A 144,179-nucleotide genomic window follows, 5' to 3' on the forward strand; every position below is an offset into this window, starting at 1 on the left:
ATGTGCCGCAAACAATGTGGCAAACTCCTTTGTCATCCCTATGTCTACTACCCCATAGGCATAGTCCCATATCTAGCCGGCTAACTGAAAGAACTCCTCAACTGTCATCGCGCTATCAATAGTGGGTCCCCACTCTAGTATATCATGTCTCCGTCAAGGATACAAGCATGGTCCCTATGGAACTCCCTACTAATGACAATACTGCCGCAACACCTGGCTATGCAAGAATCTCTTGATAACAAAGGGCATCCGCCGTATAAAAAATCAGGACATGTAGACATACACTATCTCCATACCATCCTCTGCCCATACCTCATACTCCATATATGGTCTCTAGATGACCGTATCAATATCATCCAAAACTCTCCTCCAGTGCTCTAGTTTGCCCAGCTTACACTGGATAACTATCCCTTTATATCCATATGCATATGCATACCCAGCAGGCCTATCTCTATTCACTATTGGCCTAGCTACGAGAATATGCTCCCATGCCCATACCTATAGTAGTGTCACTCCAGCTGATAGACTGCTATAACCCAAGTACACCACCTGATGCAGATCCCTATATAACTGGGCTAACATAGCCGACCCCCATGCAAATCGATGACCCTGTGTCACCATGTCCTCCAGGACCAACCCCCATCCTACTGGTAGTCCCTTTAACCTATGGTCAAGACACAAGAAACCACCTATGAATCCTGCCAGCACTGATGATAGAGGCGCGTAATCCAAATCAATGAACTCCTGCCAGGGGATCTCATATCCACAAATTATATTATCCTGCAAAATTCTGCGAAGTGCCTCTGTCCCACCCTCCTGTATCTTCTCATAAGGTTACAATGTACCTACTACAAGAATCCACAAAATCTGGTAGCAATCCTCAGGTGTCATAGTGATCTCACCTATCGCCAAATACAAGGTGTTGGTGTTGCTATGCCACCTCTCAGCCAACATTGTCAACAAACCCCAGTTAATGATAAATCGAGCCATCTCTAACAAAGATGATACGCCACACCTCTCAATAATATCCCTATCAGCCTATGTCAATTGTGGTATCAATGACCATGGTCTCAAAAATTGCTCTCACGACTGAACAACTCCAATGCACTCTTGTCACAAACAAAACAAGTCCAATATCAGTTTCCTCATCAAATCAATTCTCATCAAATCAAATTTATACCAACTTGAAACATTGAAAATCTAATCAAGTTCCACATCATCTCAAATCCATTTCCATATCAAATCATATCAACTTGTAACACAACTCAAGTTCCACAAATTACATCAGCTTGTAACACAACTCAAGTTTCACAATCAAATCAAATTGTAAAATAACTCAAGTTTCACATTCATATTAGCTTGTAAAGCAACTCATGTTCCACAACCTTATCAGCTTGTAAACCAACTCAAGCTCCACATATATATCAACTTGAAACAATGCAAATCAAATCAAGTTCATATCAAAACATCTATATCAAAAACTACATCATATCAATATCAACTTGAAACAATGCAAATCAAATCAAGTTATATCTAAACTCATATTGGACAACTTATCAAAACAATGATAGTAGACACACTGACTAACAATTCACACCTATCCTGAAAAAACTGGCAAAAACATACCCATTTTTATTCATCCAAAATCCTACTTTACCCAAATTTTTCTGCTTATGTGCTAAACTACTTTGTCTATGCGCTAAACTGCTAGTTATGTGCTACCCTATCCTATCAATGTGGTAGCTAGAACCTAAGCGCTACCCTATCCTATTTATGCATCACCTAGACTACCCTAAGCACTACAAACTCCTATGTGCTATCTTATCCTGGCACTGGACTACAAACCTAACCCTATGTGCTAGGGTATACCTACACGCTATCCTACACTACCCCTGTGAACCCCGGCTAACCCTATGCGCTAGTTCTCTCCTATGTGCTACTCATTTTCTCCTCTGCGCTACCCTGTGCTCCCGGTGTGCTAACCTAATGCTGAGCACTACACTAACCTACCGCTATGCTATCCTAATCTACTCAGATGCTACCCTATTTTATTAAACCCTACGCGCTACCTAACATATCGTATGCACTATGGTTTAACTCCGACGTGTTAAACCATTAAATTCACGTGGAAAAATTCAAAAACATGATCAAAAATGACAAAATAAAAATTCAAAAGGGGTCAAAAAGGATGACTTACCGGTGGTCCATACGTAGTGGGTCTCCGATACCTCTGAACGTGCTCAAATTGATGAGAAGAAAAAGGAATCGACATTTTGTCTTTTCTCCAAGTGTCACTTTCTCCAAAGTCAACAAGCACAAATGAGACAAAATAAATAACTTTTACCTTTTTATAAGGTAAAATGAAAATTAGGGTTGTGTAGACACACATGTAAATTGCTCATGGGCTCATTTCTAACCCTCACAAACATCATTATCGGGAGATGAATCAATTTATCGCATTCAACATAGACAAAAATTTAAAATGCAATCAAAATTATCAAAATAAATTTTTTGATTCATCTCTTGAGGGGCCATTATCAACATCATTTATCAAATCTGGGGCATCGTTTATCAAATTTGGGGCATGACATGAACATCTCGACATGACATCACACTGATCATAACCAAATCATGATGACACATCATTTTCTTTGAATCAACATGTGCACGTATGTCACTTCAAAGAGGGGCAAAAATGTAGACGTATAAAAATGACTATATTCCTAAATGAATATTTAATGTTCATTTTATTCTCATTCCTCTATTTAGTTAAATCTAATTTAATTAAATCACCCACATTCTTCTATTTAATTAAATAAATTATTTAATTTATTTATTTAAATTCACTTAAGCCCTTTACATCGTTTAATTGAATAAATCTTTTTATTTAATTAAATCCCTTTTCTATACTTTTTGATTAAATTTACATTTAATTAAATAGTTTACCCCAATTAAGTAAATCTAATTTATTTAAATCCCTAGTTTGCAACCAAATTGAAATCAAGCAATTTATTTTAATTAATCCTATTTTCCCCACCCACTTGCAATTTCCTACATCTCCCACTTGCCTCCTAAATCCCCTTCCTAAATTCTTCTAGAATCCATCTAATCCTAATCAATTAGCCTAAACCCATCCATTATCCCTTTTCCCTAAATTTGAGGAGGTCACTTCTCAAATTTGGAGTAAAGTCTTCAAAAGGCATTAAAGCATTTATGCCTTCAACAAGCTAACTTGTTGAATACCCCCAAATTTGGAAGGACTCTTACAAATTTGTCCCCAAAGTCTTCAAACCATTGCACAAGAGTTTATCCTTTGGGTAAAAGCTTTATCCAGTGGAGAACCCTAACCTAACCTTAACCCTTACCTTCTAAGGTAACCATGAGGTCTTCTCAAGCATTTAATGCTTCTTACATCTCTGAAGCAATCTTATGTTGACAATTGTCACAAATTCATTGGTGAAAATTGTAAACATGGATTGATAACTTTCAATCCTGACCCTTGATTAACTCCTTCAATCTTGACCTTCCATTGCCCTATTTTCACTATAAATAGAGCTCTCATTCCTCCATTTCGAAGATCATCCAAGATTTTAGTATCTCACTTATGCTCAAATTTATCAATACATCTAGCTTCTCTTTGTAATACGAATTAATCTAATAAGCATTTTAGAGTATTTCCTTTATCATTGGCTTAAATCATTAACTAGTATATCATGTTAGGATAGTATTGCTACTAACCTTGTCACCTTATAATCTAGTTTACTTCATTTGTAAAATCTTGCATAGATAGGATGCATTTCATGTTAAAATCAATCTAAAGCATCCCTCATTCTTGCATTCATCATCCCTAAGTCACCTTTCTCAGTGATCTAAGAGCAAAGGGATTGGCTTGAGGGGCCTTGTGAGATAGAGAACCATGGAACCTACCTTGGGAAGTTGAGTCATTCTTCATGACTCTATAACTTGCACCAAGAAGTCCCATGGGTGTGTGGATAAGTCCCTTTGAACATATTTTTTAACATTTTAAGTTTCATAGCCCCACTTTTCCCGCACACAATATGTTTATGACAATAATGAGTAAAATTTTTTAAAAATGAATTTAAAGTTTTTCAGAAATTCCTTCATGTCTTTAGACCAAATATCTAGGAGTGAGGCAACAATTTCACTCCAAGTCTTCATCTAGAATGCTAACTCCTCCATGGCATCAATACTGCTCAATTCCTGAGTGACAATAATGGCGACCATGTTCAGAAAGCACTTTTGAAGAATCTGCAACTTAGGTAACAAAGGCAACTAAAGCTTCTGCACATCTCGAGTCCGCTTGCAGATCTCTGGATCAATCCTGGTAATCTGTTGCCTGTGAGTCTGTATAGTCTTCCCATACACTATGAAGGAATCATATGGCACTTTGAAGTTCTCTATATACTGCTTTAATTCTGATTGAAGTTGACCTTTCTTCTTCATAGCATCATCATAGAATAGATCAGGCTAGCAGATTTTGCTCAAAAGTTTATGTCCTTCAGCCATTGCCAGACTGATATCATCTCTCTGATGGATCAACTTGGCCCTGTCTTCGTTAAATTGTTTCACCAATGCAAATTTTAGTGCCTTTGAATGATTTTTCTCTGTAGTAGGCTGGGCAACATCTTCCAATGATTGTACTTGATCACACACTATTGTGCATAGAAGCTTCAACTGGGCCAGTGAGGAATTGGTACCAAAAAGATCAGTATCGGGGACTAAGGTTGAAAGAGTATCAACAAAAAGTTGAATAACATCTTTTTCTTTCTTCCTTCTTATTCCTCCAATCTTTCTTGAGCAAGTTGAATACTTCTAAGTAGATCATTTTCATCTAAAAATTTGGTGAGACAGGCAAGAGTCAATTTAGTGTGACTAGTGGGATCAACCTGTTTAACTTGAACTTGATCTCTGGTTGCCTTGGGACTCTCAGGAGTTTTTCCTCCTTCCTTTGTTTTGATGTCCTCTTGTCTCTTCTTCTTCTACTCTTCTTTCTCCTTTTTTGCTTTCTCCTTCTCCTTTTCCACTTTCTCCTTATCTATTTTCTCCTTCTCCACTTTCTCCTTCTCCATTTTCAAATTCTCTGCTTTCTCCTTCTCCTCTTTCTCCTTCTCCATTTTCTCCTTCTCCGCTTTCTCTTTTTCCGCTTTCTCTTTCTCCTCTTTCTCTTTCTCCGCTTTTTCTTTCTCAGCTTTCTCCTTATCTGCTTTCTCCTTCTCAGCTACCTCCGACTTAGAACCTTCAACATCTAATGCATCCACATCGATAGGGTCATTTTTCTCAGTTACTCTTTCTCCTTGATCATTGAAGGTTTCATCTAGCTTTGATTGGGAAGACACTTGCTCAACCTGTAGATTTGCTTTAGATACCTTTTGCATCTTGATAGATTTTTGAGCCTGCAGATGAGTGTCCTTTTCTACTTCAGAGATTTTCCCTTCAAGTAACTGAAGTCTTCTCTTTCTCATGAAAAAGATCCCTTTGTACTGATCAAGAATCTCAAATAATTCAGAATTGGAAGCATCTAGGAAATATTGAGAAAGAATTTGCTCCCTGATTGTTTGCTCCCTTTCAATGACAATGCGCCATATATTGTCCAAAGAATCATACAAAGAATTAGAAACTATATGTTTAATATCGATTGGAGGCCGATCATTATCACATAAATACTTAATGATTTCTTGCTCTACCTCTTGCTTTTCGGTATCATTAAGATCATCAAAATAATCTTTTAGATCATCAATAATTTTCCTTTTAATATTCTTTATAATCCTTTGATAATGTGTCATAGGCTTGTAAGAAGCAATGTTTATATTTATCGCTGTAGAGGTTGCAGGTACATTACCAGTTAGCTTGGTCTTCTTACCCGATTGCCTCATCTTCTTTGTTTCTGCTTCTGATTCAATGTCATTTGAATCCTGTGCTTTGTTCTTGGTTTTCCTCTTCCTCTCAAATACCTTTGGTGGAATAGCCTCCAATTTCTTCTTGGTTGGTGACCTCTTGGTCACTTTTGGAATGGTAGCAGATGTAACCGGTGCTGATGCCGATGGCACAACTTTCTTCTTCGTCTGCTTCGATACTTCAGTAGGATTAACCCTCTCAGAGTAGGTATCAGTCCTCTTCTTCTTTGGATCAAGTGATGAAGAAAGTAGGGTAGAGGCATACCCAGTGAGTATATCGTTCACCACTTCATAGCCCATAGGCTCAACTTCATCTTTTCTTGGCTCAACCACTTCCATTATGCAATGATCCACTTTGATCGTGAAACAAATATCATCTTCATATTTCTTAGCCAGGTCACCTGATAGCCTTTTTCTCTTGTTCATCTTTAATCTAAACTCATCAAAATACCTGTTCAGAGTCTCTAGATAAGTAGATCCCACTTCTTGCAGACTCTCCTTGATTTGTCTTGTAACCGGTAGGTCACTTTACCATTGAACATCACCAACTCCCAAAAAATACCCTTGAAAGTAGAAAAACAACCCGACAAGTAGTTGACCAAATGTGAACCTTAGTGTGTTGTCCTCCTTGATGGATTTCAAACTCTCCATGAGTTGTTTTTGCATGCAAGTACACAAGTCACACTCTGCATCTTCCTTGATCATTCGATAAGAGGCATGCACCGCAACTGTAGGAACATAATTCATCCTGTTGGCATAGAATACTCTATACCTGATCACCATGCATGCATACTTCACCAATTCATCTCTTATGGTGTTGATAGTCATTGGCCGCTTATTGGTCATAGAACTAATGAGATCTTCCACTTTGGCTTTTGTGATCTTACGAAGAATAGGGACTTCTCCAATATTACAGAAACTGGTCACGACATGGATTGCCTCTAGTGTGATATTAGTGGTTCACTCAAGATACATCTTGTCACCATGAACCCTACTAAGAATAATTCTAATATGATCTTCTATGAATTCCTCAAGAAAATATACTACATTGTGGAGTTTCTTCTTCTCGGTCACACTGTACTCTAGTTTAATCTTCTTATCTTCTCCATAGAACAATATCAACTGGGAGTGAATCACTAGAGATGCTAGGGCTTCTAGTCTGCAATCAATATAACTAGAAACATCCCCTTCGACAATGACTCCAGCGGGAATTTGAGATAGGGAATTGTATTTCAACTTCTTCCTAAGAGATTCGGATGACTCCTCAGGTGCAGAAGAACTAGAAGAGACTTTCGATGTAGAAGCCATGTCTAAATAATTCCAAATGATAAGAGTGATTTGACGAAAAATACCTTTTCATTTTGAACTATGGTTCCTTGATGTCGAGCACAACACACTTCTCAAAAATCTTTCTTTACCACTTTGACCTCCACTCTGGATAACTTGAAATGACTGTTGGGTCTTGCACAAGATTTCTTTCTAGATTTCTTCGAATGCAAGATTGATCTCTTTTGTTGCGCTGCTCAAGTTAGACAAATGCTTCTTCGAAAATAGGTAAGTAAAAATGACTACAAGCATTGCCTTTATACATGCTCCTACCTACCCTAATAAATGCATCATCGATAGGGTAAAAACCCTAATTTTACCTTTTACCACTTTATTTCTTCTGTCAGTCGACAGGTAACCAATACCGATAAAAGCACTTTACCGATATACTCCGGGGGTCCAAAACATTGTTATTGATATGTTCCCCCTTAAGCTTTTCGAAGCTCAATTTTTCGATTCAAGGGTCTCCACACTGGGTGTGAAAACTGGTACATCTTGTGGCTTCTCTTCAGATTTCTTTTTCCAAGTTTTATTCATATCTGCCTGAATGGTTTCAACATCGACCTTTCCTTTACCTTCTGGGTCGACCGGTTTGTCTTCCGATGGATTTTGTCTCAGTCTACATGCTCTGGCAAGATGTCCCAGTTTGTGACAATGATAGCATACCATACCAGGTGCTCTCCATGGTCCAGTGTTCACCTTTCGATTCTTTCTCCTACATGTTGCAGCAGTGTGACCGCTACCACGATAGATCACACAGGTTGCACACCAACTGTTTGTCGCTCCATAACCATTTGACCATTGGTCATAGGTTCTATACCGGCTTGGGTTCCATTTCATAAGAGGTTTTTGGACAACTCCTTTTGATCTCGGTGTATAACCTCTAGGGTTGTTCATAACCGATCTACACTCAAAAGATCTATGCCCAAACTTGTTGCATGCATAACGATGACCATTAAATCTACTAGCTCTAGCCTTGTGGTTATACACATTGTTTGCATGTAAGGGAAATTATTATAAGTCTTGCTCCTACATACATTGGTAGTATGTCCTTCCTTATGACAGTTAAATCATACAGGTTTGAACTTTGACTTACCTTTGCTTTTGCTGTTGTTCTCAGGTACCAGTTTCTCTTTTGGTGCATCAATCTTGGTTCCAAAGGACTAACCTTCCTCATGCATAGAGAAACCAAGTTCAGTGGTATCCCTTGATGGCTTCATTGGTTCCAGCTACTAGTCTAGTTTTGTAGAGCTCAGGTTGAGCTTTGCAAGTATCTCCTTCATCTCAACAAGTTCTTTGAAAAGAGCATCATTAGTCTTCATTAGGGTTTCATTATGAGAGATGGCTGCATTGAGTTTTGTTTGCATTTCTTCTTTCTCTTCCTTACCCTCTTGCAGATAAGCGGTAATGGTACCAATTTCTTGATTCAACTTAAAGATCTCATGCTCTTTGTTCTTCACTAGATCCTCAACTTTTCTTTTGTTTTCCAATTCCTGACTCATCCTAATGGTCAGTACTTCCAGCTCCCTCCTCAGGTTAGTATTGGACTCATTCAATTTCTCAACTTCTTCGACTAGGGCATCCATGTCTGCTTCATCAGAAGAGCTATTTTTAGTAATTTCCAGCATTTGCTTAGCAAGTTCTCTTCTTTTGGCTAAAGAGGCTTTATACTTGACCTTAAGTTCATCATAGGCTCTCTCAAATTTAGCGAGATGGTGAGTGAGTTCCCTCATGCCGTATTCCTCCATATCTCCTTTCAAGCAATTAGACTTAAAGAAAGGTTGGCTCTGATACCAACTGATGAATACTAAGAGGGGGGGGGATGAATTAGTATACCCAAAAACCTTACCAAACACTTAAGCAGTTTTACTGCAGACCGGTATAGCCCTTTAAATAGTAAACCAATTAATGCACAAACAAGCCAAATAGAAAATAAAGCATTCAACCACAATAACACAATCACCATAACACAAGATATTTTGATGTGGAAACCCAAATGGGAAAAACCACAGTGAGTAAACCCACAAGTCTACTATCTGCAAAATAGCAACCAGACCAGTTAAGGCCTTACAATGTTCTTCACCAGAACATATCCTGTTAGGAATCTTGATCTCTGTTAGGAGATAAGTCCTATTAAAGACTACCCTGTTAAAGGATTTCAGATCCACAACTGTTAACCATCTTGTTAGAGGATTTAGAATAGGCTTAACTGAGCCTACACGGTTAAGGGTTTCTGAATTGTCGAAGAGATTAGTAATCAACAAGTAAGTGATCTACAAAGTAGTACAAAATGCTTAGTTAGATCCTTGATTGCGCTCTGTTAATACATTGCAGCATTACTTCAGTCTTCTATCCTTTTCACGTTCAATCTTTGTCGCAAGATGCTTTTTTGCAAAGACCTAATCTTCTAACACAACCCACTCAAAACCCTAGACACGATGTCCTCACTATAGGAATCTGATTTCATCTCGGTCCAATGAGATTAGACTGCAATTTCATAGGTTCAATGCATCTAGACACAATTTGTAACATGACACAGAATCACTGCATTGGTGTTGGTGGATGATAACTCATCACACTTTACAAGTTTGCCAGTTAACAAAACAAGGTATACCGATTACCGAGTTACAAACAAAGACTGGTAAACTAGAACATAGTGTTATGATCTTGAAAAGGTTGGCTATTGCTTAGGTTCCTTGTACTGCTTGAGGTCCTCGGTCATGCTTTGACCGGTAAGCTCCTTCTGCAAACACCAATAGTCTTCAACAAACAAAGACTATGCATACATTAGCACATAATGCCGATTTGAACAATACATTACATACTATCGGTTGAGAATAACTCATACAGTAAATAAGTGTGTGTCCATCAATGACAATAAAAACTAAGTACAAACATCATCAAAATGTCAACAAGTTAGGATCCTCCCACCTTTTTCTCAAGGCTCCTCTCCTATAAATACTTGAGGGGGTCTATTGTAATTGATATCTTTTGGCAATGCAACAAAATTCTACCAATTTGTATGTGCACCCTGAGTCTTTGAACTTAGATGTAATTCAAATTGCTTTCAATAAAAGAGGCAAGTTGTGTTGAGACTTTGTGCCAATTCTAATTGTTGTGTGACATTTTCTGGAGTTGATTGTGATTTTTGTTCTATTGTTTAAGAGGGATTTAAATTCAATATTTCAAACTTTGAGCTGCTAAATGTATTTAGAGTTATATGTTTGCTTTTAGATTTGGTCTTGCAGACTTTGAGTTGCTTATCATATTTGAAGCTAGTGTGGAAAGCTCAAGTGGGAAGATAGCTTGTAGACTTTGTGTTGCTTCGATTTTTAAGACTTGTGCATGTAAGGTGAAGTGCATCATGTAGTTAGACTTTGAGCTGCTACATACTATGCTTGGTTACCAGAAAATCATCTAAAAAGGCTAATAGGAGAATAGATAGTTGAAGACTTTGAGCTTTCTTTCTGTTTCCCTATCCCGAGGAAGTGACAGAGGTCTTTGTGTAGTCAAGAATAAACCTTTTGAGCACTGGAGCCACTTCATCATTTACTAATAATAAGAAGAAAATGTTGTTTACTAAGAAAACAAGTTACTAAACTTTACAAAAAGAATTCTCTTTAATTCGATTTTTTTAAAAAATATTATAGACAAAATCTCCAAATCAATAGTTCACACCATCTTTAAATTCTTAGCAGTTTAGCTACTATAGGTATTAGAAAGTGAAAATTTGATTTCAAAGTCCTACTTTGGTCAAAAGGTGGGCCAACACTTAAACTACATACTAAGCACCATATTAAGTCTAGAGAATGTTAGTCAATTATGAACACTTTGAAGCCTAGAAGTCAAAGCTTAGCATGTGTGATTTAAGCCATCCAAAAAAAGTGGTACTCATTATCACAAGATTACTCATTATTTTTGTATTATTTTGTGATGTGTAATATTCAATATAAAGAATTTGAATAAATTTCAATGATTGGATTTTATAGTAAAATGATAGAGAGATTGATGTTCTAATTAGATTTTGTGGACAATAGTGATTGAATGGCTAATGTGAAGTATTATTCAACAATTGCTATACTATTGGTCATGGAAGTAATGGGAATTTTTATAGGTAAATTAAATTTTGTTAGTTTTTTTATTTCTATTTAAAAAATATTTTTCTTTAGATGAGTAAAATTATCTTAACCCACCAAAAAAAAATTGTATTTATCATTATTTGATTGTATTTCTATCCATATTAGAAGAAGAATGAAAATATTATTAGACTCCAAATTTTAAAAATAAATTATTTTATTATAACAAAAACATATATTATTGCATACAAATAAAAAGATCTTTGTTTTATCTTCTTAGACCTCGCTCTAGTTGGCTCTTTTCAAATAGATCCGTCCTTTCCCATCTTGCTGCAATCTATGCATGAGAGCTCCAAATTGACCAAACAGTAAGTACATATATATGTTTATACGTGTCATCATTTATAGGAGTCGTTATTTTGTTATAATTTATAGGCATCATCAATTTGCTCATACCTTGTGTTCATTACTTATCTGCCATGTAAATGGCAGCCATCTCTAAGATAATGTTATCACACCATGACATGGACCAGGTTCATGGGTTACCTGGACTAGCTGTAATATAATTACCAAGTAACAACAGATCAAACTTCTAAACTTTAGAAAGCTAATTCCAAAGTCAATTCCAGAGATGAAGACAGGGTTCTTCACTTTATTTATGTTACAACTTGTCTGATCTACCCTCTACTGTCAGGCTCGTGCTCCATGTCCATGATTTACCGTCTCCTGTGGTTGAATTCGTGGCATTCTGACTTGTAAGCTGCCAGTCGCTCATATATCCAGGACGGCATTGCGGTGGATTAATTTCCATGGCACCTCCTAGCATGGCAACAACCTGTGACATGGAAGGTCGTTGCGTGGGAGTTGCCTGTGTACATAAAAGAGCCACATGAATCACTCTCACAAAATCTTCTTCAGAGAAACTGGAAAGAACACTGGTATCAACCAAATCCAGAAGTCTGCCCTCCTCATACAACTGCCAGGCCTGCAGTTCATTAACTGATAACATAAGACATTGCATTGAAAGAGTACATATTAAATAGCAATATCTTCTCAAATATCTGCTGAATCTTTGGGTACAGTGTTAAACGATTTTATTTTGATAAAGTCAGTAGAATAAATCACTAGGAAATTTAAAAGAAAACATTGCTACCGAATCGAGAAGAAAGACCGTCTCATCTGGCATGTTCCTGTCTTCATGACTTCTGTTGCTAACAACTTCTAGAGCAACTACTCCAAAGCTAAAAACATCAACCTTCTCAGTGAGATGTCCACGCAAAGCATACTCTGGAGCTAGATATCCGCTGCAAGCAGTACAAGCTTAAACTTTTGTTATACAAAGCATAAGTATAGTGTCAACTATCATTTTAAACCTTGTTAGCATTCTGCATTTGGGTCTTTTCAATAGAACTTTGAAATCAAAATAGCCTACTTTAACAGAATCCGAGCAGTTTCTGCTTGGAAAAATCATGAAACATGTGAACTGTGCTAGCTATATATTAAATTTATTATGCTCTCGAGTCTTACATTTACTGTAACTGGAAAAGAAGAAACTCTAAATCTCACCCTGATCAACATTTCTGCCGATATTTTTTTTTCAATTTATTGAAACAACCACCGGAAAATTCCCTCTGTAAGTATTAATGAGACAGAAATCTTACATTGTTCCCGCCACTCTAGTACTGATGTGAGTTTTCGCAGCATCATAGAGCCTCGCCAATCCAAAATCAGCTATTTTTGGATTTAGATATTCATCTAGAAGGATGTTATTTGGTTTGATGTCTCGATGTATGATTCTAATTCTCGATTCTTCATGAAGATATGCCAACCCACGTGCAACTCCAAGGCAAATGTTAAACCGTATGGGCCAATCAAGGCTTAGCTTAGGTAGATCAGACCCTGGGGTTTACAATAAAAAGCGATATAAGTCATGTTAATAGTAATCTAAATGTTTTCAGAATACAAAATGGATTCTTACAGTTCATAGTTAGTATGTTAGAGAAATATATAAGTTTATACCAAATAATGCTTGCCCTAGACTGTTGTTAGGCATATATTCGAAGACCAAGAGTCGCTCTTCCTCTTCACTACAACACCCATAGAGTTTGACGAGATTCCGGTGTTGCACAGCAGATATTGTGGCCACCTCATTTAGAAATTCCCGTTTTCCTTGACCAGACGTGGAGGTCAGCTTCTTTACTGCCACAAGATTTCCATCTTGTAGCACACCCTACAATTTAAATCATATGTTGTAATATAAGCATTTCAATTTTGATTACTCACTTTCTCCAAAAACTAAAGGTCATACGCCACATATAACTGAAGGTTACATTTTAATTTACCTTGTAAACTGCCCCAAATCCACCCTCTCCTATTTTATTTTCGATATCAAAATCTTTTGTAGCTATTTTCATTTCTGATAAACTTAAAAGGTGAGCTTTTCCATCCATATTCTTGAAATCTGGACAAGCAAACAACATAAAATTTATAAGATCTATCTTCATGGCAACACATTTCCTAATAACATTTTCACTAACAAGAACGATGATCTAAAAGGGAAAATATTATGCAGATGGTCTAAAAAATGCATGGAGTTCAGTCCCAGGCTTAAACAATGTGTATTATCACCTTCGCTGTCATAGCCTGAAGAAAATTTTCTTTTCTTTCTATTTTTTCTTACAAGCACTAAGAATAAGCATAGTAGAACGCCAACCCCAACAAGAACTCCAATAATAATTCCAGTGGTTCTTGTTCGGCTATTGTTACTGGAACTTTCAATGCCAATAGTTGCCTTGAATTCTGCAACAAGTCAAGGGAAAACAATTTCTGAAGTAACACATTCAGAGCAATACAAAGGACATTCCAGAATGATTCAATTTAAATTAAAATTGGAAAATTATTAATCTCCATAGCGAATGTCCTAAGATTAAAATCTAACATATTAATAATATATTTTTCCAAGGCCAACATAGTATCTTACCAGGAATAACCCTAATTGCTGACACTAAAGGTCCACGCGTCTCCTCAGAGGGTATGCCAAAAGTTCCCTTCCCAGCCCAAAAACGATGCACATCAAGGATATTTTCAGTCACGCTGACATTATAAATCTTTGTAATTGGCACGTTTGAATCTCCAGCGGCCTGCTTGATATTGAAATCTTGTAACTTTCGAGTTCCCTGCACAAAATGAAAGATATAAATGATATTTAAATGATTGAAATGATGAAATCTTAATGTCAGTCAAATATCTGCTTAACGCTCAAAAAATAGAGTTGCATGTGCAAGGCCTTCAGAAAATAGGCCATAGTCAATCAGTAAAGAAGATTCTACATCACAAAGGGACGTATCACCTAGTAGGCAAGGGAGCTGGATGGATGGCCGTCAAGTGATTTATAGCCTGTGAAGTGCTGGTGTATCCTCACCGTTATGGATCAGTTCCCCCTTGATGAGACCTGACTTCAATGGACAATTATGACTTTGTCCCTCTAACCCCCTTGGACCGTTAATTAGGGCAGGAAGTCACGAAGGATTTTGAAAGCCATTTACAATAACATTGAGGTCTACATGAAAGCCTGAAGGGCCCCAAGGGATGCAAAGTGTCAAAATATGGGCAATGCAACCATTAAAAGAACGCCGTCAGTCTCTCCCATTCGTATCATATCAATAAAAACCTCTTCTGTATTTCAAATATTTTTATTTACGACCTAATGGTACTCATACTCCCCTTTTAGTTAAAAATAATTTGATTATTTATAAAAATAAATAAGAGCCACGGATAGGAAACAAATTATTAGTTAATCTATACATCAAAGGTATAGATGAAGAATTGGTTGAGTCTCAAATTGATGAGTCATATGATATCTTGAAAGAATTTGCAATAAACATCAATATTCATTCATCTACATGTAGATTTGTTGATGGACATCTACGCTATTTAGTTATACGTCAAAAAGTTATTTAATCTCTATCTATTTCTATGTCAAAAAGTTATCAATCATGCTTATCATATCCATTATATTTTAGTCATTGTGCAAAAACGCAGGAGATTCATCATAATTCATCATAATTTGGTGTCAAAGCCATGAAATCCCTTACCTTGCCATGCACAAATTCTAATGAATATGGAATATTGCTAGCATTAGTTGTTCTTTTTAAGAATCCTAGAGCTAAGAGAAGTGGTAGCCATAGCCATTAAGGTCAAGGTCGCACTTTAGGTTCAAATATCTTGTACTTCTGTCATTTTCAACCTTCTGATGAAGCTTCAAAGGGCATTGGGCATTGTCAATCGCCCTCTACCATTAAAACTTCCTATTCCATGATCATATTTAATATTTTTCTATATATACCCTCTCAAGATTGGCATGGTAAGGGTATCCACAAGTTAAAGTCCAAACTATCTAACTAGATTGAAAGCCTTCATTTGAAACATGATCAATACATACATGGTGTCGATTAACTTACTGTAGATAATATCTACAATTGCGGGGGTTTATGATCAAGGCGTTGATGGAAACATGTCAAAATCTTCTCGAAGTAGATCCAGATCGGTTAGAGGTGAGAAAAACCAGAAATCTAATTTTTGGTATTTCTCCTATGTTTCAGTATTTTGCATTTTCAGAGGCCTTCGAAAAGTGAAATTTGGGGTCGAAACTGTCCCTAGTCACTTAACTCGATAGCCGGAGGTATGGTGTTAAGGGACTGAAATTAGAGCTTTTGAAGATCTTTCGAATGGTGTAAGCGGCTTAAGATTTTGAGCATAGAGCAAAAAGTTGTGATTCCGCCAAGTAAAGACCAATTTGTTGCTGTTTGCAGAGAGTAGGTACGAGCATGCCATGTATCAACATGACACTATTTCTAGTAGGTCCGCAACTTCTTACTCTTTCAAAGGAGTGCAGGAAAGCCACGTGTCAGCACTGTGGGTTTTTCAAAGGCAAGAGGAAATGAAGTCTCTATAAGCCTTGCCAACATGCAACGTGTCGATAAAGCGTGGGCCCATGGATGTTTTGAGCCTGGAGAGATTTCAAAATTGTACCTTTATTTCTTTCAAGGGAGGAAGCCCACATGAGGTATCGCATGGTGAAACTAGGGAGCATGAATGCGAAAGAAGCCCACATGATGAGGCAGTTGCAACAGAAAAAGGGAAATCCTAGGTGGCATTCATTTCGTGTGCTTGAACAAGAAATAATCATTACAATCTAGATAGCTGCATCAACCTCCATGATGATGGTGGACATGTGGCAGATATGCAGGAGCCTTTTCAGTTTCAACCGCTCTTTTGGATCAAGGAGGTTTTCTCTATATAAGCCCGATGGCGCATTGTAAAAAGGGGTTCCTGATTCTTTTTACCAATTTTGAAGAAGAAGAACACTCAAAAAATTGTTATGAATTCAATTCAAACCTTAGCATTGTAATTCAGTCAATTAATAGAAAGAAATGCATATCGGATTGTGCCCTGTTTGCCTCTGCTATATGTTTATTTCTGTTTCATGTATGAACTTACAGCTCTATGTCATCTCAAATGAATCTAGCTATTAATTGTTATGGTTTCTAGCTTTTATGATTTCATCACAGATGCATGGGTCATTGAATCATGTTTTTACTCTTTTAATCATCTGTAATAATTTGTGATTTGAGGTTATATTATGCCTTTTGGCAAGCAAAATTCATAGGGAATAATTGTTTTGACAATATAATAAGAACACCCCTTGCGAGCCTTAGCAGGTGGTTCTCGCGGAAGGATCTGAATATTTTTCCCTATGTCCTTGTCACTTTGTGCATTCTGTTCTCTTTCCAACAATGAAGATTCTATGGCGTTCTGTGCTCAATCTTCTTGGGTCATTCATTCATGTTATTTGTTAAGGGGATTTGAAGTGTTGTAAAAGCTTTGACATATCACTTTAAGATAGGTTTGCAACTTGTTTTTATTTCTGCATATTTCTATCCCTTTCCACCCCCTTTGAATTTCAAAGAGCCGGCTTGTAAAATCCTAGAGGTCATTTCACAGGCTACTTTTCAATCCCATGCTTGCAAAACTTCCTGACTGTCCTTGAAAATTGACGAAAGCCTGTTTTGGGGATCAACACTTACTTATCTTATTATCAATAAAATCCTTTAACACTACATAGCAAGGCTACCTTAAAATAAGAAAAAAAAAGGAAGCACTTCTCTTTCCTTATTTCTTACCATTTAAAATTTGAATAGGAATTTTTCTTGTAGACCTTGATGGTAGGAATGCAATATCATATTAATGTTCACAAAGGTCTAGAAAAAAAAATATATAAACATTCTATTGTAAAGATCTAACAAGGAAACTATCAAAACAAAGAAAAGAAACCAAGATTTGGATGATTTTTCTTGATTCAGTGACATTGCAACTTGTGATATTTGATCCCTTTAAATACACATCTAAATGCTACACTTTGCCACTATTGGTTCAATGAAGCAGAGGTGTAGAATATGATCCCTAGACTAATATATGAGCTAAGGTATGAACAAAAATATCCTATATTTAACAATTACAAAGAAAATACAAAATAATAGATCATAACAAGATGATTATCTAGAGAAAAATAATTTAGAAGAAAAAGTCCATGCTCTAAAGAAAAACCAATTATATTATTTAGTAACTAGAGACTTACAATACAACCTTCAAGTTATTTCTTTATAGGAGTATCATTAACGGAGGCTTCTATAGCAATTTAAGTAGCGTAATAATACCTACAAATACCTTATATGGTACTCCATCCTCAAGAACCACTGAATAGAAAAATATCAAACCAAAAACTATGTTTAGATCCTTCTTTATGATTCCAAATATCATCCTTCATATCATGCTTAATACAACTACCTTATTTGAACAAATAACAACAAATAATAATGAATAACATCACCATAAAATGCGATGGAGGGAATAGCGCAGCTGGAGGGAAATTTGAATTCTGCGAATGGAGGGAATAGCGCGACTGGTTCCTCTGGTTCTACTGCCTCTGTAGCTCAAGGACAACTTGTCTCTTTGGGATATACGGTAGATGATGAGGATGGTCGAAAGGATGGGGACCCACGACATCAAGACCCTCCTCTTGTCCTTAAAAGTAATGAAGATTCTTCAAAGTTGGGTCCCGATATCTTGAACACTGACTTGGAAAAGATGACAGAGGTGAAGGCTCTCAAACCCACTGGTAAATCATCCTTTCCCTCTATGGAAGATGGTTCTGATAGAAAAATAGGCAAACTAGCTATTGTAGTACTAGATGTGGTTATAAACCATAGTATTTCTCTAATGGCTTTTTCTCTAGTGAGAAAATTTGTTGGACCAACACCTAATATTGAAGTTGTTAGGTCTTTTGTTAAGAGAAAATGGAGGTTGAACGGACAGGTTGATGTTTCAGCCCTGTCAAGGGGTTTCTTTGTCTTTTCCTTCTCTTGTGGGGAAGATTTGGAAATGGCCCTGAGTGGAGGACCAGGGATGTTTGGGAAATCTTCATTATCCTTAAGGAAATGGTCTCCAAATATGGAGCTCAATGACTCCTTTTTTGAATCTACTCCGGTCTGGGTGCGGTTGCCTAGTTTGCCGCTTGAATTCTGGTTGGAGGATGTTTTCTCAGGTATTGGTAACTCCTTCGGGGAGCTTGTGGCTATAGATTCTATGACAACAGCACGAAAGAGGTTGGTGTATGCAAGGATATCGTTAATATCTCACAGAATATGGACCTACCTAGCTCTATTGAAATAAATTCCAAACTAGGGAAGTGGGAACAAGCCATAGAGTTTGAGTCCCTCCCCTTTGTGTTTTTCTCTTGTAAGAAAGATGGACATTGGGCGAAGGCTTGCCCAAGTAACCCTGAGAATTCTCAAAAGCATAACAATAATGTTAAATAGATTTGGAAAGAAAAGATTAACAAAAATGAGGAGGGTGGAGTGGAAGGAGGAATTGGACTTCCTAGTAACCCAAAAGATATAAAAAAGGATGATAGGAAAGCTAGTCCTTCCAAGGATACTCTTCAGAAGGAAGATAGAAAGAATGAAGATAATGGATTTGAGATCAAAAAAGTCAATGGATTTCAAGTTTTACAGATTCAGGAGGAAGAGAATGTAAGCATAGAAGAAATTCTTTAAGAGGGTGAGATTGGCAACATAAATGAATCACAACATGAGGCTCTACAAGATATAAAAATGAAAAGTAATAAAGTTTGCCCAAAGGACTTTAAAGGTCCAAAAGTTATTGTTGGAAAAAAGACCAAGTTCAAATCGCCTCAAGTTAACCTTAACTCTCTATTTCAAAGTGTTGGCACTGAATCGCCCACCTTTTCTTAGAGAATAGGAGAATCTTGGAATAATAAGCAATCTACATATAAAGATGAAGATGATGAAGAGATAATAGGAGTGGGAAAAAAGAAAAATAAGAAGACAGGCTGTTCTAATGGGGTTAAAACTAGAACCGGATCTAAGGCAGATATTGGTCTTTCCAAATCCCCGCAGGGAAGTAAAACTATGAAGTGGCACAGGGACTAGAAGAGAAAACAAAACATAGCTGATGGAAGGCATCAAACCATTCAGGAATCCTGCTCCCAAGTTTCCAAATGAAGGTAATTTCCTGGAACATACGAGGCCTAAATGGTCTCCATAAACAAGATGTATTAAGGAATTTTATTAGAGATCATAAGCTAGACATCATCCCAGTTCAGGAAACTAAAATGAGTAAGGAAAAAGTTGAAAAATTAAAATTCTTCAAACAAGGAGGTGTTTGTGGTAGTAGCCCGAATGGGGCGTCAGGTGGGGTAGCCATATTATGGAATAAGAAAACTATTGATGGAGATCTGATTGATGAAGATGGTAATATTATTTCTATGAGAGTTAAATGTATTGCTGAAGGATAGGAATGGGTGGTTACCAACATTTATGCCCCAAATTCTAAAGCTTCTACGAGTAAATTTTGGGACAAAATTCAGCAAAAAAGGGGGTTTTTCTCTCAGGATAGCCGGCTAGTGATGGGAGATTTCAACACCCCGTTGCAAGAAATTGACAAATTTGGAGAAACTAAAGCTCAATTGGATAGCAGGATTGACCTTATGGACTTCATCAATGCCAATGCCCTGATTGATGTCGATCTTTCTGGAGCTTCCTACACTTGGTCTAACTGAAGGGATGGAGGAGATCTTATTCAGTTAAGGCTTGATAGATCCCTTATCACTCCTGACGGGGTCCTTAAGTATAGATTCTCTTTGTATGTTATTAATAGAATAGGATAGGATCATTATCCCATTTCTTTTGTTGTTGATTCTGTTAAGGGCAAATGTTGTTTTCCTTTCTAGTTTGAAAAAATGTGGATTTCACACCCTTCCTTGGAAAATTCCATTTCCAAATGGTGGAATATTAATGTGGATGGTTTCGCCATGTTCAAAGTTGCTACAAAATTAAGAAACACCAAAGATAACATTAAGATCTAGAACAAAAAGGTTTTCGGAGATATTTTTGAATCCAAGAGGAAGCTGAAGGAGGAATTAGAACAGATTCAAAACTCAATTCAAAAAGATGGTTATAAGATCTTCCCCAAGGCTAAAGAAGATGAGGTTCTAGCCAAATTACACAAGACTATATCAGGAGAATAAATCTATTGGAGGCAAAGATCTAGGGATATTTGGTTGGAAGCCGATGATAGAAATACTAAATTCTTTCATATGTCATCTATGAAGCATAAAGTTGCTAGTAGAATATCTAGATTAATTGTTGATGATAAAATTCTTCTCAAAGATGATGACATTGGTGATGAAGCTGTTAGGTTCTTCTCTAACCTCCTTACTGGTAGTAAGGATATTGACATTATAAAGCAACAAGACCTGGTTGATAACATTCCTAAGATTATTGAACCTCATCAGGATAAGATATTATTTGCTATCCCTACAGCTGATGAAATTAAAAAGGCTGTTTTTTCCCTTTCAAGGGGATAAGGCTCTGGGCTCGGATGTCTTTCCCATGTTTTTCTTTCAGGAATATTGGCATATGTTTGGGGAAGACAGGGTCAATGCTATCAAAGAATTCTTTGGATCCATAAGAATTCTTAAGGAAATCAATTCAACTTTTATTGCTCTAATTCCTAAGGTGGCTGGAGTTGATTCTATGGGAAAGTTTCTAGGCCAGTAAGTCTTAGTAATTCCTTTTACAAGATTATTTCAAAAGTCATGACTTCTAGATTGTTGGTTGTTCTCCCCTTTTTAATCTCTGAGGAGCAAAAAGGATTTGTCCCAGGTAGACAGATTTTGGGTTCTATTATTCTTGTGCATGAGAAAATCCACTCTCTTAATGCTGCAAACAAAGAGGGATTTTTGATAAAATTGGATCTAGCAAAAGCCTATGATAGAGTGGAATGGCAGGTTCTTTTCAGGGTTATGGAGGCCTTTGGATTTGATGAGAAGGTTATTAAAATTACTAGAGAATTGATATCTACTCAAAATTTCTATTCTTATAAATGGATCTTCGTCTAGATTTTTTAAATCTTCTAGGGGTCTCAAGCAAGGAGACCCTATCTCTCCTAATCTTTTCACTATCTTGGTGGAATGTTTGAGTAGGCTGACTCAAAAGTTGAAAATGAATAAAACTACCAAAGGGTTGCAACCCTCTTCTGCTAATGTTTCCTATACACATCAACAGTTTGTTGATGATACAATTTTGTTGGGATATTCTTTTGTTGGTGAGATTGCTACCTTCAAAGGTGCTCTTAGTTCTTATTCCTTGGCTACTGGACAACAAGTTAATTGAGAGAAATCTACTATTTATTTCATCAATACCTTAATATTGAGGCAGTAAAGGATTGCTAACATTATTGGCTGTAAGGTGGAGATGCTCCCCTCTACTTATTTGGGTCTCCCTCTTGGTTTGGCTCCTCCAAACTCTTTCTGGAATTTTTTAATTGACAAACTCAACAAAAAATTGGTAGGTTGGAAAGGATCCATGCTATCTCAAGCTAGTAAGCTTCAGCTTCTTCAAGCTACTCTTCAGAATCTTCCTATTTATGCTCTTAGCTTGTTTAGTATAGCGGTAAAATTTGTTGAAGCTTTAGAAAGAATTCAAAAAAGATTTCTTTGGTTGGGTGTAGAAGATAATAAAGGGATAGTGTTGGTTGCCTGGAATAAAGTCTGTAATCCTAAGAGAAATGGGAGATTAGGTATTAAAGCTCTCAAAACTTTCAACAAAGCCTTGCTTGCTAAACAGATTTGGAGGGCTTTTGGTATTAAGAAAAATTGGAGTAGGGTGTGGTTTGATAAATATATACATAACCAGCCAATTCATTCTCTTCTCTACTATGAAGATATCCCTACTGGTTCTTTCATATGGAATAGTATGATCAAATCTATAAAACTTGCTAAAGCTGGAGCTGGATGGGTCCTTGGCAAAGGTGATAAAATCAGGTTCTCAGAGGATGTTTGGATTAAAGATGAACCTCTTTTTAACCAGGATTGAAGCCAATTCATTGAGGAATGCAAAAGGAGGTATGGTTCTATGGTTTGTAATTATTGGAAGGAGAATAAATGGGTTAGACTTGATGCAGTTTATGCTACATTTTCGCTGCTCTAGCAGGATTTGTTGTGCTTTTCTGTTAGTAAAGATTTTGATGATGTGTTCCTATGGAAGAGAAATCCTAGGGGTAATTTCACTATTGCCTCTGCTTATAAAAAACCTATTACTCAGGCCTTTAACCCAATATGGACTAAAATTTGGAATAGATTCCTCATTCCTAAAGTTAACATGTTTTTTTGGCTTGCAACTCACAACAAGATTCTTACCATTGATAGCTTGGCTCGAAGAGGATTCATGTTTCCTAATAGGTGTGAGTTACGTCAGAAAGAGGAAGAATATGTGGATCATTTGTTTATTCATTGTTCTTTTACCTAGGAAATCTGGAGTAAAGTCTGGATATAATGGAAAGTTGATTGGGTTATGCACAATAGTCTTAAGGAAGTCATCTTGCAATGGATCTTTCCTACCAAACTTCCTCTCATTAAGACCCTTTGGTCCTTTGTCCTTCCTATGACCTGTTGGTATATTTGGAAGGAGAGAAACAATAGAATTTTTAGGGAGGCTAAGTGTTCTTCTCAGGTGGTTTTTGAAAAGATTTGTAGGGCTATTAAAGAAAACATCAATACCATTCACAAAAACAACAAGCAATGTAGCTATTTTAACATGACTAATAATGAGAAAAGAATCCTTACTGAATGGAAGTTGACACACAAGGTCTACAAATCTGATATAAAGAGTAGGAGAGATAATGTTGTTTGGAGTTTCCCTTTTCATGATTGGGTTAAGGTGAATTTTGATGGTGTAGCTAAAGGTAATCTTGGGAAGGCTGGAGGGGGAGGAGTCCTCAGAAATTCTTATGGTTTTTGTGTTGCTGCTATTGCCTCCCCCTTTGGAGTTCAAAAACATCATGTGGCATAAGCTCTGGCAATGTTAAAATGTCTCCAGCTTGCTCAGAGTTTTAACTTTAAAAAAAAATGGCTGGAAGGGGACTCTCTCAATATTATTCAGGCTATCAAAGGTATTAGTTCCCCTTCTTGGAACATTCATAATATAATTGATAATGCTAAAAAATTATTAGATGCCTATGATAGTGTGATTATTACCCATACCCTAAGGGAAGGTAACAGGGTAGCTGATTTATTAGCTAATGAGGGGTTTTTTTTAGAGGAGGATGCTTAATATATCAGAGAAGTTTCTTGTAAGAAGGGAGTCCATGAGAAATTATTATTTGATAGAGTCCATGGTACAAGTTAATTTCATTATTACTTTTCTAGGTTTGGATCTCAATGACAGATATTGGAGTGATGTGGAGTGTTAGTTGATTACCTATTTAAGGCATTGTGATAATGAGTACCAGTGTGACGGGCCTAATCATATTAAGTGTTGGTTTATATTGAATGTCCTAAAAGACTATTAAAATAACAAGAAAATCACCTTGTTTTTCAATTCCAGCGTCTTGTTCCAGCATCTGGGTTTGATTCTAGTTGTCTTGTTTCTTCAGCATTTGGGTATTTCATGCTCTATTGAGGGTTTCAACTTGAATAACCATTACATTCTTGGGGGTAATCTGAATCGCAATGAGCCTTCCAGCTATGAAAAATGGAAAAGCAAAAGGAAAATATGGCGAGGGTTGCACAGATATGGATTCACTAATTACATGGAAAAACTACACAGAAGTAAAAAGTTTGTCACATTGTTTTGCCAAGGGTTGGAGAAATAATAAATTTAGTATGTTTGGCCAGACATGGAAGCTAGATGAAGATTTGGTGGCGGAGGTTACAGGATTACAGAAGGAAGGCACCAAATTTTACAGAGACCGCAAGTTCTCAGTGGAAGCTACCAAGAATTTCCCTAAAAATGATGAAGAAAGGACTCGGCTCGCTAAGAAGGACAATGTGTCCTACTACCTCCCTCACCAGGTAAAATATTTCTAGTAGAAAATGTTGAGAGTTTTAATGGAATACGTTATGGTTGATGGAAGGTTTTCGAAGGTTTACAATTACCATTATGTCATCCTTAACCATTTTCACCATGGCTCAAAGATTTCATTGCCCTTCTATTTAGCTTCTTCCCTTAACGATAGCATGGCCGACCATGCCAAAAAACCTAAATCCTACCCCATTGCTCACCAAGGCCTTATTTTGTTAATTTATGAGCATTTGAAGGGTAAAGATAGGGCTAATATGGAAGACCCCTTGGTGGAGAATGCCCACATTTCTAAGGGTCATGATGACTCTGATTTTGATGAAGATTCTTCTAATCTTCCTCTGCATAAGAAATTGAGGGTTGGTGATGAAGCTAAAGAAGACACGGAAGAGAATACTGGTTCTGAGGAGGAACAGGGGAAGGAGGTAGATGAAGAGGCAGAGAATGAGCATAAGAAAGAGGTTGAAGGTGAGGAAGGGAATGAGAAGAGGAAAGAGGATGTTGAAGAGCTAGAAGCGAAGAATAACCCTTATGTCTCAGATAGCAGGAATGATTTTCAACACAACATGGAGGAGGGAAACCCTAGGTCTATGGGCTCTGCTCTGGTTATGAAGAATGCAGACTCCATTCTAAATGCTGCTAGAAATAGTACCCTGGAAATGTTCAATTTTCAGAAATGGGTAATTGATAACATCTCCAGTATTCAGAATAAATAGAGAGACTTGGATTATAAAATTGAGAACTTGATTAAGGATACGAATAGTAAAGGTAAAGAGGATGTTGTAGAGGAGGATGAAGAAATTCCAGACTGGCCAAGAAAAGATATGATTAAGGGAGATTTGAAGCATCTTGAAGATGTGGTCAGAATCATTAAAGAAAAGGGAGAGGTTGATAATGAGCTTATAAACAACCGGATTACAAAAACTGAGAAGGCCTTGAAGAAATTCATGGAGCATAGTCTTGAGGTTTTGAAGGTGTCTTCTCAAAACATGAACGCTTTGGTTGCTTGTTTAGATAAGAACAAGAGGAATAAAGAGATGATGATCATTGATGACGTGCTAACCACTAGTTCTGTTCTTCACTCCCCCAGACATAGAACTAGGCAAACTACCAGTGAGCTGGAGTTGAAGACCAAAGACACCCACCATATGCAAGAAAACAAAAACCTGAAAGAGGCAACTAATGCAATGATGATGCTGGTTAAGGATGCGAAAGAGTCTATAAATATTTTCATCTGATATGTAATCTGGTTTTAGGTTGCTAGTTTCTCATTTGTCCTTTTGCTGTTCTTTTCCTCGGCTATTGTTTTCTCTGTTGTTCTTTTGCATCCTTTCTATCTTTGTTATGTTCTTTCTAGTTTCTCTTATGCTTATCTCCTCATTATGTAAGTGGGTTTTGGGTCCCTTAAAACCTGATTTTCCTTAATAAAAAACATCACCATAAAATAGAAATAAAGAGGCATAAATAAACAACATAAGATCATCACATAACACACAATTTATGTAGATAAACCCTTTCAGGAAAAAAATCAACCAAGAAGATAGGTCAAGTATGTATAATCAACAATAAATTTGATTACAATACATTCACTTCTATTATCCTCTTTTCATCCAACATGGAAACACTTGTGTACCTATCAACAACATTCTACCTTTCCTTATTTTTGCAAAGTAACTAGACACATTCAATTGTTCTACATAATTTTCCACATCCAAATATTTGTTTATATTGAATGAAAAGAGCTCCAAACCCACCAAATAGGGATGCAAGGAAGGCTCTTCATTAAAAAATATCCCAACCCTTAGATTTCCCCCATGAAAGTTGAAAGGACACTAGTTTTGGATCCAAAAATTTCCCACCAACTTGGGCACCCAGTCTTGCAAGATAAACATTACATTAAATATAATAAATGATGGAATACTAAGAGAGACATGTTTCCTCTTCCAAGACAACACTTAGATAAGCCCAAATACCACTCATTTTTCCCCTTTTCATGTCAATGATTATCCCATTATAAGAATCCACATGTTGGGTAAACAATGCTAAATAACTATGCTACAATGTATCTTTATCATTACTGGTGGAACTCATTGCTTCTTATGAATGTATTAAAGCAATAGTGAAAATAAATATTACAAAATATTTACCAATAAACCCTAAGTGACCTAGAAATTTTTTCAATATGTTGCAACCATGCAATATGATAGGATTTACAAGGTAGATGACACCTTAATCCTAAAAGAAAGAAAGGTTGAGAAAAGGGGAAATAGAATACTAATATATAACTACTAATAAATTTGAGGTACATAAACTCACTACAATACCTAAATGTTTTTTGTGTCCACCAACTTTGTCAATGCATCTACAACATTCTAGAAAGTGTCAACCTTTTCTAGAATCATCTTCCCATCCTCTGCCATGTCACAAACAAAATGTTGGCACTAGAAATCTATATGCTTCATCTTTATATTAGGTTCTTTCCCAAACATATGGCACTCTAATTGTTACAAGAAAAATTAATAGCTCATTGGCTTAGATTAAGATACATGGTTTACTTGTAAGTATAAATAGATATAACCTCAACATATCACTTATTCATCCAGCTAATAACATCATCAAATAAGATAAACACTTTCATTTGTTGATCTTCTAAACTAGATTATTTTTCTCAATCTAAATCCATAAATATCCTCTTAGTGTTGGTCCTCTATAGAATTACCAATATAACAAATAAATTATTTGAAAGCATCCCACAAAATACTTGAAGACATTATTAATTGCATCCCAATGATCTTGTCCAAAATCAGCCATGAAATGACTTAGCATTCTGATTGATCGGTCAATGTCTAATCTAGTACAAAATATAGCATACATAAAACTCCCAATAACACTAGAATAATGCACAAATGCCATGTCCTTCATCTCACTAAGTGTAGTCACAAATTTATTGAAAGATAACTTATTCTACATTAAAATAATCTAAAATACTCCATGTGACCTACAAAATGGCCAGGCCTCTAGAAGCACACTCTACACACATAGAAAAAGTATTTGAGAAAGGCCAAATGAAATTATAGACCTTGAGAAAGGTCTCTAAAGTAATTTTAGTTTTTTGAAGAAGCAGGATATCTGATGTAGCCCCAAGTCCAAACCTACAATAATAATAAATAAACATACAACATTTCCAATATACATATAACATCTATTTCATACAACTACCAAGAAAATTGATTTAATTCCATATCTAAATAGCCTTTACAAGGCTGAATTTTTATATTCTCATAAAATAAGTCCCAAAATCCAAGGTTCTCTCCCCTCTTTTATTTATTTCCTACTCCCAAGTATTCAATCTTATGTATCCTCCATTAAATCCCCCAATCTCCCTAAAAGACTCTTAAACTGATTCAACAAAACTAACAACTCAATCCAACGTATCCTCCATAAACTCCCCCAATCTCCCTAAAAGACTCCTAAACTGACTCAACAAACTAACAAACACTGACAAAAAATGGACATCTGTTAAAAACAAGGTCCAGTCACAACAAACAACTTAACAAATAGATAAATCATAAAAAAATTTCCCTAGAATCCTGAACAACACCCATCCAACTGAACATGGGTGAGTAGTTGGAGTAAATGCTCTATATCATCCACCCCTGGTCTTGAAAAGTTTGAATATCTCAGTTCTCTTGATTTGAGTTCATAATCTGGAACAACTTGACTATACTTTAGCAAATTAGCTTATGAGACCCAAGAGTTATAAGCATTAGGAAGGCCTTCCCACTTAACAAAATACAATTTGTAAGATCTAGATTAGGTAACCACCAATTTGGTATCTAGCACTCATTCAATCTGCTCCCTTTTCTTATTTGAGAGGTGTTTGGTCCAATTGTCATTATCCTTCTCCTTTTTATCATTTTCTACTTGATCATCACAATTTCTAGCTAAGTGTGAATATAGGTCAGCAACATTAAAGATGGGAGTAATGTCCATTTCTTTAGACAATTCAATTTGAAAGGCATTGTCATTTATTCTCTGGATGATTTTGCAAGGTCCAATTTTATTGGGTTTCAACTTGTTATAGGCACCTTGGGGGTACCTTTCTTTGCATAGATGTACCATGATCGACTCTCCTTCTTGAAAGTCTTTTCTTCTGTGATGCGAATCTTCCTTCTCCTTATATTGTCCATTCATGGACTACAATTTGAGTCTGACTTGTTGATGTATTTCTCAAATATTTTCCAAAAAATATGTAGCTTCTTGGTTATTGTGTGGGCTTATTGGCAAGTCAACTAAGTCCATAGATCCTTTAGGATTTGCAACATATACAATTTGAAAAGGAGACTTACCTGTTGATCTATTTACGTTGGAATTATAAGAAAACTTAGCTTGAGGTATCACCAAATCCCATTGTTCACGATGGTCTCCAACTAAACACCTCAATAGGTTTCCTAGAATTCTATTAACCACCTCTATTTGACCATTAGTCTGGGGATGGTATGATGAACTGAATTTCAATCTTCTATCTAGCTTCTTCCATAATACCCTCCAAAACTGACTCAAGAATTTGGTGTCCCTACCACTTGTTATAGTTTTTGGAACACCATGCAACCTCACCACTTCTTTGAAAAAAAAATGTGTCACTTGACTTGCATCATTGGTCTTCTTACATGGTATGGAATGTGCAATTTTTTAAAAATGGTCCACCACTACAAACACTGAATCATTGTCCCTTTGGGTTCTTGGAAGCCCCAAAACAAAATCCATAGAGATATCAATCCATGGCTCCTTTGGCATGGATAGGGGCATGCATAAGCCTATATTTTGACTTCCTCCTTTTTTTGTTTGAGACACTCTACAAGCAACGACAAGCTTGTTCACATCTCTTCTCATATCGGGCCAAAAGAACTTTTCACTAATTAGCACACAAAAGTCTTATCCCTTCCAAAGTTTCCACCTAAACCATTTGAGTGCATCACTTTCAAAATATTTTTCCTTCATGATCCAAATCCATCTAACAACATGTAAACTTCAAATAGTTGCATATGAGTATGGTTTGGATTGTTTAAAATTACCAAGATGCTGCTAAAATGAGGATCATCAACATATCCATCCTTCATATCTTCAAACCCAACTAGCCCACGCGCATAACAACTAATAGATGACATCTTCTACTGAATGCATCAACTACTACATTGGATTTACCACTCCTATGCTGCACAACAAAAGTATAGGCTTGCAAGAATAAATCCCATTAACATGTTTATGAGATAGCTTACCTTGTGAATTGATGGACTTCAAGGCTTGATTGTTAGTCATCAAAATGAATACCTTATGTAAGAGATAGTGCCTCCAATATTTTAATGCTTGTAACACAACATAGATTTTTTTATCATAAGTGGTATACCTCCTTTTAGCCGCATTCAATTTCTCATTGAAAAAGGCAATTGGTTTACTCTCTTGACTTAATTAACACTCCTCTAATAGCTACCCCTGAAGCATCACATTCAAAGTCTGCAAAAATTTTCTCAAAGTCAAGTATGGCAAGGATAGGTCCTTTTGTAACCTTCTTCTTAAGATGTTCAAAACTAATATCAGTTGTCTTGGTCCAAGTAAAGACCTCCTCTTTTGTGCAATCAGTCAATGGTGCACTTATGTGACTTGAATTATTGATGAATCTCTTATAGAAATTTACCAACCCATAGAAGCTCCTTACCTTAGTAATACTTTGAGGAGTAGGCCACTCAAGAATAGCCTTGACCTTTTCTGGGTCCATGCTCAATCCATCTAATGAAATAACATTTCACAAAAATACTATCTTATCTTTGCAAAATTCACTCTTTTCTTGATTGATACATAACCATTCTAAGTTAAGTAAATCAAGTACTATCCTCAAGTGTTCTACATGCTCCTTCAAGGATTTGCTAAAAATTAAGATATCAAAATAGACTATCACAAATTTTCCAATGTATGTTCTAAATACCCGATTCATTGTTCACATAAATGTACCTAGAGTATTGGACAATCCAAATGGCAGATCACCACCCATTCAAATAATCTATCCTGAGTTTTGAAGGCAATCTTCCACTCAACACCTTCTTGAATCCGAATTTGATGATAACCACTTCTAAGGTCAATCTTGGAGAATATCTTAGAACATGCCAAGCAATCTAATAAGTCATCCATCTTGGGTAGTGGATATCGATACTTCACTATGATTTTTTAATGGCCCTTGAATCCATACATAGTCTCCAATTCACTCCCTTCTTAGGGGAGAGTACAACAAGTGTAGCACAGGGACTCATACTTTCTCTCACAAATCCTTTCTCCATTAATTCTGTGATTTGTCTCCTTATTTCCTCATTCTCTAGAGGAGTCATTCTATAAGCTACTTGATTTGGAAGTTTAGCTCCTAGAATTAGACCAGTTTGGTGAGTAATGCCTCTAGAGGGAGGAAAACCAGCTAGTAGATCATTTGGCATCAAGTTTGAATATTGTTGTGTAATATCCCTTGTCCAATCTGATGTAAAATTTTGTTGTTTATAGCTCAAAGAATATTGTCAAACAATTCACATATAATCTTCTAGCGTGCTGGTATGAGTTATCAGTTTGATATAATTGCATGTTATTGACACTAGGGCACAAGCAATGCTTGCAAATGATTTCTATAATATCTAAACTATAAGTACAATACATAATGACTTATTTTGATCTTTCCAATGCATATATATGATTTTTCAAATGAAAAATGTGCACCTACAAGCAAGAGACATTTTCACAAACACTTGGCATGCAAACTACTATCATTATGAATATACATGGACATATAATCAAGTAATATCCTATAACTTATTTCTCCTTTATTATATGAAATCACCAAATACAATAATAATATAGATGCCTTGCCTCTTGAATTACATTTATTAAACAACTTCAATGATATGTCTGATTAAAGACATCAACAACAACAAGTTCCCTATATGATTAATGCACTACTAAATACATGAAAAATTGGTAGGAGAAGTCGCCTTAGAGAGAGGATAAATATGCAATGCAGCTTCACTGAAAATGACCTCCTCAAGTGCCCAAATCATGGCCTTTTTGTTGCTGCCCCTGATTTGATTGCTTTAGAGAGTAAATAAGTAAATACCAACTTCTTTGCCACCTTTCAAGCATCAAAATGCATTGTTGGATTCTCCCAAATAGAGTGCTCCATCCTAGGGGTGAAATCAATGCCCAATGTTGATGCAATGTGCAAAATCGTGGCTCTTATAAGTGATTTGAATAACTGGAAATGTTTGGTAAATAAATCAAATTGCTCAAGATGGATATCCAACTCTCTAGCACAAATTGTTGGAACATAAACCCTCCCGATTATTGTGTCAATTTGAATCACCAAGTCTGCAAGTAAATTTGGCCCTTGGCCACAAATTTAGCTCAAGTTGAACTCCTGAGGTAGAGCCCACAACTAGAAATAATTCAGAAGATCTTTCACAACCTCAAAATCGCATTACCAATTGAGAATTTTTCTTCCCAATGACTGTAGATAAACTACAGAAACCCTTTGATCCACAAGCTATCAAACAAAGAATGAGCCTCATCCCCTATTTATTCTTTTCTGCACATGGTTCGGTCTCCTTCTAGAAGATTCTCTTTTAATAATATTTAATTGCACCTTAAAAATAATATTTAATTGCACTTTAGATAATGTTGAAATATCATTATAATATAAAGTGCAATTGACTCCATACATGACATCATGTGTGAGAATAATATGTTATCTCATCAAAAATCATATAAAAATAAAATATGAAGCCACAAGCAACTACCCAAGCGCCCCTCTTATCAACTCCTTGGCCTATGAGGGTCAAGTAATAGGCCAAACCCCTCTACGAATTGATCCTCACGAAAATGGGAACATTATATGTTGCAACAATTCTTACACTTCCAAAGGAATTATTTGCTGATCTGATTTCTCTTGTCCTTGTGGGTACAACAAATTTAACATATATCTCCCTTAGATTCTATTAAAAACTCTTTCCACTCTACTATAGATAGTGACAAATTTGTTATTTTTGTTGATCCTTCTTCCTTAAAAGGCTTCAAAATATGGAGTTTTCCTCCATGTTGTATCTCATAAGTATTTTATCTACCAAGATGGGTTACATCTCTATCATATAGCAAAAGCCTACCCAATAACAAGAGACAAGAATCCATTGGCACCACATCACACAACACCTTGTCTTCATATGGGCCAATTTCGAATTCAACTAAGAAAGATAGGTTCACAAGAACACTATAATCCTTCTTTAACCAAGAAATCTTACAAGGATTTGGTTTTGGCATGCAAGGAAGATTTATTTTTTGTACCATTTTTGTACTTACCAAGTTATCTATGGACCCTCCATCCACAATCACCTTGCACACTTTGTCTTTACACTTGCATTGTGTTCGAAAAACACTATTTCTCCTCCAATCAGCTTTGGTGGTTTCTTTGTCCCTAGTTACCATGGTCCTTCTCAACATCAAAATCTCTCGTATCTCTACTTCCACCTCTTCTACAAAGGGATCTTCTCATAGCTCTTTTGGGGTTTTGAGGGGATTCTACAACTCTATGGGCTTCATTGCAAATATAGCACCTCAAAGGTTTCCAACCTCCCAAGAATGGTTGTCCTCTTCCTTTACCTCTAATGTCACTACTCCCTTGGAAGTTTGTCTTCTCATTATACGCAGGCTCTTCTTTAGTAGTTGATTTGGAGGGAACCCCTCTTCCTCTATGTGAAATACTACTCTTTTGTTGGCCACTCTGCTAATTCTATTCAATTTCTCTTCAGCCTCCAAGGTGAGTTGATATGCTTCATCCACGATGCTTATTTTGAGTAGAGTCAACTCATTTTGGAATTGGAATCTAAGTCCATTAATATATCTAGCCATAGTATGTGCATGATCTTCCTGCAAATTAGTCTTGATTTGTAGATTCATGAATTTTTTGGTGTTGGTAGATATGGAGGACACCTTATATTTTAAGTTTTGAAATTCTTTGAAAAGTTTACATTGATAATCTGATGGCATGAATCTAGCCTTTAAATGCTTCAACATCTTTGGCCACAACTTAATTTTCTCCTTTCCTTGACTCCTCCTAGTGTTCTAGAGATTTTCCCACCATAGAGCTGCATGAGACTTCATCTTTGAAGTTGCAACTTTGACCCTTTGTGGACAATCTTCTTCAATTCCTTCCATATCATAGTATTTTTCTAACTCTTGAATCCAGTGCAAGAACACCTCAGGATTTAGTTCTCCTTTAAAATCAAGAACTTCAACCTTAGCTCTAGTTCCTTGTTTGCTAATGGCTTCAATAAGTCTCTCCATTGGGTCCCCTTGTTGCCCTTGGCAGACACCCACACCTAGGCAAAAGACATAATAGGAGGAGGAATTTCTCTTGCACAACGTGGAGCTCCAAAAGCAAGAAAAGTTTCTCATCCCTAACTAGAGGCATTCTCACATTCGAAGGAGTGGAGACTGGTATCCTCCTTTTAGGAAGGACAAATTTCTTCAACTATTATGACTTATTTCTTTGGACAATAACTCCCAAAAAAATGAGAATGAAGACACCGTACTCACATAATCTAGAGTTAAATGATCAATGAGGTAGATGGGATCAATGCAGATCTTGCTGGGAAAGGTAATTGAGGTGACAATTAAAACAATCCTCCCTTTGTTGCCGTGGTTGTCTAGATGGCTTTGAATATAAGATTGATATCTTGAAGATAGGAATGATGTGATGGAGAGAGTTGTTTTATGTTTTATACAGTTTTCTGCTTAGTTAGCAAACTTCTACGATAGGCCTATAGGCCTTTTTTAAGGTTTTTGTTTTCGTTTGTATGAAAAATCTATTACAATTACTGATTATTATCCTCCTATCTTTGATAGATTATTTGAGCAACAAATATTGGAAAATAACACAACTGCAATTTCACAAACTCAAATAAATGCGCAACACAATGAACACAATATTTTTGGACAATTGTCCTTGGAAAAACCCCGAAGGGTAAACCAGTACTGCAGATGAGGAATATATATTAACTACAACAAATCAAGAGATACAAATACTGCTTGCCTGTTCTTGGAAGAGCTTTGACGACCTCCCAATTTCTCCTGCTGAGATTCTATTAGGTCCCAGAAACAACTGAGAGGGGGGGGGGTGAATCAGTTGTCTAATAAATTCAAACCAAAAACCAATTAACCAACTTAAAGCTTAATACTGGTAAACCAGTTAAGTGTTACCGTAGATAGTGTTAATAGTAAATTGCTATACCGGTAAGGATTAATGCATGAAACATAAACATAAAGTCATCCACAACACATAACACCAATATTTGTACGTGGAAACCCTGTAAGGGGAAAAACCATGGTGGGAAACCTTACCCACAATCAGATGATACTACTGTAGATAGTAAGTGTACAAAAAGGGGTCTGCACATGCAGAAAGGCCAACAGCCTAGAGCTCACTGCTAAATCACAAATGGGAGTCACACTGACTATAGTTGGATGGTTAAATCCAATAAGAATGTACTGAAAAAAATAGCATCTTCATATAATGGATTCGGTACTGGTGTAATGCTGATATGCTTCTACAAAAACCTATCTTCACCTTCAATTTGATGTCTTCTTGTTTACCTCTGCTTAATCTCACATATACCTTCACACAATTCTTTTTCACATTCCACACTTGATCTTACAAATAAGATCTTACATTTATACCATATCCTAAAACCAATTTTAGTAGGTCGGCTCTACAAGATATTACAATAAAAACATTTTACAAACAATATAATATCTGATACAATAACCGATTAAACATGTCGATTGAATGCATTTACATCTATAATAAATCATCTCCATAGCGTGCCATGCTGATTTGGAAAAGGTAAACCTACCAGTGTAACCCTAGATAACCTAGGCCTATTTGTCAGTAAAAGCAAATATGTAAATATGAATATACCAATGATCAATCCTTCAAAACAAGTTTCCATACGATGTCTTCGATATTACCAAGTGTCTTCCATATCATTCCAGGTACCAATGAATATTATATCCTGTCGGTGAACCATATACCAGTAACTATTCAATAGTTACTTGCTTGCCAGTGAATGTTGCTAGATCTCCAAAGTGCTTGGTTTCAGTAGGTGTTGACATCAATGACAAAACCATACCAAAATACCAACAATCTCCCCCTTTGGCATTGATGGCAACGCAAGATGGAAAAACCATCAAAGTGCCAAAACAGAAATGCCAAATACAAAAACCAACAACTCCATTTCTCCCATGGGAGTAACATGTGTTTATCCAAAGATTTATTTTAAATACCAATCTCTCCTTAAATGTGTTTTTCAAAATCTCTCCCAAAAAAGATAATGTGTTTTTCCATAGATATCTCTCCCCCTTTGACATCAAATGCCAAAGTCACAAAAAGTCAAATTCATACAAAATACCAACCAATTCAATATACCAACTACTCCCCTTGAGAAGTAGCTTCCTCATCAAATATCAGAATAAAAGATTTTGTCTTTTGAATTTTGTCGGTTGATGACAATCATCAACTGTCTAAGTCCCTACCGGTGGTGGTATGACTCCAAGCTGATCTCTGAGATATTCAAAAGTCTCCTTAAGCAAAGGTTTTGTGAAAATACCTACAAGTTGTTCTTTAGTATTCACATAAACTAGTTTTATCTCTTTTCTTCAACTTTTTCCCTTAGAAAATTTAGTTTGATAGAAACATGTTTTGTTTTAGAATGTAATACCAGATTCTTAGATATATCAATTGCTGCAGTGTTATCATAATATATAGTAATAGGTTCCTTGCATTTTACCTTTATGTCTTTCAACATTTGCTTAAGCCATAGTACCTGTGTACAGTTAGTTGCTGCTGCAACATATTCTGATTCTACTGTTGATAAATATGTACAACTCTGTTTCTTACTCAACCAAGAAACTAATCTCTTTCCAAGAAAGAATGCTCCTCCAGTGGTGCTTTTTCTATCATCCACATCTCCTACCCAATTTGCATCTGTGTATGCACATAGATCAAAATTTTCATCTCTAGGATATCATAATCCAAGATTTGTTGTACCTTGTAAGTACCAGAAAATCCTTTTTACTACTGATTCATGATTTTCCCTAGGATTACTTTGAAATGTAGAAACAATACATACTGCAATCATAATATCAGGCCTGGTTTGTGTCAAATACAGTAAACCTCCTATCATAGATTTGTATCTAGTTGGATTAATAGGTGTAGATTCATCCCTTTGAGATAGTTTGCCATTTGTAGTCATAGGTGTGCTTACTGGTTTAGAGTTCTCCATCCCAAATTTCTTTAGTAATTCTTTCAAGCACCTGGATTGACTAAAAAATATACCTTTATCAGTCTGTGAAATCTACAAACCTAAAAAGAATTTTATTTCTCCAATCATAGACATTTCAAATTCTTGCTGCATTTTAATAGAAAATTCTTTACATAGTCCATCTTCTCCTCCAAAGATTATATCATCAACAAATACTTCAATAATCAAGATGTCATCATTAGTTACTTTTTAATATAAATTTCTATTTGCATTTCCTTTAGTAAAACCAATCTTTAAAAGATACTTATCCAATCTTGCATACCAAGCTCTTGGGGCTTGTTTCAATCCATACAGAGCTTTTCTTAACCTGCAAACCATATCATTGTCATCTGTCAAATAAAATCCATTAGGTTGTTCAATATATACTTCCTCTTCAAGATCTCTATTCAAAAATGCACATTTAATATCCATTTGATGAACTTTGTAGTCTTTGTGAGCTGCAAAAGCCAAGAATAATCTGACTGCCTCAATTCTGGCTACCGGTGCAAAGGTTTCATTGTAATCAACTCCTTCTTTTTGAGAATATCCCTTACACACTAGTCTTGCTTTATTTCTGACAACCTTACCATCTTCATTAAGTTTTTTTCTAAATACCCATTTGGTTCCAATTACATTTTTATCTTTAGGCCGAGGAACTAATGTCCAAGTATTATTTTTCTCAGTTTGTCCTAATTCTTCTTCCATAGCTTTAATCCAAAATTTATCTTCACATGCCTCATTGATAGATGATGGTTCAATTTGAGACATAAGACATACCTCTTCATTTGCCAATCTTCCTCTTGTCATAACTCCTTTACATTTCTTTCCAATTATCTAATCTTCAGAATGATTCAATCTTACATACCAGGTTGTCTTAGTTTGTTGTTGTTCTTCAGTTGCTATGGAATCCTCTGATGATACCGAGGTAACTGGATCTTCATTTTGTATCGGTGGATTCAGTGTAGGTTCATTTGTCACAATTTTTGTTGTTGGTTCAAAGTCTATATACCTTGAAGTTCCTCTAAATTGTTCATCAATCTTTACATTTGTAATCTCAACAATTTTCTGCAATCTTTTATTAAAACATCTATATGCCCTGCTCTTAGATGAATAACCAAGAAATATTCCTTCAACACTAATAGGATCAAATTTGCCAATATACTCATCTCTTCTGATATAACATTTACTTCCAAAAATTTTGAAATACTTAAGAGCACGAGTGATACCAAACCATAGTTCATGAGGGGTCTTACCGGTTTCACCTTTGATATGAACTTTGTTGAATGTATAGACAGTAGTGCTAACTGCCTCTCTCCAGTACACATGTGGTAGATTTGCTTTTGATAACATACTTCTTGTTGCATCCAAGATAGTTCTGTTTTTCCTTTCAACAACTCCATTTTGTTGTGGTGTCTGAGGTGCTGATAATTGTCTTTTGATTCCATTCACTTCACAAAATGTATTAAAGTCCTTAGATGTGAATTCTCCTCCTTGATATGATCTTAAACATTTGATTTTCTTACCAGTTTCATTCTCAACCATTGCTTTGAATAGTTTGAACTTCCCAAGTGCTTCTGATTTTTCTCTGAGAAAAGTAACCCAACACATTCTAGAATAATCATCAATAATTAGCATGAAATATCTATCACCTTGTAAGCTTTTAGTTCTAGTTGGACCACATAAATTAGTGTGAATTAAATCAAGAGCATTATTGGATTTTTTTGGAATACTTTTGAAACTAGCTCTAACTTGTTTCCCAAATTGACATTCCTTACAAATTGTGTTCTAAGGTTTCACAATTTTAGGTAGATCTCTAACTGCCTTAGAAGTACTGATTTTTACCATGCAATCAAAGTTTACATGACATAGTCTCTTATGCCATAACCAACTTTCATCTGTATGTGCAATTAAGCATGTCTTTTCACTGTTATTCAAATGAAAGATATTACCTCTAGTCTGATTACTGGTTGCAATTTCCAAACCATTTCTATTCATGATTTTGCATTTTCCATTTTTAAATTGTAACTAAAAACCCTTCTCAACTAATTGACCAACACTTAGAAGATTGTGCTTTAATCCTTCAACATAGTAGACATTGTCAGTGTTATGCTTTCCATCAAGAGATATTGAACCCTTACCTTTGATTGAATAGGCTTTGTCATCTCCAAATCTTACTAAACCTCCATTGTATTCTTGAAAGTTCAAGAATTTACCTTTGTCTCCAGTCATGTGATGCGAGCATCCTGAGTCAATGATCCATTCATCCTTTGCTTCAACTTTAGCTACTAGGGCTTGTTCTACCGGTTTAGCAGTAGGTGTTGGTTGATCTTCTGTTATAGCAACATAAACCCATCCATTGTCTATTGGATCCTCATCAGAATCATCAGTCACACCTTCATCAACCATGTAACAAGATTTGTCTTTGTTCTTCTTAAATCTGTATCTTTGATATTCAAGATTAGGCTTGTATGTTCTTCTAGCTTCTTCTCTTAGTCTAGCATGTCTATCAAGGTATCTCGAAGCCATATGACCAATCTTATTGCAGTTAAAACATTTAAAGGGTGCTTTAACTTCATAGTTACTTCCAATAGAACCTTTTGGCATTTTTCTTGCAAATAGTGCTTCAAGTTCTTCAAGCTCTTCATTCTCCTTCCTGGTTTCTTCAAGTTCTCTCGCATAAAAGGCTTTCCAGTCTGATTTTTCAAATGATGGAGCAGATGATGTTGATGTTTTAAAAGACAAATCATTTTTTATAGTAGCAACAAGACCAAATTCCTCAATTTCAAAAGTTGAAAGTTTTCCAATCAATGTATCCCTAGTCACTGATGTATTAGGCATTGTTCTCAACTCATTTATAGTAGTAACCTTCATTTTATATGCCGGTGGAAAACCTCTTAAGATTTCTGAAATAATTTCATCCTCACTCAAGGTTCCTCCACAACATTTAATACCCAAAACAATTTCATTTACTCTTTCCATAAAAGCAGAACTCCTTTCATCTTCTTCCATTTTCAAATGTTCATATCTGACTCAGAAGCTTTCAAGTTTTTCAATCTTGACTGTGGAATCTCCTTCATTTAGTGTTTCCAAATGATCGCAAATAGCTTTAGTAATAGACATATCTGATAATCCCATGATTTGTTGATCTGATAATGTGCTCAAAAGTACTTCTCTTGCTTTGCAATCATTCTCTTCATCTTTGGCTAAGGTAGTCGGAGCAGTCTGACAAGCTACAGTAGTAGTATAACCATTCTTTGTAACTTCCCAGATGTCTTTACTGATGCAATTTAGATGTGTCTCCATCCTGATCTTCCATATCCCATAGTTGGTTCCATCAAGTTTAGGATTGTCCTTCCTCAAGTAATTAGTAGTCATTGGATCTCCTCAAGTTGTTAAACTTCTGCAAAAGAGGACTAAGCTCTGATACCAATTGTTAGGTCCTGAAGACAACTGAGAGGGGGGTGAATCAGTTGTCTAATAAATTCAAACCAAAAACCAATTAACCAACTTAATGCTTAATATTGGTAAACCAATTAAGTGTGCCGATAGACAATGTTAACAGTAAATTGCTATACCGGTAAGGATTAATGCATGAAACATAAACATAAAGTCATCCACAACACATAACACCAGTATTTGTACGTGGAAACCCTGTAAGGGGAAAAACCACCGTGGGAAACCTTACCCACAATCAAATGATACTACTGTAGATAGTAAGTTTACAAAAAGGGGTCTGCACATGTAGAAAGGCCAACAGCCTAGAGCTCACTGCTCAATCACAAATGGGAGTCACACTGACTATAGTTGGATGGTTAAATCCAATAAGAATGTACTACACAAAATAGCATCTTCATATGCTGGATTCGATACCGATGTAATGCTGATATGCTTCTACAAAAACCTATCTTCACCTTCAATTTGATGTCTTCATGTATACCTCTTCTTAATCTCACATATACCTTCACACAATTCTTTTTCGCATTCCACACTTGATCTTACAAATAAGATCTTACATTTATACCATATCCTAAGACCAATTTTAGTAGGTCAACTCTACAAGATATTACAATAAAAACATTTTACAAACAATATAATATCTGATGCAATAATTGATTAAACATGTCGGCTGAATGCATTTACATCAATAATAAATCATCTCCATAGCATGTCATGCTGATCTGGAAAAGATAAACCTGCCGATGTAACCCTAGATAACCTGGACCTATTTGTTGATAAAAGCAAATATGTAAATATGAATATACCAATGATCAATCCTTCAAAATAAAGTGTCCATATGATGTCTTTGATATTACCAAGTGTCTTCCATATCATTCCAGGTACCGGTGAACATTATATCCTATCGGTGAACCATATATCAATAACTGTTCAATAGTTACTTGCTTGCCGGTGAATGTTGCTGGATCTCCAAAGTGCTTGTTTTCAGTAGGTGTTGACATCAATGACAAAACCATACCAAAATACCAACAAATTCAACCCCGCTACTATCCCAGCGCTATCACTGTGCCCTTGCTAACAATGCAAGACTTACTTGCTAAAACTACAAGTTTCTCCACACAATTTATTCATTGTTTTCCAAATGCCCCCTGACCCCTTTATATACTACTCTCATTGGAAAACCAACGACTGAGATTAATTCTCAATCAATGGCTGAGATTAAAAACAACTAAACAACCCTAACCAAATTGCTTGCTAGAAGTTTCTAAAAAGAGTCAAATAATTAATAAAAATTGTTTGAACTCTAACTACATTTTCTAGCAAACAATTATTTACTAATTATTAAGCAAATGGACAAACAACTGTCCAAGCTAACAAACTAACAAAATAACACTCCCTCTTAGTGAGGAAGTTGTTCTGCATGACACCCAACTTCTCTCTGAAGAAGATGAATTTTGCCTTCCCCAATGCCTTTGTCAGAATGACTGCTACCTATTGATCTGTAGGTATAAACTGTAGCTGAACAACTCCATGTTGTACACAATCTCTGATAAAGTGATACCTGATGTCTAGAGGTTTCGACCTATCATGAAACATTGGATTCTAAGTCAACTTAATGCAACTCTGATTGTTGTAGTCTATCACTATAGTCTCCACCTTCTGACCAAACAAGGCTACTAGCAACTTCCGAAGCCAGATAGCTTCACATGTTGCCATGCTAGCTGCTATGTATTCTGACTCTGCATAACTCAGAGCCATAGACTTCTGCTTCCTACTGAACCAAGAGACAACTCCTGATCCTAGACTGAAACAACACCCTGAAGTGCTCCTCTTGTCTATTGTACTGCCTGCCCAATCTATGTCAGTATAGCCCATCAACCTGATTCCTTCACCTTGAGCATATCTAATCCCATACTCGATTGTACCTCGCAAATAACGTAGCACATGCTTTGCCATTGTCCAATGTACTCCCTTTGGTTCAACCATGAACTGACTAAGAGAGTTAACTACAAAAGCTATATCTGGCTTGGTGTTGACCAAATACATGAGAGAACCAATCAACTACCTGTATAAGGTGGGATCTACATCCTTCTCCTTGGATGTGTCTACCTTCCTCCAATTCATGATCATGAATCTTCCATCCTGAACCTTTTCAAGATTTCATTGCAATATTTCCCTTGTCCAAGGAAAATATCTCCATCTATCTGCCATACCTCCATGCCTAGAAAGTAGTGCATAAGTCCCAAATTCTTCATCTTGAACTTTGCTGCAAGGTCCCTCTTGCACTCTTCTATGAGCCCTAGTGAACCTGTTAGAAACAAGTCATCCACATATAGAACAAGAATGAGAATCTCACCCCCAACCACCAAGTAGTAGAGATTAGCATCTGCCTCACTCTTCACAAAGCCCATTTCCTGCAAGTAACTATCAATGCCTTCATGCCACGCTCTGGGAGCCTACTTGAGTCCGTACATAGCTCTCTTTAATCTACACACGTGGGTCTCTTTGTTGTATGCTACAAAGCCTTCTGGTTGTTCTATGTATACCTTCTCTTTCAACTCACCATTGAGGAACATTGTCTTGACATCCATTTGATGGATCTGCCATCCCATTTGTGCTGAAATTAAGATTATAGCTCATATAGAAGTATACCTGGCAACTGGAGCAAATGTCTCCTCATAGTCTATTCCCTCCTTCTAAAAGAACCCTTTTTCCATAAACCTTGCCTTGTATTTCTTGATGCTACCATCTGCATTGTGCTTGATCTTATAGATCCAACATGATCCAACCATAGCTCTATTCGTTGGTCTAGGCACTACCTCCCAAACACCATTCTGCATAATTGAAGTATACTACTCAACCAAAGCATCTTGCCACACTTGATGTTGTGCAGCCTCCTGATAGCTAGAAGGTTCACTATCTACCAACTGACTAACTAATGCAACATAGTCATCAAACTTGGCTGGTTGTTTCTGTTGTCTACTACTCTTCCTAGGAGTACCCACTAACTCCTTAGTATATCTTTGTGTCTGTTGAACCTTACAGTTGTTGCTCCCAACTGTAGAAGATGAAATATCAACCTACATGTCTTCTTGATGCATCTCTTCTTGCACCTGTTGCTCAATACTCTGAGAACTCTCACCTCCTGAGCCTATGTTTGTACTAGTAACTGTACTAGAGCTTTGTTGACCTTGATTTGGTTGAGTGATCCTTGGAGCTTGTGTTGGCTACTCACTCTGATCATCTGCTGGCAAATCTCTGGACCTTCTAAATGCCTTGTCCTCCATGAACTTGACATCACATCGAACAATATATCTGCTTGGTCCCTGGAATGAATATCCGATATGCCTTTGAGGTTTCACTATACCCTACAAAGTACCCTCTTTCTGCAGTCTGATCTAACTTGGTACGTGTATCCTTTGGAATGTGAAAATATGCCAAACTCCCAAAGATCCTGAAGTGACTAACATCTGGCTTCTTCCCAGTGAATGCTTCCTCTAGTGTCATTTTCGCTAGCACCTTATGTGGAACCCTGTTTTGTAAGTATATAGCCCTACTACATGCTTCTGCCCATAAGTAACAGGGCAGGTTCTAATCATGTAGCATAGCCCTTGTTGCCTCTAATGTGGACTGATTCTTCCTCTCAGCAACCCCATTCTATTGTGGCTTGTAAGGAACAGTCCACTCTCTCTTGATTCATTCCCTGGTACAAAACTCTTGGAATTCATTCCCTTTGTACTCGCCTCCATTGTCTGACTAGAGAACCTTTATCTTCCTTCATGTCAAGTTCTCCACAAGAGCCTTGAACTCTTGGAAGGGACTGAAAACCTCATCCTTGGTCTTCAAAAAGTATATCCAGGTCTTCCTGGAGAAATCATCAATAAAAGTAACAAAGTACTCATATCCTCTGAGAGATTTCATCGACATTGGTCCACATACATCTGAATGTACTAGATCATGAAAACTCTTAGATTGAGTGTCACTCCTTGGAAAAGATGCTTTTGCAAACTTCCCCAACACACATCCCTTACATACATCATCGTGCTCTATGCTCACCTCTGGAACACCTGTCACAGTCTCATGAAGCAATTTAAGTGCTCCATGATGTATATGGCCCATCCTCCTATGCCATAGCTCTCCAAGATCTCTAGGATTACTGCTGCTCATGAGTGCCTTAGGAGTATCAAATTGCAACCTAGAAAGTCGACCACTCCTAACTCCAATAGCTATGGGTGATTTCCAATCCTTATGCTTAATCAATACATGTGCCCCTCTAAAGAGTACATTGTACCTTTTTTCCTGAAGGACAGATATAGAAATCAAATTCATCCCTAAGCCTGGAACATGCAACACATCATGAAGAGGAATCATGTTACCATTCTCCCTCTGAAACTGAGCAGTCCCTTTCCCAACTGAGTTGAGTTTGGACATGATTCCCATAGAGATCTGGATTCTGGTTCTCTCCTCCTTATAACTGGAGAAGTATTCTCTAACTCTTGTCATATGAAATGATGCCCCACTATCTATGTACCAAACACTCTATGAGGTTGAGCTAACCATACACGCTATGAGTGAAAACTCATCTTCCATTCTATTTGAGAGCTCATCTGCACTTGTTGAAGCTGCAACTTGCTTCTTGCCTTTCTTGTCATTCTTCTTCCTTTCTGGGCAATCGCTGACATAGTGGCTAAACTCGTGACAGCCATAGCACTTGATCTTCAACAAGTCTTTCTTCTTCTTCTCACCTTGTGGATTTGATCCTTTGTTGGAGCCCTTCTTTGTTTTTCCTTTACCCGCTAGGGCAATGTTCTCCTGTTCTGCCTCACTTTTCTGACTCTTATTGTTGGCTCCATTGACAAGGCTTAGTCTAAGCTCCTCCTAAGTGAAGTCACTCCAAATTCGATCCCAACTTGGTAAGGTGTCTCGTCCATTCACAACTTGAACAAAGACATCCCACTACTTAGAAAACTCATTTAGGGCTATCCGTACCAGCTCATCATCACTTGGTTTATCTCCAACAGCCGCTAACTCATCCTTGATAAGTCTGAGTCTGGTGAGGTAACTCATCGCGTCTTCTCCCTTATTCTTTCGGGCATTCCTCATCTTTTCTCTAAGAATCAACTTTCAATTAGTGGTAGCATTTTGGTATAGATTTAGAATGGCATCCCACATCTTCTTTGCAATATCTAACTCTACAATATGTGGAACTATATGGTCCTTGACACCATCAAGGATTAGCCTCCTCGCCTTGGAATCATCCTTCTTGTATGCTACAATCTATGTTGCATCTGAAGGTATAGTCACAATAGTGGTAACATATTCCTTGATACCATTCTCTTCTAGCAATAAAGAAATTCTGGCTTTCCAGACACCAAAATTAGAGGCTCCATCCAATCTGTCCTGATCTCTTAAACCAACTGAGGCCATCTCAAAGGTTAAAGCAAATAAAAATTCTAAAGAGGTTAAACTAGGTTTTATAAACCCTCAGTTTCCTTCGCCAAGGGTAAATCTCTTCCACCCTTAACTTAGCTCTGATACCATGTGAAAAATCTATTACAATTACTGATTATTATCCTCCTATCTTTGATAGATTATTTGAGCAACAAATATTGGAAAATAACACAACTTTTTTTACAAACTCATATAAATGCGCAACACAATGAACCCAATATTTTTGGACAATTGTCCCTGGAAAAACCTCGAAGGGAAAACCAGTACTGTAGATAAGGAATATTTATTAACTACAGCAAATCAAGAGACACAAATACTGCTTGCCTGTTACTGGTAGAGCTTCGACGACCTCCCAATTTCTCCTGCTGAGATTCCACCACGCTACTATCCCAACGCTATCACTGCGCCCTTGCTAACACTGCAAGACTTACTTGCTAAAACTGCAAGTTTCTCCACACAATTCATTCATTGTTTTCCAAATGCCCCTTGACCCCCTTATATACTACTCTTGTTGGAAAACCAACGGCCGAGATTAATTCTCAATCAACAGCTGAGATTAAAAACAACTAAACAACCCTAACCAAATTGGTTGTTAGAAGTTTCTAAAAAGAGTCAAATAATTAATAAAAATTGTTTGAACTCTAACTACATTTGTTAGCAAACAATTATTTACTAATTATTTAGCAAATGGACAAACAGCTGTCCAAGCTAACAAACTAACAGTTTATACCTTTTTTTAAGGAAGAAGGCAAGCAGTCAACAAAACAATACTCTGTTATTGTAATTTGCATTCAAGTTTTTCAATATCATTGTTTGATAACATATTTGAAGTCTTCTTTTCAGCAGTATAAATTGTTTGATAACATATTTGTAGTCTTCTTTTCAGCAGTATAAATTGTAATCTTTTAAGCTTTACCAATTACTTTCCATCTAATGATCTGATTTTAGTATTTTTTGGTGCCTTAGGACATAGAACTTGTCCTTTATTGTTCATAGGGTTTTAGCAAACTTTCTGAAGATTTATGTCGGATATAATAATTGTTAATACGGCTAGGCTTTTCTAGCAGTGCATGCCCGTTATGAGTTTCATGGCGTGTGATCCCTTTCCGCCTATTTCTTTTACGCTAAGTTGTAATTATTCCTTTTATTTTGAAGTAGTATAATCAGAAGTGATATATTCCTCTAGTATCAGGAGACATCTAGTGCCAGGAAACAAACAAAATGCTTTTACTGTCCATGGGGAAAAAAAAGTTGATACAAAAAGTGATTGCAGCTTACACTTTAAATATGCATTAATAGCCTCAATACGGCATTGTTTATTATTGAGGTACCTGACAAATTATATGTATACATTCCTGTGTCCACAAGGTTTGCTGAGAAATACCTGTACAAAGGCATCAAAGGAGCGCAATCCAAGGCTTCGCCAGACTTGTCCACTTGGAATCTGGATTTCTTCAAAGCGGAGTTCTACACTGTATATACCATTCTCAAGACCAAGTCCATAGTATCTCAGGGAAATGGGAGAAAGACGTGCTGTTTGATATATCGATGGGTTTTGATTGGCATTTGCTGTGTATTTATATTGATCACTTCTTTCAATACTTAAACCTGAATCATTTACGAAAAATCCCACTGAACCAACTTGAAAGAAAAAAACATTTCAAAACTTGCATAATGTCTTATGAATATGATAAAAATTAAACACGTGCAATGCAAATCTTCTGGGAGTATGATCTTAACAATATTTAAGGAGTAATTCTGACAGTTGGTAGCATCTGTGTACTAGTAAAGTCAACATATTAAACTATTATCCCACAATCTCAATATATAGGCAGTCACAATACAAGATACCATAAATAGTATTGTAAACCAAGTGGTAATATCATGGGGCAAAAGTAGGTGCCGAACTGGTCAGACAAACCCAAAAATAGCTCCTAAAAGTTGACGCACCAATTTCCACACCCTTCACACATGTGGAATCATCAAGAATAATATAGGACGCATCTATTCTGGCTCCAAAAAGGCAGTACGGATTGACTAACACGCGTGTTAGTTGCGTGTTTTAAACCATCGATTTCGCAGTTAACAGTTGCGATTGACTAACGTGCCACTAACACGCTGTACGATAGGTCTGTTTTGGAGCTAGAATAGCCGCGGCTGAATAATATACTACCTTGTCATAATTCATCATTAAATAATCCATCCAGAGACACTATTATGTCCAAATTAATCTTTTGCATTTTTAGTTCTTATAATTGTCACATAACCTATCATAACATCCTTAAAAATAATCTTCCTATAATATACCACTACAATAGTATCTTTTGACAACTAATAAACAAAAATTCAAGACATCAACATGTGACAAATTTCTACCTCAAAATATCATGCCCCTTTTTTAAAGGAGCACAATTATTTAACAATATACATTATAAATTCTATCATGTAATCATAAAAAAATGTTAAACAATAAATAAATGGTCTATACAAAATTTGTAAGATTGAGGCACATAATTTCTCATAATTCTCTCACTCATATAGCTTGCAAGTGCCAAGGAATAATATTATCATGAACTTAATTGCTAGGGTTGAGAGGCCCATATACTCTAAACATCATGTGAATTTCTCTATGCTTACATGCTTAGTTAATGAATTTGCAACAATCATCAAAGTCTTAACCTTAACAACTCCACCCTACCATCTTTGATCATAGTTAGACCACAAAATAATATTGTACATCAATATACTTAGTTTTGACATGAAATGTTGGGTTCTTAGCTAGGCAAATGACACTCTAACTATTACAATTAACTATTACTACACCCTATTTTAATCCAATATTTGATCACAATTTCTTGAGATAAATGACTTTTTTTATAGGCATATGTTGTTCCTATATACTTTGCCTTTGTAGTGGACAAAGAAACTACAATGTGTCACTTACTCGTCCAATTTATTGCACTACTACATAATATAAAAATCTTACGTACCAATGGGTCTTTTGCTATTAACATCATGTTCCCATTTTGAATCCACATAACAATGACTATTAAGAGAATTATAGTCTCCTATCAAAATACCAAGATAACACAATGAATACTATGGGGTATCTCATCAATATTTGAACATTCTTTTAACTATAGCTCAATGAACTTTACTAGGATTACACATATAATGGAAAAAAATCTCATTGCTTATGTAATGTTTAGTCCTATATAGACCATAGCTAATCCGAATTATAGATTCGGATGACAACACCTGAGTGAGAACCTGCGGTATTGTGGATTTGTTTAAATGAACAAGGTAAACATAGAATTGAAGCAAGCCAAAAAGTAATCTATTCAATTCAAAAATCCAACATATATCAGTTCATGAGATTCTAAGGGTCACCAAAACCCCTTCAGAATCGAAACCTAACAATCAAAACTGTTTATTTACATAATAAAATCTAAAACTGTAGCATCTTAAAATTGCGACACTTGCAATTTCGACTGCATTTTGGTCTTCACGATGGCGACGCAACATGGAACCTGAATGGAGACCCCGAAACTTGCTCACGACATCAAAAACTGCATTTTTCTAGCACCCTGCCTGATCCCTCCTTGCACCCTGCTATCCCGGGATGTGGGACCAGAGCGCCCAGTGCCCTGGTCCCCCAGGACCATGGCGCCCAGCGCCCTGGTCCCTGGCCCTATTTTGGGCCCGGTCTCTTTTGGGGCTTCGGGTCTTTTTGTTTGCAAATTGGAAAATAACATTTCCTGGTCGGCCTAAGGTCGGGAAACTCAGTCTATCAGCCCTAATTGACAAGTATATAAACTACATTTCCTCTCCCATTTTGGTAAGATGGAAAAGGCGTGGAAACGATACTCAAGCATTCAAGCATTCAAGCATTCAAACGTTCCTTCAAGCAATTGATCATTCCAAGTCTCCATTCAAGACTAAGTGTTGCATTCAAGACAAGGATTCAGCCATTGAAGAGGAGATCACATACTACAACATACAACAAACAACAACATCTACACCTTCGCATGTAAGAATACAAACATTCTTACAACAAGGTATTAGTACTTGTTTTACATTACAATCATTTACATTTACAGCATTTCTCATTTCTTGGTTAATTCCAAAACCGGGGTTTGACCTAAGGGCAAACCCCTAATCCCTAACCCCCCAATCGTCTTTGCTTTTTTGTGTGTAGGTTGCAGGTACGCGGCTGTAATTGAAGATCTGGAATCCTTGTGCAGAGACGAACAGATCCCCCTTCGTTTTGCGGATTTTTCAGAGGACCATGTGCATGTCGAGCGCCATCATCCCGTCAACTTTCGCTCAAATTTGCAGGACAGCGTCCTCTCGACATTTTACTGCTAATTCTAGGTCCGCAGCTCCATCCTATATCCCTATCTCTATTTATAGGCGAATCTTTCTCACTTTTCATGCATTCCTAGCCTAATCATTCTATCCACATTCTTTACAAAAGAGGGTAGCCTTGCTGTCTTAACCCTTGAAACTCATTTAGAATCCAATCTTGCATTGTGTGGGATTGGATCTTGTGAGTTTCAACCCCTCTTTTGAATGTAAAGTCTCCCCTAAGTGAAAACCATCAATCCTAGTACCCTCCCTTCTCTCTCCTTGGAGTTGGAAGAGGGGAGAGCAACTAGGGTTCGATTTTCCGCTTTACATTTTGGTGAACCCGACGTGAATCATCCTTTTTGATTATTCATGGTTAGATTTGAAAATTGGATTCCTTGATTACATTTCCATGTTTGATCTTTTGCAAAATTTTAGAGGTTAATTGCATAAAAACCCTAAATTTTCTTTTTAGTAATTAAGCTTGCGAAATGTTTAATTGTTAATGCTTGTTTCAGATCTACCCTTCTATTACAAATTATCAATTCATATTTGTGCTTTAATTCTGAAAATTAAGTGGTTAAGTGTAAAAACCCTAATTTTTGAAACCCTCTTGATTCAACCTTTGTCCAACAATTTCACTGATCAAAACATCTCCAAATCAGCTGTAACTTTGGATTTCGCAACAAAATCATAATATCTTTCATCCTTGAAAATTTGGAAAAAAGTTGCGAGGACCGTGTGCACTCCGAGCGCCATCGTCCCCGACATTTTTTCTGAAATTTCGGGAGTTAGATCTTACTGTATTTTTTTGCTAAAATCCAGAATTTTGGCTGATTTTATCAATTCTAACACTTTCAAAATTAAGGTCAAAGTTGGTCTTGAGGTTGCTTGGATTAAGGCTTCTAATTATTCAAAAATTGTTGAAATTGAAATTTTGTGTCAAAATTGTGTTCTTACTGTCCTAAATCTGAAAAGTGTGTTGGCATTCATTCAAAATTTCAGTGCTTTATTCAAATTCTTGCAATTTGTGACTTTTGAAATTAAGTGCTTAATTACAACAACTTTGATTTCCGCTTTCAAAATTGAATTTTGCGTGAAATTGAGTCAACTTTTGAATTTCAAAACTTGCATTGCTTTTGGTATTCCCTCTAAAATCATAAAATTCAAAATTTCAGTTTCCTTCTCTTTTTCAAAATTCAAATTTTGCATTTTTCGACAATCTTGGTAGGGTTCAATTTTGAGATTGCAACTTTAATTTGGCCTATCTACAGATCGTAAAATAACTCAATTTTTTCAGGTTAGCTTTAAAATCATCATAACTTTCATCCCTGAAAATTTTGAAAAAAGTTGCGAGGACCGTGTGCACTCCGAGCACCACGGTCCCTGACATTTTTTCTGAAATTTCGGGAGATTGTCGTGATCGCATTTAACAACTTAAATCTAGGAGATTGGCTGATCTTACTAAAATTTGCTACCTCTGAATTCAAAATCTTCTCTCCCTCTCTAGTGCATGAGTTTTACAACAATAAGCCCTACTTACACTATTCCCGTTAGATGAAGCCTTAGAATTAAGTATTTCCAAGGTTTAATTACTGAGGAGATGGAACCTAATTTGAATAGCCTTTTTAATGAGGACATGGGTAATTCCTCTAATCCTCCTAATGATGAAGAAGCTCTCCATGAGGTTTCTGTGGAACAACTTGCGAAATTGGATAACCAATTTGATGATTTTCGACAATGGATGTCTCAAGAATACCCCGATAGTCAAGCTCTTCCTTTAATTGAGGGTCTAAAACATATGCTTCAAAATGATAAGAATGGAATTGATATTTTGCGTGGTATTGCACACATTGTGGATTCGAATGTGATGCCTATGAAGAGTTGTGCTGAAAATTTAGGTTATATACAACCTCCCACTCAAGTCAATCATTCTATTCCTTTGACAACTTCTATTGCTAGCATACCTACCTTTACATCAAACATAATGACTACTTCTATACAAGACATTCCTCCTATGATCACCAGTCATGGGGGCAATCCTTCCTCTTCAATTAATCCTCTTCCTTCATTTAATCCAACTTCTTCATTCATTCCTTCAATGAGTGTCCCTATTACATCTCCACAAATGAACATGACACAAGGGGGCAATTCATTCAACCATTCCATTCCTCCTTGTAGTGTTCCTCCTTTCCAATCCTCTCCTATGATTAACTATCATAGTGTCCCACCACCTTACTCTTTACCTTCTTTCAATAACATAACACCTCCATCTCAATCTAACACATCTAATATGAATTCTTCGACTGAAGCGACCATTAATAATCTTGCACAAACTGTCTCTTCTTTACAGCAACAAATTGCCTCTATGAATCAATCTAAGTTTAGTGTGCCCACATTTGATGTTGCGAGCCCACTTTCTCTTGACATTGCTCGAGCTATCCCTCCTAAACATATTGAAATCCCACATTTGGAGCTTTATAATGGTAAAGGAGATCCTCTAACACATGTTAAGACTTTTCAAACAATATGTACCGATTTTGCTTATGACCAAAGGTTGCTTGCAAAACTGTTTACTAGAACATTAAGAGATAAAGCCCTACAATGGTATTGCTCATTGCCTTCTTTTTCTATTACTTCTTTCGAACAACTTGCAAATGCTTTTATTCAACAATTTCAAAACAATATAAGTCTTAAAGTTACTTTGATTGATTTAATGCATTGTAAACAAGGTGTTAAAGAAAAAGTGACTAATTTCATTGGTAGATATAAGCATTTGTATGCTCAAATTTCTTTTCCAGTGCCTGACAATGATATTCAAAGAATCTTTATTTCTAATTTACAAAAAGATATTCGAGACAAACTTCTATTTTCTGAGTTTACTTCTTTCCAACAGTTGTGTGCAACTCTTCACAATTATCAACTGACTGTGAGTCAAATGGAACAATCACATCCTATGGCTCCGAGTGATAAGGGTGATAGCAATCAACAACCATTTGGAAAGTTTAAACCGAACAGAGATTCCATCAAATTCAATGAAAACATCATCAACAACAATGTGAATGCAGCATTAGGTGTGCCTCCTATTTCTAAGTTTTTCAAGAAAGAAAGAAAGTATACTCCTTTGAATGAATCATCGCATAGTATTATGAATAAGTTATTGGAACAAAATGTGCTTACTCTCCCTCCTATAAGGCAAATAGATCCTGCAAAGATTAATTCACCTTATTTTGATAACAAATCTTTTTGTCAATTTCATCGTCAACCTGGGCATGATACTGAAAAATGTTTTGCTTTAAAGGGTAAAATTCAAGATTTGATTGATAATAATACTATCTCTGTTTCTAGAGTGAATGATAAAGGCAACACATCTGTAGCTCCTCCTAACCAAAATCTTCAGATTTTTACTGATCCATTACCTTCTCATACCTCTAATGCGATTGAGATTAATGATTCCTCTTTCTCATCTGATGGTCTTGTGTCTATGACTCCGAATGTGATTAACTTTGTAGAGCAACAAGAAAACCCTAAAGAACCTTCCATCACATTTGATTCTAGTGAAACTATCAGGGCACCTGATGGTCCTTTATACATAGTTGCAAAAGTCAAGAATACACCTTGTCGTGGAGTGTTTATTGATCCTTCATGCATGGTTAATGTTATTACCAAAGAATTTCTTTTTACTTTGCAATTGAATCAAGTGATCTATGACAAAACAGATGTGATTGTGAAATTATTTGATGCATTTTCTTCTCCTGCAATTGGTTCTATTACATTACCTATTGAGGTCCATAACAAATCCCTTTATGTGAGCTTTGCTATTATTCCTTCATCTGAACAATTTCATGTGAAGCTTGGCTATCCTTGGCTATCTTCCATGAAAGCTATTGCTTCTCCTATTCACAAGTGTTTGAAATTTCCCCATAATGGTGAAGTTGTTACTGTCAATCATAGTCTCTTTAAACCCACTGAAAGAACTTCTAGTGTTCCTATTGATTATTTTTGGCCTAAACAATTCCAATCTCTTCCTCCGCGAAGTGATCATCTTTTCAAATCTTATCAAAAGTGGAAAACAGATATGGTCCTATCTCTAAGTGAACCTAGAACACCCAAACTTGACATTCCTATCGTTCTTGAGAAGGAAGCTCTTCCTTTGAAAGATAAAACTAATGTCTTTCCTCAAGAAGATTCCCAACCCATTCCCATGGATGTGACTATGTTTATGCCGAATAAACCTTCTAAAAGTAGACCTATACCTCCTCGTCGTGATGGACTTGGTCTCCTTCCTAAACCAAATATTCCTCGTTTATATGGAGCAGTTCCTCCTCCTTCTTTTTATAGAGAGAAGAGACCTTCCTCTTCTCCTATTACCCAGCCTAAGAGACCACAACCTAAACACCCAAGTGATAAGGATGAGAACATTCCTCCTCCTCAATCTCCTCAACTTCCTACTAAGACTAGACGAAATCGTTCTGCACGTAAACGTCGATGAAAGCATCATCTTAGAGCTCAGGCAGCTGCTTCTCAAACTCTACAATCTCCAAAAACACCTTCAACAAGCATTATTCCATTTTCTCCAAAATCTCCTAAACATAAGATGCATGATGGTCTTGATCCTATGTGAGTTAAAGATCCTATTTTTATAAATCTTGATGATGCTATAGATGAAAATGTTATTTATGATGAAAATGTTACTCCTCTTGCTTCTGATAGTGAATATGAACTTGTTGATATTGATAACCATTTATCTAATGAATTTTCTAAAGCACTTATCCTAGCTCCTAGACAAGAACAACGTGGCTTGGAACATGAACATAGCCCTTGTTTGGATCTTGTGATAGCTCCATCTGTTGTGTTGGATGTTCCTCCTCTAGCATGTTCCCTGCCTTCTCGAAATATTGATCAGCAAGATCGGGGGGTAGATGATGTGCTAGACTAGTTTCATTAGCATAGCAAATTCTTTCCTCCTCTCTTGTGTTACTTCTTCTATGCGTTATTCTCATTCTTCTATTTGTTGTCCTAAGTGTTGTCTACTTGAGGACGATGCAAAGCATTGAGATCTCTTTTGGTCTCTCTCATGTTGACTCAAGAGACACATGTGTTCCCTTCTTCTAGGTGACCTTCCTTGATTAGGGGAATGAAGAACAATTATGCATACATACATATGATATACATGAATTATCAAACTGCATACTGACCCCGAGGAAAGCGAAGTCACCTCGTGCTTTGTGTTTTGTGTCTATTATCCTTGGGCTTATCTCACACTTGGGGGCTAAATCCTTGTGATAACGTGCTCCTTTCCCTTCTTATTTCTTATGTGTATCACTACGTTAAAGCAATCACCCCCATTGAGGTGTGTGCGATCGCTTTAACATAGGGGGGCATACACCCCATCTATCCCTTTAGGATACTTGAAAATTTCTTAGCGAACTTAGCTTTGCCTTGAAAATTTTTGGTATTTCTCTTACATGACTCATAGTGAGGGAACCTTACTACTGACAGTCATGGTTCTCCCTCGTGATCTTCCCTTTTACTTTGTCAATCGAAGTCGTAAGATCCTTAGTCCACTGGGGGGCTTGGTGTGTCTTGCCTCCTTGACGTGGTGAAAGTCTTTCAATGTTGTTTCCTTGTGCTTTACCGGAAGTATGAGCGTACCCTTATACTCCCGCTAAAGTGGGGGCTAAATGTAGCATCTTAAAATTGTGACACTTGCAATTTTGACTGCATTTCAGACTTCACGATGGCGATGCAACACAGAACCTGAATGGAGACCCTGAAACTTGCTCACGACATCAAAAACTGCATTTTTCTAGCACCCTGCCTGATCCCTCCTTGCACCCTGCTGTCCCGGGAGGTGGGACCAGAGCGCCCAGTGCCCTAGTCCTTCAGGACCAGGGCATCTAGTGCCCTAGTCCCCCAGGACCATGGCGCCCAGTGCCCTGGTCCCTGGCCCTATTTTGGGCTCGGTCTCTTTTGGGGCTTCGGGTCTTTTTGTTTGCAAATTGGAAAATAACATTTCCTGGTCGGCCTAAGGTCAGGAAAATCAGTCTATCAGCCCTAATTGACAAGTATATAAACTACATTTACTCTCCCATTTTGGTAAGATGGAAAGGGCATGGAAACGATACTCAAGCATTCAAGCATTCAAGCATTCAAACATTCCTTCAAGTAATTGATCATTCCAAGTCTCCATTCAAGACTAAGTGTTGCATTCAAGACAAGGATTCAACCATTGAAGAGGAGATCACATACTACAACATACAACATACAACAAACAACAACATCTACACCTTCGCATGTAAGAATACAAACATTCTTACAACAAGGTACAAGTACTTGTTTTACATTACAATCATTTACATTTACATCATTTCTCATTTCTTGGTTAATTCCAAAACCGGGGTTTGACCTAAGGGAAAACCCCTAATCCCTAACCCCCCAATCGTCTTTTCTTTTTTGTGTGTAGGTTGCAGGTACGCGGCTGTAATTGAAGATCTGGAATCCTTGTGCAGAGACGAACAGATCCCCCTTCATTTTGCGGATTTTTTGGAGGACCGTGTGCACGCCGAGCGCCATCATCCCGTCAACTTTCGCTCAAATTTGCAGAATAGCGCCGTCTCGACATTTTACTGCTAATTCTAGGTCCGCAGCTCCATCCTATATCCCTATCTCTGTTTATAAGCGAATCTATCTCACTTTTCATGCATTCCTAGCTTAATCATTCTATCCACATTCTTTACAAAAGAGGGTAGCCTTGCTGTCTTAACCCTTGAAACTCATTTAGAATCCAATCTTGCATTGTGTGGGATTGGATCTTGTGAGTTTCAACCCCTCTTTTGAATGTAAAGTCTCCCCTAAGTGAAAACTGTCAATCCTAGTACCCTCCCTTCTCTCTCCTTGGAGTTGGAAGAGGGGAGAGCAACTAGGGTTCGATTTTCCGCTTTACAAAAACTACGGAACTTTCAAAAAACTATATGAAATTTTGTCCTAACTTTAACTAGACATAACTTTCTACTCAGGACATGCATGCAATTCACACTTCATTCAGTGCTTTAAAATGGACATGCATGCAATTCACACTTCATTTTTAGTGCTTTAAAATGGACACACATGCAATTCACATTTCATTTATTGCTTAAAATGGACATGCATGAAATTCACACTTGGACTTTGGTGCTTAAAAAGGATATGCATGAAATTCACACTTCATTTTAGTGCTATAAAAATCAACATGGGATACTACGATTAAAATGGACATGCATGCAGTTCATACTTGGATTTTGGTGCTATAAAGCTGACATGGACATGTGAATCTCACACTTCAATTTTCGGCTTAAAATGGACACGTCTTTATCTTATGATTAGATCATCTCACACAGTGATATCTTAAGGGAAAGAGATTTTGAGCACTTGCTCTCTATCTGGAGTGGTCCTACTATTAACACACACTATCCTCTCCCTTGGCTTTCATGGACCCGGGTGCAAGAGAAAAGTGTTAACGTAACTAAAAAAAATATTTTTCAGAAATAGGGCCTGCCTTCTAGGACCTCACTGATTTTGGAAGGGAACAACCCAAGCTATACTCTCTTTTAGTCCACTATATAAATATTCATAATTCTAGTGAAAAACATAAATCAACTAGTGTTGTTGTGTTATACTGATGGTTTCCCTTAGTATCAAAATACAAATACCTTTGTGGTCTTGACAAAAGTCAAAATCCTCTGGTGCTTGTGTGCTAGATGCATAAAGACATGTGTTCTACATGTTGGGATATCTCTTAAATGAGCTAGCCATGGCATGTATAACCACATGATTTACCCCGAAAGCTCCCCCAGTACGAAACAATTTTAGGAGCCAAAAATCTCACATTTGATGGTTTAGGGAGTGCATTGATGAATAAATGATGAACAGTTAGTACCAAACCAGTAATGAGAGGGGGGGCTAGTGAATCAATATAGGCAAAAACACTTCTCCTAAACCGGTTTGACTGCACACACTGAACTTTGACTGGCAAACAATAACACCAGTCTACATCAGATTACTACCAGTAAAACATAGTGAGAATGTGAAAGACATAAATCGGTAACCCTTAGCTTTCCATACAATCTAGTGCCTCATTTCCACTTCACCCTTATGCGTAAACAAGTAATCTATCATCAAAAATATAATGACTACTAGTTCAACATATTTTACCAATTTGACATAAAACACTAAACCATCACATGAAAGGCATCACACATGACACACTGATTTTTTCACGTGGAAACCCAATTGGGAAAAACCATGGTGGGGATGAATACCTACAAACTGCTCTTTGAACTCTTTTGAAGTCCACTCTGTTAGGAGCCTAGTCCGGTTAAAGACTATTACAATAGGTTCTATTGGGAACCGATACTGCTAGGGATCACCTAGTTAAGGGATGGCTAAATACCTGGTTAAAGGTTACCTCACAAGATGATTTGAAGAACTCATTGAATTGAGTCACCTTATTAAAGGATTTACACAAAAGCTTGTTAAAGCTACCCGGTTAAGGGATTTTCCAATTGTTGAAATGGTTAGAAGTCAACAGGTAATACACTGATCAGATAACAACACTCAATGCCAAGGTAGATCCTTTTTAGCTCCTCCTCTTTTGCAATCACACTCTGCAGGTATCAACACACTTCTTCGGTCTGGCAAGAATCAAGTATCTCTTCACTTGGATACACACATAACATTTTCCAACAAATTCAAAATGAAAAACATCATCGATCTTATAGGAAACAGATAGGTCAGTAGCATAAACTCTAAGCCCTAAACATTTAGGTTTTACAATCTAGTTGGTTCAATCCTGACCATTAATCACACTGCATTGAATACAATAGTCTTGAAAAGATCTCAAGACATTCTCCAACATTCAGTCTTTGCTGCTTCAGGAAGCTGATAACTCATCACGCGCTCACCACCATTTACAAAGACTTCGCACATTCCCAAGGTAGATAGAATCAATCTCCATGCAAGATCCTCAAGGAAATCCTTCACACGCACAAGGCTGACATGGCAACACTTATCTGGTCTTCATTACAAAGCTAACTCATCACAAGATGTCATCAATTGAATCGCACAAACTTGGAATGCATCAACCAGAAACCTTAAAGCTGAGACTACCAACTGGTAGTCATGCCAAATGAAACCCTGATACAAAACTTTCATTTACCAGTTCTCATTCCAACATACCGGTTCACCTTGAACAAACATACTACTTCACTTTTTCACAAATACCGATTTACATATCATACCGATTCTCTTGCCAGTTTCCTTACTACAACATGCTAGTTCATACTTCAGTATATTGACATCAATGACAACATACGACATCATCATGTCATCATGCTCTGCACATATGCCAACAATCTCCCCCTTTGGCATTGATGGAAATATGCAAAGATATCTTTCTACTTCACATCTTCTCCCCAATACAGCAGATATATTTTCCGGTTTACATCTTCTCACCCTTTGAAAACAATGCCAAAGTGGAGGCATACACTTCTATGTTCAACTATGTTACTCCCCCTAAGGAGTAGCATCCTTCAACACACCAATCCTGAAAAAGATATATCAATGTAAAACCTAACTGAGGTGGAGCACACACCTTTAGTTCACCTCTTGAAGGGGGAGAACCCCTAATTTACCTCTCAAATAGGTAAAGGTGGGATTCGGTGAGGCTTGGTGAATATGTCTGCTAACTGCTCCTTACTGGAAACATGTTCCAATACAACCTCTTTGTTCTAAACCTTCTCCCTCAAGAAATGATACTTGAGCTTGAAGTGCTTGGTTCTAGCATGTAAAACCGGATTCTTGGAGATGTTAATTGCACTTGTGTTGTCACAAAATATACTTACCGGTTCATATACAGGAACTTTGAAGCCATTTAATACATGCTTCATCCAAATTGTCTGGGTGCAGTTCATAAATGCTGCAACATGCTCTACTTCTGCTGTAGACTGAGAGATACAACTCTGCTTCTTACTCACCCATGAGACTACTCTACCACCAAGAAAGAATGCATCACCGGTTGTGCTCTTCCAGTCATCCACATTACCATCCCAATCAGCATCTGTAAAAACTTTCAGGTTGAAACCATTGTTGTATGGATACCATAATCTATAGTCAATAGTTCCCTTCAAATATCTCAGAATTAGCTTGACTGCTACCAAGTGGGATTCTCTTGGGCTTTTCTAGAACCGTGTAGTAATGCCCACTACATGTGCAATGTCCGGTCTGCTATGTACTAAATAGTGGAACTTACCAATCATTGATCGATATTCCTTCTTATTTACCAACGTTGAGTCATCCTCCTTTGATAGTTTACAACCGGTCACCATCGGTGTACCAATCGGTTTGTTGTCTTCCATGCCAAAGGTCTTCAATACCTCTTTGACATACTTGGACTGAGTGATAAATATTCCATCTCTCATTTGTTGAATCTATATTATAATGAAGAATGTAATCTCCCCTATAAGTGACATCTCAAATTCCTTCTTCATCTCATTAGCAAAGTCATGACTCATCTTGTCATCTTGACCAAAAATTATGTCATCAACAAATACTTCACAGATCAGAATCTGATCTCCTTCTGATTTCAAGTAGATATTGCTATATTCACTTGTTCTTTCAAATCCAATCTTCACAGGATGGGAGTGCAAGCATTCACACCATCCTCTAGGTGCCTCCTTTAGTCCATACAAGGCTTTATGTAGCCTACACACCATGTCATTGTCTTCTGCTAGGGAAAACCCATCTAGTTGCTCTATATACACCTCCTCTTCTAGTATTCCATTCAAGAATGTAGATTTTACATCCATTTGATATACTTTGAATCCCTTGAAGGCTGCATATGCAAGAAGCATACAAACTCCTTCCAATTTGGCTACTAGAGCAAAGATTTCTCCATAGTCTTCTCCTTCTTCTTGAGCATACCCTTTACACACCAGTCTAGCTTTGTTTCTTACCACTATGCCATCTTCATTCAGATTATTTCTAAAAACCTATTTGGTGCCTATGACATTTTTATGCTCAAGTCTGGGTACCAAAGACAATGTACCATTCTTTTCTATCTGGTCAAATTCTTCTTCCATTGCCTTGATCCAGTCTTCATCTTTATGTGCCTCTTTAAATGTTTTAGGCTCAAATTTAGAGATCATGCAAGAATTTTCTCTGAACTTTCTTCTTGTAAGAATTCCTGCATCCTTATCTCCCATGATCTTCTTTGGATCATGATTCAGCTTTACATACCTAGGAATAATCTTAGTTGTTTCCTCTTGCTTTTCTTCTTCATCCTCATCTTCATTAGCATCAACATCTACTGGTTTAGGAGCACTATTACTAGTGCTAGGCTATTTTGCAATCGGTTCCTAGAAGGTTACTACCGGCTCCTCACATACTTGCTCACTGTCAGTTTCCTCACATTTCTCAGAGGTTTCATCAACTCTAACATTGATGCTTTCAACAATTCTCTGAGTCCTATTGTTGAAACATTTGAGAGCTTTTCTCTTTGTGGAATACCCTAGGAATATTCCCTCATCACATTTTGCATCAAACTTTCTCTGATGTTCACTCCTCTTGATATAACATTTTCTACCAAACACTCTAAAGTAGCTTACCTCTTGCATCTTACCAGTCCAATACTCATAAGGTGTTTTATCCTTACCCTTTTTGGTGAGTACCCAGTTCATTGTGTAGACTGCAGTGCTCACCGCTTCTCTCCAAAAGGTGTGAGCAACTTTTCCTTGGATCAACATTATTCTGGCTACTTCAACTACAGTTTGGTTGTTTCTCTCTGCTAGGCCATTTTGCTGTGGAGTCTGGGGGGCAGACAGTTGCCTCTTGATTCCGTTCTCTTCACAGTACTTGTTGAATTCATTGGAAGTGAATTCTCCTCCTTGATTAGTTCTTAGGCACTTAATCCTCTTACTGCTTTCTTTTTCAACCAATGCTCTGAAGGATTTGAACTTTCTAAAGGCTTTAGATTTGTCCTTCAAGAATGTGACCCACATCATTATTGAGCAATCATCAATAAGAATCATAAAATACCGATCTCCCTACACACTCCTAGTTTTCATAGGATCACACAAATCAATATGCACAAGATCAAGTAAATTGTTTGCAGTGAAAGATTTACCTTTGAAGGTTGAGGAAGACATTTTCCCTAGTTGACACTCTCTGCATAAAGGATTCTCCAATTTGCTCCACATAGGCAATCCTCTAACCGCTTTGATGTCACTGGCCTTCACAATATTATCAAAGTTTACATGGCAGAGTCTCCTATGCCATATCTAGCTATCATCAAACTTAGCCATTAGACATGTACTGATATTTGCATTCAACTGAAATAGGTTTCCTTTGGTCTCCATACAAGTGGCCACTAGTTCACCATTCTTTCCTTTGATTTTGCACACTCCATCTTTGAATTCTAGAGTGAGTCCATTATCATTTAGCTAGGCAACACTCAAAAGGTTGTGTCTAATACCTTCTACCCAATACACATTGTTAGCACTTCTTTTTCCATTTAGAGAGATGGACCCTTTGCCTTTTACCATACATGGTGCATCATTACCAAAATGAACCACACCACCATCATACTCTTCTAGAGATAGAAACTTACTTTGGTCACCAGTCATATGGTGAGAACAGCCACTGTCAATAATCCACTCATTGGAATTATCAAAGCAGGAGACAAGAGTCTTCTTGTCTGACACATATTCCTTAACTACTACAAACACAATCTCTTTACTTTCTTCATCTTTTGATTCCTCATCGGTGACACCTTCATCAACTCCTACAAAATAGTTTCTCCTGTTTCCTCCTTTGAACTTCTTGAACTTCTCCAGTTTGTCCTTATTATCACCATTAGGATAGTTTACAACAATGTGTCCTATCCTATTGCAAGAAAAGCATTTCAAAGGGAGCTTACCTTTGTATTTACTAGTTCCCTTAGGAAGTCTCTTGGAAAGAAGAGCTTCAAATTCCATCAGGATCTCCTCATCATCCATTTCTCTGCTTTGTCTTGGTTCACCACTAGTACTAGCTTCTTTACCCTTTCTAGATGGTGCAGTAGATGCTCTAAAGGCTAATTCAGTCTTCTGAATACTGCCATCATAATTATTTAGCTCATAAGTTGTCAACTTAGCAATGATGGATTCTAGGGATACCTTTGTCCTGTCTATAGACCTCAACTCCTGAATAGCAGCAACCCTTATTGCATAGACCATTAATAAGGATCTCAAGACTTTGCTAACAACAGTGGAATCATCTATTTTACCACCTGCACTCTTGATGTCTACAACAATAGTTTTGATTCTTATTCCATATTGTTGAATGGTCTCTCCTTCAACTATCCGCATGTCTTCAAACTTTCCCCGAAGGCTCTCTTCCTTAGCTTGTTTCACATGCTCATCACCACCATAGATATTCTCAAGAGCATCCCATACTTCTTTGGGATTGTCTTTATCCTGAACATCAATAAACTCAATCTCATAAAGACTGCAGATTAGGGCTTCCATGACTTGCCCATTCTACTGAATCTCTCTCTTTTGATCATTGGTGAGAGTACTGGTAGGGATAACATAATAATTCTCAACATAGCTCCAGTGTTGAGCACCCATGCTTCTGATGTATATCTTCATTTTGTCCTTCCATATTTTAAAGTTGTCTCTATTGAACTTTTGACCTTCCCTCTTCGTCATTAGAGTAGGATCTTTTCCTCAAGTGGTTAAGCTTACAACACAGAGGACCTGGAAGATGCTCTGATACCAATTGATGAATAAATGATGAACAGTTAGTACCAAACTGGTACTAAGAGGGGGGGGGTGAATCAATACAGGAAAAAACACTTCTCCTAAACCGGTTTGACTGCACACACTGAACTTTGACTAGCATGCAATAACACTAGTCTACATCAGATTACTACCAGCAAAACACAGTGAGAATGTGAAAGACATAAACCAATAACCCTTAGCTTTCCATAGAATCTAATGCCTCATTTCCACTTCACCCTTATGCATAAACAAGTAATCTATCATCAAAAATATAATGACTGCTAGTTCAACATATTTTACCAGTTTGACATAAAACACTAAACCATCACATGAAAGGCATCACACATGACATTGATTTTTTCACATGGAAACCCAACTGGGAAAAACCACGATGTGGATGAATACCCACAAGCTACTCTTTGAACTCTTTTGAAGTCTGCTCTGTTAGGAGCCTAGTCCAATTAAAGACTATTACAATAGGTTCTATTAGGAACTTATCCTACTAGGGATCACTTGGTTAAGGGATGGCTAAATACTTGGTTAAAGGTTACAACCCTGTTAGAGGTTACCTCACAAGAGGATTTGAAGAATTCATTGAACTGAGTTACCCTATTAAAGGATTTACACAAAAGCCTATTAAATCTACCTGGTTAAGGGATTTTCCAACTACTAAAATGGTTAGAAGTCAATAGGTAATACACTAATCTGATAACAACACTCAATACCAAGGCAGATCCACTTTAGCTCCTCCTCTTTTGCAATCACACTCTGTAGGTATCAATGCACTTCTCCAGTCTGGCAAGAATCAAGTATCTCTTCACTTAGATACACACATAACATTTGCCAATAACTTCAAAATGAAAAACACCATCAACCTTACAGGAAATAGATAGGTTAGTAGCATAAACCCTAAACCCTAAACATTTAGGTTTTACAATCTAGTCGGTTCAATCCTGACCATTAATCACACTGGATTGAATACAATAGTGTTGAATAGATCTCAAGACATTCTCCAACATTCATTATTTGTCACTTCAGGAAGCTAATAACTCATCACGTGCTCTACACCATTTATAGAGACTTCGCACATTCCCAAGGTAGATAGAATCAATCTCCATGCAAGATCCTCAAGGAAATCCTTCATGCGCACAAGGCTAACGTGGCAACACTTATCTAGTCTTCATTACAAAGCTAACTCATCACAAGATGTCATCAGTTGAATCACACAAACTTGGAATGCATCAACCGAAAACCTTGAAGCTGAGACTACCAACTGGTAGTCATGCCAAATGAAACCCTGATACAAAACTTCCATTTACCGATTCTTATTCCAACATACCGGTTCACCTTGAACAAACATACCGCTTCACTTTTTCACAAATACCGATTTACATATCATACTGGATCTCTTGCCAGTTTGCTTACTACAACATATCGGTTCATACTTCAGCATATTGACATCAATGACAACATATGATATCATCATGTCATCATGCTCTGCACATATACCAACATGTGCATCGTACCCCAAAGATACCTCTCATGTACCCTTCCTAATGAGAGATAAATCCCTAGGTGATAAGATATTTGCATCTTCAAGGTAAGAGAAACTGGTATTCCTGAGAACTGTGTGTTGTGGAGTGGAGCCAATTCTTCCAGATTATCTATTTGTCCATTTTGTTTGGGTATTTTGTAGAGGCCTCATTGAATGGTGTCCACTTTCTAACTTAGGCATATGTTTACTATGATTGTTTGTGTATCACTCATGTGTTCAACTAGTAAGAGTCAGTATTGATCTTGGGCTAATCTAGGCCCTTTTCCTTGCATGAAATTCATTTGGCCATACTCATCTACCAGAAAATATGTTACTTGAACAAAGTCACCTCAACAATTTGATCAAATAAACAAATTTGCAAACAAGTTCCTTAGTACAAAACAAGATAGAATATCTTATCTTTTGTGATCATAGGTTTCCTAGAGTCCAAAGTCATAATATCCCACAAGTCCTTACATAAGCCCTTGCACATAGTCAGGTCATATTTCTGAAGTCTTTACATAAGTCCTTACACAGTCCTTGGATGGTCCTTGTAATCATGTCTAAGCTCATCAAGGTTGCATTAGTCCATGCATAAGGTCTCCATTTACGACTCTCAAAGTCCCCCACCAACTGCATATTCATATTAGGAGTCATATCATGTGTCAAAATGGGTTTTCATTCATCATATTCGATCAATGTCAAGTCGACCATCTACATCCTAGGTGCATCATAGTGTGTCATAGATCTTAGAGTCGTCTTATGAACCATTCATGCCCATAATATGGTCGCAAAAGGCTAAAAATAAGATGGATCCAAAGAGTGACCCATTGTTTAATCCTACTTGCAAGAACATGGATGTGTCAAATAGTCAACCTAATTGGAATGTAAACTTGAACATGCCTTTAATGGAAGAAATTTGGCACAACTTGACACATGAAGAACTCGAGGCCACCCAACATGATTTGCAAGTCCTCATGGTTCTCAATGCTCTTATCAATAATTATAGGGATAGTTATCTTTCCCTATTAATACAAAATGGACCTATTTTATCCTCAAATTTTGACATTACAACAATTTTTCCACTAGGGGTAACCTTGAATCAAAGTGTTAATTAGACACCTTCACAAACACAAGTTGTGGCTTCAAGATCAACTCAAAACACTACTCAAAATTATTTAAGATGAGATCAAACCTAAACATCCAATGAATCATTGGAATCCTCATGGAAAATGCTTTCCAATTACTAAGTTTGCCAATTTTGCGTTTGTGGTTCAAAATTATGAAAAAATTGATGAATACTAAGAGGGGGGGGTGAATTAGTATGGCAAAAATTGCTACACTAAAACACTTACATAGTCTAAAGATAAATTGGTAAAGCAGTCTAACAGTCAAACCGGTTACCACACATGCAAACCAAAATGCGAATAAAGCATTCACCCACAAAAGCAATACAACCATAACACAAGATATTTGATGTGGAAACCCAACTGGGAAAAACCACGATGAGAGGGAACTCACAAGTCACTATCTATAGAATAGAAACCAGACCGGTTAAGGTCTTACAATGTTCTTCACCAGAATAGATCCTATTTGGAATCTTAATCTCTGTTAGGAGATAAGTCTGATTAAAGACTACCTTGTTAGAGGATTTTAGATTCACATGCGTGAACCACCTTGTTAGAGGATTTTACAGAGGCTTTGAGGCCTACCTGGTTAAGGGCTACAAACTTGTCAAAGATGTGAGTAATCAACAAGTGTATGATCTATCTAATAGCACAAACTACTTGGTTAGATCCAGTATTGCTCATAGCTAATGCATTCCAGCATTACTTTAGTCTTCTCTCTCTTTCTCATAGTTACAACTTGATCTTCTCAGATAAGATCGTTCTCAATCTCCACCTTAAACCCTAGCTCGACATTAACCCTTTTAGCAACAGTAACAACAACTCAAAAACCCTAGACATGATGTCCTTTTAAAGGAATCTGATTTCATGTCGGTCCAATAGGATTACATTACAATTTCCTACATTCAATGAATCTAGACATACTCAATAACACGACACAAAAAGCACCGCCAATGTGTCAGCACCATCAAACAATCGGTGGATTGGTAACTCATCACAAAATGTCGGTTGGTAACTCATCACAAAGTGTTACCGGTTCATACAAAATACAGGTTGCCGGTTTGACAGAAATGAAGACTGGTAAGAATGTGTTGTGCTGCTTTGCTCCCTCATACCACTTGTGATCTATGAACTGCTTGGGGTCAACATGCCACTTCAAACCGGGAAACACATTTTGCAAAATCACTAGTCTAGAGACTAGTATACAACATACCGGTTGGAACAAATACTGGTTGAGCACAAGCTCATACATATAAAGGGGATCTCAATACAAGTGTGTGTCCATCAATGACAATCACAACATAAACATCAAAAATGCCAACAATCTCGCCCTTTGGCATTGATGGCAACACTTAGGAAAATAAAATTTTGACATCTTACTGTTTTACAACAAAAACTTGCCATTAACAAAATTGCTTCCCCTAAGCATATACACTATGCCTTAAACAACACAGTGTATAGAAATTTTGCATACAGAGCATAATCATCAAAGCATATAGCATATATCATAGCATATATCAAAATTTCAAAACAGATACTTCTCCCCCTGTGTTAGAAGATCAAAATTTTAAAACCAAAAAAAGATATACTTCTCCCCCTTTGCCAACAATGACAAAGTACCACTGAAAAACCCTGTTTCCATATATATATAAAAGAGTTTATGACAATAATGAATAATACCTGTCAAAAACTAATTTATAGTCCTGCAAAAATTGTTTCATGGATAGGGACCAGGACTCAAGTAGAGAGGTTGCCACTTCCTTCTCTGTCTGCATTTGAAATACCTATTCCTCCATGGCATCTAATGTGCTCAGTTCCTGTGTGACTGTTAGGGTATCCAGATTTAGATAACACTTCTGAAAAATTTGCAGTCGTGGAAGTAATACCAGTTGAAGCTCCCACAAATCCCTAGATTGTGTGCTGATCTCTTGCTCCATCTTGGCTGACTGGATCTAGAACCAGTGAATGATTTGCCCATATGCTACAAAGGAATCATAAGGAGTCTTGAATGTGCCCAAGTAGGACTATAAGTCTATTTGAAGCTATTGCTTCTTGGCTAGCACATCATCACAGAATAGATGAGGTTGACAGATTTTGCTGAGTAGCAAGTTTCCCTCATCTAAGGCATTCCTTATGTCCTTTTGATCTTTTAGCAGTTCAGTCCTAAGCTCATTCAACTTCTTCACTAGAGAAACATTAAGAGCCTTTTGGTGCTCTTTCTTTACATTGGCCTCTACTACTTCTTCTAGACTCTGCACCTAATCATCCACTATAGTACATAGAAGTTTGAGTTGTGCTAGTGATGATTTAGTGTTAAGAAGATTAGTACCAAGGATTAAACCGGTAAGTGTTTCTACAGCCACCTGAATAATATCTTGTTCCCTTTTCCTGTGAATGCCTTCAAGGCGCTCTTGGGCAACCTTGATTCTTTGCAAAAGCTTAGACTCACTTGCAAATTGGAGGTCAATAGGACTCAAGATAGCAGCCGGTTTGGCTTGGCTACCGGTTGCCTTAGGAGTCTCCATCTGTGTGCTCTTCATTGCTTCGATTTTCTTGTCTGCTTCTTCCTTCTTTTTCCTCTCCTTCTCTTCCTTCTCTTTCTCTTCTCTCTTTTTCTTTTCTTCCTCTTGCATCTTCTTCTTGTCTTCTTCTTCTTTTTGCTTCTGCTCTGCTTCTACCTTCTTCTTTGCTTCCTCTTCTTTCTTCTTCTATTCTTCCTTTCCTTCTTCTTTTGTTCTTCCTCTTCCTTCTTCTTCTTCTCTTCTACTTCCTTCTTCTTCTTCTCTTCCTCTTCCTTCTTTTTCTTCTCCTCTTCTTCCTTCTTTCTCTTTTCTTCCTTCTCCTCTTCTTCTTTCTTTTTCCTGTCATCTTCTTGCTTCTTCTTTTCTTCATTTTTTCATTTCTCCTCTTCCTCTTTTCTCTTCTCTTCCTCTTTCTTCTGTTTCTCATCTTTATCCCTCTTCTTTTTCTCTTCCTATTCCTTTGTCGCTTGTTGTGTGTCCTTGGCTTGTTCACCACCCTATTCTTCTTGTTGCCCCTATTTAGTTCCCCCAGAAGGTATGTCCTGAGTGACATCTTCTACATCTAGGGCATCGACATCAATGGTGTCGATCGGTTCTTCAACTAGGTTTCCTTCCTCATCAAAAACCTCATCCAGTTTGGAAATAACCAGTTCCTTTTCAGCTTGGAGGTTGGCTATACATGCTTTGTGAGAGCTGATAGCATGAGCCATATGCTGATGTGTATCTTTTTCAACATCATCAACTCTCCCCTTCAACAACCAGAGTCTTCTTCTCCTTGTGAAGAAGAGACCTTTCTTTTGATCTAGGGCATCAAATAATCCTGAACTTGAGAGTTCGGGGAAGTACTGTGCAAAGACTTTCTCCCTAAGCTTCTGTTCCTTTTCAATGGCAATGCACCATTTATTATCTAATGCTTTAAATAATGAAACCGGTGTTTGAGATTTAATCTCTAATGGTGACCGACCATTTTTACATAAATAAAGAATGATTTCCTGTAGTACTTCATCTTTTTCCTCACTATTAAATTCATCATAATAATCTATTAAATCATGAAGTAACTTTCTCCTAATATTTTTTATTGTTCTTTGACAATGTGTCAAAGGTTTGTATGAGGAGATGTCTATATTTACTGGTGCGGATGCTGCCAGTTCATTCTTCTTCATCTTCTTTGTCTGTCTTGCCTTCTTTGGTTGTTCATTAGATTCAGTTTCTTTAGCGTCTGGTTCATTTGCCTTAGTCTTCCTCTTTCTTTCGAAGACTTTTGTCAGTGTTACCTCTGGCTTCTTCTTTTCCGGTGACCGCTTGGTCACTCTTGGAGTTGCAGTGGTAGCCAGTATCGATGCTACAGGCACTACCTTAGCTTTCTTAGCTACCAGTTATTTTCCCTTCTTCACCAATGGTTCTTCAACCAGTGCAATCCTCTCCAAGTAGGTTCCAGTCCTCTTAGCCTTTGGATCAAGAGGTGAGACAATAAGGGTTGAGGCATACCCTTCTAGCATGTCAAACATAACTTCATAGCCCATTGGCTCTACCTCCTCCATTCTAGGTTCAACAACCTCCATTAAACATTTTTCCACTTGAATAGTGAAACAGATGTCATCTTCGTATTTCTTTACTATGTCACCTGAGATTCTTACCCTCTGACTCATCTTTCTTCTAAACTCATCAAAATATTTGTTCAGTACCTTAGGGTAGCTGGTTCCAATGGCTTGTACACTTTCCTTTATCTACTTGGTTACCAATTGGTCAGGGGACCACTGGACATCTCCTACACCCAAAAAGTAGCCTTGGAAATAAAAGAACAAACCTACCAGTAGTTTTCCAAACTTAAACCTCAGTGAGTTGTCCTATTTGATTGCCTTAAGGTTTAACAAGAGTTGCCTCTGCATGCCGGTGCATAAGTCAAAAGATGCATCTTATTTTATCATTTGGTAATTGGCATTTACCACTGCAGCAGATATAGAATTAATCCTGCTAGCTGAAAACGTCCTATATCCTATCACCATGCAGGCATATTTCACTAGATCATCCTTGATAGGATTGACTGTCATACCCCGTGAATCACTTGTTGAACCAGTGAGCTTGGTCATATCCATTTTTCTCACTTTTCTCAGGGCTGGCACTTCCCCTATGTTGTAGAAATCGGTGATTGCATGAATTGCCTGAGGCATGATATCATGTGTCCTCTCCAGGTACATCTTGTCACCATGGACTCTCCTCAAAATGATTCTGATATGATCCTCCATGAAATCTTCTAGAAAATATACTACGTTGTGGAATTTCTTCTTCTCAATGACACTAAATTCTAGTTTGATCTTTTTGTCCTTGCTGCAAAATAGACCTAACTGAGTGTGAATGGCTAAGGACCCTAGGTCTTCTATTTTGCAATCAATATAGTCAGAAATTCCTTCTTCGACTATGACTCCAGCCAAAACTTGTGATAAAGCATTATATTTGGACTTCCTCTGAATGAAACTTTCTGACTCTATGGATGTACTCAAACTGGTATGAGATGTGGAAGCCATTGAAGAGTATTTCAATAACATGAAAAATACCTTTCAGATGCGAATTTAGGGCTTCTTGATTCTGCTTTACTTCACTCTTTGTCGGATGCCAAATCACCACTTTGTGTTCTCCACTACCGCTTGCAAACTGGATTTGAATCTCTTTCGCGGTTATTCAATTTCTTGAAATCTAAGCTCAAATCACCTTTTCTTTTCTATGCACTTGAAAACTTTTCTTTGCTCGAAAACAAATAGTGAGAAATGATTTGAAAAATACATTTATACATGTCTCTCACCTACCATCATTAATGCTCCTCTATTAGGGTGTAAACCCTAATTTGCCTTTTTACCATTTCCAGTCTTCTTCCAAGCGATAGGTATCGCATATTGGTCAAGGTCTTTTACTGGTGTCAACCAGGGGTTCGTAAGCATTTCATCATTTGCTCCCCCTAAGCCTTTAAGGCTTAGTTTGCTGGTTCTGATATTTCCACACTAGGTGCAGAAACTGGTTCCTCTTCTGACATTATTGGTTTCTTCTTCCATGTTTTCTTCATGTCCCCTTGAACTTTTTCAACCTCTATTTCTCCTTCCTAAGTGACCGGTATATCATCAGATATACTTTTTCTACTTCTGCAGAATCTTGCAATGTGACCTGGTTTGTTGCAGTGATAGCAAACAAGTGCAGGTGCTCTCCAAGGTCCATTGTACATGTTTCCATTCTTCCTTCTGCATGTTGCTACAGTGTGACCATGACCATGATAGATCATACAACTTTCTCTCCATCCGGTTTCCACTTGATGGCCACCGCTTCTTGACTGATGATTGAAGACATTAAACCGGTTGTGGTTCCGGTTCATAAAAGGTTCAGGACTAGTTCCTTGGGTCCTCTGAGAATATCTTCCAGTGTTATCCATTACAGACCCGCATTCAAATACTCTATGCCCAAACTTGTTGCATGCATAACAATGACCATTGAACTTATCGGATCTAGGTACATTGTTGATAAAATAAGGAAAGTTATTGTAGGCTTTGCTCCGACATACATTGGCAGTGTGTCCTTCTTTAAGACAGTTAAAGCAAACAGGTTTGAATTTTTGCTTACCTTTTCCTTTGAGTGTCAGTTGCTTCTTTTATGCTTCAACATTTGTTCCTGAGGATTCTCCTTCCTCATGTCCAGAAAATCCAAGACCATTGGTATTCTTTTCCGGTCTAGATGACTCAACCTTTTGCTCTAGCTTGATAGTACTTTTGCCAAACTTAGCAAGTATTTCCTTCGACTCAAAGAGTTCTTTGGAAATAGCAGTGTTTGTCTCCATTAGACTTGCATTTTCAGAGATGGAAATGTTTAGTTCTCCTTGCATGTCATCTTTTTCCATTCTGCTCTCATGAAGGCGAGAAATTAGTGCACTAATCTCTTGTTTCAACTTGGAGATCTCATGATCTCTATCCTTTATCTGATCTTCAGCTCTTCTCTGGTTCTCAAGCTCTTGACTAAACCTAATAGTTAGTCCTTCCAACTCCTTTCTTAGATTGGAGTTTGAATAATTCAGTTTATTTACTTCAGTAATCATGGCTTCCATGTTAGCTTCATCTTCAGAACTACTTTCAGATAGTTCCATCAGCTTTTCTGCATGTTCTCTCCTTTTTGCTTGAGATGCCTTGTATTTGACCATAAGATCATCATAGGCTTGCTTAGACTTAGTGAGCCATTGAGTAAGTTCCCTCATGGTGTATTCCCCCATATCTCTTTTCAAGTGGTTAAACTTATAGAAAGGTTGGCTCTGATACCAATTAATGAATACTAAGAGGGGGGGGTGAATTAGTATGCCAAAAATTGCTGCACTAAAACACTTACACAGTCTAAAGATAAACCGGTAAAGCAGTCTAACAGTCAAACTGGTTACCACACATGCAAACCAAAATGCGAATAAAGCATTCACCCACAAAAGCAATACAACCATAACACAAGATATTTTACATGGAAACCCAATTGGTAAAAACCACGATGAGATGGAACTCACAAGTCACTATCTGCAGAATAGAAACTAGACCGGTTAAGGTCTTACAATGTTCTTCACTAGAATAGATCCTGTTAGGAATCTCAATCTCTATTAGGAGATAAGTCCAATTAAAGACTACCTTGTTAGAGGATTTTACAAAGGCTTTGAGGCCTACCCGGTTAAGGGCTACAGACTTGTCAAAGATGTGAGTAATCAACAAGTGTATGATCTATCTAATAGCACAAACTGCTTGGTTAGATCCATTATTGCTCATAGCTAATGCATTCCAGCATTACTTCAGTCTTCTCTCTCTTTCTCACAGTTACAACTTGATCTTCTCAGATAAGATCATTCTCAAGCTCCACCTTAAACCGTAGCTCGACATTAACCCTTCTAGCAATAGTAACAACAACTCAAAAACCCTAGACATGATGTCCTTTTAAAGGAATCTGATTTCATGTCAGTCCAATAGGATTATATTACAATTTCCTACGTTCAATGAATCTAGACATACTCAGTAACATGACACAAAAAGCACTACCAATGTGTCAGCACCGTCAAACAATCGGTGGATTGGTAACTCATCACAAAATGTCGGTTGGTAACTCATCATAGAGTATTACTAGTTCATACAAAATACCAGTTGTCTGTTTGACAAAAATGAAGACTGGTAAGAATGTGTTGTGCCACTTTGCTCCCTTGTACCGCTTGTGATCTACAAACCGCTTGGGGGTTGACATGCTTCTTCAGACCAGGAAACACATTATGCAAAATCACTAGTCTAGAGACTAGTATACAACATACTAGTTGGAACAAATACCAGTTGAGCACAAGCTCATACATATAAAGGGGATCTCAATACAAGTGTGTGTCCATCAATGACAATCACAACATAAACATCAAAAATGCCAACAAAAATAGCCCCCTTTACAAGCATTTTAAATTGACTTGATAGCTAGCCTAAAATGCTTGCACACTATTAATTGTGATGGTGACAATAATTGTAGTGTATAATGTTATCAAAACACATACAACAAATGCCAATGGTACATTAAATGTTGAAATACTTAAAGATAATGGAATCCAATGATTAAAAGTGGTTGTTGAAGAGTTGATTGAATCATTGGTGGGAGCCATTTCCCAACATTTAACATGCCCAAAAAGTATTGAAGAAACTAAATGAGGCCTCATGGGAGAGATATTAGTAGTTCAGGTTGTGGCAAACATTCCTTCACCCACAAAAATAACCAAAGAGTCCATGTGGCAACTTGACTCTTGGTTTGAATGGCAGTTTGACCAATTCAAATGAGACTAGAGGCATGTGAAAGATCAAGGCAAATGAAGGTTGTTGGAGTATAATATAGGCCACAAACAAGTCATCAAATTTCAAAGTTATCTAGGGGAAATGTTGTTGAGATGCATGGAAATGTAGGACGTTGATGTAAAACCACCTATTAATATATAAATTTCCCCTTCAATGAGAACCAACACAAGAGCTCTCATTTCAATAAATAAACAATGGTATACTTCTATAGGTTGATGATTGGAAATGTGCCAACCAAGTGACAAATAAAAAAGAATATAAAGCATGTTTTTATATCCTGAAGGATGCATGGGTACTAAAGAACAAAAAATCCCTTGGAAAATCTTGATGTTATTGAGGCCATTGTAAAAAATAAGATTGTAATACGACATACAAACACACAATTCAATGCATCTAGTATTGCAAAAATAAGTAGGTTGATGGATCATCCAAATGGCCAAATAAAAACAATTTTGGCAAAAAAATTACATAGAAAGTCACCCAAACAATGGAAATGAAAACCTAGTTATTGGGAGTTCTCTACATGTATTGGCCTGCATAACACCTGACAAGAGACCTCCAAAATTAAAACATATATCTTTCCAAATTGATTAAATGGGCCAAGAAATTTCCTACAATATTGAATTTTGTTTGCCAAAATATGTCTTGCAGATCCTTCAAAAAATTATTTTGCAAAAAAATATTTTGCTTCCAAAACTAATAGGGCAAAAAAATTGTTAAAAAATGAAGTTACTATTTTTACCAAACAAAGGGTATTTCTTTGTTTCTATAACCTTTCAAACTCAAATAGTGTGACCTAATTACACTCTATGATAGATATGTGTAGATTTTGATGCAAAGGCATCATGGGCCCTTCCAAAATCACTTGGAAACACTTCATGGTTTCTTCAAAACTCAAGGTTTCTTGATTCACTATACCTTCACTAAGCCTTACCCAATGGCTTCAAACAAGGTTTTCTCTTCCCAAGGCCTTCAAAACACATTAAATGACCTTAAAAAAACCCCACCAACCTAAATCAACATTATACACTCACCTTTTATAGGGTTTCTACTCCAAGACATGATTTGTCCAAATTAGGCTCATTCCCTAGTGGCTCCTAATCGGGTAATTGAAACTTTTCTCCAACTTTCTACAAAACATAAAAAAAAAAAATTATATATTAGGATACCCTTTTGGGAGAAATATAACATAACTAAAAATTAGGTATCACTCCTTTGGACCAACTTCCTGTACCAATACCTTGCTACACATGAAACTATGCCAATTAGGCCACGTTTAGAAAGAAACCCTATCAAAAACTTCACTCCACAATCCAAAAAATCAAAAAAGTCTTAGGTTAGGTTGAAAATCAACATATTTTCAATTTTATTTAAGGTTCCATTCCCATTTACCCTCTCAAATGTAAAACCCTCACTTTTAGGAACCCTAACCTAGGGCTTTCCCAATCCCTCACTTCCAATCACTTCTAGACCCAACAAAAGGATCCAAAAACATTAAAATCACCTTTTTAGACATAATTCATCATAAAATTTTGCCATCATTCAATGAAAATACTCAGAGCTATACATGGCATTGGTTGTGCACTCTTCAACTTGCAACTTTTCAACAGTCTGTGATCACCATCTTCCCAATGTACTCTTCCCTACACTCAAAACAACATAAAGGGATATAATACATTGATCTAGATCCATTCCATAAGAAACAAAAACCACATAAAGTGGAATGGGTCACATTTGCATTGTGTCTCTCAAAACTTCCTCAAAACTGTCAATTACAGTAGTGTATAGGACAATCAAACTAAATTGATCAAATTTGAATGTAAAACCTTCAATAAAATTATCAAATGATAGTAAAAACACCCCTCTACATTTCCAAATCCATTTCCAATAAAAAATTAAGCAAAGAAGAAGAGTTTCAGACCAATAAAGTGCAGATTTTAACCAAATAAAAGTTCAGGGAAACTGTGATCTTTCATTAATAACCGATTGCCTTTACATTCCAATCTATATACCTCCTCCTTTTTGCATGTAAACCAATTTTTGAATACATCTCCCTTCATGATAATCGACAACCAACTCTTAACCACCCATACAACTACCTTTTAGGCATTACATACAACTACCTTTTAGGCATTACACCCCTAATTTGTCAAATTGACACTTTTAGTTGTCAATTGACAAGTTTTGATCTTTCTTTCTATATGAATCAACTTAATCATCCCATTACATCAATATGATCATATGAGATCTTCTAAAACTCAAAATTCTTATTAAACTCCTATTCTACCCATTGAACCCCACTATATTACTCATTTTGCCCACATGACAACTTATTATAGAATGACTCAATACATGAACACTATGACTTCAAATGGCATTATTAGCCATGATTACAATAGCTAATGGTCAAATTGACCTTACATCTCAAATATCTCATAAATCTTCATTATGGCCTCATGGTGGCCAATCTTGTCTTGGGTGCTCTTGCACCAGAGTCACTTGAATTCAAGAAGGACATGAAAATGTGGAGAGAGAACCAACATGAAAAAGTCCAAGAGAGTCATACAATCTTTATGCAAAACATGAACCAACACCTTCAACCAAAACTAGGTCAAATAGCATGTTGGGATTTAGCCAAAATTAGTATGCTCAAAAACCTTGTATAAGTTAAACCAAACTAACACAAATACCAATATCTATAATTTGCAAAGAGTGTAAATAATGTACATATAGAGCCTTGCATATATACATGCAAGGTAGATTAGGTAGACAAGTTGGATAGAACAACTAATCCCCCAAAGATGAGACACTCGTGAGCTCACTTGACAAGTGTGTGAGCAAGTTATAGGGCCTTTACCTAGTGATCCTGGTTTATATCATGTGCATTAATGGCATACTAAAGATTCTCCCTATTTTCAAAAAAATTTCCCTGAACTCTTTTTTTGTCACCCCCTCCCAACATACAGCCTAAATTAAAATCCCCCCTATTTTCACTAGATATTGTATTTTTTCATAGCCCAAATTAAAAGCCCCTCTATTTTCACTAGATAGGCAATATTTTGTTTTTGATTTTCAGGACATTAAACCCCCCAATTTGAATGCATGTGATATAATATTGCCTACCTAGTGAAGCCCCCATGGAGCAAGTGCCAAATGTAAATGCACGAGGTGTCACACAACTTGTGAGGACACATGTCGCAACTAGATGGGGTGAGACAAGAATAAAATTCCCAAAGTGGAGACATAAGCAATGTGAATAGGACTCTCTCTAGATATGCTAATAGCTAGTTAGTTTGATAAAATCACTATTTACAAAGTTGTCTTTTGTATCTATATACCATGATCTTTAAACATTTTATCAAAATCATTAGAGTAAAATCTAATACTATCATTTGTCCTCAAATAGTTAATATTTTTCAGTATACAACTCAACCATTTCGTTTCATTCTTTAAAATTATTAAAAACTTTATAATTATTTTTTTATAAAAATAAATAAATATCCTTATGCTATAATCATCTATAAATAAAACACAATATATTGATTTTGAAATTGAAGGAATATTGACAAGACAAAATATACCAAAATAAATAAAATTCAAAAACTACTAAATTTATGAGAACTTAAGTAAAACTAAACACAATATTTTTTCCCATAAATATAATGCTCACAAAAATAAAATTCAAGATTACAATCATTCAAAATGTCAAACAGGTTTTTATTCTTCAAGGTATAACCTTAGGACCTTTATAGTGTGATAACATAGCATTCTCTTCATGTAACTTTAACTTTGTTGAATGAGTACCTTTAGGTACCTAGTGTAGCGTCGTAAATTGTACGCACTTGCTAGGGTGGTACAATTTCACACCTAATTTAGCACCCGCCTTAGTGCATTTTACATTTTGCATTGCATTTCTCCTTTAGCACTTAATTAATCAAATTAATTAGGTCTAAAGTCCTATTTCGTCATCCTCTACATCATAAAGTTGGGCCCTTTCGTTAAAGCGTGCCCTTTTCATTTTATTCCTCCAATACATCACTCAATCAAAAACCCTAATTAAGTCCTATTTCAAACTTGGGGGCTTGAATTCGGGGGTCAAAACATCTCGAAATCACCTATAACTTCGGGATTCTCTCTAAAATCATCATATCCGACAGCCCTGAAAATTTGGTGAAAAGTTGTTGGAACCGTCGCGCCCGGAGTGGACATGGTCCCGAACATTTTTCCCAAAATTTTAGGAGCACAATCCAATCATAAAATAAAGCTTAACCCCAAGAAATTGGTGGGATATTCAATCTCTAGGTCGTCCAAAAGACGAAATTACGATCTAGGGTTTCCTACATAACAGTTGTCTTTCTTCATTTGAAGGGATCCAATTTTTGTTTTTAGGAACCTTTAGGCAGATCTTTGAAGACTTCAACAACATTCAACATTCCTCTATCAAGCATTCGTCAATTTCATTCATCCATTTAGGGCTTGGAAGACATTGAAGAACAATAGGAGATTACCGACTGAAGATTGGCTTGTACTCCTCCCTTGAGGGTTGGGTATGATTTCATGTTGTTTTCATGTCTTTGCATAAGCTTCAATATATCCTTTATTCATGCTTTAGATCACTTTACATCTTTATTTAGAGCATTTACATTGTCATTTACAAGCAATTAGGGTTTACTTTCTAGGTTGCTCTAGTTTGCTTTCTTGCATTTTAGGACCTTGCACACACACTAGGTCTGCACACACAATACATTTTACAAAACAAATTGGCTATTCATGGAGGTGGAAATCACCGAAGTGGGGGTTTGACTAAGGCAAAACCCTATATAGCCACCCATACACCCTTTTCAGATATTAGTACAGGTTTCGGGACTCGGACGACGCCGCAGGATACAGATCTAGAGGGAAAAGGTCGAGACAGCACTCTGCATCAAATTGCAGAGCAAAAGAATGGGACAGGGGTGTTGGGTACCCTGGTCTTGCTAGGATAGGGGCGCTGGGCACCCTGGTCCCTGGGACAGAGGCGCTGGGCGCCCTGGTCCTCTGGACAGACAACATTTTCGACAGTTTCCGACAGTGTTCCAAAGTACAAAACAGCAGTTTCCGGTGTAGTTTTCAAGACAAAATCAGGACAGTGGTGCCCGCGCCCCCGTCCCGAGCATTTTTAGTCCGATTTTGACTCCGGGTACACATCTGCATTCTTATTTCATCCTTGTATTTACAGCTGTTCATTGTTTACTCTCAATTCTACAATCTTGTTATTAGTTCATACTTGCATTTTGGGATTAAGGTTTGAACTTGCATCATTTGATCTTCCAATTTCAACAAGGGAATAGAAATCCTAATAGATATCCCGTGGCTCTCTCTTTCACAAAAAAGAAGTAGCCAATTATGTGATATCTCTAGGCTCTTTCGTATTCCGTAATGTGTGTCAAAAGGTAGGATTAGGGCATGTTAACCTAGTCTCGCTTTTTCCCCTACACATTTTGGTGAACCTGACGTGAATCCATCATTGCTTCCTCTTGCATTGCATTTGTTAGATCTAGATCTAGATTTAGTGTGTTTCCATTTCATTTTCATTAAAAAGAAAAAAAAAAAAGAAAGTGTGTTTCTTTGCATCATGTGTTTAAATTTTATGCAACCTTTATTTCAAAATGTCAGATTTTTATTTGCAAAATGTTCATGCTTTTGATGATTACTATGAGTATAGCCAAGACAAATTAGATGAAGCTTTAGATGAGTTTTTAAACCCTAAGGATGCCAAACCTTCATTTTACCAAAAACTCATAAACTTTGTTACTATGCCATTTAGGTGTGATGAGAAAGATAAGTCGAATGATTCCTCTCAAGGATACATTCCTATCAACTCTTCCCGTGAATCTAGTAACACGGTTATTTTCAATAATCCCCTCTATGAGGAGATGTCTCCTTTTGAATCAAAAGATAAACCTTTTAATCGATATGATCATGCTTTGTTGGATGATGCTCTGGATGACTTTGTGGCTTTATAGAAATCTTTAAACAAGAACAAGACTTCTAAATTGGTTAACATGATAAACTTGAATGAGTATAATAAGCCTCTCTTTGAAGTCCAAGGTGCTTATCCTTCTCCTACCTTTCAAGTTCCTAAATCACCTCTCCTTACTATCCAAGGAGGGTATGATCATGATTCCTTTCGTACCCTGAATAAACCAATTATCACCATGCAAGGAAGAAAACCTATAAGTCCTTAAAGTTATGCCAAGCAAATAACTAGTGAGATTTATCATGCGGTTGCCCATACTTATCACACTAGAAACAATAGGCAACCTAATCCTCCTCCTATTATTCCAGTTTCTCTTCCTAATCCTCAACCAATTCTTCAACAAGCTCCCCGTATCTCGCAAGTTATGGGTAAGGAATATGATCTCATAGAACAACTTAAAGCTACCCCTAATAAGATATCCCTTTGGGATTTGATTCAAACTTCTTCCGCTCATCATGGAATGTTACAAGATGCCTTGAAAGATTTGAATGTTCCTCCACTGAATACATCTAGTAATATAGCATCTTTGGTTAACTCTGTGATGAATCCTAAAGCTCAAATTGTGTTTACCCAAGATGAGTTGCCAACTAGTGAAATTCAACAACAACATGATCCCTTGATGATTGTGGTTATCATGAAAGACACTGCTATAAGACGAACACTAGTAGATAATGGCTCTGGCCTTAATGTGTGTAGCATTAATCTATTGCATAAGATGAATGTGGATACGTCTCTTATTGAGCCTGACTCTCGTCCCATTCATGGCTTTGACAATGTGGCTAAGACTTCATTAGGTATTATCACCCTACCTCTCACAGTGGGACCTGTTACTTTGCCTACTCCTATCCATGTTATGTTGGGAAATTTAACATATAACTTGTTATTAGGGAGGCCTTGGATTCACAGCATGCAAGCTGTCCCCTCTACATTGCATAGACAAGTTAAATTCATCTATAACAGTAAGACATATACCTTGATAGGTGATACTAATTTCCAAGCTTGTCTACAAACATCTACTTCCAAAGGGGGTTCTTCTAAGCCATCCTCGTCTAGTGATGACTCTTTAAACAAGAAACCTATTGATGAATCCTCGCTCTCCGATGATCAAAATTCTTTGGATGAGTCTAGAACTCTCGAAGAAGATTCTTCTCAACTTGAAACTACACATAAGAAGGATTTTGATCCTGAGAAGATCCTCGAGGAAGACGATTGGGGATCTCTTGATTTTAATCCCACCTTTGTGGGTGAATATAAGGTTCCTTCTAGAGAGCTTAAAGTTGAAAAGAAGGAAGAAGCTAAAAATCAATCAATCTTACCTGAACCTATGAGTAATAATTTTGTGGCCGCTTCTCAAACTTCTTCTCCTCACACCTCTAATTATGAAGAGTTTGATTCTTTGTCTTATGAAAAACCACCTTCTCTTCCTGAAATGGCTGATCATTATGGTCGTGGTTTTTGAATTTTTGCTAAGCATGGGTATCATGGAAAAGGTTGTGGTGCTCATGAACAAGGGATAAAAGTTCCTCTAGAGACTAATTTTCACAATTATGCCTTTGGACTTGGCTATAATCCCTGCAAATGCACTAAAGCTTCTAAAAGACCATGCATTAGTGTTAATACTATTTCTACATCTCTATCAATGCAACACCCTGAGTATGTTGATGGGCATCCTTCGGGTGACTATGCTTTGGATGTCTTCCCTACCGACGATGCTTTAGCTGAGTTCTTGGGAGCCTATGACACTCTTCCTCGTTATCATCACAATAGGGGACTCCCTTATTGTTTGAACACTGAAGCCTATTTTGGAAAAGAAATTGATAATGATGAGATTGTGAAAGAATTCCCTCAGTTAAAGGATACTCCTCAACAAAGTAATCTTCTCATAAGCGACACCACTAATGTTAAGATGGATCCTTGCAATAAAGAGAAAGTTATTAAAATTGTCTTAGTTCCCGATGCTAAGCCCGTGAAACAAAAGATTCGAAAAAAGAATCCCAAGGTGGCTCTGCTTGTTAAGGCTGAGATTGAAAAGTTATTGGAGGCTGGGTTTATCCACCCTATTGACTATTCCCTGTGGATTTCAAATATTGTCGCTGTGGCTAAACCAGACAACAAAATAAGAATGTGTACCGACTTTCAGGATCTAAATAAGGCTTCTTTAAAAGATGATTTTCCTTTTCCAAACATTGACATGATAGTTGATTCTACGGTAGGACATGCCTTGTTATCCTTCATGGATGGTTTTTTAGGATACAATCAAATTTTTATTAACCCTCAAGATCAATTCAAAACCACTTTCACCACTCCTTGGGGTACGTTTTGTTGGATAATGATGCCTTTTGGACTTAAAAATGCTGGTGCAACTTATCAACGAGCGATGACCCTTATCTTTCATGATTATATGCATAAGATTTTAGAGGATTATGTTGATGATATTTTAGCCAAATCCTTTCTTCGCATGGATCACATTAAAATCCTTCGTCAAATCTTTGAAAGAATTCATAAATATCACATGCGCTTGAATCCCCGAAAATGTGTTTTTGGTGTAGATAGTGGAAAACTATTAGGATTCATAGTTTCACATCATGGGATTGAGGTGGACTCTAAGAAAATAGATGCTATTGTCAACATGCCACCTCCTAGAAATGTGTCTCAACTTAAAAGCTTACAAGGAAAGATTCAAGCTATTCGTAGGTTCGTATCTCAACTTGCGGATCGTACCTTTCCTTTTACTCAACTTCTTAAAAAGGATATCACTTTTCAATGGAACGAAGATTGTCAGCAAGCATTTGAATATTTAAAAGTGTATTTGGCTAGTCCTCCTATTCTTCAACCTGCCGAACCTTCTAAACCTTTCCTTCTGTATACAGCTGCTTCCTCTCATGCTCTCGCAGCATTGTTGGCACAACATGATAAAGATGGTAAGGAATGTCCACTTTATTACATAAGTCGTACCTTACTCGATTATGAGACCCGATATTCTGTGATAGAAGGACAATGCTTGGCCTTGGTGTTTGCAACTCAGAAATTGAGACATTATCTTTTAAATTCAGAAGTCCACATCATGGTAAAGTTTGATCCTTTGAAGCATCTTTTCTCTAAAACTGATTTATCAGGACACCTAGCTAAGTGGGTTATGATGTTAACTGAATTTGACCTTAAATTTGTTTCACAAAGAGCAATTAAAGGACAAGCATTGACCAATCACTTAGTTGAGGCCCCTTCACCTTTCTCCTTCCCTAACCCTGAGTCATTTCCTGATGACTTCATTCTTTCTATAGAGAAAGATGAAACTTGGGAGTTATACTTTGATGGCTCTAAGTGTCGTACGGGATCGGGGGCAGGTGTTGTTCTGATTTCTCCTATAAGGAAATCTATTCCCTTATCCTATCGTCTAAATTTCCTGTGTACCAATAACATTGCTGAGTATGAGGCTCTTATAGCAGGAATAAAAGCAGCCTTAGCTCTGAATATAAAACACATACATATCTATGAAGATTCGCAATTGATTATAAGACAAGTAACAGGAATATATCAAGAAAAACAAGACAAATTATCACAATATAAAAACCTTTCCATCTCTTTATTACAAAAAATTGATTCTTATACCATGGAACCTGTTCCTCGAAAAGATAATTGACATGCGGATGCAATGGCATGTGTGGCTTCTCTTGTGTCTTTAGAGGACCCTGTGGTTGATCTTAAATTTGTTTTTCACAACCTTATTTCTCCAACTATTGTAGACGATTCTAGTCTGGTAACATGTTGTGACTTTATATACTCAGATGAATGGTACTCGCATATTGTAAGATATTTGACCGATGGTACCTTTCCTGATTCCGCTAATAGGAACACTAGGACTAGAATCTGTAAGCTATCTGCTAGATATATCATTCTTTCTAATGTTCTTTACCGAAGGGGTTATGATGGTCTTCTCCTTTGCTGTCTTAACAAATTGGAAATCCCCGTTCCTCTTGAAGAGGTACATTCAGGTGCCTGTGGGCGGCATTTTGGAGGCAAATCCTTGGTTCATAGATTGCTTCGTATGGGATACTACTGGCAAACTATGCAGAAGGATTCCTTTTCATTTGTTAAGAAATGTCATCAATGTCAACAACATAATAATCTGATTCATGCTCCTGCCCAAGAACTTCGTTCTCAAGTAGCTTCTTGGCCTTTCTCCGCATGGGGTTTGGATCTTATTGGTAAAATCTCTCCTCCTTCATCTCAAGGACACACCTTCATTATAACCGCAATAGATTACTTTACGAAGTGGGTAGAAACTATTCCCCTTCGCTCTACCACTGCTGAAGTGATTTGTCAATTTCTTCTAGAAAACATCATTTCTCGATTCGGGATACCTTCTACTATAATCTCAGATAATGGGACATCATTTAAGAATAAGGACATGAAGAAATTCCTCGAGAAGTATCATATCAAACATTGATTTTCTACACCATACTATCCTCAATCAAATGGTCAAGCCGAATCATCCAATAAAATAATTGAACAAATTCTTCGCAAAACTGTGAATAAGCATGGTAAGGATTGGAGTAACCAACTAATCTATACTCTTTGGGCCTACCGAACGAGTGTACGAATTTCTATGGGAACTACTCCTTATAATCTTGTTTATGGTGCTGACGCTATTATGCCTTTAGAGTTAGAGATTCCATCACTTAGGGTTTCTCTCAAAGGTATAGTAGATGATGACTCTTATAGAGAACAACGACTTCAACAGCTTGAGATGCTTGATGAATAGCATATAAACGCTCTTGAGCATATTCAAGCGTATCACAAAACTCTACAACGAAGCTATAATGATAAGGTTATTCAACGTTCCTTCTCAGTAGGTGACTTAGTCCTTTATGAGAATCAGTGCAATGTGAATGCCTTACCTGCAGAAAAGGGAAAATTTAGTCCTAATTGGCTTGGACCATACATTGTTATCGAAGATTATGGATCAGGTGCTTACAAAATAGCGGATGTAGACGGTACACCTCTTAAAGAACCTATCAATGCTATGCACTTGCGTAGATATTATGCTTAATTCTTCATTCCTTATTTATCTTCTTTTCAGTTCTTCAACATTGGATAATATGTTAGTATCTCCTAATTAGAGAAAAATAGAATTAAATATTATGATCTTTAATCTATATTGCTTCATTCTTGACAAGTGTGTCTTCTTACTTCATAGTTTGTCTTGAATTCATTTATGTAAATTGTAAAAGATTTACGTTTCCATTATGCTAGCATATTATACAATGTCTTTATGTGTTAAGTAGAATCGTATCATGTTGTGTTTAAGTTCAAAATTAAATCACATTAGTTATATGATTCTTAGACTTAATGCATATCTCTTCCCTATCATCAATGTAGTACTTGATTAAACATTTTAATTAAGTCACACATGTATCAATTTAATCATGGAGCATTGAGAAATCAATCACATGGAAATTAAATTCTGAACATACATGTACATTTACCAAATGTATTAGATTTAATCAAAACAAAATATACATTTTTTTAAGCATTAAAGATAACACATTTGAGACAAAAGAGAAGCATGTATATATACATATATATATGTGGATCATATACAAATACAGGTCACTGTATATCCAAAATGTGACCCCTCCTACATCATAAAATCATCTCCTATCCCTAGGGCTAGTGGCTGGAGAGTGTCGACTGGATGCTCCCTCCTGATCTGACCGTAAGGTGGACCCATGGGTGTGTAGCATGATACAGACCGTGAGTGACTCCGAGAGGAACTCCTACGATCCCTATCCATAAGGATCGCGTGATAGGTGGTAGCCTCGGCCTGAGCTGCTGCTAGATCTTGCCGCACCCACTGAAGGTCCTCTGATAGGACTCTCTCTCTCTCCCTCCATATGTCTACCTATACTCGGAATGGGGAAAACAAGTCCTCATGCCGACCCGTGTTCCCTTGAGGCCTATAAGCAATCTGTGAGGAACTGGGGATCCATGCTATCATGGAAATGTCTGTCACTGCCTGCTGAATCAAGGAACGCCACTCCTACACATTAGCTGTGGTAGTAGAACAGATTTTTGTTAGTACCATTCTATATCATCAAAACATTAATCAATTAATATAAACTTACTATAGCTAGATCTCCCTCACGCCAGTAGGGATCATGATACGGTAGCATCTGTGACTAGGATCTACTAGGCTCCCCTCGCTTGACTAATCTATGCATGATGGGTGTAGGCTGGATGGTACTAGGAATAGGTCTCCGTATCGCCTCATGTTTCCCCTGTTGGGGAATAAGAGGAGGATCCAGAGCTATGGTATCATCTCCTGAATGGTGGGGATCCGCATTCGAGTCCTCCTCATCATCTCCATCCTCATCCTCATCCTCATCCGCATCCTCACCTGCATCCTCCTCATCCTCGTCCTCATCCGCATCCTCACTTGCATCCTCCTCGTCCTCATCTCTATCTGTGTCCTCCTCCTCCTCGGCACTAGGCTGATTGCTTGTAGGTGGATCAGGATCTCCCGCCTCCTCATGACCCTCTCCCTCCTCTGGCTCCTCTGACCTGAATCCCTGGTCCTCGTCTTGGTCTCCATGTCTCCATGGGCCTGGATGGCCTGTCGGGTAATCTGGTGGAAAGATAGGACCTGGATATGATCTCATAAACCATGAGACATACCTGCGCTATGCTCCAGGCTCTGTAGAGTAATCAGTGACTACATCCTAATCAGATCCCTCTATATCTGTAGTCTCGATGTCATCTATCATCGGTCTCGCTACTGCTCTAGGTCTGGGAAGGACCCGTGAGTGTTGAGTATAGATGGGCACATCAGTTGGAACACACTACTCTAGCCCGAACTACCTCCGTACTCGGTCGAAGTAGAATGGAACTATGATGTGTGAATATCATCCCTGCAGTAGGTGGTTCCTCTGTAGGCATGCTAACTGTCTCTCCATCCCATCCCATCTGTGCATCCGCGGATAGGGTCTCCACACTGTCACCTCGGCTGTCAGTCTATCAAAAATCACTCTCCAATATAACAAATCTCCAAATCTCCACTCTCTGGTAAGTGGATAAGCAAACACCCTAGGTCACTCGCTAGCCGTACTCAGTGGAAAGCCAACAGGCCTGGTGCATGTGAAGTGCTCTAAAATCCACACCTACAGAAGTGTGCATGTCATCAAACTGCAACCCTGTCCAAATACATACTCCTCAAGGTCGTGATAGAGATATGAAAGCATACTCTGACCCCAAGCATACACTCTCCTGTGTCTCTCCATCGCTCTGATGCACCATGTGAGACCCCCATGCATATGCGTACCTCGCCCATTAAGGCAAAAGGCTAGTGCTATGATGGCGATCATAAGGCGTCTCAGAAGGGGTACCTCCCCTGTAGGATGTAAGAGCCAGCTGACCATAATGCGACCTCTCGTCTCGCTCGGCATGACTCTCCTATGCAATATACCTGCTCTCTCTGATGATCCTCTACTGACTGATCGGTCGCGTATGTAACAGTCGCTCCTTTGATAGGAAGACGAAGTATACGATACACATCCTCGAGTGTAACCGTCAGCTCCCCTACTGGAAGATGAAATGTGCATGTGTCAGGATCCCATCGCTCCATCAATGCCATCAGCATCGCAGGATGGAACTGAATGGTTGGCATGAGGATCACATACCATAACCCCATGATCGATAATGTGTCTCTCTCTTCTTGAGTCAGCTGCGGAATTTGATCTTGCAAACTGCGAAGAATATGTCCTGCAGTATGCTCTCTCATGTATGGGAGACCCTGCAACACAAAAACATAACCGTAATCAGTACTCGATCATCAAAATCGCTCATGCAAACTGTCGAACATCGTATGCCAACCCTGAAACCCCTTGCCAAGTCCTGATTGGGACCATGGTGCCCCTATTGGGACCATGGCACCCTGTCAGGGACCATGGTGCCCTGAGGGGACCATGGCACCCTGTCAGGGACCATGGCGTCCTGGGGGGACCAAGGTGCCCCACAGGGACCATGGCGCCCTGGGTGGGCCCCGGGTTAGCCTTCAAGGCCCGTATACGATCACAGAAAAGTCAAAATGTAGAAAATCAAAAGTCAAACGTTCAGTCAACTCACCTCGTCCAGTGGCTCATCGTCGATCACGGCCTGGCGTAGGATCTCAATCCTCATGGGATGCTCTGGTCATCGTGAAGGCATGATGATGGCTATGTGGGCTCCACTGCAATGAACAGTATTCAAAAATCAACAAAGTGACAAATGCAAATGTCACTTTCAAGGTATATACTTTCATTTGTTTATCTTTACTCTTGAAACCCTAATTTTCCTCTATCATTCATTTTATCATAACTTGTGTTTGGGAGATGCGATTTCCGAGCCGTTTGTTGTGTCAGAATCATATTTTCATTCCCCTACTCTCAGGATGTTCCAAAAAGTGCTCTGATGAAGCCTATTTAGTGAACGTCCCTCATCAATACTCTCACACAATTTGTCGTAACTAAACATGCTACCCTGTTTCACCTCCCTAATAAGCAAGTTGAAACAGGGGGGGCATATAGCTACTCACAGATTTCATCACTTTCCTTAGTAAGAATTAGGTGATTTTGTGATCTAACGTGTGTTTTGTAGGGTGCGGTTCCTAACTGTGTACTGCAGATACCGCTGGGGGCTTCGTCCGACAACTTATGGATATATCCTTTTTCAAATAATGTTTACTTTTCTGTACTTTAGCTTGCATATGCACGTAGTACTCATATGACCGCTAAAGTGGGGGCTAAATGTAGCATCGTAAATTGTACGCACTTGCTAGGGTGGTACAATTTCACACCTAGTTTAGCACCCGCCTTAGTGCATTTTACATTTTGCATTGCATTTCTCCTTTAGCACTTAATTAATCAAATTAATTAGGTCTAAAGTCCTATTTCGTCATCCTCTACATCATAAAGTTGGGCCCTTTCATTAAAGCGTGCCCTTTTCATTTTATTCCTCCAATAAATCACTCAATCAAAAACCCTAATTAAGTCCTATTTCAAACTTGGGGGCTTGATTCCGGGGGTCGAAACATCTCGAAATCACCTGTAACTTCAGGATTCTTTGTAAAATCATCATATCCGACGGCCCTGAAAATTTGGTGAAAAGTTGTCGGGACCGTGGCGCCCGGAGTGCACATGGTCCCGGACATTTTTCTCAAAATTTTAGGAGCACAATCCAATCATAAAATAAAGCTTAACCCCAAGAAATTGGCGAGATATTCAATCTCTAGGTCGGCCAAAAGACAAAATTATGATCTAGGGTTTCCTACATAAGAGCTATCTTTCTTCATTTGAAGGGATCCGATTTTTGTTTTTAGGAACCTCATAGGCAGCGAAAGAGCAGATCTTTGAAGACTTCAACAACATTCAACATTCCTCTATCAAGCATTCGTCAATTTCATTCATCCATTTAGGGCTTGGAAGACATTGAAGAACAATAGGAGATTACCGACTGAAGATTGGCTTGTACTCCTCCCTTGAGGGTTGGGTATGATTTCATGTTGTTTTCATGTCTTTGCATAAGCTTCAATATATCCTTTATTCATGCTTTAGATCACTTTGCATCTTGATTTAGAGGATTTAAATTGTCATTTACAAGCAATTAGGGTTTACTTTCTATGTTGCTCTAGTTTGCTTTCTTGCATTTTAGGACCTTGCACACACACTAGGTCTGCACACACAATACATTTTACAAAACAACTTGGCTATTCGTGGAGGTGGAAATCACCGAAGTGGGGGTTTGACTAAGGCAAAACCCTATATAGCCACCCATACACCCTTTTCAGATATCAGTGCAGGTTTCGGGACTCGGACGACACCGCAGGATACAAATCCGGAGGGAACAGGTCGAGACAACACTCTGTATCAAATTGCAGAGCAAAAGACTGGGACAGGGGCGCTGGGTGCCCTGGTCCTGCCAGGACAGGGGCACTGGGCGCCCTGGTCCCTGGGACAGAGGCGCTGGGCGCCCTGGTCCTCTGGACAGATAGCATTTTTTATACAAATCCGGAGGGAACAGGTCGAGACAACACTCTGTATCAAATTGCAGAGCAAAAGACTGGGACAGGGGCGCTGGGTGCCCTGGTCCCTGGGACAGAGGCGCTGGGTGCCCTGGTCCTACTAGGACAGGGGTGCTGGGCGCCCTGGTCCCTGGGACAGAGGCACTGGGCACCCTGGTCCTCTGGACAGATAGCATTTCCGATAGCTTCCGACAGTGTTCTAAAGTGCAAAATAGCAGTTTTTGGTGCAGTTTTCAGGACAGAATCAGGACAGTGGCACCCACGCCCCCATCCCAAGCATTTTTAGTCTGATTTTGACTCCGGGTACACATCTGCATTCTTATTTCATCCTTGTATTTACAGTTGTTCATTGTTTAATCTCAATTCTGCAATCTTGTTATTAGTTCGTACTTGCATTTTGGTATTAGGGTTTGAACTTGCATCATTTGATCTTCCAATTTCAACAAGGGAATAGAAATCCTAATAGATATCCCGTGGCTCTCTCTTTCACAAAAAAGAAGTAGCCAATTGTGTGATATCTCTAGGCTCTTTCCTATTCCGTAATGTGTGTCAAAAGGTAGGATTAGGGCATGTTAACCTAGTCTCGCTTTTTCCCCTACACACCTAGAAACCACGACCATTCATAGAAATGATAAATCATTTATCAAACAAATAATTTTAATATTATGTCTTCATATAGATACTATTGCACTTAACTATGCATGCATCACTTTGTAGAAAGTAGTAATCTTGATACCTTTAACAATCACCATAGAACATCTAACCATCTTACAAACTATTTTAGAAAAGACATCCTACACACCCACATCTATTAGTTTTCTCATGGATAGTAAGTTGAAATCTATCCTAGAGATATGAAACACACCATCAAATCATTTGACCCTTCTATTTAAAAAATTGATTTGGGAATGTGCATGAAAATGGTGTACCAAAAATGGTCTAATAGCCAATTTTCTACATAAAATGCTCGCATTATGTTCAAAATAACATAACACAATCACATTATAGATTGGAAAATACCAATCTATAATTCAAGTGCATTTGTGCCTTATAAAATATGATGAAACTTTGTGTTTTATAAAATCTAATGAAACTTTGTGTTTTATAAAATTTGAGTGTGTTTTGTGATTGTTGGGGCAATCCTCCCAAGCTAGGATCAATGAACACATGAAGTTACACAATAGAGAATAATAATATTCACTAGGAAATAATATTGATTTGAGATGTTTACAAATGTACAAGGCCTTTGCTTAAATAGGAAAGAGGCTAAAGAATTAAGGGTATAGAAAGAGGCATGTGTCTCAATGAAATGAGAGAGTAGGTAGGGAAGGTAAAAGCCAACCACCTGAAAAACTCAACTACACTTAGGAAATATGCAAACCTAAATTCAAGACTAAAACTATTAAATAAATACACCCAAGTTGGACTTAAGCTTATGTGAATAGGTGAAAACCTATTTTCACCTATTTCCTCCAACACCCCCCATTAAGTACAACTCAGGGAGAACAGATGCAATATAAAATGAAGATGATGGGTTCTGATAACTAAGCCATGCTAGGTACCCATGTAAAATGCAAATTCAACTAATCTCTTCCAAATGGAGAAAAGGAGAAAACCTCATGGGAAAAAAATCCTCTCCAATATAGAGATAATTCAGATAAACATAAGTGATAGGATGAGAGATCAATGATGGTCTCAACACAAATACCCCCCAAGAACTACATCAATCACAAAAATACAAATGATGTCTCCCCCATAGGAGGAAAGGTTGGAGACTATATAGCCTCCCAATAATGAATACTCTCTTGCAAGAATGGTAAGTGTTTGAAGACAAAACAAGATCTAATACTTACAAACAACTTATCTCCCCTTAGGAAGAAATAAAACCATGTAGAGATGGAGGAATGCTTCCCATTTAGGATATGTTGGATATGAAATAGAAGGAATAAAAATCCAATTGTATAATGATGTCTATGAAAACTTCTCACATGTCTCCTTGTCCATGAAAGATGATGATGCAACAATCAAATCAAGAACATACCCAAACAAACAAGAAGGTGACAAATTGGAACTATGTAGAAACTGATATGGAGCAAGATCTAAAGATGAAGATGATGTGAAAATAGGAATGCAATAACTATAATAAAAGAGGAAATAAGTCTCCTCAAGAGTGTCTCCCAAATTTACAAGATGAGACTCAACAAACAAGTCTTGGAATACCTACCAATTTCTCATCCATCAACACAAGATTTGAAAAACTAATAATGTGTCCTCCAGCCAAGTATAAAAGACAATAATGTTTCCGTTGATTAGGAATTATGGAAGTATCAAGTGAATGCAGTTCAACTACCTTTGATGAAGAATCACGAACCCTAGAATAAATCTCATCCTCATCTGAAGTCTCAAACTACTCCAAAGTAGCAAATTCCATAATAGTATCATAATCATAGGGTATATTCTCTGAAGGATGAAGAGGCACATTGCAATCTGAAAGAGGATCAAATGGGAATGGCTAAGAATCACAATCTCAATATAACTCCCAAATATAAGTCCAAAGATCATGATAACACTTCAAATATATAATAGACTCTAAGATTTCATTAGGGACATGCATAGAAATGACTCATATGACATGATCAATCTTACATCTCCAAGAAAATAGCTTATTAGGTGTGCTAGGTAGAGGAACTAGATCATATGATTAAGGAAACAAATGAAACCAACAAAGGTGAGTAATGATGTCATCTCTCCATTTGACATAGTTCCCCCACTTCAAGATAATCAAAGATCGATGAAAAGAAAACCACATAACTAACTATGATGATTCTTTAAAAAATTCTCAAAGATAATGTCATCATAGGATAATAGAAACTCCAGAAAAAATATATATAAAAGGTAACATTAAAAACTTGATTGATTGATGATGCTTGCAATGGTGGGGTCGACCAATCACAATCCAAGCAAACACACTACAAAAAATGGCCTGATATGAATATTGCCAATTGCTGGAATGAACCTCAGGCCAATGCAAGCATGTCAGCGAAAAAATGATGGTCCTAAGAAGTAGATCCTTTAGCAAGAAGTTTGTCTGAAAGGAAGATAAGGTGTGGAAAACTCTTCCTAACATTGATCGAGTGGGAGAAATAGTGCACATTTTCTTTACAATCTTAATTATTATAGATATAAAAACACATTCACAAGGAGATAATGAACATACATAAATGTAAACACAATGAACACAAGATAAATTGTGGAAAAAAACCTTTTAGCTGAAAAACCCCACACTCTAAAAGCATAGTAATTTTTATTCTAGTAAAAAATTCTTACAATACAATATCAACACATAGCTTCTTCAACAAGAATCTACAACTAACAACCCACAATCTGGATTAATTCCGACAACATAACACTTCACCTACAATACACAACATGATTTCAACTCTCCAAGTCTACCCTTTATAGGGAAATATGACTCAAGAGGAAGCTTCTAGATGAAATTACAAGATGCGGTCGTGCAAAGCATTTGTCCCTATTTTTTGGCCACTAAAAAGCATGCAAATGACACATGTACATGTCTCCAAATGACTCCCCATTCAAACCTCCTAAGTTGCACACTTAAAATTTACTATTTGGAGGTATGACAAATTCTCTTACACATATTATAGCTGTCATAAGAATCTCATCAATATTTGCATAACTTACAACACTTACAACTATAAGAGAATATGTCATAGCTTACTTTTATTAGCACATTCTCTTACAACTCATCATAACCCAAATTGGACACCCAGCTTGTCCATGCAAAAGGTATCTATTACCACTTGTCCAATTCATTATAGAAACTCTTGAAACAACAATGGTGAACTATCTATTGAAACAACAAGATAGATCACCAACAACAAAAATGAAGCCCACTCAACAGGTAAAATATCGATGATGCGAATCAAGATGAAAAATGCCCAATAGAGGCTGCCTACAAATAAATGACAATAGAGATCCACCTATATGCATGAGGGCTTGTGCAAATACGCAGTGAATTAGAAAACAACCCTCTTGGTCAAGATAATGAACAACTAGTCAAAAGTATGGTATGCAACACCAAGCTTTCCAATGATAAAGATTTGATCCATCGAAAAGCTTCCAAACACAAGAAGCCCATTAAGGAAAATGAAATTGGCCTATTGAGATCAACCAAACAAAATTTGAGTAAATCAAGCTCTATCTTCTAATACAATAAAAATGTGATTCCCTAGAGATATAAAAATTGCATCAACTCTTGTGAATTCCGAATAAAAAAATTCACCAAAATGATGAGCAAAAACCATAAAATGGGCACTATCCAATGCACAAACTAGCAATATCAAGGAAAAATTGGCACAAAATAGGTAAGGATAGAACTAAGGAAAGAAGTGGAGACTTGGTTGATTGGTCTAAGACAATAATCTTGCAAAAACATACCAAAAAATCTATGCATTCAAATCTACTCCAAGTGTGTATGCATCAGCCCAGGAAAAAAGAAAAGGTTGATATTAATCACAACCCATGTAGATCATGGAACATAAAAAAATGAAAAACCAATAAAAGGTGATATTTTCCAATCATGAAACACCACCTAAATATAAACACCAATTTATAGCAATAGAGGACACCAAACAAAGTCTTTATCGATACGATATCAGATTATAGTGCCTTGGCCAAAATATGACTAATTCATCAATTGTGGAAACCAATAGTGTTGCATGTGCATCCACAACACAGCTCTCAATCATTGATAAGAAAAAAATCCTCCAACAGTAATGAAAGCCACTGCAAATTTAAAAAAAACATAGATTTTCCAGGTTAGATCTGCATAAGAAATGAATCCGTAAATGATAATAAAAGATAACTTACTTTGAAAAAATGATTACATAGCTCGATGAAATCATGATCTCAACAAATGGTGAAAGGTCTCAATAGGAAGAGTTGCTAATAAAATGGTTTTGATTCCATGTTGGACCAATGCTCCTAAAATGGGATCAATGAACATTGGAACTTCCACAGTAGAGAGAATAATAATATTCACCAGGAAATGATATTGAGATGATATGTTTACAAATGCACAAGGCCTTTGCTTAAATAGGAAAGAGGCTAGAGAATTAAGGGTACAAAAAGAGACATACGTCTCAATAAAATGAGAGAGTAGGCAAGGTAGTTAAAATCCAATCACTCGACAACTCAGCTACACTTAGGAAATATACAAACCTAAATGCAAGCCTGAAAATATTAAATAAACATACCTAAGTTGGACTTAAGAACATGTAAATAGGTGAAAATCTATTTACTCTAATAGTAAGCCACAAAATGTGCATGCATTTTGTAAGTCATAAAATATGACAACATTTTATGAGCCATCTAATGGCTCATAACATGTGCTTGCATTTTGTAGCTTATAAAATGATAACTTGATAGATAAGGAGAGAGAGAGAGAGAGAGAGAGAGAGAGAGAGAGAGAGAGAGAGAGAGAGAGAGAGGTGGAAAGAGAGAGGTAGGGAGAAAGAGAGATGGTGATAGATAGGACATAAGAAAGAAAGGTGGAGGGAGAGATAGAGATGGTGTGAGAGAGATAAATATTGGAAGATATATGGAGAGAGATGATACATAGATAGAGATATAGATATAAAGATATAGAGAGGGAGGGTAAAAGGCATATTATAAAGAGATAGTGGGAGAAAAAAAGATAGAGGGATAGGATGAGATAGAAAGATAAAGAACAGGGTGGGTGGGAGAGATATGTAGAGATAGCATAATATAGAGATAGAAAGAGATGTACAAGGAGAGGGAGAGGGAGAGATATGGAAGAGAGAGTGTGAGGAAGATAGATATGTAGAGTCAAAGAGGGAGAGGGAGAGAGATTGAGAGTGAGATAAAGAGATAGAAGTAAAAAAATGGAAGGAGAGAGGGGGATGATAGAGAGATAGAGAAATAGAGAGGGATAAATAAATAGAAAACTAGAGAGAGAGAGAGAGAGAGAGAGAGAGAGTGAGTGAACGGGAGGGATAGAAAAATAAGTAAATGGTGAGAGAGATAGAGGGGGATAGATGGAGGATAGTGTGTATGTAAGAGAGAGAGGGGGGAGATATAAATATTGATGCAATCACGGTTAGGAGGGAACACGATGAGAACTATCTAGATTGTGTAGCAAGAGTAAACACAAAAAAAGAAAGACAAAATGATGGAGGCAATGCAAAACTGAATGAATTAGATCATGAAAATTGGTTACAGATAACTAGTAACATCTGGATTACAAGATTCATCTCACTAGCTTGCTACATACATGCTCAATTAACGAATCAGTAAACTCCAGACCTCTAAATATTAAGATATGTCTTATATATTCTCTTGAATTAATTATGATGCTAAATTACATTGATTTATATGGTCAAGAGGGATCCAGGTTGGCCCAAGAGGGATCAAAGCTGTACAACAAGATCAGACATGTAAAACCACCAGGTTGGCCTCCACCAAAGAGATTCCTCTAGAAAATGCAAAGGATGAAGTGTGGATCAGAGGGAAGGTTGGCCACATGCCAAGGAACATTGGAATTAGTGAACTGAAGTTTCGTAAGCTATGAAAAGGATTCAAAAGATTCGCCAATAGTAAATAGGTCCAAGCAGTTCTAGTGTTCTAAGCCAAAAAACTGTCTTGAAATCCAGAAGCGATAACTTGTTGGAAAAAGATTCAAATGCTCCATAGTTTAGGAATAAGGAAGATGATGACATTCACAATAAAATACAACTCCACAAGATCTGGTGAGAAAATGCAGAAAGACATGTTGAAACTGTAAAAAAAAAAAAAGATTGAAAACAAATGTTTTTGGTTGATTCAAGATTGCTAAGAACTAGGGATTCTACTGCATCAAACATCCGGAGTTGTTGAAAAAGTGAGTCCATCACTTTGATGGGGTCAGAGGAAAACCAAGGTGGTCCACCTCTTCCTAAGAAATCCAAGATAAATCTTCAACTGGTATGTCCTTCCATTTCACAAGATACTCTTTGTATAGACTGCTCTAGGTACTACGCCCAATCCTATTGTCCAAAATGTCTTCAATCTACTCTAGTTCTTTTTAGGGAAACTATTTCTCCAAGTCTGCAATACTTGTCTTCATTGAATTCTGATTCATGATACTGATGTAGGTCTGCAATGTTGAATATAGGTGAAATACTCAAACTTTCCAATAGCTCCACTTCACATGCATTTGTGGAACTGACTTTCATCTACAGCTTGTTATATGTTCCAACTGGAAATCTTTCTTTTCTTAGATACACCATCAATCCATCACCAACTTCAAATTCCTTATTTCTCCTCTTCTCATCTGCTTTCTCCTTATACATGTTGTTCATATCCTCCAATTGTCGTTTAACCTCAATATGCAAGGCCTTCATGTGATCTGCAAACTCTTCTACTTCTGCACTCCACTTGTCTTCATTACTGATTCTTCTCAATTTTGATATACCTTTAAGGTGTTCTCTAGTAATAATTTCAAAAGGTGTTCTTCTAGTACTCATGTTCACTGAATTATTGTAGGCAAACTCTTCTTGTACGAGAATCAAATCCGAAAATTAGGTTTTGTCTCCAACTAAGCATCTTAACAAATTTGGCAAACTCTTGTTTACTACCTTTGTCTATCCATTAGTTTATGGGTGAAAAGTAGAACTAAACTCCAAATCTGTCTTCATCTTCTTCCAAAGTGTTCTCCAAAAATAACCAACAAACTAAGCATCTATGTCTGAAACTATGCTTTTAGGTAATCTATGCAATCTCACTACTTCCTTGAAAAATAAGTCAGCTACATGCAATGCGTTTGATGTCTTCTTACAAGGTATGAAATGAGCCATCTTTGAATATCTATCCACCAAGTATGAAATCCATGCTTACGTCCTCCCAAGGTCTCTCTGGTACTATCAAAGGCTTATACAATCCCACATTCTCACTACTACCTTTGGCAACTTGACAAACTCTACAACTCTGTATAAATTTCCTAACAACCTTATGAATTTGAGGCAAAAATTAATGTTCACATACCAATGCTACCATTTTGTTAACACCAAAGTGTCCAACTAATCCTCCACTATGCTTCTCCTTTATCAAATTCTCCCTCATAGAACTCTTAGGTATACACAATTGAACTCCTCTTAATAACATCCCATCCTAAATGAAAGAATCCAACCATTTTCTTCTATCTACCATAATTGGTGCTCTACATGCTTTCCAAGGTTATGCAAAATTTGGGTTATCATCATATAGGGTCTTCAACTCTTCAAATCCTAATATTGTCACTCTCATCTTTGTCAGAAAATTCCTCCTACTCAATGCATCAATAAGTTTGTTTGACTTCCCTCTCCTATGCTTCAACATAAAGGTGTAACTCCACAAAAATTCTACCCATATCATATGTCTTTGATTCAACTTACTCTGACTATTCAAATATTGCAAGGCTTGATGATTAGTATACAACACAAACTCCTTAGGCAATAGGTAATGTCTCCACATCTTCAAGGCTTGAACTATGGCATAAAATTCTTGATCATACACTAAATATATACTTCTGGAATCATTCAAGTTCTCATTGAAATAAGCTACATCTCTCCCTTCCTGGCTTAACACGGATCCAATTGCATTCCCACTTGCATCACAATCCACTTGGAATACTTTGCTGAAATCTGGCAAAGCTAACATAGGATGCTCAGTGACCTACTTCAACAATTCAAAACTTTAATTTTCTCTATTTTTTCACTTGAATTCTTTCCTATCTCCCCTCATTGTCTCAATCATAGGGGTAGAAACTAGACTAAAATTTCTATTACACTTCTGGTAGAAACTAGCCAATCCATGAAATGATCTAACCTCTCCAATGCTTTCCACTATAGGCCATTCAACAATTTCTCTTACCTTCTTAGAATCCATCTTCAATCCATCTGTAGATATCACAAATCCTAAATAGACTAACTCTTCTTTCATGAAATTGCACTTCTTTAGATGTATCAACAACTTCTCTTCTCTCAACCTCTGCAAAACTTGTCTTAAATGAAACAAATGCTCCTCTTTTGTCTTACTAAAAATTATAATGTCATCCAAATATACAATAAAAAAATTACCCAAGAATTCCTTCAATACCTCATTCATCAACCTCATGAAAGTACTTGGTGCATTAGTCAACCCAAAAGGCATCACCAACTAGTCATACAATCTTTCATTAGTCTTAAATGTTGTCTTCCACTCATCTCCTCCAATTCTAATATGATGATATCCACTCTTCAAGTCTATCTTTGTGTAGTATTTTGCTCCACTTAGGAAATCCATTATGTCATCCACCCTATGTAAAGGAAACCAGTACTTCACTGTGATCTTGTATATTTCTTTGGAATCAATACACATCCTCCATTATCCATTCTTCTTAGGTGCTAACACTTCTAGTACTACATAGGGACTCAAAATTTCTCTGATCAAACATTTCCTCAACAATTCGTACACTTTTCTATTCAACTCTTCTTTCTCTGTCGGTGTCATTTGGTGTGCAGCTCTGTTAGGAAAACTAGCTCCGGGAATTAGGTCCATGCAATAATTGAAACTCCCCACAGGTGGTAATCCATCAGGCACATTATTTGAAATGATGTCTTCATATTCGATCAGCAACTCTTTTATCTCCTCTAGTTGTTCCTCATGCTCCAGATTCTTAGTCTTCTTAGGAACTAAGGAAAAAAACACATTTTCATGTCTCATTCCCTCTAGAAATTTCTTTCCATTCACCAAATAGATTCTAGCATTCGTACATAATTCACTCTTAAAGGGATCCTCCAAGGGTAACAAGGTTTGTTTCATCCCATTTTGCCACAATGGTGTATATGTTCTTTCTCCCATCACATATTGCTTGTTTATCAAACTACCAAGGTCTACCCAACAAAAGGTGACAAATATCTGTAGGCATAATATCACACAAAACTTCATCATGGTAATTCCCAATTTTCAATTTCACCAAGCATTGCTCACTAACAACTTATGATCATCCTGAATCCATGCTATCTAATAAGGCTTAGGGTCTTTCAATATTTTCAACTTCAATTTATTTACCATTTCTTCTAAAACAAGATTATCTGAACTACCACTATCAATAACTACTTTACATCACTTACTAGATACCTTACGTCTGGTCTTGAACATATTTCTTCTCTACACTTGGGCTCTTAATCCTCTTCAGTATGACACAAGGCTCTCCTCATCATCAACAGTCCTCCATCTTTTGATTTGTTAGCTAATCTAGTAGAGCTTTCTTCTACCAAGGTTGTTCTCCCAGTGCTCTCTATCTTCTTACATTCAAAAGAACGATGTCCTTCTCCTCCACACTTAAAGAAAGTTCCTCTAAACACTCTTTTATCTCGTCTCCTATCATCTTTTCCCAAATTTTCATTATGGTAACCATTAGGTTCTCTCCTCCAGTAGAAATTTATATCATCCTTCCAATATGAATTACCTTCTTTGCTGACTTCCTTGTCCTTATTCAGATATGTATAGGTTCCTCTTCCTTTGGAATATTCTCTTCCTCCTTGAAATCTTCCTCCAAAAAACCTTCCACCTCTACCTCTCTGTCTCTTCTCATGTCTTTTGTTCAACTTCTCTTCTACTTTTAAGGCATATTGGTAAGCTTCTTCAACACTCTACAACTTGATCAAACTGATTTCATCTTGTATATACATCCACAATCCATTCAAATATCTTGCAACTTGTTCAACCTCATCATCGACATGTCCAAATCTAATATTCAACTTGTAGAATTCTTCAGTATACTCCTTCACACTAGATTCTTTTTGCTTCAAGTTCTGCAACTTCCAGAACAAATTTACTTGATAATCAACTGGCATAAACTTTGATTTTAACTTAGCAACCATCCGCTCCCGTGATTTGATCTTCTCTTCACCTCTTCTCTATCTATCAACCTGCAATGTTCCCACCAAAGAGACACATGTCCTTTCAACCGAGGACATGCATATTTCACCTTTCTTTCTTCTGTGGTGTTCTAAAAATCAAAATACTTCTTAATCTCTGAGATCCAATCCATTAATTCATCTAAATCCAACTTTCCATCATACTCGAGTGGGGTAAAATGTGGTTTAGTGTTCTTCCTACTCAAAAACCTCAAGAATCTCTCTTCATTTGGATCGATCACTGATGGGTTTGCAACTTTTTCTTCCGATGCTTCTTCTTCTTCATCTTTGCTCACATCTTCAATATGTCGCCCTCTTTTCTGTGTTGTCTCAACGGCTTCTAACTGGGCTGCAATTTCTCTCAATATTTCCATCACAATAGGGTCTGCATTCTGATGTACTCCACCATTCCTATTTCCTCTTTGCACCATCTTCATGCCAATCCTCTACAGTTGTAGGCCAAATCCACAATCCACCACCCTACAACAAAAGATTCCAGACAACATAATCTCTAAAATGAAATCTCTCTCTAATACCACTTGGTGCAGTCACAGTTAGGAAGGACCTCAATGAGATCTATTTGGACTATGCATCAAGAGTAGACACAATGAAATAAAGACAATATGATAGAGGCAATGCATAAATAAATGAATTGGATCATTAAAACAAGATACAGATAACCAATAACATCCAGATTACAAGATTCAACTCACTAGCTTGCTACATACATGCTCAATTACAGAATTGGTCAACTCCGGACCTCTAAATCTTAAGATATGTCTTCTATATTCTCTTGAGTTAATTAAGATGCTAAATTACATTGATTTATATGTTCAAGAAGGATTCAGGTTGGCCCAAGAGGGATCAAATGTCACAGAACAAGATCAAACATGTCAAACCACTAGGTCGGCCTCCGCCAAAGAGATTCCTTCAAAAAATACAATGGATGAAGTGTGGATCAGAGGGAAGGTCATCCACATGCCAAGGAACATTGGAATCAATGAACTGAAGATCCACAACCTATGGAAAGGATCTGCAAGATTCACCAATAGTAAATAGGTCCAAGCGGTTCTAGTGTTCTAAGCTAGAAAATTGTCTTGGAATTCAAAAGTGATAACTTGTCAGAAAATGATCCAAACGCTCTGTGGTTTAGGAATAAGGAAGATAATCATGTTCATAAGCAAAATTTAGTGAGAAAATGCAAGAAAATGCAGAAAGATATGCTGAAACTGCAAAATAGAAAACAGGCTGAAAAGAAATGTTTTTGGTTGATGCAAGATTGTTAAGAATCGAGGATGTTCCCACATCAAATATAGAGATAGAGAGATATAGAGGGAGAGGGTAAGGGAAACATAAAGATATAGTGAGAGAAAAATATAGAGGGAGAAGGAAAGATAGAGAGATAGAGAAGAGGGAAAGGGATATAGATATATAGAGATAGTGAGAGAGAGATATGAAGAGATGCACACAGAGGGGGAGATGGAGAGGCAAAGAGGGGGAGATGAAGGGAAAAATAGGGAGAGATGGAGGGACAAAGTGGGACAAAGAGGGAGAGAGATAAGATATATAAAGATATAGTGAAAAGGGGAGAGGGAGAGATGTATAGAGAGGGAGATAGAAATATTTAAGGAGATAAGTGTGAGATGGGATATATACAGAGTTGCAGAGTGTTGGGCATAACTAGACCTGATTTTGCAAGAAAAAAAGTGCAAGTAACTGGTCTTTTTCTTACTATTGTTCCCCAACAGTTGCAATAGGTTAAACATTTAAGTCCCCTAATAGGGCAGCTCTCAAAAGAGTGTTAAATCCTCTCACAAGGTTGATCCTAACAGGTCATCAAGCTCCTAACTGGCTTGCTAGGAAAATCCCTTAACTGGGCGACTCCTAATAGGGTCTACACCTAACAGGGCGTACTTCAAAAGAGTACAAATATGTGTGGGTACCAACTCCCACCGTGGTTTTTCCCATTTGGGTTTTCATGTCAAAAAATTATGGTGTTCATGCGCGGAATATTTTTCATGAGATGTTCTTGTTTATATTTCATTTCATGCATTATTTTTGAGACACCGGTTATGTTATTTTATCAAAATTTTATTAGAGGTTACCAGTACTTATAAGAAGTTGTTAGAGAAAGTATATGATCAATTGATATGATTTCTTAAGTGGTGAAAGTATTGATAGTTGTGATAAATAATTTGATTAATGTGTTAAGCAAATCTGATCAAGAGGCTGTTAGATCTGATATAAGTTTGGTTTTGATTTAAAGTTTCAATTTGTCTTAATACTGATTCATCTCCCCCACTCTTAATATTAACTGGATCCTCATAGGGTTAACAACAATTTCATTAACTCTTTCCATAAAAGTAGAAATTCTTTCATCTTCTTCCATTTTCAATTTCTCATACCTCATCGGTAACCATCAAGTTTAGCAATTTTAATAGTAGAGTCACCTTTATTCAGAGTCTCCAACTTCTCCCATATGGCTTTAGGGGAAGATTTGTCTGATAGTCCCATAACTTTCTGATAAGAAAGGACACTCAAAAGGGCTTCTCTAGCTCTACAATCATTTTCAATGTTCTTATCCAAGTCTATCGGAGGTGGATTCCCAAAGTTTGAATCATAAGGAGTGTATCCTTTCTCAGTGATCTCCCAAATCTCTTTCCCAATACATCTCAAATGAGTCTCCATTTGAATCTTCCATACTCTATAATTTGTTGAATCAAGCTTAGGATTTTCTCTCTGGAAAATAGCTGCAGATGAACTATTATATGCAATAGGATCCTCCTCAAGTAGTTAAGCTTCTATAGATAGGACCACGCTCTGATACCAATTGTTAAGATAACCGGTGGACAACTAAGAAGGGGGGGGGTGAATTAGTTGTCAATAGATTATGAAACTTTAAGAACACAAACCTTCTACCAGAATGCATAAACCAAATACTGAAATGACAGATATAACATTTAAGCGCAAAGATAAATCACATAGAAATTACCATCCATCCATAACATAACACCGAGAATTGTACGTGGAAAACTCGGTAAAGGGAAAAACCATGGTGGGAAGCCTACCCACAGTCAGATAATACTTTTGTAGTAAGTATGTGAATACAATAAGAGGGGCCTACACATGCAAGAGGGCACACTTCCTAGAGTGCACTGGTCATCACAAAGGAGCCTCACTGAATACAAAAGAAATATAGACTACAATCCAGAAGGATGAATGAACTACAAGAATAGAATCTCATATTCCTGAGTACCATTCCAGTTAATCTCAATATAGGAGGGTTGAAACCTCTTACACAAACCCAATTCGATCACCTATGATCAACCAAAATCTCTGCATATGATTACAACTTTATTTGCACACAGATAATCCCATAACCATCCTATGATGTACAAAGAGATCTTACATCATATATATATAAACCCAGGACCTAAACAATTAAGTCGACCACCAAAAAGATAATACAATAAATTCATTACATAATCCCACAAACCAATGATAAACCAAGTTGGCCCAATATTGAAAAAACATAAATCAATTGATAAATCCAACCAGTAATGCATCAGAAGCATCCGCCAACACATTACATAAACCGGTCCATAACCTAGTAGAATAGAACCAGATCTAAAATAGGTTCCCTTAAGCCAAATGCAATGTCACCGATCAATTGGAACACAAACACGACAACCATTAGCATCCTGATAACCTTCTAGAAGCCACACCAATACCACTTATCGGATTCATCAAAAGATCTTCAACAACATGCTGCTAGTAAAATCCTTACCATAACCAAAAGGCTTACTAGAATAGAAGATAGCATCTGAATCATCAAGTCCCAAAACAACTGAATGATATATGCATCACGAACACATGAATAACCAATCCAAACCAATTCCACAAACCTGAGCATATTGGAGATGATCTCTAGATCAACATCAAAGTCCAACCACTCTACCGAAAGCCAGTAGACAACCAAAACAACCAGTGTTGACATCAATGCAACACATAATCAGTTCCTCCAAAATGCTAACAACTATAAATTTTGAAAAAAGATTGTGTTTTCTATGTTCTCTTTCCTTGCCAACTTAAATGATTGAAAAGTGAATAAAATAACTATTTACAAAACATCATTTATGAAATGAATTAAATATGCACAGATCAAAATCTCACTAAAACTAAATATCTAATAAAAAAAAATAAAAATCCTTTTTTAATTTTTTTTTATTAATCTAATGAGTATTCTTAACAAGTAAAAAGAAAATAAATGTAATTTTATCTTGTTTTATCTTGTAGTATAGTTTGTGAGAACTATAAAGCTAAAACTAATAAATTACTATATAAGTGTTTTGGACTTAAATCAAACACATTCTATATATGTGCCCATTCTTATAGATGGTCAAAAGATGTATAGAAATGCATATTAAGGAATACATTGTGCAAAATACTCACTCTTTGGTTTTCCTTTATGACATGGAAAGTTTCATTGGAGGCAAGCCAATGATCTAAAAGAAAGAAAAATAATAAATTTTCTTTAGATGGTTTCAATCAATTAAAAAACATTATTTTCTCTAGTAAATCATGGTAAAATAGATTGTAGAGTTGCAAAATCTCACAATGGGGTTAAATATAGAATAAACATAAAATAATTAGATGCATCAACAATATACCTTTGATTCGTTCCATTGCTCTCCAAGAAATTCCCAATCAAGTTTCTATAAGTTGAATAACAGTAGGATATATTAATTAGAACTATTCAATTTTTGGTGTATAAGAATCAAGAGATTATTTCTAGAATCCAAAACACAAAGAAATTGTGTTTCTTTGAAGTTAGAAGAGAAACTAAAGAAGTATAGATGCAAGCTAAGAGAAGAAGAGAAGTTGACAACCTTTCTATCTCTAGTTCCTTCCAACAATCACTTATAAATTCAAGATGAATATAATTATTTTCAAAAAAAATTAAAAAGTCATTCCTATAAGTGGAGATAAGTTATTACATGGTTAGATTATGACCATTAAGCCATGTTGGAATTGACCCTGAAAAGTTGTTGTATGACAAATCTTTGGAGAAAAATGGAATCATGAGTTAATCAATTGAAAGAAGCAAATATTGGCCACACTTATTGATGACCAAATTAAATATATGAGTTAGGTTTAAATGCATGTTTCATATTTCCATAAGGAGCATATAATGCATCCCTAACATACATATAATCTTAATGTTCTTTATAAACTCAACACTACACCATCAATAACAAATACAAAATAGCGAATGCAGATATACTTCAAAATATAATAATAATATCAGCTTTTTATTCCATTAGATTATACAATAAATTTTACCCCAACATACATCATGCTATTTGTGTAAGAAGGCTACCCAATGATTATTAATTCCACACAACCATTAACAACTAAACATGCTAACCAAATTCATTATGAAAAGTACCTAATAGTAACAATACAATAATTAGCCCAGTAACAGGCCCCCAACTTATTATCTTTGATTCTGAGGAGGAAGGGTTGGACTTTAATTTTTCTATGGGTGAGGATTTTGAAGGTGATTCTAAAAGTGAGACTAAGGAGAGTCTGGAGGACTTTGAAGCTGAACTTGGTAAGAAAAGAAAATAGGTGAGCATTAAGTTGTCCTCTTCTAAGGGCAAGAAAAAAAGTAAAGAGAAGATCTTCTAGATTCACTCCTCCTCCTCCTCAGAGGTCTCTGAGGACTCTGAAAAGGATGACTCTCCGTCCCCTCGGAAGAAGAAATCTAAATCTTCCTTTTAGAAAAGGAAAAAGCAGAAAAGGCATGGCAATTCTGAGTTGGAGTCCAAGGAAAAAATGTATAGTAAGGATCCTGATGTGGACCAAAAAGTTGAGGAGATTACGGGGGATGGTTTCAACTAGAGCGTTAGTGGAAATGTCGATCAGATTATTGGTGGAGATGTTCCCAATACTGATCAGGCCAAGGCTGGTGGAAGAGGCCCCCCTTCAAACCCTCCTATCAAGGGTTTGAAGGGATTTGTGGACACCCTCAACTGGCTCATAAACAGTCACAAGAAAGCTATGGAGGTAAACAAGAAACTAAGTCACAGGGTTCAAATGAGACAATCAACATTGGTGAAGGTAAATCCATGGCTGAGTATGTTGATGATTTGGGAAAAACTATTGCTAGAGCTGAAGAGATTAGGGATGCCTTCAACCCAAGGTTTGGGCAAGTGGAGAAGGCCCTAGATGGGATAGAAACCAATGACAATGCTATGGACTAGAGAATGGTGGATACTAACAACAAACTCAACAAAATTGAAACCTGTCTCAGAAGTATTGCTGAGCAAAGCCATAACATTCTTAAGACCTTGGCTCACAACACCAAAATCCTGATCAGTAAGTTGGAGAATGAGAAGGAATCCCTGGAGCAGGAACCTAGCATTGAAGGCATGGGAGATGTGCAAGTACCAAGAACAAGGACCAGAGGCAAGAAGAAGGAAAAAAAGCCAAACAAGGAAATTGAAGAGCTCAAAGTTGCTATGGAAAATTATGACCTGTTGGTCATCAAGGCGGCTAATCTTCTTAAGTCTCTCTAATTGTTGTTAGCTGTCTTGGTCTTTTATCTAGTTTTTCTCGCTTTGTTGTTCCTAGTCTTTTGTTTTGTGTTCAGTTCACTGGCCTTCTTGCTAGTCTTTTGTATGTTGTTTCATTGTTGGTCTTGTTGTTCTCTACTGAACTATCTTTTGCTCTTATGTTAAAGGTTTCAGGTCCTTAAAACCTGTTTTTCATATTAGTCAGAACAATACAATAATTATCCACACAACAAGATCAACTATTACAACATATAATTAGTACCAAAGTTGGAAGGAGATGCACCTTCTCCCCCTACGAAGTTTCAGGGACCAATACATGTTTCCCATATTGGAAACATGTGTTAAGATGCCCTATCAAAATTTCATTAATATCTCATTTACAAGGAAAAAAAACCTATGTTTTGACTTTCCTTATGAAAAGAAAAAAAAGAACTAGAAAAAATTGAAAACTATATGAGGTCATTTTGCAAGGTTTACGTAATATAATCCAGAAGCATTTGCATTAATTCGTTATGGATTGTGGATACTTGATATCATTAAAGGTTTTGAGAAGTTGTGACATGGTGCAAGGTAATTTTGTAGAGTTGTAAGCAAATGTGACATGATTTGAGGTTTTTTATATAGTACTAATAAGACGTGATTGCTTTACAAATTCTAAACCTAAGTAAATTTATTTCTAACAAATAAAATGGTACAAGATAAAAAATTATTGAATCTATAGTGATGAAAAAATTTCATCTTAAAAAGATGAAAATTCTTTTCAAATCATTGTTACTCCAAAATAATTAGAAACTTCTTGAATCTGTTTCCAAACAAATTATAGTAGTTAGCACATTACATACATAACTCTATAAATCTAAAACATTGCACACCACATAGGTTCTACATTACTAAAATCAATTGAGAAATCAAAATATCATTTTTCTTAAGCTAATCCTAAAACATAATATCTCCATTCACTGTCATTTCTAGAAAGTTAATAGCCTTTGCACATGGCCAAATAGTGGGTACCCATAATTAATCTTCATATTATGCATAATTTGCATAATAGCTTACTACTCCCTATGTTGCACTTAAAGGGGGTGTTGGTGTGAATAAGGTCTTGTAACTAACTACTTTCTTAGAAGGAACCTATTTACATGATTAAGTTAACTTAGGTCCTATTATATATTTCTACAAGGTGTTAGTTGTCATAAGATATTATCTTATTTTTTGACATTTAATTCTAGTGTCCTAGGTCATTTAATAATTATTATGTTAGTTGTCTCACAATATAGGATTAAGACATATGTCACGAACCTATCTAATCCCCTCTACCTTGCACTTATAAGAAAGGCACCATATATTCAATCATCATTCAAGCATCCATAATCCAAAAATCTATTCTTGCCATTTACTATTTTACAAAAGGTTATTTTTGTTTTGCAAGTGATCATGTGGGGTGTAGGGGTTTCACAATCAACTCCTATAAAAACTTCCATCTCAAGAACCAAATAAATAAGAGAATCGATACTTGAAACCATCAAATTTACATTAGAAAACCATGATCTAGACTATCCAAAATGTGGTTCTTTAATCCTTACATAGAAATCTATCACCCAAAATCTATCACCCAAATCCCAAGGTGAGTTTATAAGTTAAAATAACATATATCTTCAACCTGTCATAAGCTCACAATAATTCACCATCTTGAGTGCTTTATTTTGATTCTATTATTTCCATAAATATATGTCTTATGTCATATAATAACACGCATCAAAATTTGGTCAATAAGTATAACACCTTCTTATATATCTTTTATGTGGCATAGATATTTTAGCATTTCCAATGTGGGAGGAATAGATTCCAAAGGCCATATATTTTGATCTTGAAGGATGGTTAGCACCTCTTTCTAAAATTGTACAAATCAAATAAGTATATACATTAAGGTAATTTTGGAAGTGATACCAAACAGTATAGACTTATTTGGGGGGCATAAAATAACCTATATAGTCTACAACTTAGGTTTTTATGTTCTATAAGATTTTTTAAATGACAATTTTTTAGATTCTAAATATTAATAAGGTTGAGATACCATTCATAATATTCTCTTACTTGCCAAACATCTTGCAAGAGAAAAGGGAGTACCAATACTATCAAATTATTACTAAAGGCCAACAAGCCCATAGACTCATAGCACCATTTGGACTTTTTTGTACCTAATCACTTTGTCAGTGCATCTACAACATTCTAGAAAGTTTTTTTAGAAACTCAAAATTGGTCACACCTACCATCATCACCACGTTACAAATCAATTAAATAATTTTTTATATTAATCAAACTATAAGATAATTTTGATTTAATCCATTATCAAATATTTTAATGAAATCCATTTATTGTTCAATATTTAAATATTATTACAACTCATTATTCATTAAATAAATTATCAAATAATATAAAGGAGTACTTACGAATTATATTATATGATGTAAATGTATACATGTAATTAATGATGAACCATATGTACTAATCAGAACTCGTGGGTTTCATAAACATACTAAAAAATAACAAATAACCACAAACCAACAACAAATATTAATGCAAGAATGATGGAATAATAAAAAATTCCCCACTTTATTACCTCATTTCCTTTAAAGTACTAATAATAGAATCCTGAAATATTTCCAACTTGACGTGTCGAAGTCGCTTGAGATTTTCTAAATCAAATTACTTCACATAATTCTTTGGCTGGATCATTCATTTTTTATGAGTTACCTATGATGATTAACTTACCAACATACACAATAAGAATCACAATATCCCCTCTTTATTCCTTGAGTAAACGTTTGGAATATTTAGTATATAAGAATCTAGGAGATTTCTTGAGGCTATAGAGAGACTTAGCAAGTATGTACAACTTTTCTTGATGCAAGAGCATCTAGGGTGTAAGAGCAATCTTGCATCACCCAAAAATATTGTTTAGTTTTCCAATAAGCATTAATAATGGCAAGGTTACTATTTTTGAAATCTTACATAAGCCTCCTAAATGCTAAAATAGAGCCAACGGTGAAGAAATTATCCCAATATCTTGTGGCATTTGAGAGATATTCAAATTTTCTAAGAAATTTTGTCGAAAAAAAACCACAAATGATTTTTTGAGGGGCTTAGAGGATCCAAATGGGCTCAAAAGTTGACCAATATGTGTGTTAGTACATACCACCACTATTGATTGTTCCAATAGTTTATAATTATTGAAAATCTAACAATCGGTTTGAAAGTTATGGCACTTAGAGCTTTACAGGTCGAAAATTTAATAAAATATTTTCTTAAGCCAAAAGTTGGTCACTTAGGGTTTTGGAACCTAAAAAATAGGAAATTCCACTTTCTAGAACATTCTACAATGGTTGTACATTCCATATAAAGAAGGTGAATGGGGGTGTGATCTAGAACAATTCTAGTACTGTATATTGTGGCTTTGACTTGCAAATTATTGCAATGAGAATGCACATATGGCCATAACATGTTATTTTCTAAATGTTGTAAGTTCATTTCATTGAGATAATAGAAAGAAATTGTTTTCTCTCTCACATTTTTATATTTATTTCTCTGTTGTTGTCATTGTTGTATGGTTTTTTTTGTAAGGGGAGTACCTTTCATCTTTTCTTCTTTACGAGGTACAATATATTTTGCTAGTTGGGTCATCATGTAAACCTCCTTAAGGTTTCCATTGAGAAAGGATATTTAAATCCATTTGATACACCTTCCATCCAAAATATACAGCTAGAAAAAAATTATTCCAATAGTTTTGATATTTTCATGGGAGGATATTTTTCCTCATTATCGATCACTTCTTTCTAGGTATAAACCTTAGCCACAAGTCTACCCTTATACTTATCTATGTTATAAAATTTTAAATAGATGAATAAACAATATATTTATATGAGAGGGATACACTATAAATTTTTAAAGGAAATAAAGCAATTATAGACTCGTGATTCCAAGAGGTGCAAATGTCAAGATGACAAAATTGCATTAAGAGCTCAAAGAGATGTTGCAAAAGAATAAGTGCATGAATGCAAGAGTATCACAATGTATGAAAATTAATATCAAATACAAGCTATAATTAGTGATGGTATATAGAACTAAGGAAAAGATGGAGGTGGAAAATCCAACCAATAGTGTGTGGCCACCAAGTAGTCTAAAAATAACAAATGCTCCAACTTTTAAGGAAGGAGACACCTCAACATCATATCCTAGTGAAAATAAAGTTATGAACCTAAGAAATATTAATAAAAGTGTAGGAAAAACCTATGACTAAGAAAAAATAAATATCTCATCAGGAAAATAAAAACCTACACTAACACCCCCCTTAAGCATGGCTTAGTTGGGTGAAAATATGATGATGGGCTCTAGAAAATGAAGGGCCATGTTAGGCACCCATTTACATAAAATACCCCCCAAAGAAGAAGTCCTCTCCCACAAAAAAGAAGGTACACCACCTATAGTTAGAGAGAGAAAACAAGTGGAAGGACTAATAATCCCCACCACCACAATGCTTAGAGCTAGTTGAACAATGTTCCTACCCTTAGGAAGAAACAATACCAAGGGTGTATGCATGAGATCTCCCAATTCTCGAAAGTAATATTTAGGAAGAAAACTCAAAACATATGATGTATTTAAACTCTTCTCAATGGTTTCCATGTTGATGTTGAAATCTATCACCATCAAATAAAGAACTCTATGCCACACTATTGATGACAACAATACAAAATATCCTATAGATTGATATAGAACACAATCCAAAAACTCATGTATCTATTTTGAAGGGAAAAGGATATTCTCCAAATGTTGTTCCAAAGTATCCACACTCATGTCAAATTGTGAGGAATGATCATGTAGAGAATGAAGAACAGGGTCAGAGTGTTATCTAACAACAAATGAAGAAGAATCACTATGATCAAAGAGAGTATGAGGGTGTGCGCAATAAGTTGAGTCCACTTTTTGGTAAAAAAGTGGAAGTGTTTTCCTTGATCTTTTCAGATTTTACCACATTTGACCTAAAAATTTGAAGCACTTGAATCCTGAAAAAAGTCAGCAATACAAAATGTAGCACTCGGAGTCTAGTTTTCAAATATGTAATTCATTTTAATACCTAGATAATAGAACTTGACTTTCAAAAGGGATTTCTAAAAGCCACTATTTAAAAATGTTTGTTTCAGGACCGAACCATGCAGATGTATGACCACCACTTTTTATACCTTTTTGATACAAATAAAAGTTTTTTTAAAACCCTTTTGGGAAATGATTTGTAACACATTGAAGATTGAAGAGGATTTTTTAAATTTTTTTTAAATATTTGTTGTTTTATTAATTTTCTATTGGTTCTATTTGTTGTTTTAAAAAACCCTCGTGTATGGCCACCATAATTTGACCTAAACTTATCATTTTTTGAAGTTTTTTTTCTAATATTGAAAATAATTCTCTGTAGATTGATGTCATATAATTTGTTTTTCAGAAAACTTAAAACCAAAAAAGTTATTAGATAAATAAGAAAACTTAATACTTCAAGTTTATGGACAAAATCTAGTACACATTAATTAAGAAATAGAAAAAATAATCAAATCTTAAAAAATATATATATTTGGAATGTACACAATGTAATATCTAATGGATTTTAATTTTGTCTAATAATTTTGTAAAGATGGGCATCAAACATATGCCAGAAGTCAGTATTTTGATACTCACATAGTCCAACCTTGTACTTGTAGGTCTAAGGCTTAGGTTTGGGCATTCAAAGCCTTACCTGACCCAAATCCCAAGGCACATGGCGGGGTTGGTTTTCAAATTTTAAATAATAGGGCCCATTCTATAATGAGTCCGTGTTATTTAAATGCAATGGTTGCCCATTATATAAAGTGTGAAAATGAGTTTGTAGGAATTTTTTATTTTGTTTTAAAATTCTTTTACAAAAGGGGGCCCCATTATTTAAAAATATATATTTTAAAAATGACCTACCATTTTGTAAATAATGGGGCCTTGTTTTTTGAATTTTTGGCTCAGAAGCCTGAAGCATAATAATTACTTGTTTTCTAAGAAACGGGTCCCCATTTTTGATGATGTTCTTCCCAACACACACACTTCCCCTTAATTGGGTCTCAACTTCTTGCACCCACCAATGAATTAAATCAATAATTTCTCCCAAATCTACAACATGAGACTCCACAAACAAGTTTGAAACACTTATAAAGTATTCATCCCACAATGACATATCTGAAAGACTATGAATTTCCTACTACAAAGAATGATTGGAATCTTTCGATGAAGCAACTCTAAACTTAGAATTAGAACAAAGAGATGGAGGAGATGGATTACAAGATTCAAGAACTGGATCACTTGTGAAAATTCCCAAGTTAAATTAACCATAATCTTCCTCAAAATTAAAATCCACACTAGAAGTGTGATCATCATCCAAAGGATCAAAGCCATCATTAGAAACAAAGTTTGAAAATGTTTACATTTGAGATGCATGATCAATCACCCTATGAGTAATAATATCTCTACTCTCCAAATATTTGATAAGAATGAAATCATTAGTGATTCCCTACTCCTCCAATACTAATCTAATAGATGCCCAAAGAAAATTATTACACAAATGAGCTATGCACAAAAAATCATTCAAAATGCCATCCTTGATATCGACACATCTCTTCCCAATCACATTCATATATGCATTGTTAACAACCAAAATATGTGTCATAACACAAGGATCAAAAGAAGAGAACATAGACTATGAAGAATTTATATAATGGGAAGCTCCTGAGTTTAGAAGCCATATCCTTGATTAAATACTTGTAGAAGCATAACCAGTATGGACTCCTTTTTAGTAGATTCTTGGTTTTAGGATGATAGAAATTTTGATCTTCTCAAGAATATGTGTGATGTAGTCAATTTGTTTCTTCATACATTTATGTTTATCATGAACAAGATTATTACAATAAGCACATTTAACCTACACCTCCTTATGTTTCCTTGATTTGAAGAAAGTTTAGTGTCCACTTTAGAGTATACAAAAATCCTTTTAAATTATTCTCCTTGATTATTTTTTTTCTTAGGTTGCTTTCCATTATTTTTATAATCTTTGATGCCTTGATTCACAACCAAAGCGTGAGACTCAAAAGATATTAGATTCTCCATTCAAACCAACTTGTCCTATTATTTTGTGAGTTCATTAGCAAACACATCAAGAGATGACATTGTGTAGCTAGATGCATAGGAAATTTTAGTAGCATAGAATGTAGAAAAAAAGATTGGGAAATTAGTACCAAGCTTAGAAAGAATGTGTGAGATTCTACCAAGATCAAGGGCACAGTGACTAGCACACAAAAGAGAGACAATAGTTTGACAAGAACAAACTGTATTCTCATCAATATGTAAAAGTGATCAACTGGATTAACCAATACAATCAATATGAGCCTGCTTATATAGGCAGGTCCAAATGGATATGTGAGCACACAATCATGACATGTGGCTCAATGAGAAACAAGGGTAGGTAAGAAAAAGTAGGGGTAGGTAGGAGAAATAATATAATATTCCACAAGAGGTGGATCACCCACCAAATGTGGAATGTAACAATAAGATAAGACCAAAAAAGGTGGAATTTCTCCTACAAACAACATCCCTATGTGCACAATTCCCTAAGTGTCTCATATCCAAACTATGATGAGATGCATTATCCTAAGTCAACTTAAGTAAAGTGTAATTATATCCTATAAGAATAAATAATTACACCAACACCCCCCCTTAAGTGCAACTTATGGGAATGAAGACTCGAGTCAACAATGCAAGATGGGTCCCAGCTACTAGGCCATGATAGGTACTCATGTACAATATGCAAATGCAAGCAAAGCTATGCAATACAACCTCTCACAAACGGAGAAAGGGAGAAAACCTTGTGGGAAAAAAATCCCCCCCAAAAGAGAGATAAATGTACAAAGAGACTCTCAAAGAAGAAGGACAAAATATCAAAGAGGAAAAAGTCCCCCCATAAGAGAGGAATGAGAAGTCAGTTGACCCCCCCTGATGAAGCATCCTACACCCCCAAGAGAGCTCGCAACTGCCAGAACTTACTCTTAGTGAAGGGTTTGGTGAATATGTCTGCAACCTGCTCCACTGTAGGACAATACTGCAAATCAATGACCTACTCCTGAATTAGCTCTCGAATGTAGTGCATATGAATCATGATGTGTTTGGTCCGCTGATGCTGAACTAGGTTCTTCAAGATTGCAATAGCACTCTGATTGTCATAATGCATAACTTTCATCCATGGAGTGGAGAACCCAAACTCTGTGAGAATATGCTGAAGCCAAATAGTCTCAGTCGTTGCGTTAATAGCCCCTTGATACTTAGCCCCATTTGAAGAGAGAGAAATATCATCCTACTTCTTACTTTGCCAACAAATGGGGCCCGAACCAAGGTGGAAGTTGTAACCAGAAGTAGACTTACGATCATCAAGATTGCCAACCCAATTGGAGTCTGTGTATCCAACCAAGCGAAGTTTTGTGCCTACTGCATCGTGAATCCCATAGTGATGTGTACCCTGGATGTAGTGTAGGATGCGTTTGGCAGCTTTCCAATGAAGATTGTGTGGTTCCTACGTAAAGTGAGAAACCATGCCAACCACAAATGAAATGTCAAGGCATGTGTGATTCAAGTAGATAAGACTACCCACAAGCTGACGATACAATGTGGCATCAACTAGTGCAGAAGAGCACTTAGCCTCAAGATTGACCCCTGAAAGAAAGAGATTCGATGCAGGATTATAATTAGCCATATGAAAGCATGCAAGTAGATCAAGAGCATACTTGGCCTATGAAAGTGTAATCTTGGAAGGTGACTTTTAAATCTCTATCCCAAGAAAGTAGTGCAAAAGACCCAAGTCAGTCATAGCAAATCTGTCATGCAAAGCAGATTTGACACTGCTAATGATGGATGAGGTCCTCCCTATAATGATCAAATCATCAACATAGAGCACAAGTATCATGTGAGTCATCCTATCACAAAATGTAGACATTCGGATCAGAATCACACCTAGTGAACCTTGCTGAGAGAAAGAAGGAATCCATCTTAGAGAGATTTCCACAGCTGGCAAACCAATGAAGAATCCTAGATGAAACCCTGTGGATACTCCATATATATCTCCTCATCAAGATCCCCATGAAGAAAGGCACTCTTCACATCCATCTGATGGACAAACCAGCCATGAGCTGTTGCAATAGCAAGTGTCAAGCAAATGGATTTCATCTTGGCTATGGGCACAAAGGTCTCAGTATAGTCAACACCCGGAACTTGTGAGAAACCTTTCACAACAAGTCGAGCCTTATACTTATCCACACTACTATCCACTACAAACTTGGTCCGATAGATCCAGTTACATCAAACCATCTTTCTCCCCTTAGGGAGGCACTAATTCTCAAGTGTTGTTCCTCATCAAGGAACTATACTCTTCCTCCATAGCTTGGTCCCACTCGAGAACCCCTAATGCTTCTTGAAATGTATGTGGATCGGAAGTGGTAGCAATGTATGCATGTGGAAGGTCTTGATGCTGTGATCGAGTACTTCGTGTATTTGAAGGATCCCCAACAAGAGAACCTACTGACTCAAGTGTCTGTCGAGCCCAACGAGGTCTAGGTGGAGGTGGAGGTGGAGGACGAGGCTCCTCAACTGCTAGTGGACCCTGCAGAGGTCTAACCCTACAAGTCAGAGTTGAAGGAGTCTCATCATATGAATCACTCTCATCACTATCCACAATGGAGGAAGGTAGAGGAGGAAGTGAGGCTAAGCTAGGAGAGCTTTCCTCAAAATAAACACACCTCTCAATAAACACCTCATGTGTCTCTGGATCCATCAATCGATATGCCTTAACAACCTTAGGATATCCAACAAAAATACAAGGCCGACTCTGAGGTTCCAATGCCTTATGTTTCTATGGAGGAATGCAAGCCCATGCTAGACACCCAAAGACTCTGAAATGTCTCACAATCAGTTTCTTACCAGCCCAAGCCTCAAAAGGAGTAATACTTGTCAAAGCTTTGTGAGGAACCCAATTTTGGATGTGTGTAGCACAACTGATAGCCTCTACCCAAAAGGTAGGATCAAGAGAGTGTGCATGTATCATACAAATAGCCATTTCCTTAAGAGATCTATTCTTGCATTCTGCAACTCCATTGTGTTGTGGAGTGTAGGAAACAAAATGATGAAGACCAATCCCCTCAAATGTATAAAAATCCTGTGGTCTTTTTTTCACATATTCCCTTCCATTATATGTGCGAAGAATCTTGACCACTTTCCTTGATTGCTTCTCCACATGAGCCTTGAAGTATAGAAATTTGTCAAACACATCACTCTTATGAACAAGAAAATAGACCTAAGTGAAGCGGGAGTAGTCATCAATGAAGGTGAGGGCATAGCGGGCCCTACTAAATGAAGGTGATGGAAATGGACCTGCTATATCGATGTGAACAAGTTGAAGAATTTCCAAAGCTCTCCAAGCTTTCCCCTTATCAAAATTCTCCTCAGGATGCTTGCCCATGGAACATCTTGAACATACACCCTCTAAAAAAATGATTTGAGGTAGACCCATGACCATGTCTTTAGTTCTAAGCTATTGAAGATAGCGGTAGTTGAGGTGACCAAATCGCTCATGCCAAGGCCTAGAAGGAGAACTTGGCACAAAGTGGGAGAATGAATAAAGCATTGAGTTGTCATTAACTTGTCCCATTTCTACTAAGGCATCATTATCAAGTTCTTTTACCACAACTGAAATAGATGTAAACTCAACCTTTTTCCCATTCCCATAGTTAGTGATTTGGTAGATAGAGAGAAGATTGGTAGACAAGTTAGGAACATAAAGAACATTCTCAAATGTTCCATCACCCATGGAAAATAAACCTTTCCCTTCAACCTCAACTTGTGTATCATCACCTATGTAAATGTGAGGTACCTTTGATGGCTCTAATGAAGAAAATTGCTCCTTTGTAGAACCCATGTGATAAGAGGCAACCGAGTCAAGTATCCATTGCTGTGAAGAACCTGTTTTAGCCACAAATGCTTGCCCTTTTCCCTTAGACTGTGAGGAAGTGGAAGGAGATGATTCCATGTTGTAGGCAGAGGGCAAATTGATGTTTTTCTTCTTAAGGAGGTGTGTCAACTCATCAAATTGCTTGGTGTGGCATTGATGCTCATCATGACCATACTTCTTGCAATAAGCACAAGTTGGTTTTTTCCTTCTTAGTTGGATTCCCCTTCTTGGAAGAGGATGAAAAATCACCTTATAATGGAGAGGATGATTGTCCTTTTTATTGTTGTAGCTTTGACTTAGGTTGCTTCTTCTTATTGTTGGAATCTTTGCCTTGACTCCCTTGACTCCCTTGATTAGCCACCAAAGCCTTGGACTTTGAAGACTTGAGAATCCCAATGTTCAACAACTTATATTGTTCTAACATCAACATTTTTGTGAAAGCATCAAATGTAGGCATAGTGTAGGAATTGCCCACTGTCAAGCGATGGGTTTGGAAGCCAGAAACAAATGCTGCATATTCAGGTGAAAGCTTGTCCAACAAGTTTAATATCAATTGAGCATCTTTTTTGTCAATTCCACAATCCTTAAGCTTTGCTCTTAAATCATTTGCTTTGGTGAGGTAATCTTGGATTGCATCAAAACTCTTGGGATCTAAGTTGGTGAGCTCATTGTTAGTCTTGTAGCCTCTGATTTCATCAACTTGACCATACAATTTCTGAAAGATACCCCAAGCCTTTTTGATTGTAGAACACTTCTCAATGTGAAAAATGAGGCCATTTGATACATTCCTATGCAAAGTTCCAAGAGCAATGCAATTTTTAGTGACCCATTCTAATTGAGCATTAGGATTAGCCTTAGGATCAGGTGGTGCTGCTATTGTTCCATCTATGTAATGCATGAGTCCTTTTTCCATTAGTTTGCTCCATGCTTTAATTTTCCAAGATGCATAGTTATGTGGATTTAAAGGTGGAAATTTATGAGGACTCATAGAAACAAAAAATGAAAGAGAACAAGGAAAGAGAGGCACAATCACACAAGACACTCCCCCAAATTCACTAAATCAAAGAACCCCCCCCAAAAAAAAAATTAAAAAAATGATGATTTGGCACTTTATATTTAGTGCGTGTACAATGGGCCACTTGCAAAAGATGTCAAAGTGGACTTCTGATTTCAACTTTACAACTGCCTCAAAGAGACCAAAGGAGACTCAAACTGATAATGCAGGAGATCTAAACTAAGATCCAAGCAAATTACAAGTACCAAGTAGGCCAAAAAAGACCAATTTCTGAAAGTACAATATCCACTCACAATCTCTACAAACTGATGACAGATTATGAAAGTAGACAAAAATGCACTTTCAAAAAAAATGGCACCTGAAAAGAAGGTTGTATGAGCCCAAATGAAGCCTTTGAAGTTGCAAAATTGAGGATTGGACAGGTACTGCTGAGGGAATCTGAAAATTCTGAAAAAACTGTTCACCAAAATTAGAAAATAACCATACCACTACAGAGAGCACACAATATTAGCCCAAATAAAAAAAATGCACCCAAAAAGAAGCAAAATTGAGCAAGTTATGAGCCTCCAAAGTTGACCCAAAAAGTCAAATTGCTTAATGGAGAGGGGTCTAAATTTTTCAAAAAAATGCTGACGCAGGCTGACATCACCAATTAAGCGTGTTAAATTTGATGGTCATATGACCATCGTAAAACCGTCACACCCCCTTGCCCACTATACGGATATGCTGACATGGCACTGACGTGGCCAACTGGGCAGGTGACGTGTTGCAAAGTCTTGCTCATGGGCGAGAGGTCGTCAGTGGCAGTGGTTAGGACAAGAGGTCAGCGGTGGTCGGGGCTAGCAGCAATGGCCGAGATGAGAGGTGGTCAGCGGATGGGGCCTATGGTGGTGGTCGGGGCCGACAGGGCTGCGGGGGTGCCGACGGATGGAGGTCGAGGCTGGCAGGAGTGGTCGGGGCCAGCAGGAGAAATAGAGGACGCTAGGACTGGGGAATGTGTCGGTAGGAGGATGGAGGTGGCAAGTGGTACGACCCTGCGTGCTGCGTAGGGTACAACCCCTGCAAAATAAGAATGTTGCAGTACGAAATCGGGGGGGGTGGAGGTACCCCCCTAAACAAATATTTTTGAATATATATATATATATATATATATATATATATATATATATATATATATATATATATATATATATATATTTAAAACTTTGTTTACATAAAAAAATTCTGCCAAATTAAATATATAATTTTTTGCAGAAAATAAATTTAAAAAAAAAAAAAAAATCCGTACGATATTTACCCAAATAGGCGAAATTTTTCCTCCAACCCCAAAAATCAACTTCCTCCAAAATAAATCGAGTTTATACTTGATTTTTATGGGAATGGCCTCCCGGACGCAATGGTCAGGTCGAAAACACTCTAGGATGCCTTCAAAACATGCAATACCTTAGATCCAAAATTATAAGCCTTCCAAGATATCTGATACCATGTGAGATTTTGCCAAGATCAAGGGCACAGTGAAAAGCACACAAAAGAGAGACAATAGTTTGACAAGAACAAACTGTATTCTCATCAATATGTAAAAGTGATCAACTAGATTAACCAATACAATGAATATGAGCCTACTTATATAGGCAAGGCCAAATGGATATGTGAGCACACAATCATGACATGTGGCTCAATGAGAAACAAGGGTAGGTAAGAAAAAATAGGGGTAGGTAGGAGAAATAATATAATATTCCACAAGAGGTGGATCACCCACCGAATATGGAATGTAACACCAAGATAAGAGCACAAAAGGTGGAATTTCTCCTACAAACAACATCTCTATGTGCACACTTCCCGAAGTGTCTCATATCCAAACTACGATGAGATGCATTATCCTAAGTCAACTTAAGTAAAGTGTAATTATATCCTATAAGAATAAATAATTACACCAACATAATGTTTAGGATCAATTGTTTATCATCTTTCTTAATTGCACACCGTTTCAATTGTATTCTTATTGCCTTTAGTTGGTGAAGAAGTTTTATATAGCATCAAAGATTGAAGGACTTAAATCGATGATCTCATTCTCTAGTTGATGACCTCTTAAGTCATCTTGCTTACCAAAAAAATTTTCCAGTGCCTTCCAATCTCCATTTGGTGTAGACATAGACTCAACATACACACATACACAATGTTCCAAATGCTTCATCACACTTATTAAACCTTTTTGAATTTACTACATTATTTTTGGATTTAGTTTATAGTCTCATTGTCACCCTATGTAATCCATAATTTTTCAACTAGACTTTCGTTTTGCTTTTCCAATCAAAATAGTTGTAGGGTGTTAGAATTGGGATTATTTGCTGATCCAATTTTAAGAAAAAAATAAGATTGTTTGTAAGTGCACGAAGAGAGAAAATAAAGTGAAAAAGAGACACCCCCTTTCCCCTTATGTAATATTTATGTACTTCTGATCACAGTATATGAATATTGTGGGTTCCAATCCCACCATGGTTTTTCCCTTTCCGGGTTTCCAAGTAAAAATCTTGGTGTTATGATTTTGTGGCTGATTATCTTGTGTTCCTACATTTACTTTCTTGCATTTTCTTCCGATGGTCTGAGAATAAGTTTGAAAATTTATTTACCCATAGAACATTGATTCACCCCCCTCTCAGTGTTCCTTGATTCCAACAAACCTTGTATATATGTAGTGCTCTTATATAAATTTTCAATGGCTATTCATTTGCAAAATGGAGCTTTGAGGCGAAAGTTATGGCTTGTTGAAGAAAAAAACAACAAACAAATTCAACCTACAATATTTGGTAAAAATTTTTGCCAAATTTATGATCACTACCAGTGTGGAAGGAAACTTATCATCTCCAACTTTCCAATGATATCTTGTTTGCAAAAAATAGACTTTTGGATCAAAAGTTACAAATTTTGAAAAAATGGATGAATTTAGCCTATGATGATGACCATCTTAGCAAAACAATTGGCAAAAAAATCAAATTTGTCCAAAATGGAAAATAGTTATATGAGAATAGGAGATTTGTATCCTTTATAATGCGATGGAAGCATCCATTTGGGCTAAAAATGCTCCAAAAAAAATTAGTTCACTAGATCTGAGCTTCAAACCCTTGTTTAATACTGTGTCATATGGTGGCTAAATTGAGTGAAACAAAGTCAAATAGAAATTTTTGGAGCCTCCCAAATGCAATTGGATAGTAAAAAATGCTACTACTTGATAGGTATAATAGTTAAAATCTCTATATCTCACCAAAAACACACATGCAAACATAGGATTATGCAATCTGTGTAAACACTTTTTGATTGTTAAGATTGTATGAAAATATAGGAAAAGAGAATGAAAGAGTTCACAAGATCATACAAAAACTTGAATCTCTTAATCAAGAATACAAGTACTCAAAACTATCAAAACCAAATATTTGATACTATAAAAGATGAATAACCAAGATCTTTTTATAGGAGACATAAGCTATAAAACTATAAATGAAATAAAACAATTATAGACTCGTGATTCCAATAGATGTCCAAATTTCAAAACAAGATTGAATTAGGAGCTCAAAGAGATGTTGTATAAGAATGAATACATGAATCAAAGTACATGAATGCAAACTTATGTAAGAGAATTACAATGTATGAAAAATAATATCAAATACAATCTAGATGGTGAGTACATATAGAACTAAGTAAAGGATGAAAGTGGAAAATCCAAACAATAGGGTGTGGCAACCAATTAGTCTAAAAATAGTAGATGCTTCACGATTTAAAGATTGGGACAATACCTTTTAGGGAAGGTTACACCTCACCATCATATACTAGTTAGAATCACTTTATGAACCTAAGAATGCTTAATAAAAGTGTAGGAAAATCCTAGAACTAAGGAAAAATTAATATCTTTCTAGGAAAATAAAAACCTAAAATAAGAATCTATACTAGCATCTACCTTGTAATTAATCTTGAATACTTCAATGTACACACCATAGTTGGACTACTCGAAGGGTACTCAACGAGTTCTAAAGAGTTTTCCAACCGTGAGTTTTAATAACTTAAACTCGTGAAAAATACTCGCTGAGTTTTTGACAAAAACTCACCGAGTTCGGTGATTTTTTGTCAAAAACTTGGCCGCTCCAGCATAACAACAAAAAAAGTCAAAAATGCATTTCATTTCATCTTTTTATCTTGTGTTTTTGGTTGAGAAGGGGGAAGAGTGACTCCAACACTCTTGCAAGGTGATTTTGAGCAATTCTTGGGAATTCCAAGTGGATTTGAGGTGGTTTTTCAAAAAATCAAATTCCCAGGTTGGTTTTTTAATTTTTTTCCTATGCTTTTTTAAAACTATTTTTTTAATTTTTTGTTCAATCTAGATGAGTTAGAAATCATTCCTAATTAGTCTAAAAAAATTTTAAGTTATTTGAACAAGATTTAACACTAGTTTTAACAAGTTTGTTGATTTTTTCACTACTTTTTTGAAGAATATCTAGTTTTCCAAAAAAAATCAAACCCTAATAGTTTTTTTTTTTCTTTTTAAACTTTGAATGATGTCTAAAGTTTTTTCAACTAATTTAGATAGCTTGCTAAATCGTTTAACTAAAATGTTAATATTTTTTTCACTTTGTATGTGTAGGTTAACTAAGAATTAATTATGGCAAGTTCTAATTGACCACAAGAACCATGCCTGCCTAGATATATAGGCACCCATCCTAAAGGTGCTAGAGATAGGGCTTGGAGGTATGCCTATGAGGGAGAAGAAACTGGGACAATTATTTGCATAAAGTGTGAAAAAATACTTCATGGAGGCATCAACCACCTCAAATCCCACCTTGCAGGCATAGACAAGTGATGCAAAGATTCTTGGAATTGCTCTTAAACACCTAGTTGTCTTCCTTGCTCTCTCCAACCCAGTAGCTCCTCAAGCCCATCCAATGGTACTTGGAAAGGGTTATACTAGTTAGACCTCCAAGGCCTGATCCACTTTGGCTTGCCTCCAAGGTATAGCCACTAATCTTTAACAACCAACTCCTCCTATTGAGGATTCCACCTCAATCCCTAACACCACTCCCAAGGGCTCCAATGACCTTTGCAAAGGATCTTACTTCTCCAACTTGTTCTATGTGAGTAAAATGAATTTACATAGTGTCCTTGAAGTATTTTAGGGATTTTTAACCTTCAATCCCATCACCAAGCTTTCTCAACCTCACTTTGTCTCTACCGGATCCAAATAGGCCTAATGTAATTGGCCCTCCTATGGCGGTTATCAGGACTTAGTTTCAAATCTTCCCACACAAGGCCACAAATAAATTACATATTTGAGTACCCTTTTCAGAGTTACAAACAATATTAAAAAATGGTATCTGAGTTCTCTGTACACATGTGGTATCCAAAACTGTCATATTTTGAAGGGTTTTAGGCCTACCCGGGTGACTTGCAAAGAAGGCTTTGGAAAGTTTCACCAATCAAGACATATGCCAAAAATAATCATGGATTATTTAAGGGAATTCATAGGGGTTTCCAAACACATCTCAACTTTTCTTCTACTAATCCACTTGTGTTCTGAAATCACACATCTTCTATTATCCTAGACTCACCGATTCCTAGCTGTGAGCCTATGGTATCATTGTAACTCCACCAAAAAGGTTTGAAAAATCACACAACCTACTCTAAACATATTTATAGACACTAACCTATCATTCCACATTATTTCAACTGGTTCCATCAGTGGAAGTTTAGGTTAGAGCCATTTTTCCTTAAACCCTACTTTACAAGGGTTTTGCACCTAATCACAGAGAATGGTTCTAATCTCTGCAACTAGACACAACCAAAACTAGATAGCTACCTTGTTTGAAAGTAGATTCAACAATCCTTCATCCCCTACAATTAATTTCCTCTGACAAGCCCATACTGGACCGTACAATGCAGCAAAAACAAAGGAAAATAATCAAAACGGTGTCAAACAAGATTTCTTCTTGCAACCAAAACTTGCTTTTGCATTCTAGATCTTCTAACCCATACAATGAAGGTTTTTTTGGCTTTAAACAACCTGATTTAGTTGGTTGAAACAACTTTTACCGCCAACCAACATAAATGCAACTTTTTGGGCAAAATTGCAAATGTTGCTTAGCAACTTTACATCTTTTCCCTCCTAAGGATGCAACTTTGCATTCTAGTGGTCTCGAAGGCTCAAAAAGGACCTCTATGCATCCTAGGAGACCTAAAACAATACTTTACTCCCTTATTACATGATGAATCTGATTTAGAGTAGTGCTCCTGTGAACAACTTCAACATTACATCTTCTAGGATATCAGCATCTTGAACACAACAAAAGCTTGGACAACTCAACCATGGCTCCATTGATTCCCAAATGGTTGGTCCATTATTACAACTTGAAAAACAACACAAAAGACTTAGAACAAACCAAAAGGATTGCATGGAGTGGTAGGTGCCCTGCACCATACTCCCCTAGGACAAAGAACTCAAGTCCCTTGAGTTAAGAGGTCTGCAATTTCCACACCATGCTAAAGTATATTTGATTCTGACATCCACATGGCATCTGATTTAGGTAACTCTGCCCACTTCACAAGATAATGCTTGTAGACCCCTTTCCTTGTCTTCGTTACTATCTTGGTGTCCAAGATACTTTCCAACTTGACCAGTTGGCATGGTGGCAAATCTCTCACCCAATCATTAGTACCATGTGATGAGATGTCCAACTGATGTGTTTGTGACTCTCCCTTGTGTTACTATTTACTAAGTTGTCATTAGTTTTATGTCCAAAGTCATTCTATATACTCTAGTCGGTTATTACTATCGAAATATTTAGTTGGTAAGCACAGAGCAGTCGGTTACAGAAGTTACAAGTCACAGAGTTTAGTATACACCAAGCTATCTACCGAGTAACATTCTATAACTATGGAGCAGCAAAGATGGTATACTGAGTTGATACACACCAAGTGAAACGTGTTACCAGATTCATTGAACCTAGACACATATGGGAAACGTGTTACAAAGATCAAGGAACAAGAAACAGTTAACACATTGGAAATTGCAGTTATAGATTTTATATGATTTTGAGGTCATCTATCCAATGAAGTAATTTTGTATGGTTATTCATTTAATGAATCATGTTTGTAAGATCGAAGCATGAACAAGATCACTGTCACAAGAGATCTATTTATACAACATGAATTGAGGATCAAATATGCATGTGTGATAAGAAAGACATATGTGAAAAGCAAAATCATGGGAAAGCACAGAGTGTTATGACTGTTATGATTGACAGAGTAAACAGAAAGGTTTATCAAGTTATTTTATGATATACTGAGGTATGCTATAAGCAAGGTAATTTATTTTTGAGCACATAGAATCTGCTCTAACATTTTAGATGTGAAGATGCAGATATTTTGTAAGATTTTGATTGTAATATTTTGAGTTGTAAGAGAAACCTTTAACAGGGTAAGAGACTCTAACAAAGTCTATAAATTGTAAAGCCTTTAACCAGGTGCAACATTTAGAATAAGTGTTGTAAAATCCTTTAGCAAGGTAGATCTAAAGATCTTAATACTCCTAACAATGTAAGCTATCAGAAATAGATAAACATGTAGCTCTAATCGAGCAACCTTTATTATTGTAGTACTGAAGTTGTGGGTGCCATCCCCACAGCAGTTTTTCTCTCTAACAAGGAGTTTCTGCGTAACCAAAATATATGTGTTATGGAGTGAATCATGTATGATTGTTATCTATTTGTTTTAGCATTATATTATGTTATAGTAGTTTTCAGTTTATGTTCAACAGTAAATTTATTGTTAAAGAAAAGATTTGAAGTACTGATTCACCCCTTCCCTCTCAGTACATTAGCTTTCCATATTGGGCCTAACACCTTGTATGTATAGAGATCACATACATTAAAGATAGGAGAAATACCCAAAGTGGGAGGGAGTTCAACTTCATATGCAATCTGACCATATTTATGCACCACCTTGAGAGGCCCAATCTTCTTCATCAATAGCTTAGTAGGATACCCTTTAGGAATTCTCTCCTTCCTTAGATATGATAGGACCAAATCTCCAATCTTAAATTGCACATTATTTCTTGTTTTATTAGCATTCACCTTATATTGCTCAGACTTTTGTTGTAAGGTCTGCCTTACCTTATCATGCACTTCTTTGATACCTTATACAAAATTATTACCTTGTCCACTCTTAGGGTCATAAAATTGAGATCCTTGAGCTCTAGTATGCCTCTAGGATGAAAACCATACACTATCTCAAAGGGAATTTTACCTTTACTTTAGTTAACTAAGTCATTTTATGCATATTCTTCCCGACTGATTACCAAATCCCAAGTTTGCCCATGTTGTTTGGTAAGACATCTCAGTAGATTACCCAAAGATTTGTTGACTACCTCTATTTGACCATCTGATTGAGGATGGTAGGTAGATGAGAAAGATAATTTTGTGCCCAACTTTCTCCAAAGTGTCTTCCAAAAGTGACTTTAAAACTTTACATCTCTATCACTGACTATGCTAATTGGAAGGCCATGAATTCTAACTTGCTCCTTGAAGAAGAGTCCTGCGATATAGGTGGCATCATTGGTTCTCTTGCAAGGTATAAAATGTACCATTTTACTAAACCTATCAACCATTATGTACACACTGTCAAATCCACTTGGAGTTCTTGGTAAGCCTAACACAAAATCCTTACTGAAACATTCTCAAGGCCTCCGAGGTCTGACCAAATGTTGGTACAGACCTACATTACTTGATGAACCTTTTTCTCTTTGGCAGATTGCACATTGTTGTAAAAACCTTCTCACTTCTGATTGCAACTTACGCCAATGGTAAAACCTACTAACCTGCTCAATAGTTTTATCTATGCCAAAATGACCTCCTAGACCTCCTTGATGCTTTTCTTGGATTATGTTTTGTCCCATAGAACATTGGGGAATGCAAAGAAGGCATCCCTTGAACAAAAAAACCTCTGGTATCATATACTCTGAATAAGAGACATGTGAGGTGTTAGAAAAATCAGTACAAACAACATATATCTCTACAAAGTCTTTATCATCCTTGTAGAGGTATTTTAAATCATTCAATCCCACACTTTGCAATTGTATCTCCTACATAGTCATGACTATCCTACTTAATGCATCAGCTGCCTTGTTTGCAGTGCCCTTTTTTTGATTGATAGTGAAGGTGTAGGATTGTAAGTATTGAACCCACTTTAGGTGTCTTTGATTCAACTTCTCTTGTCCATTAAGGAAACTAAGGGCATGGTTGTCAGTGTAAACTACAAACTCTTTGGGAAGAAAGTAATGACGCCACTTCTTCAATGCTTGTACCATGGCATACAATTCCAAATCATATGTAGAATATCTTTGTTTGGCTTCATTCAATTTTTCTGAGAATAATGCTAAAGGATGACCTTCTTGGCTCAAAACAACCCCTATCACTCTTTGGCTAGCATCACACTCCACTATAAACAACTGACTCAAATCAGACAATCTAAGGGTTGGAAGCTCTGCTATCTTAGCTTTCAACAACTCAAATCCCCTATTGGCTTCCTATGTCCACTTAAAGTGACATTTAATCCCTCCTTTAATGGTGTTTAGAATAGGAGCACAAACATGGCTAAAGTTTCTCACAAACTTCCTATAAAATGATGTCATTCCATGAAAACTTCTAACATCACTTATGCCCCTAGGTGTAGGCCAATTTAGTATTGCTTCTACTTTACTTGGATCCATCTTTAAACAACCTTGTGAAATGACAAAACCAAGGTAAACTAACTCTGTTTTTAGGAACTCACATTTTTCAAGGTTGATTTTGAGTTGAGCCTCCTTCAACTTCTTCAAGACCATCTCCACATGCTTAAGGTGTTCCTCCTTGGGCCTGCTGAAGACCAAAATGTCATCAAGATACACAATAACAAACTTGCTAATAAACTCAACTAAGACTTCATTCATGAGCCTTTGAAAGGTACTAGGTGCATTGGTGAGGCCAAAAGGCATCACCAACCACTCATATAGGCCTATATTAGTTCTAAAGGTTGTCTTCCATTCATCACCTAGTCTGATTCTTATCTGATGATAACCAGATTTCAAGTCCACCTTTGTGAAGTAGCATGCTCCACCTAGATTGTCCAATAGGTCCTCTATCCTTGGCATGGGAACTCGATATCTTATAGTGATCTTATTAATTGCTCTTGAGTCAATGCACATCCTCAATTTTTCTCCTTTTTAGGCACTAGAACAGTGGGTACAACACAAGGACTCAAACTCTTTTTAATAAACCCTTTGTCTAAGAGTTCTTGCACTTGTTTGGCGATCTATTCATTTTGGCTAGTTGTCATTTTATAAGAAGCTTTGTCAGCCATATTTTCCCCTGGTATCAAGTCTATTTGATGATTTACATCTCTCATTGGAGGCAAAGAATTTGGCATATCATCTCCTATAACTTCTACATATTGCCTTAATAGACCTTGCACTTCTTGAGGCACTTCACTCATTGGATCTGCCTTAGCTTCATCTTTAGGCTTTAGCACTATAGCATTTCCCTAATTACCTTCTTGCTTCAATACTTTAAGGAATTCTTTACCACTCAGCAACATAACACTTGACCCTACTTGTTTTTCCTCCTTTGGATCAGGTAATGGATCCATTTGATACTTCTTACCATTCTTGGTGATTAGATAACTGTTCTTTTCTCCATCATGACAAGATTTCACATCATATTGCCATGGACAGTCCAAAAGTAGATGACAAGCATCCATAGGCAATATGTCACATAGAATTTTGTCTTTGTATTCATCAATTTCAAATTCCACCCATGCTTGTTCATCAACTAAGACATGTTGACCCCAGTTGAGCCATGACACCTTATAGGGAGTGAGATGAGGTAATCTTTTCAGTTTGAGCTTGTCCACCATTTCAACTAAGACAATATTCTTTGTGGAACCTAAATCCACAATCACCTTACAAATTTTGCCATGGGACTTACAAGTGGTCCTAAATAAACTTTTCCTGTGTGGTGGCTCTTGAGCTTAGGCTATCTTTAACATTGTTCTTCTCATCATTAAGTTTTCTCCATCTATCATTGGCCCTGCCTTGCTGATTGGAGAGGTCTCACTTTGAGTATCCTCCTCTTGCACTAACTGGGTCCTTCTTTCACCCATGTATGAGCTGTTGAACTTGAGGGTTTTCCCGAGGACCTACTTATGGTATGTCCTACTTGGTTGCAATGATAACACCTACCAGTGAAGACTATATTTCCTCTCCTTGAGCGTCCAAACCTGCCCCTGAAATTGTTTCTCCCTCTAAAGGATCCTCTATATGTTCATCTTTGTGAGTCCCCACTTCCTTCTTAGTTTTGATGTTCTTCATTTCTTGTAACATTCTTCCCTCTGCCAAAGGTTCCTCTACCTCTGAAGTTCTTACCACCCCTATGTTTCTAATTTTGCTCACTTCTCCTTTTGATATTTTCCTCTGCCCTTAATGCCAACTGAAAACACTTATGAACAGTGTCTGGTGTGAGGGTGCTTATTTCATCTTGTATGTTTTGCCTAAGGCGATTCATGTATTTGGCCAATTTCCCCACTTAATTCTCATGTTTCCTAGCCCTCAAACTTAGCATGTGGAATTCCTTAGTGTATGCATTGACATCTAGCTCCCTTTGTTTCAAATTTTGTAGTCTCTTGTGGATTTGGACTTCATAATCTCTTGGTAGGAATTGAACTTTCATCCTTATCTTCATATGCTAACATGAAGTTATCTTTTTCTTACCTACTTGCACCCTTTCTTCTTGCATCATGTTCCACCAAACTAGGGTTGATCCCCTCAATCTTGAATTGCCTACATTTACTCTTTATTCCTCTTCTACCTCCTTATAATCAAAATGATTATTCAATGCTTCTATCCTATCTAATAGCTCCTCTCCATTGACATTTCCTCCATAGGCGGGTAATCCATCCAAGTTATCTTTGGAGATGGATTGGACTGCATCCGAGAATAGTTTTTGGTCTTGAGGCATTGCTACTGCTATTTGTTCCTCCTCATCTTCCACTTCTTCATCTTTCTCATCTCCCCATGTTGTCTTAACCATCCCCTTCTCCTTCTTAGCATCTCAGGTTCCTTTACTTCCTTCATGATCCTTCAATCCTTCTAGCATCTTTGTCACCATCTGCCAAATGGCTTCTGGGGTCATTGCCTTTGGAGGCATTGAGCATGCTTCTAGTTCCTCATAGTCTGGCATACACCAATGTTTTAGAAGGGTGGCTCTGATACCACTCTGATGCAGAGATTCTTGGAGTTTCTCTAAAACACCTAGTTGTCTTCCTTGCTCTCTCCAGCCCACTAGCTCCTCAAGCCCATCCAATGGTACTTGGAAAGGGTTCTACTAGTTAGACCTCCAAGGTGTAATCCACTTTGTCTTTCCTCCAATGTATAGCCACTGATCTTTAACAACCAACTCCTCCTATTGAGGATTCCACCTCAATCCCTAACACCACTCCCAAGGGCTCCAATGACCTCTGCAAAGGATCTTACTTCTCCAAATTGTTCTATGTGAGTAAAATGAATTTACATAGTGTCTTTGAAGTCTTTTAGGGATCTGTTCACTTTCAATCCCATCACCAAGTTTTCTCAACCTCACTTTGTTTCTACCAGCTCCAAATAGGCCTAATGCAATTAGCCCTCCTGTGACGGCTTTCAGGACTTAGCTTCAAATATTCCCACAAAAGGCCAAAAATAAATTACATATTTGAGTACCCTTTTCAGAGTTACAAACAATATTCCAAAATGGCATCTGGGTTCTTTGTACACATGGGGTATCTATAACTATCCTATTTAAGGGTTTTAGGGCTACCTGGGTGACTTGCAAACAACACTTTGGAAAGCTTCACTAGTCAAAAAATATACCAAAAATAATCATGGATTATTCAATTGCATTCAAAGGGGTTTACAACCATGTCTCAACTTTTCTTCTACCAATCCACTTGTGTTCTGAAATTGCACATCTTCTGTTGTCCTAGACTCACCGACTCCTAGCTATGAACCTAGGGTATCATTGCAACTCCACCAAAAAGGTCTGAAAAATCACACAACCTACTCTAAACATATTTAAATACCCTAACCTAGCATTCCACATTATTTCAACTGGTGCCATTAGTGGATGCTCAAGTTAGAGCCATTTTTCCTTAAACCCTACTTTACAAGGGTTTTGCACCTAATCACAGAGAATGGATCTAATCTCTACAACCAGACACAACCAAACTTGGATATCTATGTTGTTTTAAAGTAGATTCAAAAATCCTTCATCCCCTACAAGTAAGTTCCTCTGACAAGTCCGTACTGGACCATACAATGCAACAAAAACAAAGGAAAACAATCAAAACAGTGTCAAACAAGATTTCTTCTTGCAACCAAAACTTGCTTTTGCATTCTAGATCTTCTAACCCATACAATGAAGTTATTTTTGGCTATAAACAACCTTATTTAGTTGGTTGAAACAACTTTTCACTGCCAATCAACAAAAATGCAACTTTTTTTTCAAAATTGCAAATGTTGCTTAGCAACTTTTCATCTTTTCCCTCCTGAGGATGCAAATTTGCATTCCAGTGCACTCCAAGGCTCAAAAAGGCCCTCTATGCATCCTAGGAGAACTAAAACAATACATTACTCCTTTATTACATGATGAATCTAATTTAGAGTAGTGCTCCCGTTAACAACTTCAACATTACATCTTCTAGGATATCAACATTCTAAACACAACAAAAGCTTGGACAACTCAACCATGGCTCCATTGAGTCCCAAATGGTTGGTCCATTATTATAACTTGAAAAACAACACACAAGACTTATAACAAACCAAAAATATTGCATGGAGTGGTAGGTGCGCTACACCAACAAGCATGATGCTAGACTATGCATAGGGACCACTCCTGAAATAAAAAGAGAAATGAATGTCCTACTTGCAACTAGGGAAGAGAAGAAATTGCAAAAGGAGAGGGAAAATCTAGCCATGAGATCAGCCATAGCTGAATGTCAAGGTGCTTCTATTGACATTGAAGAAGAACAAGAAGCACTTGAGGTCATAGTTGGCTCTCAGTGTGGCCCACGTATCTGCAAATCCACCACCACCTCGCCCATCGCTTCTACTTCCTCTAGTAGAGTACCTGATAGTGGTAGTGGCACTCTTGCATCACAATCAGGGTCCATAGGTGATTATTTTGTGCCCAGGAACACACCTAGAGCACAACCATCATTAGAGGCCACTAGATGGAATAGAGAGGCACTTGAGAAAGTAGACATTGCATGTGCTGATTTTTTGTACTTCAACAACATTTCATTCAATGTGGTAGAGATTCCTTTTTGGCTGAATTTGGTGACTGCAATGACAGTTGCAGGAAAGGGGTACAAGGCCCCTTCTCGCAAGGATTTGAGTGGGAGGTTAGTAAATTACTAAATAGTCCACTTGATTTCATTTTTAATTTTTTTAAGATTTTTTGTTCATTAAATAAAAATTGTGTACTAAGAAGTTAAGAACTAATTTCACTTTGTTCTTGTAGGTTGCTAACAAATGTAGTTGCTAGGGCAAAAGAACTGGTGGAGGAACAAAAAATTGAAATGGAAAAATATGGTTGCACCATTCTTTCTGATGGGTGGACAGATGGCAAGAACTGCACCATCATTAATTTTTTGGCCGCTTGCAAGGAAAATGTTGTGTCCTTGAAATTGGTTGATGCCTCCAGCAAGGTGAAAAATGTAGAAATGTTGGTTGGAATGTTGGAGCACATTGTCATGGAGGTGGGAGTAGAGAATGCGATGCAAATCATCATAGATAATGCAACAACATATGTGGTAGTAGGTAGAATCCTTTTGAATGATCACCTTTAGCAATATTTTCATTTGTTGTGCATTTTTTTTTCTTGGTTGCATCTTTCTCAAGAAGAACTTCTTCTTTTGCAGGTAGAATCCTCCTAGAGAGGCACCCCACTCTTTTTTGGACAGCTTGTACAACACATGTCCTTGAACTTCTTTTGGAGGACATAGGAAAACTTGAGTGGGTGACTCCAGTTGTGGAAGATGCAAGGAAGATCACCAAATATATTTACAATCACCCTTGGGTTCTAAATTTGATGAGAAAGCACACCAAAGGGAAAGATTTGGTGAGAGTTGGTGTCACAAGGTTTGCAAGGATTTTCTTGACATTGTAAAGCCTTCTTCCTGCATTGACATCTTTGAAACAAATGTTTGTGAGTGGAGCGTGGCTAAAATCACCATAATCAAAGAATCCTGAAGGAGAGGTTGTCGCATGCATAGTCTTCGACAACCAATTTGCACAAAGGGCTGCAAAGATTGTGAAGGTAACTTCAAAACTTTAATTTTTAATTATTCTTGATTCAAGTCTCTTAGTACTAATTTGTAACTTCATTAATTAATCTTTTTTTAATTTGTATTTTCAATTGTAGGTGTTAGAGCCCTTGGTTAGAGTTCTCCGCTTGGTCAATGGGGATAAAACCCCAATGGGGTATATTTATGAGGCCATGGATAGGGCCAAGGAGTCTATCAAAAATTTGTAAAGGGGGATAGACTCAAATGTGATCCCATTTGGGAAATTATTGATAGGAGGTGGAACAATCAACTCCACCAACCCATTCATGCAGCTAGGTACCTCCTCAACCCTCATTTTTGGTTTGGGGGTTCTTACTCAGATCCTAATGTAGAGATTATGGAGGGCCTCAGTACATGCATTGAGAGGATGGTACCCGATGTTGAGGAGAGAGACCTCATTGTGAGAGAAATCCAAAATTATGAGGAATCAAGGGGTAAGATACTCTCTTCAATGTTGGCTAGGAGAAGAAGAGCCACTCAAACCCCAAGTATAACATTTACCATTTGGATTTTGGGATCTAAAGTGATTGATAAATTATGTTTTCTCCTTTCTCTTTGATTTCTAACTTTTAAATTTTTTTTATTTTGCAGATGCTTGGTGGCAAAATTGGGGTGGAAACACTTCACATCTCAAAACATTTGCCCTTAAAGTCTTATGTCAGGCTTGTAGTTCATCCAATTGTGAGCATAATTGGAGTTTGTTTGAAGCAACACACACTAAGAAGAGAAGCAAGTTAGCCCATAAACGCCTTAATGACCTTGTCTTCATGTAATATAATTTTATATTGCACGTAAGGAAGGTAGAGGAAGTAGAAGGTGGTCCAATGGACTTGTATGATATAGATCCTTATAGTGATTGGACATAACAAGAGAAACCTCCATTGTTTTCTGAGGATGACATCATTGATTTCGAGAGGCAAGGTATGGAGGAGGAGGGGGGTGGATTTGGTTTCACACTGGATGACATTGAGGAGGAAGAGGATGAGGATGAGGAGTCATTTCCAATGCCACAAGAATGTGGAGACATAGCTTCAACCAGGATGTAGGATGATCCATCCATACTGAGTGAGGAGGCATAGTCACACACCTCACGTGAGTCACGCCCATTGAGAAATTCTAGGACTAGACCCTCTAGTTCTACCTCTCCCCCAATTTTTGCTAGAGTTGAGAAGAGGAATTTGTAATTGTAATGATTTATTTACTTTTGGTTTTACAAAAACTATTTACTATTTTGCTTCCAAGATTCTAGCCATCAACATTCCTCATTGTTAAGTTTATTTAAAATTTTGTGATCAAGAAGATAGGAGGGATGGAGATATAACTTGAAAGTTGTATTTGATCTGCTGCAATGTAAATTGAAGGATGCAAACATACTTATTGATTTTGGTGTGTATATCCTCCTCAATGCATGTATGTTATATAGGTGGATGAGGGGTTACGTAGTGAAGAGATGTGTCTTCCCACATGGGAGACACCTCTCTTCCCTACGTACCATTCACGACAACACTTTAACAAACATTAGAATCATTTATTTGCCTGATCGAGAGGAGCGTGATTTGTTAATAATCGTTTAATCACAACCCGATAACATGTAATGGTGAACCGGTGGTAAATGCAATAAGATTTACTTATTATTTGTTAACGTATTAACATGTAATCAAATTAATGTATCAGAATCATGAAATAGCACAATCGATGTTACAAGAATTTAACACTCCCTCTTAACTAGGGAGGACACATTTCATGTTAGAAAAAACATCACAATTCATCCATTGATTGTGAAGAGAAGAGATATCACACCATAGTGATATTTAGAGATATGGTTCAACAATGAATATCAAGTCTCATGACACTCACCATAACTCATAGTTATCAACTAAGGTATGTGCACTAGCATCAAGTCACATGATACCTACCATACTGATAATGATTTCATGGCATGTCCACGAATATTATGTTCATAATATTCACCATGAAGACCTCTATCATAATTGTGGTTTATTTAATGATATCAACCAGCTCATATCTACCATAATGTCTTAGAGATATATACTATCATGACATGTCCACAGATATCAAGTCACATGATATCCGTCAAGATAGATAAATCGATAATTGTAAAGTCATCACCTTAAAATATCAATTTGAAACAAGTGTTCATTATTGAAAAGTCATCACCCTTCAATAATGTTCATAGGGGGGGCATGAAGTCATGGAGTCACACACATGACAAATAAAAGAGTTTACACATTAAACATCTTAAATATATTAGTATATCAGAATAAATGAGACTCTATCTCAAATTTAAATAACATTTTCAATCATACCAAGTTTATCTCTAAAGTGTTCAATCGTGATCTTGGAGGGAGGCTTGGTGAGAATGTCTGCAATCTGATCACATGTACTAATATAATTCAGTTGGATCACATTCCTTTCCACCATATCTCAAACATAGTGATAAGGAATCTCAATATGTTTAGACCTGTCATGAAATACTGGATTCATTGAAAGCTTGATGCAACTCTGATTGTCACAATAGATGACAATCGGATTTAAGGGCTGACCAAATAGTCCTACAAGAAATTTTCGGAGCCATACTGCTTCTCTTGTTCCCATGGAGGATACAATGTATTCAACTTCTGTAGAACTCTAAGCAACTAAAGACTGTTTTCTACATATCTATGAGATCATTCCTGATCCTAAACTGAAGCAACATCCTGATGTTCTTTTCTTGTCAATTACGCTTCCAGCCCAATCAGAACCAGTGAATCCATGTAGGTCAAGGTTTACATGTTTATATTTCAGACCAAAACCAATAGTTCCTCAAAGATATCTTAGAATATGCTTCGCAACAACAAGATGTATTTCCCTAGGTTCACACATGAACTGACTTAGTGCATTAACAACATAACATATATCAGGTCTTGTGTTTACCAAATACATCAGAGATCCAATAATCTATCTATAGAGGGTAGGATCTGTAAACTCTGATTCTGCAGCTACTTTCTTTAGCTTGTGCATATTTGTCTCCATAGGTGTGGTCATGGATTTACAATCCATCATTCCAAATCTCTTGAGTATATCAATGGTGTATTTTCCTTGATTAAGGATTATACCATCTGCTTGCTACCAAACTTCCAATCCAAGGAAGTAGTGGAGAATTCCTCAATCTTTCATATCAAACTCAGAGGCTATTCTTTCTTACATCGAGAAATATAATTATCCTCTCTTGTGATTAGTAGATCATCAACATAAAGAATAAGAATTAATAATTCACCATTTATTACCTTGTAGTAGAGATTTGGATCTGCTTCATTCTTGGAAAACCCTAATTCCAAGAGATAGTGATCAATTCTTTCATACCATGCTCTAGGGGTCTGTTTCAGTCCATATTGAGCTTTCTTTAATCTCCAGACATGTGATTCAGCTTTATGAATCACAAAACCTTCAGGTTTCTCCAAATAAACTTCTTCTTCAATCTTACCATTCAAAAAAGTAGTCTTAATGTCTATTTGATGGACTTTCCATCCTTTGGATGCTACAATAGCCAAAACTGCTAAGACGGAAGTGTATCTAGCAACAAGAGCAAAATGTCTCTTCATAGTCAATACCTTCTTTCTGAGAGAAACCTTTGGCAACAAACCTTTCTTTGTGCTTCTCATTGCTGCCATCTGTTGCATGTTTGATTTTGAAGAGCCATTTAGATCATACCACATATTTGCTTTTAGGCCTAGGCATAATATCCTAGACATCATTTTTTAGAATTGACTAATACTCTTCTGACATAGCATCTTTCCAAACTTGATGCTTGAGAGAATCTCCAACATAGGAAGGTTCTGCATCAATGATCTCACTCATCAAGGCAGTATAACTGGAAAATAGGTTAGGTCTCTTACTTACTCTAAAGGTCCCCTTTGGAGCAACATAATTTTCAGCTTCTTGAAGCATCTTTTTAGCCCAAAGTGGTCTCTTCCTAGTTTTAGGATAATGTTCTTCTAAAGGTAAGCCTTGAACTTCATGCTCAGCATTTTCAGGGGTCTCCCTGTGAATCTCAGGGGTCGAATCCTCATCTATGCTTGTAGGAGGATCGTAGTGTTCTAATTCATTATACCTTTTGGACCTCCTGAATGCTATGTCTTCTTCAAAGATGACATCTCTTCTTAGTTCAATTTTCCTTTGACCAGGTATGTATACTTTGTAGGCCTTAGAGGTTTCATTGTACCCAACAAATACCCCTTTCTTTCCAGAAGGTTCTAACTTTGATCTCTTTTCTTTGGGGACATGAATATAGACTGGACACCCAAAGATCCAGAGATGACTTATGTCAGGTTTGTTACTAGTAAAGGCTTCTTCAGGGGTTTTATTATCAAGAAGAGAATGAGGACGTCTATTTTGGATGTACACAACTGTCCTAGATGCTTCAACCCAGAATGAGGTTTATATATTTTTGTCAAACAACATAGCCCTAGCAGCTTCTACTATAGTCCTATTCTTTCTTTCAGGTACCCCATTTTGTTGTGGGTTATAAGGTATAGTTAACTCCCTCTTAATCCCAACATTTATACAATAATCTCTAAACATATCAAAAGTGTATTCCCCCCCATTGTTTGTTCTTAAGGTTATGCTTTTCTTACCTATCATGTTTTCTGCAAGAGCTTTGAATTCCTTAAATTTAGAAAGGATTTCTTCAAACTCTTTGTACCTCTGAAAATATATCTAGGTCTTCCTATAATAATAATCTACAAATATTACATAATATAAAAATCTCCCTAAGGAGGGAACATACATGTGTCCACATAGATCAAAATGAACTAATTCTAATAGATTTTTGGATTTACTGTTGCTAGAATTGAAAGACCCTTTAGTATTCTTTCCCAAGGCACACCCCTTGCAAGCTCCTTTAGAATTTTGACTTAGCTTGGGTAAGCCAATCACCATCTTTTCTATCTTAGGTAGGGCATGGAAATGAAGGTGCCCTAATCTTCTGTGCTAAAGTTCATTCGAATCTGGAGTCTCATGAACCAAGGCTTGAGGTGGAGTGGTGCAAAGTCTGTAGAGGCTCCCTTGTCTTACTCCAATGGTGTGGGCTTTCTTGATGGTGGAGTTATTTGGCCACGTAATTACCTTTCCTTCCATAAAGGTTAATCTATAACCCTTATCTTCAAGTGCAGAAACTGAGACAAGGTTTCTCTTTATACCAGGCACAAGTAGAACTCCAGTCAGCTTTAGGGATATGCCTGACTTTAGGTTGATGCTGAAGGTTCCTATTCCCATAACTGGATAGATTGAATCATCACCAATTGTCACTTCTTCATTTGAATTTTCCACTAGTGTATCTAGGTGCTCATGAAATCCAGTGATGTGTCAAGATGCTTTGTTGTCAATCACCCATGTGTTGGAACTGGAGGTGACTTGACTAGAGAGGGTTGAGTAGAAGACTAGTTTCTCAAAATCACTCCCTTTCTTAATTTCTACAATTGAAGCATGTTTCTTGATCCTATCTGGGCACTTCATTGCATAGTGACCATATTGGTCACATCTGAAACATTGTACTTCAGAAATGTCTCTCTTCTTCTGTGAAGACCTCTTTCCATTTGAGTTGTTGTCCCTCTTTCTCTTAAATTTCTTCTTCTTTCCTTTCTTGTGGGAATTAGAGTTTAGAACTTGAATGTCTTCATTACCATTGTTTTGTTTTATTCCTCTTGTGACAAGCCGGGATTCCTCTTGAATGCAATCAGTTTTCAATCTATCAAACTTAGGAGATTTAGAGTGAGCACTGATTCCTTGAATGAACGATTCCCATGAGGTAGGAAGTCCAATTAGGGCCATCATAGCAAGTTATTTGTTGTCTACTAGATGTCCAATAGTGGATAGTTGATCCCTAAGCTCAGTAATCCTCAATAAATAGGATGTAACTATTTCTCCTTAATTCATCTTTATATGGTGTAGTTGATTCTTTTAGGTGAGAGCCCTACTAGTGTTGTTGATTTCATAAATGTTAGCTAGGGCTTTGAACATCTCATTTTAGAAATAACTGGCACAATGTGGTCTCTCACTGAATCCACAATTATCTTAAGAGCCTTCTCACTGTCCTTGCTCCACTAAATTTTCTTTGTATCAACAGAGGGTTCAGGAATTTCACTCGTGACATGAGTGTCAATTTTATTTTCTTTCAAAACAAGCATGATCCTGAATTTCCAAGGTACAAAATTTGATGCTTCATCTAATCAATCTTCAAAGCTAACTCGGATTGCCATTACAATTATAGGAATGTGATCTACTAAGGGCCAGGTGAAAGTCTATGAGATCATTACAAAATTTTAATATGATATTCCTTAACTTCGCTCTGATACCATGTTAGGTCTATTTAAAATTCTATGATCAAGAAGATAGGAGGGATGGAGATAACACCTGAAAGTTGTATTTGATCTGCTGCAATTTGAATTGAAGGATGCGAACACACTTATTGATTTCGGTGTGTATATCCTTTTCAATGTATGTATGTTATATAAGTGGATGAGGGGTTACGTAGTGAAGAGATGTGTCTTCCCACATGGGAAGGCACCTCTCTTCCCTACATACCATTCACCACAGCACTTTAAAAAACATTAGAATCATTTATTTGCCCAATCGGGGGGAGCGCGATTTGTTAATAATCATTTAATCACAACCCGATAACATGTAACAGTGAATCGGTGGTAAATGCAATAATATTTACTTATTATTTGTTAACGTATTAACATGTAATCAAATTAATGTATCGAAATCATGAAATAGGACGACTGATGTTACAAGAATTTAACACTCACAAGGATGAGATTTTGTAGATACGTTGCATTTAAATATATCTAGAATTAGCTTGTTTCTTTTGTGTTCTCATTTATTGAATCATTGGATGCATCTTCTCATTTAATTTTGCAAAAAAAATGCATTTTTAATTAGATTTAAGCATGTTTTTAAGTTGCTGAGTTTTTCACCAAGTTTTTCAGAGTTTTTCCAGAGTTTTTTTTCCCAGGCCTTGACAAGTTTTGTCGAGTGGCGAGTATTTCAACTTTGGTACACACAATGGATTTCTTCCTTTGATAAAGATTAATAATCTCCCAAGTCTTTTTTATTGGGAATCGATATTATGCATCGATAGTCTCATTTCAAAGCTTTGATTCTAGTGCTTCCTTAGTAGTAGAAGGTTAAAAGCTATCAACTATAAAACTAATTATTATTGGTCTTACCTCATTGCAAGCCACGTTGCAAGTCCTTGGTCTTGAAGTTGAAGTATCTCAGACTCCAGCTAGATTTGCATCATTAATGAGGCTAGTATACCATGGGCATAAAAAGTGTCACATTTGTTGGTGTTGAGTAGAAGTGATCATCAACAGTTAATCAAAGTTAAATATAGGATCTCTAGATAGAGTAGGTGATAATGTGGAAGTTGATCTTAACTAACTCTTCTCATAAAAAATAAACATTTGTTGATGTATATCTTCTCTTTGGTAGGGTATGTAACATGATAAGTCATTGAATATTGTTATACCAAATAAGAATACATTTAATGGATTTCTTATCAAGCTTCTTATAGATTTTACTTTAGAAAGTGTGTGTATGTTGTGCAAAAAAAATACCAAAAGATAAGGGAAATATAGAATAAACTAGTGTTCATGAATAAACCAAGCATGTTCAACAAAATGATAATAAACCCCAATTATACTCTACTCGAGAAACAAGTTACCATCTTCAACAAGCCTCTTAAACATGTAATTTTGATATTTTTCAAGATTCACAATAAATAATTTAAGACAAATATCTAATAAGGGGCAATTTCAGCATAATCCATCATTGATTGTCCTATAGAAATTTCTTTTAAGTTTTTCACTTTTTTTTAGTAAATTGAGGATATTATTTTTTGTTTGTT

General features: G+C 36.8%; 1 protein-coding gene across 1 annotated transcript; it reads right to left on the reverse strand.

Annotated features, from left to right (window-relative positions):
* Nucleotides 1-11,868: 11,868 nt before the first annotated feature.
* Nucleotides 11,869-102,605, reverse strand: LOC131059745 (probable LRR receptor-like serine/threonine-protein kinase At1g56140). Its single transcript, XM_059211092.1, has 10 exons — nucleotides 102,434-102,605; nucleotides 47,431-47,678; nucleotides 14,298-14,493; nucleotides 13,946-14,116; nucleotides 13,660-13,778; nucleotides 13,337-13,547; nucleotides 12,979-13,216; nucleotides 12,471-12,621; nucleotides 12,222-12,302; nucleotides 11,869-12,185 (listed from the first exon to the last, which is right to left on the reverse strand). Exons 1-10 carry the CDS (start codon nucleotides 102,603-102,605, stop codon nucleotides 11,979-11,981), a joined length of 1,794 nt encoding a protein of 597 aa, XP_059067075.1. The 3' UTR covers nucleotides 11,869-11,978.
* Nucleotides 102,606-144,179: the final 41,574 nt, after the last annotated feature.

This window comes from Cryptomeria japonica, chromosome 9 (assembly GCF_030272615.1).
Source record: "Cryptomeria japonica chromosome 9, Sugi_1.0, whole genome shotgun sequence".
Classification (NCBI taxonomy): domain Eukaryota; kingdom Viridiplantae; phylum Streptophyta; class Pinopsida; order Cupressales; family Cupressaceae; genus Cryptomeria; species Cryptomeria japonica.

Excerpts from the sequence above, each read along its gene's own strand:
- LOC131059745 (XM_059211092.1), bottom strand. The coding sequence starts at position 102,605 with ATGGAAATATTGAGAGAAATTGCAGCCCAGTTAGAAGCCGTTGAGACA. Across the intron at positions 12,622-12,978 it reads ACTAGAGTGGCGGGAACAAT|CGGATATCTAGCTCCAGAGT; the intron begins GTAAGATTTCTG and ends TACTGCTTGCAG. Across the intron at positions 12,303-12,470 it reads CGGTCTTTCTTCTCGATTCG|GCCTGGCAGTTGTATGAGGA; the intron begins GTAGCAATGTTT and ends AATGAACTGCAG.